Source organism: Motacilla alba, chromosome 14 (genome assembly GCF_015832195.1).
Source record: "Motacilla alba alba isolate MOTALB_02 chromosome 14, Motacilla_alba_V1.0_pri, whole genome shotgun sequence".
NCBI classification, from domain to species: Eukaryota; Metazoa; Chordata; class Aves; order Passeriformes; family Motacillidae; genus Motacilla; species Motacilla alba.
The window spans coordinates 12185762-12328469 of NC_052029.1; the positions used below are offsets into that span (position 1 = coordinate 12185762).

Here is a 142708-nt window from a genome sequence, read left to right on the forward strand (position 1 = left end):
TTGGACTTGTGCTGCTGGAAATGAACCACTCGTGTTTCCTGCTGCTCCAGTGGGGAATAATCAAAGCAGCAGAGGGGCCTCAGGGGTTAGAACTCACTGGGCACAGGCTGATGTGTCCCATGGCTGCTCCAGCATCTCCTGCCCCCAGGTACAAGGACATCCCCACAGCAGCCACCAGCCCAGCACGTTTTCTGGGAGAAAACACAGATCAATGACCAGGAACAGTGGTTTTAAATCGTTTATTTTTAAAACATGAAACCCAAGCTGAATAGAAACCACAGATATTACATTTAGGTTTTTTTGTTTAGTATTTGCAAACCAAAAAGTTACAGTAAAAAATAGCTACGTTACAATCAAGAGAACTACAGAATTAAAAGTAAAGATACAAAAATGGGCTCAATCCTCTTTAATCTTCACAATTTAAAAACATTTTGGGTAAGTGCAGGAACACTTGAAAGAAACTAGCAGGTCCGAAGTTTAAAAAAAAAATTATATATATTTATATATTATATATGTATATAAAGTGGTATGATATACAACCATTATGGTTAAGAAGAAAAAAAAAACCAAAACAAAACAAACAAAACAGAGAAGTTACAAAAAGGCCAGGTACATGTTCACCATTAGGTTTCTGTGCACAGTGTCCAAGAAAATAAACTTCCCTCTGAATGATGTGAATAAAACTCATGGGGCCTCCCGTTACCAAGGGACCTGAGGCACACGACGTGACAGCTGGGCAGCTGCACCCAGGGCAGAGGACAATGGAAGAAATGAGGCTTTTCTGGGACTTCAGCAGCCTCCTGGGCAGAGGCCACTGGAGAAGTCTTGGTGTGAGATTAGAGGAGGAACAGGAAGGAAGGAGTTGGGAATTGCATAGTGAGGAGCAATGTGGTATCAAATATGCAGAGCACCTAAGAGCTTCATGCTACAGTTATCCTCTTTAGGAAAGGAGTATTTTGAACTTTCTGGTTGTACGTCAATTTATGTTCCACTTTGTTCATGCAGCCACAGGGGCTGGGTGAGCACCTGGGAGCTCCAGGCCACCAGTAACCCATCCCTCATCTCCCAGCTGGGCAGCACGCTCACCATCACGGCTTGGCAGAGATCCCACACCCCCCGACAGCACAAACCACTTGTCAGCCATCTAGGAACTGCTCCCAAAACATCCCACGCTTCTGCTGGGCCTCCTGGGCTGCCCAGGGAAGCCATCCATAGCACACACACAATTTCTGGAAAAGGGAGGTAGGCTGTGGTGAAAGGAGGTACAGACCAAGCCTTGTCAGGTCTGTCTCAAGGCATGAGATCTGCTCCTCAGCACCTCCCTGGAGGGCTTGTCCCTCCTACCCAGAGGCGTTCACCGAGTGCCACTGACACACTTCTGAGCTGGGGGAGACCCTGGCTGCTCCTTGGACCCCAGGCAGGAACAACTTCAAAGACAGCTCCTCTCCTGAGCTCAGGGGAAACCCACCCACCTCATCTCCTCTGGAACTGAACTGGGGGGGTGGCAGGGACCAACGAGCCAAGACACTTCTCTCTTCTTCAAAGGGCTCAGAATGGTATTTCAGTGGCTGCTGGGAGGGAAAGAAGGGGCACCAGAAGTGAAGCCTGGGCTCGCTCCCACAGGTACCTGGACCTTGATCTGGGGGCACCCACCCACTCCTGTCTCCCACCACCCTGCAGCACCCAAAGCTCTCGTGAGCAATGGCTGAGCAGCTCCCTGAGAAATGGTCTAACTCTCAGAAAGGCCAAACTTTTCATGTAGTTTCAGGGAACTGCTATGGAAATGCTGACTTAGGATCACTTAAAACCCCATGCACTGTGTCCCCAAAGCACTCAAATGAACATCCCTTGCATCTTGGCTGAGATGACTGTACACGGAAAATCAACACCTACCAAATGGAGAAAACTTAAAAAGGACAGGAGGGGAAGGGAGCACTCCATCCTTCACATTTGGATACATGGATGCACGCTAAAAATCTTAGCTTGAACCCTTTTATCAGCACACAAAATGAACTCAGTTTAATAATACATACAGGATACAAACACTACAGTTATAATTCCCAAGACAGCACAAGAAATTCACAGCCAAGTCTTGATTTGATTTCCTTTACAATTACAATGCAGTCTTGAACACTGGACACGAGAGTCCAACATGCTATTTACATTTCACATTGTGGAGATGTTTGTGTGCTTGGAAGAGTTCTCAGTTCCAAAAGAAAGTGTCATTCACACATGATGATGCAGTGGAAATAAACCAAGCCAACCAGACAAGCCAATGACCACATTTGTGCTTCTGAAAAAGTAACATGAAGTGTCTTCACCGATGCAGTCACCTCCAACCGGACAAGCTGCCGTCCACTCTGCAGTCAGCGAGGTGTCCAGAGGCCAATCTCAGCTCCTCCAACTTCTGGACCCTTTTTCTAGCAACCAGCAACATGAGACATGTCCAATAAGGTCAGCTAGGACACACCAAGTGATATGGCCTTGGCGTTTTGTCACATTAAAAACAGAGAGACAAGATGGAAGAGAGAGAAGTCTCTACAGCTTTACCTCCTGCAGCTTGAAGAGTTTGGACTCCCTCAACCATGAATGCCATCCAGAACAGATGAGTCTTCGCCAGATAGCACCTGCTGTTCACCCGAGAGGGAGGCACAGAGTCTGGGAGATCTTGGCTTTTCAAAGTCCCCTCCTCAGACTAAATGTGACCATATGGATGAGACTGATTATGTCGCAGCCATAAGAATAGGCAAAGGCCATCTGTTCTTCAGCAGATCCATTCAGACCAGCCTGCAGAAATGCCACACTGTTGCTCAAGGTTCCAGTAAAACAAAAAAAAAAAAAAGGAAAAAAACCCCAAAAAAGTACTAGTAATAATAACAATAATAATAAACCAAAAGAAACCCATTTGTCTGTGTTTCCTATCCAGCGCTCTGCACAGCATGCAGCGGGGCAGCAGAGTTCCAGGATGCTTTACAAAAGTGCAATATCCATGTCAAGTAAAGGAAGTGCTGGCTGGACACAGGTACACTGCTCACACTGCAGTCATGTTGTGCTGGCCTCCAGAGAGCAAAATGTTATCTCCATAACATTCTTTCCAGTTATATGTTGAAGTCACAGAGCACGTATCTCCACAGCTGTGCCTTGCTGCGAGCCCCAAACACTGTCAGAAGTTGTTCTGGGTGTTGGAAGTGGCTATGCCAGACCTTGGAAGGAAGCAGGTCAAGGTGGCTGCTCTGTAGATGCTGCAAACAAAGGCTCACTCCTGTTCCTGTGTGGCACAGACAATGCCACGGTGACAATTTAGACCCAGCCCAAAGTGCAGTCACACACAGGTTCAGGGTGCATTCTGTGCACAAAGAAGTCAGTACACAGAAGCACTTGTTTTCACAGGGTTCCCCACTCCCTCCAGCCTCCAAAACACTTGCCTTCCACCAGTAGGACTGGGCCACAGATTTCAGGGCAGCTCCCCTAAAATTGATAATGTGAGTAGCAATTGGAGCACATCCTTGCATGGAGGGATGATGGCAGAACAACTCAGTCTTAATAAGGATTATATGGCTCTTGATTCTTTCTTCAAAGTAAGGGAAAGGTTGGGGTTCCCCCCAGAGAACAGTTGGGTGCTTGGGGCCCTGCAAGATCACCTCACCACACCCTGCACACCCACATCTCCTGGTAGGCTCTAAGACAGGATGGAAACCCTGGGGCTCGTGAGCCACAGTGTCCCTCCATACCACCTGTGACCAGGTTTCCCTGCCCTTGTTATTTGATAAAACAGAGGTAATGTTTCAGTGTGAAGCCCTGAAAGGGCATACTCAGTCCTGAGCAAGAACATCCTGCTTCCAGAGATTGATGGTGAAGTGTGAAGTTTATTCCAAACCCTCCTCTTCCTGTCTGTGTGGTGATGCCTCCTCCCTGTCTCACACTCCTTCGAATGGTAACAGCTGGCCTTGCAGTTTAGTAGTGGTTTCTATCTTAAGAGGAGTCTCAAAGCTTGCTGTGCCACAGAGCTGGTACCATTTCCCAGCAGATGCCTCCAGCCTGTTTAGCTGCCTGCCAGGAGCAGTTCCCACCTCACTGCAAGAAGGCAACTGACTTGAGTAAAGGCAGGTTGGTAATTCTGTGCCCCAAGCTGCAAACGTGGGGTAAACAAACACCAAGTCTGACCATCACTGAGGTGACAGTGAACTGTCTCTGCCAACAGCTCCACTCCAGTTTGAGAGACGTTCCCCACTCAATTTCCTCTGCCAGTTATTTAATAAAATGCTCAGCAGCTCTGCTAAGATGCCCCTACTGAGAGGTAAAAAGACAAAAAGGAACATTATAGTTACCCTAGTGAAAGGGCAGTAGTTGACAGTACCTCCCAAGAGGCAGTCTCCTCTTCCAGCAGGAAGCTGTCAGTGCCCTTTGGAGCACTGCTCTTCAGTGGGAAGTACAGCACCAGTGAAGGATGTTGCCCTCTGCAGGCACCCAGCTGCCCCTTTGCAAGCCTTGTTCTGCCCCACGTCTAGAAAATGCCTTACATGTGCATTAGTATGGTCAGATAGTGGTTAGCAATGTGCCTTTGAAAACTAAACAAAATAGAATAAAATATAAATCTGTTCTGACAGTCACAATGTTGTCAAGGGTTTCGGACTCTAAACACAGAAGAATCACTGACAATCTCATGAGTTTGTTAGGAATGAGGCTCCAAAAACCTCCTTCAATGCCATTTCAGCAACCCTGTGCTGTAGATTATGGTTTATAAAAAAGGAAAAAAAGAAAGTCCAGCAGAGTTCACAGGTCATTCCCACGGGGAGAGCTTGCATTTGCTATAAATCCATTGGGTGCTTCCAGTTTCTCTTGCTTTTGCAAGCTGACTGTCCCATAAGATCTAGCATCAGAGAGCCAAAACTCTTTAGTGCAAAAATACCTCCCAAAAAGTCTCAAAAGTCTTTCCCTGGAAAAATTTGGCACCAAGTGAGTGGCTGGCTCCTGTTTGATCTGTGTCAGCCTAGGAAAGGCAGCACCCAGAATGCCATCTGCAAATACCTGGGCATCCCTGGTGGAGCAGAGAGGTCAGCTCCAGAGCAGTGGACAGGGTAACTGACTGCTGCTGGGCCCCTCTGCTCCTCCTCAAGAATTCACGTGCTAGATATAGAGGGAAAGAAAAAGGCATTTTCTTAATGGACTTCAAAAAAAAAGCAAAAAAAAAAAAAAGTTAACCAGGGTAGTGAAATGGTTTGCTCTTCTAGAGCAAATTCCAGTGGATATGCAGTGACACCCTGAGGCAGGAGCTCCCTCCTCCCTCACCCAGGGCAGTGCACCAGAGGATTCCCATCAGATGCTGTGCTGAGCATTCCCCCAGCATTCCCTCGTTGCACACCAGCCACAGGCACCCAGTGCTGCTTCTTCAGTGTCTGCCAGGCTGCTGGTCCCACTGCAGAAGTGAAGAAGATCTACCACCATCTTTCACCAAGTCCTTCTTGGAACAGAAGGGGGGAAGAAGGCGGCAGAAGATATTCACCAGCTGTTCCTGCCAGGCTGCTCTGGTAAGCTGCCCCACGGGCTGAGGGCCCAGGTTGCTGCCCAGGGGCTGTCAGCTGCTGGCCAGCACACGTTTGCTCTCTTGTACTACAGGGTGAAGGCTTAAATTCAAAAGGAGCTTCCACTCAGTGGCCAGGTACCAGGTTGGAAGGGTGGTCTGGACTGGAGAAACAGAAGGAGCTGCACTAGATTTTGGGCAGAACAGCAGGATTGTTCTACAAGGACAGCACAGGGGCACAGCAGTTGGCACATTGTTTAGTCTGACTGCACGTGTGGGTTTTGTTTTTTGTTTTTGTTTTTTGCTTTTTGCTTTTGCTTTTTCGTTTTAATGCACACTGCCAGCATCTGGACGAGGTTGGTTGGTGGCGAGGTATTTGGCTCTCATGCTGGAGGTGTACTGGAGAAAGAAAAGACAAGACAAAAAAAACAAAACAAACAAACAGAAAGTTAAGTCAGAATGACTCATGTCACGATGGAACCACAGATTTTTACCACTTCTCAGCATAACACAGTGTGTATTTACAGCAAGCATCTCAAGGAGCTGCTGACTCAGTGTTAAGAGGAAGGTTTCACAAGTCACTGCATAGTTCACTCTGAGTAACATTCTGCCAGTCTGCTGCAGGGGTGCTGGCCAGGTCAGTGCAGATGTGCTGGTGATTTATCCAAGAGAAGGAAATCCAATAGTCACTAAGTCAAAAACATGACATATGTTGCTTGGGAGAAGAGAGGGAAATGGGAATGATGCAGATGTAAAAACCCACCCCACATTTTCATCCTCTCTTAGTGATCTTACTGCTTTCAACCATGCCAGAAAAGGAGGTTGAAAAGAAAATGGGTGCTCACTGCATCTTCACACTGCATTTTATAGCAATGAGGGCATCAGAAGACTGCCACGGATGGGCACCTCGAAAGAAAAGAGAGGAATAAATGATTTATGCCCAAGAAAGAACAGACCCTATCAGGCTGCAAACAGGCTGCCATCAAACAGGATGATATTAGCAAGTTATCAGGTGGGTAACAGCCCACTGTGGTTTGGGATCCAAGCTGAGCACTGTGCAGCAGCAGATGAGACTCCAGCGTGGGGGTGAGAAGAGCAAGTCAGAAAGATGAAGGTTAGTTTGATTTGGAGGTGGTGGTGCTGTTCTCATTCTCCTTTTTATTCTAAGCAAGGTAATCCAAAACAGCTCCCAGAAGCTACTGAGGTAACGTGTGTCATTCAGCTTTGAATAATGAGCTGAAAAACACGTGAACAATATCCAGCAGCAAGAACAGAACTTTGCTTCATTATGCCAATGTGTTTGATATCTTCTGGGTTCTGCTACCACAATATTAACAACCAAGCAATGAGGACAGACATTTCATTCCTCTTTTTATACCCTCTGGAGCCTGAATAATTCTATAATATCCACAGCTTACTTCCCAAGAGTGCTCTTCAGCATACTGACTTTTTATCACCTCTTAAACCAAAGCACATAAAACAGCCAGTTAAGCTGGCAGAGACAACTGAAAGGCAGCTCCACGCCAGGAGGTATGATTTATCTTGCCCACTGGGAAAGAACATTATGAGGCATCTTTAGGCTCTCAAAAGCTCAGCTGTCCACAGGGGTTTTCAGAGAATTAACAGTATTTTATCAGTTTTCCTTCAAAGACTGACCTGGGTTGAACCTCTGCACAATAGAAGAGAGACACTGCTCCTCTGGCAGAGCTGATCCCAGCAGCACGAGATGAAGACACCTGTGGCTTACTTGCACACTCAGCTTTTTGTGTCTTCCATAATGGAAACTTGGAAAACTTTTTTCAGAACATGGATCTTAATATAAAACTCTGGCCCAGAAATGGCATCTATATTTAGAAGACAAAGGGTACATCTGTTCTTTCTAAGGTGTATTTTTTGTCAGTGTTAGGGCAAAAGATAGAAAATAGCAAGCTGAGCTACTTTAGGGACAATAATCTATACAGTTTATTAAATGTGATTACTGTTTCAGAAATAAAGTGTAGGGTGTTATTAATACATAGGAAAATAACCCAACAGGCTCAGAGAGGTTTAGAAGTCAAAGAACTTTGTCATAGAGTAAGTAGGGCACATTTCAGGTAGTGCAATGCTGAAATTACCAGCCAAGCCTCATGATAAGAAGAGGGCCTTAGAAGGAAAAATGCATTTGAGTGCTCATTTTCCATTTGCATTCTCTGTAGTGACATGAGACAGGAGATGAGTATGAACAGAGAACTTGGCCAGGTGCTAAAGTTTTGTAAGAAGTATTTAGAAAAAAAAAACCTCAGATAATGGAAGGTTATTGTGCATCTTTCTGGACTAGTCATACGGGGTCAGCACACAACATGCATTACAAACTTTCTTTAAAGCATTACAATCAAGAGGACCACTTGATGAATTGCATTTCGAAGATGTACAAAGTACACCTATCATGGTGGGAGAAGTTGAAAAGAATTCCCTCCTTCCTCCAAAAAGAAAAGACCCCACAGTTGTTTACGTGTCACTAAAACAAAGTAACCAGGAACACAAGATCTGGAGAGTCAAGCAGAGAGTATTTCACATTCAAACCTACCTGCAAATCCACCACAAGGAACAAACCAAGACTCAGAGTAGTCAGAGTTAGGGCTGATGTTCTCTCCTTAACTCAGGATTTTTGCACCTCTGTACCTCTTCCCAGTTCAACTGAACCAGTTACTCTTTCTGTTAAGTGTATTTTTAATGACAGAAAAAACCTGGCAGTAGAGAGCCAACACTCCATGTGCACCTCTGAGAGCACAGCTCTGTCAGCGTGCTCTGGGGCAGCCACAGCATCACCCTCCAGGTACAACTGCTTTCTCCACATGCTGCAGCCCTTCCTCAAGTCCTTCTCTGCATCCTCTGCTGGGAAGCAGAGGAAAGATGCTGTGGAACACACAGGTCCCAACATCTGGACAGGCCAGCAGATGAAGATGTATCAGTGGACACTTGGCACTTTTGGATATGAAACCAAACTATATTATCCAGAGTTAAAGTAATTAAGTCTTCAGTCGCTTTTAAAAATGTCACTATGTCTTTAACTCCTTTAAAAAGTGATTCTAAGGACAGAAAGCCTGAGCACAATTCAGACCAAAGAGGGCTTGGACACCACTCTGAGGCCCACAGCTGTCAGGTTCACAGTTGCATTTAGTTTCCTTTTAAGAGGAGCTTTCATAGAAGGTTAAAGAACACTCACAATTCAGTCATTCTTCCAGCACGCTCACTGGAAGTACCCATGTGCCTATACACCCTCATTTACCCTGTCAAAAACAGCACAGAGGACAAGCTTCACCCCATACCTCCACCTCACTTCCCCAAGAAGGGCACCTGAAAGGGGTCTTGTTACCATTCCTGCTGGTTGCCTGTGCTATTCAACACAGCACCTCTCAGTCACTTACCAGCCAGCTCCAACAAACACAGCTGATTGCACACAGGGTTATTTTTGTATTTCTCCAAAGAAAATAAGTCGCTGGTTCACATTCAGCCTTGCTGAGGACATAAACTTTCACAGGTGTGGTTTGCCAGCACATACTAGTCAGGCACTTAACACACATAGCCTGGGCACAAAGGAACCATTGGTTGCAAAAAACCCTAATTTTAAGGAATGATCAGGTTGTTTTAGAGGCCATAAATTCTACTGACTCCTGTGAAATCCATGAGTACTTCACAGCTAACTGAGCTATGCTGAAAGATCACTTACCATATGAAACCATGACTGAGTACAAACCATTCACTATTTGTGGTTAAAAACCTACGTGAATTTCTCTTGAGCTACCCTGACTTTGATTTCCTGCCAGAGCTGTTCAGGTAATGCAATAAAGACCAAAGCTTCTGGATTCAAGTTCTGAAAGGTTGATCTCAAACTGCTAGAGCACAGTAAACACAGAGGGTTTGGTGTTATTATGTATGGGAGATACAAGATGCAGGGAAACAGCTAATTCTAGCCAGTGGGTTCTGAATTCAAAGGGACTTGAGTCTTTCAAGTCGAAAGAACAGAGCTTCTGTTGGCTTTGTTTGTTTTTAAAGCCCTGGAAAGAATGCAGTGCCTTTTCCATAGCCCTTCAGACAGCCACATTAAGCTGGGGTGGGACCATAGATAAACAGAAGACAGTGCAGACTGGGATCAGGTCATGTTCCAGCCCAGGGACTTCAAGTCTAGTATGAAGGCCCTAGAATTTCCCCACCCTCACCAATATTTTATTTCATGGAACAGATCCATCTAACATTGCTACAATACCACCTACAGGAACAGCAAAGCAGAAAACCCACCACAAGCTGAGGCCCAAGAGCAGGCTTAGCAAGACTTAAGACTGGAGAAAGCTGTGAGGGTGCTGGCACCATGCTTCAGACAAGGTTGTTTGCATTCATGCACCACGGCAGAGGCATCAAGACACCCCATCCAGCCCCTTCCCAGCAGTCCCCAGGCAGGCAGGCAGAGAGCAAGGACCAGCAGGGATGCACACCAAGCACCAACAGAACAGAAAGGAATCCAGTGCAAGGCTGAGAGAAGTGCCAAGAAGAAGAAGAAGAAGCAGAGAAGAAGGAAGAGCAGCAGCTTTATGGACATGTATTTCTGGGAAGAGAATGCAAGATATGGCTGCATGAGCCAAAAGCAACAGGCTCCCTGTTCCCACTGGAACCAACACCTTCCTGGCACTGTAGTTCCCTTGAAGGAGCACTGTTCTTCACACCACCTGAGTTGTCTGGTAGTCCTAATCATACCCTGTATTTAAGCAAACTAATCACCCCCCAAAATGCAGACCACCTCTTCTTTCTTTGTCTTGAGGGAGGAAACATTGGCTGTCTTGGAGAGCACCAGCAACTGCAGCCCATGAGGAATGCAGACAGTGAAATGGTACTAGGAGGGCCCTGCTCACAGAGCCTGTGGGACATGGATGGGATGATTTGGACACACACAGAACAAACAAAACAGCAAAAGGTTTTGAAACAGAATGAAACAGATCTGAGTGATTATATCTGGACCCTCAGAAAAGCTTTTTTAAAAAAAAAAATTTGCTCCTTTCTGACCTTAAACATAAGGATAAAAGGAAAAGCTGCCCACAGATCTGACAGGCAATTAAGTAACTCTTCAGGACAGTTTAAAATTAAAAATCCTACAAATGAGCTACAAGCTTGTGGCAGGTTGGTATTGATGGTTTTGGGTGTTATGGCTACTAAGGACAAGCAGAACAGCAGCAGGGCTCAAGGAGAGCCAAAAGCTGAATTAAGACAACCATTCCTGACTGAAGTGCTGCTAGATTGGTTCTCTTTACTCCTAGAGAATGGCTTTTTGTGATGGGAGAACCTCTATGTTGCTTTTGAAGAGCAAGGTTATTCCTACATTTGAGCAGCACTCAGCACTTGGTGTCCAAGCTGCTCTGAAGTGTGGGATCCAAGCTGAAGCTGCTGTGAGGTGGCTTTTGCGAGGCACGGGCACCTGTAACCCTCACAAGGTGCACCAGAAGCCTCCAGAAGGTCGATACTGCTCCTTGAGTCTGCACCAGAGCCAAAACGGATTTTCGCTTTCACCCTTGGCAGGAGGGGATGGGGTGGGAGGTGCAGAGGGAAGGAATGTGAAGAAATAAAAGGCACTGGCCTGGGATAAAGAGTGCAGGGATGAAGGGAGCGGTTGGGAGTGGAGAAGGGGTTGAGCAAGAAGGACCTTTGTTGCAGTACCTGTTCCATCTGCGGGCGCTGTTACCAGTATGTCCGTGCACTGTCCGAGGGCTTAAGCTGCCAGCTCATATGGCTGCTACTGTCCATGGCAGCCAAATACAACTGTGATGACGCAAGAAAGAGAGAGAAAAAGAGAGTGCAGCCTCAACGTGCATGAAAAACACAGTGCAAGCAAGTGAAACCGTGGTGTGTGTCAGCGACAAGGTGGGCTCTACCACCCTAAGGGAATATCTCTGTGGCAAGAAGGAGAAATCAGAAGGAATGAGAGAAGGAAAAACACAAACAAACGAACAAAAAGCCAGGAAAAGTAACGGACAAACAATGCAGCAGGATCACCACATCTTAGTTTTCACCATCTGTTCACAGAAAGCTAAATGGAATAGGTCAGCTCTGTCTCCCCACTGGACATAACCTACTTGGATGGTTATCTCCCTCTCCTCCCTCCCAAAAAAAGGCAGGGCTGTGTGCATTGGTGTTCCCTTTTTGTGTCTCTCCTCCCACAGACAATTTGCTATGAAAAGTTACCATTCCTTCTGCCTCAGTACGGTCTCAGCCACCTGCTACGGAGAGCTGCAAATACAAAAATCCCAGAAAAGCCTTTCCCTGTTGCTTGCCAATATGAGAATAGAAAGCACTTTTCTTCTCTCCACTGCCTGTCTACTACATCCCTCCAGGAAACACATTTACCCTATAGCCTGGTTCCTTCTCTCATCTGGGGAGAAGCTCCTTTTTCTATGGGTGCAGTGCTGCTCCCTCATCCTCCCCAGCTCCTGCACTTCCCCACAACCCACGCTGATGGCTGCCAACTCAAGTTACTCTGAAGAAAAAAACCCTGTATCTACTCCCAAACCCCAGCCTAAGGCAGCAGGACTCAGATTCCCACTCAGGGTATTGGCACAAACAGCTACTGAAGAACCAGGGAACTTCCTGCCTCACTCCAGCCCCGAGGAAGGGAACGTGCTTTCTCTGAAGCAGAAGAGCTGTAGGACAAGGGGAAGCAGGACATGGCAGGAACATGTGCCCTGGCAGTTCCAGAGGGACAGTGCCCTTCTGGCCCAGGAAACAGCAGCAGTGCAGCACGCCAGGGACTCTGCTGAGAGCGGATAACGCGACCAGAGCTCGCGACCAGAGCACGGGGGCAGCAAACCTCTTTGGGAAGGGTGGAAGAGGTCTAGGCCAAGGACAGAGACAAGGATCAACTCTGCACATTTCCACTTCCTCTACAGCAAGATGAACCGGTCCTCTTGAAGTGAAACCATGAATGGGATGCCCTCATTTCCACCACCACCTTCCTACTCCTGCATCCGCCAACCTCCTCTTCCTCCCCTTCCCATCAATTTGAACCAGGCACCACAGAGTGTATTTTCTTTACCTACACCTGAAGACTGGTTGGTCATTAGGCATTTTACTACTCATCCTCTGTAATCACACCAGCAAGTTAGTGAGCACTGGGATGGCATGTTCTCCAGGTTCTGCTGTAAATCAGGTTTACAGGATCCAGTGAGGGAGGGCAAGATTCATTTAGTTCTTACCCAGACATGAAGACAAGCCCATGTGTTATCCAGCATACAGAAATGGCTATCAGGCCACTCCAAATACCAAAACCTTCCATGAAAGTTTCTTTTTTTCCTCCATAGGAAATTAAATACAAAAATAGATTTCAAAGAAAGTAAAACAGTTGTGAAAGAAAGATTTAAAAAAAAAAATCTCAACAAAAAAATAATACAGGTTTCATCCTACCATCTCTTTAGGGCAGATTAAGGAGAGAGGTTCAGCAATAACTCTGAATTTACAGTTTGAACGAGTTTCTTTTTAAACTTGAGGAACCAATGGCACAGATAGCAAGTACACTGCATGCAAGTGAATCATCCTGCTGAAGTCACCCATCAAGATACTCATGCACTTCAGTGGTGGCAGGACTGGGCCCATAGGATTAACAGTATTAATTGACTGAGGTTTAATTAGTCTTTTCTTGTGCAATGTCCAAAGTAGCACAGCAGGGTTTTATTCTCCATGGCAGGTGAGACATAGCTTGTCTATTCAAGCTGCTGCCATTTATGGGCCAGATCCTGTGTTTGGCTGCACAATCAGCTCCCTTGGGAGTACACAGGAGTGGCAAACGTGTACTCCCCAGAGCTGCTGAAGCAGAGAAGAGCAGTAAAGAGAGACTTACTGAGGGAGGTGGGGACTCCCGGCCAATGAGCGGGGTATTCTCGCAACGGGGGTTCTGGAAATTTGCATTCTGGCTCCTAGGAAAGGAAGACACACATGGTAACGGGGCACTTGCCATGCTTCTCTGGGGAGGGTCTCCGATGGGGACACAGGACACAGCATCCTCACCCCCAGAACTACTGTAGCAGGTCAGTCTCCTTCAAAGCTTTTCTTACAGGCCAGGTGGATCCCCTTTTTCAGATAAGGGCATAAAACGATCATAATTTTCCTCAGATTGAGCACTATTTTTACATTCTTATTCAGAAGGGCCCACAATGAATCACACCAAGTGATTTAAAAATAGGGCCTTGTGAAAATCTGCCTCCCTGCAGCATCAGAACTGCCAAGTGGCAGAAATGGAGATAAAATGAGGACAACATCGAAGGGGATAAACAAAATGATGTGGCAGCCCAAAAAAAAATGGGCCCTGATGATAGTCCAAATGTAATCAGGGTTAGGCACTTCTGGAGAAAGCTCTGAAGATCCCACCTGGACTAGGTATCTCCCAACTGCAACAGATGTCAGAGGTGACTGCAAATACTACAGAAAGAGAGAGCCCACAGGTTTTTTCTTGGCTCTCAGTCTTTTGGGAGGCTTCTGGCAAGACTGCTCTATGTGAAGAATTAAGTCTTCTGGTGATCAGAATCACTGTGTAGTAAGAAGCCCAGACATTACTTTCCTACTTCCTTTCTTTACACATTTTCCTGAGTCCTGGCGCACAAAGCTGTTCCCATTTTGGAGCATGCTGTCCAACAAAACTCTTCCTGGTGCAGCACTTTCAAGCTATTCCCTTCTCCCATTAGATGCCAATCAGGAAACAAAATCCTTCCCTGCTTTTTACCACTAGGTCAGAAGTGCCAACCCTGCAGCACTTGAGCCAACAGAGATGAGAAGGATGTGGAGAGGCTTCCTGGGGGATACTCACATGTACTCCGTGACGGGAGCATTGCTGACTGTGTGTGCTGCTGCAGGGATGCTGGTCTCACTGCCATAACTACTGCCACAGCTATAGAGGCTGGGCATGTGCACTCTGTACAGATTATCGTGTGTCTGTCTGCTCCCTTGAGCAGCTGATTCTTCTTCCCCATCATCATCTGAGCCTCTGCAAGAAGGAGAAAAAGTTCCTCCTAGAACCCTACAGTGACCCCACATGTGGGGTTTGCAGGAAACCATGGTAATCCTAGGAACCTCCCAGGCATCTTCCACATCCTCCACGTTCGTACCCGTTTGGGATGCCTCAGGGTGGCAGCGTGAAACACAGCCCACGCCACGGTGACTCAGACCTCCCACAGATCCCATCTGGAGGTGCACACTGCGTGATCCCCTCCAGCCTCCCTACAGGTTCTCAGCACGGGTCTGCAACTGCCCAGCTGCTCAACCAGAGGATGGATACACATCCCAAAATGTACAGCGCTAAAAAACCCCACCAACAACAAGAAAGAGAGGCAGTGGGGATGTAGTGCCATGCACCCCCCAGAAACATCCTTCAAAATGCAATCTGTGTCCTTCCATTTCCTGTAGACATGCCCAAAGAGCTCTTAAGGGTAAACCTCTGTAGACTTCTCTGAAGCCCCATTCTGGTGGCAAAGGGTCTGCTTCAGCATCCAGCAAAATCACAGAAGTCTTTACAGAGACTAAGTTGCAAAATTTGTGTCTAAAGGCTTTATCTTCACAAAAATGCCAGGATTTTAAAATCAGTGGAGAGCAGAACTGTTTGCCAGCTGGTTCCCTCTGCCTTCCCATAATATTCTCTTGCCCCTCCCACATAATACACACTGCTATTTCATCTCCTTAATTAGGGGGTGGAGCACCATGGTCTGAAATATATTTATCTGTGCTTAAAGCTAGTGAAAGGTTCTACACAGCATGGCCACCATGAGAACCTCCCAAACATCACCTGCAGCTTTTCTGCACCACACGGTGGCACTGAAGATCGAGGGATTGCAGCCTGCAGAGTCCCTTCCAGGCAATGAACTGTCACATCCTCCACTTCCCAGAGGGAGGCTGGGGACAAATGGTGCTCCATGGAATGCAAGAGGGAACCCTTCAGCTCACAGCAGCAGCCTGGGGTTGGCAGGGCAGGCACAGCCCACAGGGGAGGCAGCACAGGAGATGCCACCAAACCTTTCTCCTTCCAACAGGCAGACTGCCCTGCTCTTCGTGGTGAGGTGTCTGCAGCTGCCTGCAGAAGAGGTGAGGAACCAGCCATAGTCCCAGGGGCTATTCTGACACTTCCTAAGGCCACTTCTCTGTGGGCATTGCAGGCTGGGCCAGCTCCAGCTTCCTGCTGCTGTTCAGGGCCTTCTATTTTATCACAAAAATCAGGACCACAGAAGAGAATTTGCTGCAGTCTCTTGCTGTTCTGCAAGACCAGAAAACTCAATGCCATTTTAACAGCTGCCTGTGGTGCAGCAGCCAGTCAGTGAAGCAAGGTTTGCTAAAGACTTACTGATTGATCTAGTTAGCATCATTAATACCAGCTCCAATTTGCAAGTGCCTCACCTGTCCATGTTGTTGACAACAAGACAGTTTCTGCTTTCCATTATCTATGCAAGTCAGTCACCTCAGCACGAGCAAAGCCACAAAAGCAAGCGTAAACTGCTTCTTACTCAAATTCTCCTCCTCCTAGTAGAACAAATGCCTCAAGACAATGTAAGAGAGTAAGAATTTTACAGAGAGAGCAATAGTTCAAGCATTACCTCTATGTTACAGCTATAATCATTCATCTGACTTGACTCACAGTCCTACAGTGTACTGAATGCTCTGCACACAGAGTATTCCACTGCAATAAGGTTCAGATGTTAGTATCAACCACAGCCAGAGCAAATCACAGCCATTTTTTTTCCTGTTAGACCTGTGCTTATAAAGCCTCATCCCTCACACCCCTGGGATCATGTGGGAATGAGCTCCATATGCTCATGGGCACAAATCCAGCAGCCAGTCTTCACTGGGAAAGAGCTCTACAATGCTACAGGATCTAAACCCTCTCTGTACCTCTTCTGCTGCCAAGTGTGTGGGACGCTGCAGACAATGGAACTGAACATGAGGGCTGTGACAAAGGAGAAGAGAACCAGGTAGATGAGGCCTTCCACTCCATCATAGCAGAATCCTGTCAGAGCCTGGATGTAATCCTGCAGAGAGAAAGGAGCAGAGTTTTCTGATCACTGCAGAGTTACCATTGAGCCCCTTCTCAAAAGCCCTTCTCCAGACTCCACTCTCTGAAACAACTTAGAGACATCACACTCCCTTTTGTAGACCATATTTCTATTTTAATTTCAGGGACTCAAGTGTTTTTCATAAATGATCTAACCCTTGTTTCCCCTCACAAAGACCAGCGTGGATTTAGACACAGAAATATTTTCAACCGCCCACAGTAAGACATTAAGAGGAGGAAAAATAAACAGCCAAGGCAAACTTCTCCACCCAACTGAAGATATAATATTTTTCATTAAGCCTTTCATCTCCCTCACAGTGTCCCATGCCCAAGAACAAAAGCATGAACTGTCTGTGTCTCTGCCTTTAGAGGGGCAGTGAGGACACCAGCGAGGCCGTGCTACAGTGCTCTAAGGGCTCTAAGGCACTGCACTCCATGGCAAAGGCAGCAAGTTATTTGCTATACACAAAAAACCTGAGGGCCTCTATGGCTGCAGCCTGTAGATGTAGGAAGGCATGTTATCTACCTTCCTATGCTGAACTTTCAACTCAAAGCTAACCTGATCCAAATTCTCATTCCCCTTTCTGCCGTAATCAATAAGAAAAAAGCTGTTGTAAACTTCCACTAGAGGTTTGGAACTCCAAACTAATACAGGTTCTACACTCCCTTTGCTCTCCCTTAGTCCAGCCCAGTTACCAAAACTCACCAAGTGCAGACTCCGACAGTCTACTAAAGCTGTCAGCTGCTGCAAGTTGATCTCTGTGGAGTTCAAAACCTCCTGGATCCGAGTAAGATACTCCTGCAAACAACAGACCAGTGATTAGTGCAAGGGAATGCTTAGCAGGAGCTGATCCTGGGTTCTGTACAAAGTTGAGAGAAGCCCCAAAGAACAGGGAGAGCAAACTCGGGGAGAGTTACCTTGGAGGTGGGGTGCTCTTTGCTCGCTGACTTCATCAGTTCCGACACATCGTCCTGCATTTCTACCAAAGCCTTGTGACTTCCTGACAGCTTCTGCTCAACACAAAACATGCAATGTTTCAGCAGTTCAGGCCACATGGACCAACAGATCTCCTGGGAGAAGACTGAAATCCTATTTCCCAAATACTGAAGCATCATCTGCATGAATGGTACTGGTTAAAGATGTCCCAGCTGACATGAGTGCAGCTGCAACAGGGTTAAGTTTGACCTTTAGCAAACTGGAAGAAGTACAGACAGAGAGAAGAGGAGAAGGGAAGAACCAAAAGGAAAAAAAAATCCAAAAAACACAAATCCACAAACAAAGAACAAAATACATACACAAAAAATGTACACACAGCTGGGGCTGGCTCTAGGACAGAAGGGAAGGAGAAAGAAAAGACACAAAGCACCCAAGTTCTCACCACGGAACACAGCTGGATTCTTTTACTAAATAAGATGGATGAAAAAGACATAACGTTAACAGTGGAAGTTGTTTGTTTTAGGGTGCAGCCTTCACATCCCTTTAAAGCATCATGAGAATTTCACATGCAATAGCATGTCAGGGAGTACACAGAGCAACCAGAAATGCAACAGATGGAAGAGGTGCATCAAACCACAGCCCCAAGTGTGCTTACCCCACCCTTTAAAACAGAGGAAGACAAGATTTTTAAAAAATCCTAAATATAAACGGTGGAGCAGCTGGTGTCTGCCAGATAGTGGGTGGTGTGGGCCCCTTCTGGCCTCTGATGCACACGACAAAGTTTGGAATGGGCCCAGGTGCTGTTCTTCTGCCCCCACACAAAAGAATAATGACTCACATTTATACTTTAGGATAAATCCCTTGGATGTTCAAAGGTTTGCAAGAGGCATCTGTGGAAAGCACTCCTTCACCCACAGAAGCAATTCATTTTGGGAGTGGAGTGTTGCCACTGTTTAACCCAATAGAACCTTCAAGAAGAGATTCAAGGCAGGAATTACAGAGTTTCCCGACCTGGCATTAATTGTGGTGCTGTGTCTCCACATTGCTACTCTTTAGACAAGTGCCTTGTAAACAGAGATACCACCAGCAAAGCCATGGCTCTCACCACATTACACACAGGCCCTTCTAAGGGGTGTCCTGGACCTGAAGCTGTGCAGGTGGTGATGAAGTTGGAAAAAACTCCTCACTAAATCAGTGCCACCTCCTGCACAGCTGGGAAGCAGCTGCCAAAGCTTTACCAACAGCCAGAGTGCTCCCTAAAGCAAACACCCTGTAACTGGCTGCATGCTGCACCAGAGCACTTCACCTGCAGCCTGCAGGGTGAGGAGACCCAGGGGTGGGAGGAGTTGGGGGGCTTACACTCACCTGCTGGAAGGGGTTGGGGTACCCAGCACTGCAGGTCATGTAATAGCGGAGAGTCTCTGTGAAAACACAAGAGGAGAAAGTCAGGCCAGGTACATCACCCCAGCTTTGCAGTACGGGTCTGCTCCACTTAAAGTTAGATGGAACACAGATGTCACCCTGATTTTCTAAGACCTTGCTAAGCCTTCTGATGTTTGCATTCTTGTAACGAACTTTCTCACACACAGTTCTGTAAACAACTTATGTTTTGCATTCTTTCATGGAGGAGGAGAGAATTGATGGACTCTTAGTCTGTCCAGTGTCATTGGAGAGGTGGCACTGTCACCCTCCAATCCACTGTCACTTTTGGAAAACTATAAATGTTAGAGTCAGAAAATAAAGGTCCCTCTTTTTTTATTCACCTGGAGAGCAGCAGGGTCCGTGTCGTCTTTTCGTGTCGTATTACGACACACAGAGAAAGTTTTATCCACAAGTTGGCACTATCCATCACATAAACCTAAGACAAGACATCAGTCTAGGGCAAGTTCAACTCCAGTACAGTGGAGACATACTCATACACTCCAGATAAAACTGTTACTGTGCTCTGCTAACAACATCATTTGTTTCCAGGCTTGAAGACACAGCTGTGTTCCCCTTCATTCAAACCAGCCTGGCGCCCTCATGAGCCCTGTACAACACTACATCAGCTGCCAGCACACACAAATGACAAACAGCAGGCTTTCCCCTGCCATCCTCAATAATGTTATCAAGGAAGGAAGCTCTGAAAGACTTGATCATCCAAATACCTTTAGATTATTCCTCAAACATTCACAGTTCCTCTTCAGATGAATATGAGCATGCCAGCTCAGCAAAATCAAGGGTGATGTTGGCATGGTAAAGACTACAAAAGCCCTAAAACACACAAACCCTCTGCATTCCTCCCTCCACCAGCATCTTTTCCTCCGTTCTTTTTAATCTTCTGTCTGTGCCTTCAGTACTGCATATTCTAGGCTGCACAGCTATTCTGATGAGTCCCAACTCAGAAATCAGTAAAAGGCACAACCAGAAGCAAGCAGAGCTGTGAAGGAAGCAGACCTGCCTGTATCCTGACTCTGCCATGCTTGCCATAAATATTGCATGCACCTTTGGGCAAGGGAGCCCGCTGGAGAGCGAGTGCTACAGCACAGCCTGTCAGCCCCTGCGTGCTGGCAATGCAACCTGACAGCTGTTATTTATAATTCATCAGCCTGCTCTGGGGCAGCTCCTGCCAGCTGCTGCTCCATCCCTCCCACCGACTCTTTCTCTGGGACAACTTACACCTCCCCAGCCAAGCCTCCAAAGAGCAATTAGCCAATTGTGGGCAGACAGGAGGGCAGCAAGAGCTGCTTTGTGCCTCACTTTGGGCACACCACAGAAGAGACTGTCCACAAGCACTGAGCCAAGGAAAGGACTGCTCCTCCCTGGTTCATAAATCACACACAAAGGCTGTGTGAAAATGGATTAAAACACACCTGCACCCAGAAAACAGCAACAGCAACCCACAGCATCACACGTGGTGACCCAAAGGAGCTGTGATCTTGTCACCTATTTATTTTAAACCAACAAACCACTACAAGTTTCTCCTGAGCTCCCACAGTGGTATCAAGTTTACATTGCCTTTTTAAGTGCAGTAAGTTGCATGACATACTGCTAATGCAGAGCTCTAGAAATGTTTCTTGAGGGCCTTCTGGATCGTCCCTGGTGGGCAGATTAGAGATGAGAGCTCCTGATATCATAGTTTGCAGCTTGTAAGCTCAGGATAAAGATTGCTGGCTACAAGTGAAGCAAAAAGCAGTACAGTGAAATAAATGCTCGCCTTGCTTCACCCTGGAAGGCAGGATCAGCAAGGATTCACTGTGGTAGCACTGGCTTTGCTGCTGACAAGTGTGACACTCTACATAAAACGTGCTTCCCAAAATGGCACAGCCATCAGGAGCAGCTTTGCCCTGCACTGAACCCGAGCTGTGGTGCTTTAAATCTATGGCAGTGAAGCTGCCTTCAGGTGATCCTGCACTGCAAAGCCTGGAAATTAAGAGGACCATGTCCCCTGCCTCCACGCCAACAGGAAAAGAGGAAGGAGCAGGAGGCACCTTCACCTGTTTGAAACCTGGTGGAGGCTATCCTGTACATCACCAAACCTCATATTTCTGACCAGAAAGCAGCTACACTAATCCATCCTCTGCACTTTGCTAACAGCTCCAGGCAATTTCTTTCTATAATTATCTTTCTGGTGCATTTTCCTCTCAAGGAAAATTCCTAAAGGTTGATCTGAGTTTTGAAGCTGGCCTTTAGGCAATCTAGTTCACAGCAGAAGGGTTAGGCAGGGTCACATCTGCAGCTGCCCATGCCTGCTGTAGCTAGCAGCAATCCTCCTGACTCACTCCTGGTGCACAGACATTATGGGAGCAGAAGGCAAGGAAGGGAACTACCTAAAATGCTTTATTTTTGCAAAATCTGTTTTTCCTAGAAAGGAAAGAAGAGCTTCCTACTAAAGACAGCTTCAGCTGCTAGAACAACTTACTGCTTCTGCAACCATGGAGACCTACTACTCACTTCAAAGCCAAGCCAAAATGCAAAAATGGTATTATGAATCTGCCAAAAGGCAGTGAAGTCTGGAGAGAGCAATGAGAAAAAAAGATCCTAGCTCCAAAAAAAATCCTCACACCTAGAGCAGCTTTTCCCAGCTCTTCTTCATCTCTAATTGAACATTCTCTTAGCAGTGCTCATTTTACCCATGCACACAGATGAGGCTGTCTCTGAGGGTTCAATCATCAGAAAAAGCACCTCTGGTGTCAAAGGAAGGCAGCTCTTCTGGCTGGAGTTCCTTGCCCAGGTAAGGAACCAGGAGTTTTGTTTCCCCAAGGCACCAGTTTGCAAGCAAAGGGAGGTGTCTGCATAATATTTCATTTCCCTGATACATCCTATTCTCATATTGGTAAAAGTAAAGAGCTTGTAACTGTCCTACTCAAAGCTTTCTGCTCATCAAAAGTCCAACAACAGCAGGCAGGAAAACAGCTCAATGCCAACAGCAGCTCAGCAGGACTCTCAAGAGCCCTTCTTCGGGCAAACTCCTTCTTGCAGTGTACTCTGGGCTCAGGCAATGACTCTGCAGAGCCCACTGCCCCAGCTGAGGCTTTGTCCTGATCTCACTTCTAGAGAGGAGACAGAGGTGCTGATGGTGTCAGTCCTTGGGCTGATTCAGCTCTGGATTTCTGAGATTGCACCAGTGGGAGCTCAGTTAGGAGGCTGGGCACAACAAGGACCCTTCCTGCTCATATCTGAGCAGCTCAGCCTCAGCATCCAGCCTGGCCAGCTCGGCTGGACCCAGCTAAAAGGCTCCATTATCCATCCCCTGAGGTTCACAGCTCCCTCAGATGAAGGGAGTGCCTGTTCAGCAAGCAGATTTCTGGGAAGAGAATCTGGAGAAAGCTCTTCCTGTTGTTTAGACAGATTGGGCCTTTTTATTTAATTTTATGCAACAAGTCATCTGATAATAACATAATATCAGTGAAAAAGAATGGGACTAGAAGATGGCCACCTGCTTTGAAAATAAACATCTTGGCTGCACCAAGTCTTTTTACTAGCAGCAGGAGTTGATTATACAGGCACTGTTCAATTCCATTGGCTTTATCTCAGTTAATGAATACAGGGTGAGTTGGGCACATACATCAGCCTCTTCTGCAAAATTATTTAAGTATTTGCTTCTCCCAAAAACCTGCATTAAAGTTCTTTGCCTCCCTTTTCTCCCCCCATTATTTTTAATACAGAACATTTTATCTGCAGAACAAGAACATCTCTTCTCTAGCTAAAAACATGACAGTAATAATGCACCTAATCAGATTATTCTCAGCTCCATTAATTCCACTTAGATTTGAAAACAGCAATTAATACATAAACAAGAATATTAACATACTAGTTGCCCAGTATTCAACGGAGTTATTTTTCTGTGAAAACTACAACCACCACCAGCAAAAACACATTGCCAATATTGATGACTCAGTCCCAGTCTGAATGTCAGAGCATGGAGAACCTTAAATACATTGTATGTAACAACAGCAACTAAAAGTAGTGATTTAAGAGAAAAATTGACCCAGCACTACCAAACTTCTTAGAATTACTGGTTGGTTCTTATATCCCTAAAATGAGATGGCAGCACCCAGCCCTGGCCAGAAGCAGATACCTCAGCAAGACTCTTCAGCTGAAGTGGTTCTCACAGCAAATGTGATTCCTACATCTGTGATAACTCCCCATGGATTCTCCTTCCATGACCTACCTGAGCCCCTCCAGCCACCCACACTCTCTTTTAGTGTGTCCATACCTCTTTTAGTGTGTCTAAGCTGCTGTTAAAGCTGGAGATCATCATCCAAAAAGCAGAGACAGCAACCCAGAGAGCACAAAGCACCAGAACCAGGGGCTTTCAAACAGGGCCTCTTCCTCTGAGAGGACAGCATTGCTGTCCAGCTGCCTGTCCCTGTCTCCTGGAGCTCCTCACTCTCCTACATATGGCTCAGCTGACCACAAAGCAGCTGCTACAATTTGCAGCCAAGGGATACTAACACTTATTCCAGACTTTTAAAGAGGTTTTATTGGGATTAAAGTGTAATTGCCACACTGCAGTCCTCATGTCATTGTTTTTCTTCCTGCTCAGATGCACAGGAATATCTCAACATTGGGGACCAAGAGCTATTTCCACAACTTCCTGATCATAAACTATGACACAGCAGTGAAAACCCACATGGGAAGACAGAAGACTCAATCATCTCCCAGCCAGCTGCCTGGTGCAATGGCAGGCTCAGAACCTGGACTTCTGAGATTTCCTTCTGGAGAAAGGAAAAGGTGGTCACCAATGCTCCAGGGTGCCTGGCAGCAGGAGCTGATGATGCCCTTTGAAGGCTGACCTAGAACAGAGGCTAGATGGAGTTAAAGAATAAAGTAGGGATTTATTAAAAGGTCTCAATGGATCCACCTTGGGCAGCACAAGAGCCCAGCCAGGGCTACATCCATGGTGAACCCAAAATGGTCATGAAATGGACTCCTGGTCATGGGGGTCTCTCACTTTTATAAGTTCTGGTCCATTTGCATACTGGAGTCAATTGTCCAATTATAGCTTTAGGTTATGAAGTCCCATCCTTCTTGTTTTTCTCTCTTCAGCTCACGTTGTTTATGCTCCTGGGTCTGAGACTTGGATCATTTGTCCTTGGTCCCCAGCTAGAGAAGGAATTGTTTTGTCTCCCTGCTCTGTGCAGAGAGCTCACCATCCCCTAATCTGAAGCCCAGACCCCCACACTACAGCAGCATAGAATCTGAAAAACATAAAAGCAAAAACCTGAGTCCTCACTGACACACTCAGCACCCATGGAGGGGCCACCCTTCCAACCCAGGCCTGTGGCAGCACCTGCTCCTCCTGCTCTTCCCCATTTCCCTCAGACCCATAAATCAGAGCCATTCACTGTTATTTATGGAGTTTAACAACTGTTCCATGGTGGTGCTGCAGGAGCAGAGCCTGTTTTCCCTGGGGGAGCCAACTGCCCCTGCTGGGGAATGCAGGAGGAGGGATGGAATGTCAGCCCTGCATGGCCTGTGAGCCTCCCAATGAGCATTGATCCTGATCAATGGAAAACCCCAGGAGCCCAGCAGACAAGGACAGCTGAAATGGACAAGCAGCACAAAGGGGCCTTTCTTTGCTTTTCCAGGGTCAATCTGATTGTTACCCAACACGCTCCAGAGCCAATCTGGGTTACCAAATTATCACAGCACACAGCTGGCAGGAGCATCTCATATTTCCCCTTGGCCTCACTGAGCCACTTGCCTCCTTGAAGAGCCAGGAAACCAGCTAGGCACCTGAAGCCACATCCTTGTCACTTTCACAGCCAAAAGAGGATTTTCATCTTGTGCTAAACACTCATTCTCTTCCCTCACTACATTTCTTTGTGGCCAAGAGAGCGGCCTGGCTCTATCCTTCCCACAAAATCAATAAACAAGGCACTCCAAAAATAAGATGTAGGGTTGCAAGATCAACCTGTACATATTCTTTTATACTACATTCTGCCTCCAGACATTTATGTTTTTTACAGTTTCCAATCCCTGCATCCTCAGCCATAGCTACATACCTAATTTCCTACTAGTTGCACATTGAGAGACAGCATTTGGCTAAGCTGCACACACAGCAAAAGTTCTCTGGTTCCACCAAATAAGAACCAGAAAAAACACAAGTCACTCCTTTTACAAATCAGTGTCTTTGCCTATTTGTGTTTTACCATACACAGAACTACATAAAGGAACTATTGGGGGAGAGAAGGCAGGGGAAAAAAGTTAACTTTGTAAACTAAGCAGCAAAATCAGTCCTAAAAATACTTTTTCTTTTCAGCACTTATTGTATCTCTGCTGGCAGACACCCAATCACCTTTTTGTTAAGCCATGGTTCTGAATGCCATCTTTGCCCCACTGAGGTTCAAATTGGAGGCACCTCTCACCTCACCAACCACTTCAGTCTAAATTAGGAGCAACAAGCCTCAAATACATCAGTGCTTCAGCTGAAAGCCACTGAGGTGCAGGCACATGCTTTAAGTGGAACAGGATACACAAAGAAGTCAAAATACTGCATTTATAATGGAAAGGGAAATTCAAACTTCTCTGTGGCTCTTCCCATTCACTTACCCTTCAAAGAGGCTACTATTTACAGCCACCATTAAGAGAAAAAAAATATACATAAACTGTTGATAACAGATATAAAAATAGGTATGCCAGATTCAGGAATACAGACCCAAGAGCAAGTTTTAAAAATGTCAATTCAAACTGCATACTCCTACTGCCACAGTTCTGTCACTTGGAGAGGGGAACAAGCCTCAAGAGTGCTACATTTAAACAAAATAATCCAATAATCTGGAGACTTCTGTTATTCCATTTTATCAGTTATTTCCACCTAAAGGTGAAGGCAGGAGAAAGGTTCTGAAGGTGGTTCTGATGCATACATGCACAGTTCTGACCAGAATGCTGTTTTTCCAGAGCCCCACAAATTTAGTTTCCCACTGTAGGCCAGCTGGTCTGTTTCAAACACAGCCTAAAATTCTCAGTCACTGCCACGCTCCTGTGTGACAGCTGGAGCTGCAGAACCCACGCCAGAGGCAGCCCCAGCACTCACCAGCACTGAGCACTGCATTCTCTTCAACCACTTTGGAGACATAAGCATCAGGGTTGATACAGAAGTCACTGGAGCCCTGGATAGATGGAAGACAAAAGGCAAGAGGAATATCAAAGCACACCAGCACCAAAGAGCAGTTGAGCCAGGTTAACATCAGGGAACTTTCTGTTCCAGGGGTGTCTCAGATGCTGAGGTCTCTCATCACCATCCTCAGCAGCACTGCTTTACACAGCCACTGCAGTGCTGGACTCTGAGCTACCACACCATGGAGAAGGAGCAGCTCTGCACTTCTCCTAGATGGAAATTTCTAGGCCAGTTACTTAGGTCAGGAGATGCTGTAAAATAGGCACAGCACAACATCAATCTGGCGTCTGCTAAACCTGCAGCAAAGGGTGAATGGGATTTGGATGTCAGCCACTTACCACAGCAACAGCCAGCTCCAGGCCCAGGGATCCCCAGCTGACAATCAGGGCAAACACCCCAAGCAAGCACACCCTGTGGGAGACAGACAGATGGCAGATGGAGCAGCTCTGATTTCAAGCAGTTCCTTTCACAAGATGTATTATTTGGAGTCCAAAGCAAGTAATTGCTTTTCCAAACCCAAGAAATTATCAACCACTCACTGTCTGTTCAGATAAACAATCCTATTTTAGATGTCATGGACAGCAGCAACCAGAGGAGTTCATATCCAGCTGCTGGTTACTGCATTACCTGCCCTGGAGCTGCAGGAGAAGGGAGAAGTAGGGAAGCAAAGTATTTCCCTGCTTCTAGCAGGCAAACCAAAGGCACAAAGACACAGAGGTGGCTGTAGGGGAAGCAGGTTGGCAGGAGGTTGACTACAGTCCCATCGCTTTCACTGTTCCCATTCTAGACTTCATTTTCCAGGCCCAAAGATACCCAAAGAAAAATATGCTAAATAAAGAAAACCCCACAAAACCATACTGATGCAGAACTGGAGAAATCTCTCCTGTGTCTACAATAAGTGAGGTTGTTGGGTGTAAGCTCTACATGACTACAGATGGTGGGAGGGAACACAGCCCCTGTTAGGACACCATGGTTCCAAGCTGGTGCACCTGAACAGCACCCAAGCATCCCACACAGCTCCAGGAGAGAAAGTCACCTGCAGGCAAACAGCTTGGAACTGCAGTTCAGGTGCCTCCCACTGCCATGGGAGTCCATCTCTGCACAGATTTAAAGTTCTGTTCTGACAGCTGGACCTCATTACTGACAGAAATCGTGGGACGTGTCTGCTGTCAAGCAGACACAAGGCAGAGGGAGGGCAGAGCAGTGCTCTCAGTGACATTCAGGAGCACACACTCACGGAAAAGGCTTTTGCACTTTCCAGCCAGCAGATTAGCTCTTCACCCTTGCTGTCAGTATGAGTGGTAGAGATATTTAGGCTATAATGCTCCTCAACTCCCTCAGGTACAGGGCTGCAGACTAATAAGCAGTTTCATTTTATCTGTTTCTATCTTCAAAGTAAAGAGACACTGGCTTGCTCTCTTAGGGACGCTTTTTCCCCTCAAGCTTTGAAACATAAGTAGATCCCTTCCCACTCACACCCTGAACAATACAAAAACCTGTTCATAACCAAGACATTCTTTATTCAAACCTAGTACAACCATCTCTGTGAGGAAGGGACATCTTTTTTCTGCTGCATTTGTCTCACTGAATACTAGAGCTTTAAAAGAGTAAACCTATGGGTCTCCATTGAAAAAAAAACAAAACAACCCTATCCCTCAGCTTACTAACTTATTTTAATTCCCAATAATCCCTATTCTGTGAATGGATCTATGCGTCATCTTGTAGAAGTAAGGGAGTTTCACCAGACTGACATCTGCGCTGCACTCTGAAATGAGACACTAAAGACTTTGTTATGCCTTTTCCAAATGGATGCAAAAATTATCAGCCATGGATCAGCAAGGTTCTGTGGGTTTATGACATAAGGACAACACAGCTTGGTGCCTCCAGCTGAGCATGTTAATCAATAAGACACATTTGTTGTTTTACTTTAAATGAAGATGACTGGGTCAGTAACTGATTGCTTGGCCAAAAGATCTAAAACTGGCATTTCACCATCTTGCCTGGCTGTGATACACTTGTTTCTTTATGCCATGTGCTCCCTTCAGGGAATGCCTTAATATGAACTTCTGGCTAATGGGGAATGAGATTCTAATTTAAGCCCTGGGTCTGCCATCTGTGCATACACTTGGACTTCTGTCTGTATAACCTGGCAGGTATGAAATCATCTGGTAAATAATAAAGCTGGATACACATTCCAATTATTAATGGCACCACCACAAACCAGGAGAAACCCTTGGCCATGTCAGTAATCAAACTGTCACTGTGTTTATGACACCAGGCTCTTTGCCAAATATGCCAAGCTACAAGATAAGGAGAGGAAGAGTTTTTTCCTGTAATGGGGCATTTTCATAAACAGACATGCATCAACATTGCAGTACCATGGCAACAAGACTCCTCATCACTGTGCAGACCATGGCTTGTTCTCAGTTTAATGTTCCCTCAGGTGTGACAGCCCCAGGTAAGAAGAGCAGATAGAGACACAGAAGGCAATGCTGCAGGTTGTGTAGCAATGCTTATCATCAATTAACAAATGCCTTCCCAGCTGCAGAGAATTAAGGGGAGATTTTTAAAGCCTGTAATTTTAAGGAAGGATGTTCACATTATTATCTCCCAGCAAATGGAGGCTTCCAAGGCCACCCAGTGGAAAGCAGACAGCCTGGATGAGTTCCTCACCTTCGATTTTATAGCTCAAGAACCTTCCTGTGAGCATCTCTTGTGTGGAGCCCTAACTATTTCCACACAGCTACACTCTACAATGTCTCTCTACTCAGAGGAAATGTGAGATGTTCAGTTTCAGATGTCCTTGATATCAGTTGACAACAGGTAGAGGTTCCCACTAGCAGGCACTGGCATTCAGCTGACTTTCCTTATGCCCTGTTCCCAGATCAAGACTTACCCCATAAGAATGGCCCTGGAGTTTCTAATGAGCCCAAAGAGCACCAGCAAACATATCAGGACATTGAAGAGGAGCAGGCCCAGGTATCCCAGCCACCTGCAGCAAACAAAAACACAGTCTGCAAAGGAAAACTGGTGTGTAAAAAGCACAGATCAAGAAGCTGTTGTGACTTCTGGGGAAAACACAGTCCTTCCCTTCCCCAAAACCACCTCCAAAGATTAATCTTCAGAGAGGTCTGGGTATTTGTGGGATTGGAAGTTGAGGCAGGTAAAAGCACTTACACAAAACACTCAGTGCCAACAGTTGTTGAGAAATGACACTGCTAGTGTTTCCTAGTGTGATGTTATATGCACTGGTCATCATCAGAGGAAGAAAAGGCACTGCAGCTTCTTCAACTTCCTAGATATTTGTCAGGAAATGCTTCAGTTATTTATTCCACATGTTTGGATAGAGATTTTCTTTTGTGGAATACAACTGATGCAATATCTTATTTAATATGTTTAATAAAAAGGAATGTTGGGCTGTGGAATTCACTTGCAGAACTAGTGCCATTTTCTACTCTATTTAATGTATTCTTTATGCACTTATTAGGACAGAGAAGAAGCTATATCTGGGGCTGTTTTTTTTTTCCAGTGCTAGAACACAAACTACAGATTTTAATAAAGGTACTTAAGGAAAAAAAGCTGTGCATTTTGATTTAAACTGAATGCAGTCCTGCTCTAAGAAACAAATCAGCTCTGTGGGCCAAGAGCACCTGCAGCAATAAACAGAGCTTTTGGCTCAGCCACCCAGAACATGCACATAATTTTTGCAGAACAGGCCAAAGCAGATGTTACAACCACTACACTACAGCATGCTACACACCTGTACCAGTCATAGAGGTCAATCTGAATTGCCAGCTCCTCCAGAGACAGCTCGTCATTCTTCCAGAAGGGGATCTCAGTTGTTTGCCTGACTAGATTATCCAAGAGACTTTGCAGTTTCTGGACAATTTGCAGGTAGTCTGTCTGCTTCTTGAACATCTCCTCCAGGACGAGCAAGTTTGGTTCCACTGTTTGGTTCAGGGCCACTGCAGTGTCCAGTACCTTCAGTATGGGAAAGAAAAAGGGGGATAAACAAATAAAAAAAAATAATTACAGTACAGGAAGCCAAGGAAGTAAAAGGGAATTCATTCTTCCTAGCAAGTCATGGACAGCTTCCAGCTTACCAGTCCTCTTGTCTTAAGAGGTTCAGAATGCTTACCCCTCAAAAGCAACTTAAAAGCATCTGTAAGGGAGATTGTTTGCAATAATGGCACCTCAGCTGAGCCTTAACACATGCACACATTTTACACCGGGGCTGCAGTATGATACCATGAGATTAGAGGTAGCACAGGAGCAACCAATGGTACTCAAATGCTACATTTTGCTGAGATTTGTCTGCTTTGGCCTGCCTCCTCTTCTGGGTGTGGAAGAGAGAGCTGATCACAAGCTGTTTTTAAGCCTAGCAAAGAGAAGACTTGACTTCACAAGCTGCGTTCGCTTTGTTATTTTTAGACGAGCGGAAGAAATCACCCCGCCACTAATGGAAATTTTAGCACAATCTCCGAGCCCAGATAGGAAGAGAAAACAGGAAGAGACTCAGGCACAGCCAGATTCAGGAGGAGAGGTGCTGAGTGAGGCCGCAGGTTGCCACAGGCCCGTTTTTGGGGCGCTCACCCGGTCCTGCACGCCGGCCACGGTGCGGTTGGCGTGGCGCAGCGAGTACGTCAGCCGGTGGATGCCGTCGCTGGTCTCCCCATTCCCGTAGAAGCCCACAGCAATTCCAGCACTGCAGAGGAAGAAAAGCACCAAAGGGCAGAGGTAAAGCTAAAAGGCAAGTGGGTAACACAGGGCTGAGGGCTGCAGAGCTCTGGGGAGTCACATCAGCGCTTCCCACCAAAAGGGAAGGCGCTCCCTCCCAAAGGGAGCTGGGGTCGTGCTGCTGCTCAGTTTGCACCTGTGAGCAGTCACAGCCAGCAGCTCCCCATACAGCACCCACCAGGCCAAGAGCAGAACACAACAGCATGTTTCATTCATGGCAAAATAATAAAAATCTGTTAAAGAACTGTTTGGGAGCTCAGAACCAGAAATCCAGGCAGTGGCTCTTGCGAGAGCTGCCACTGCTGTGCTAGATGCCTTCTCTGGACATGGAATTTTGTTACATTTTTTTAAAGCAGGACACAAAGAGCTTGCTTTGACTGTTTGCCCATGGTGGTGGTTCCTCCAGATACATTTTCCATGCCCTCTTCTCTACCCTGTGAAATATCTACGAACATTATCTTGATTTATCTTCCCATTAGAAACATTTGTGTCACACTGATTTAGAGTACTGGGAAGGGAGGCATAATAACTTACTGGGACAAAAGGCTTATTTATTTTTAAAGCAAGCAAATTTCAAGCTTGCAGACACAATTCAACTCCAGCTGCTTAGCAAATTACCACCTATCAGCTGATTTTCTATAATTGTCCACACATATCAGTCTGCCCCAATTATGAAGTAAACCATATTAGCCTAAGCCTCACTTAAAGGAGGAAGATCCTGTAAATGAGTTGCAACCAGAGGATTATCTCATGCAAGTCAGCAATACCTCTTCTATGAAGAGATCACTGCAGGAACTCACAGTTCCTCCAAGCCCATATTTCCTAATAATAGAGGAGGAAAGAACTTGTGAAGGGATCACACAACTAAACTCGGGGCAAACAAACCTTACCAAGACACAGTTTTTCTGTTCCCATGTTATATTTAGCTTGAGAGCACCCAGGACCTTTTCCAGGAAGGTTCTCAAGACACCAAGGTTGTGTTTGTGGCAGTGCAGAGGAAGGAGGTGGTGATGATCCTGTTGTAAATCTAAACTTATTCTGGAAGAAACATTTAGTTCCTTCACAACACCTTTGTGTACTGTTCCTGCTCTTGCTCCTCTGCTGCAGGAAGACACATCCATTCCTCCTGTCCTGGGTTCTGCTTCAAAAGAGTGAGCAGAACAATGCAGTTCACCTGGTCACATTTCTCCTCATACGTGACAAGAAATAGAAGCAAAGATCATGATCTGGAAGCAGATCCACTAGGAAAATCTGTGTCAGCTCGTGCTTTTTCCAGCAATTGAATCTCCATAAATTATAGAAAGCTTGGCCCATAAAAACCAAGGAGTCTTCTAAGGACAAGAGCCTTCATAAACAGAAAGAGAGGCAGCAGCTATGGAACTAAATATTTAGCATTAATAGAAGAAATGGGCCTCTTTCTTCAGGAACACCATTCCTCAAACATTTTCCTAATGCAAATTATGCTGATAAGTGAAGAGAGAAAAGCCCTCTGCATTCCTCTGGTTGCAGCTATTATCAGAGCTTGATAACACATGCCTGGGGTGCACGGGGGTGGAAGGGATAAAAAAGACACACTCCCCCCTCCCCCTGAAGCAGAGAGATTACAGATGCCGAGCTATGCCCAGGATAAGGCAACTCAGCACCCCATCACAGAAATTACAAAACCATGGCTTGGATTTCTCCTTGTCTTATCAAAGCAAAGAAATTCACGCAGACCCTTTCAGCCTCCTGAGCTGCAGAAAACCTTAACAGTTGTTTCTGCCATAGGCACCAAATAAATTCCAGAACATTCTGGACATTGAATAGGCAGATCTGACCCCTTTAATTAGCGAGCAATTTCTATTCAGCCCGTTTACAGCTACTAGAAGCCTATTCTTTCAGCAAAGACTTGGTGAGTGCCCAAAATCTGCTGCTTGGCTCTCAGTATTCCCAGCACAGCAGCACAGTTTTGGTGGGAAAGACTCAGAAACAGCACTCTGAAACAGCAGCAGACGCCTTCTCCTTGGGGAGGCTGCTCAGACCAGCCAGTTTACTCACAGGTACCAGCTAGGAAGTGCTGGCAATACAAACAAGTGACTTTAAACTCGTTGCCCTGTTGGAGGCAGATCTACCCTGGCAGTTTTCCACAGGCTTCCCATCCTGCCCAGTAAAAACCACAGCTCCCACTGGCCTGGCCCTCCAGGCACAGCCACTGCTCCTGAGAGAAAACCCTACAGCGCAACAAGTGGGATAAAAGCCATTTAATCCAAGTAATAAACTCCTCTAGACATGAGACTCACACATGCACTGCAAATTACACATGAAGTGTTAATTATTCCATTCCTGCCCCGCAAAAGCCAGCTCTGCATTCCCACCCTGAGCTGGCAAGGACCACTTACACAGCCAGTCCTTCCCCCAGGAGCAAACCATGCAGTTTGGTGGCTTTTCCCCTTCCTGTCAGGGTGGAGAGGGAAGGAACCCATCCCACAAACCCGGGCTGGGGGCAGCTGTGCCTGAGGAGGGGGCAGAGCTGAAGGGCAGCCAGGGGGGAACTGCTGCTGCTGAGCTTTGTTTGCATTTGGCTTCATCTAAATCCAATAGCTGTTTCAAATCCCTGCCCACACACACCGATATGAGTTGCTATTGTTTAAAGCAGATTTAAGGATTTCCACTAGTTTTTAACTACCTTTTATGTGATTAAAGGGAAATAGAGGGGCTCCTTCTACTTAAGAGCATTCCTTTAAAATAAAAATAGATCAACTCATCTTGACCCAACAGCATAAGTCCTTGAGGTCATGATAAATCACAAGGCTTCTTGCACGAACCCCAGAAGGCACAGTGGCCTAAGACACAGCAGATCCATCTCCCAGCACAGGAGGACAAAATCATCACCCAATGGACGTATTTCTGTCCCACAGCCTGGATGCAAGGACAGCATTCCTGAATGCTGACACAGCTCTTCTCTGCCCTGGCACCCTCTGGAAGATACTCCAACACATTTTCACTGCTTCCACAGAAAAGTCATGTCTATTTCCACCAGTCTTGCATCTGTTGCACTCCCCTTTGAGTGCACACACCCATCTCTCCTTCCCAGTCCATACTGTCCTCCCAAATCCATACTGTCCCATCCTCAGTTCCTCCTCCCAAACCCACCTTGGTCAGTCTCCTGTCACTTTCACTACCACCATCTCTCCTCTGCTTTCCCTCTCACCCATATTTTTGACTAGAATCTTTAAAAATCAGCCTATCACAGTCTTACAGGCCACCTAGAAAGCTGGTCCTGCTATTCCAACACTGCACTTAAAAAGCCACTTGGCTACTCAATAGTTTTGGGAAGTTTTAAGAAACCCACTTATTTAAGTCAAGAAAACACTACACTTGGAGCTTAAAGCTGTCACCACCAGTGCACACCCACAGACACACTCTGGGGACACAGAACTCCACAAGCTCTCCCAAGAGTTGTACTAGTGAGGTGGAAGAGGTGCACACCAGGATTTCTTTTCCTACAGATACAACAGTGGGATCTAAACTCCTGCAGGCTGTACACACACTTCAGTATCACTTTTCAGCAAGACTCCAGAAATTCAAGTCTGGAGAGCAGCTTTCCCATTGTTTGTGTGCAAGAATCTGCACTTTGGACACCTAGGTGAAGAACCAGAAAAGAAGGGGAAGTGTAATTGTGTAATTCTGAATTTGCTTGCAATGTGACCTGCAAAAAAAAAAAAAAATGTTCTCTGCATTTACACACGATGAACATCAGAGCATTAATCTGACACAGAGAGGATCTCCGTGCTTTGTGGTGATGAGATCCTCCTGCTGTAATACCCACACACACACACACTGTGAGCCTCTGGGTACCCAGGCAGCAGTCTGCAAAGATGAGCACTAGCCATTCACATCACATCCTTAGAAATGAATAATCTAACTACACCAAGTCATCTTTAATTACAGGAACTTCATAAGAAGAGCCCTTTTTAGACTCCAGGTTCTCACGAGGAATGTTAATTTGTCTGCCTAATTACCACCTTGCACTTTCACACCAGGGGAAAGTGCTATTACTGGCACTCAATAAAACAAGTTTTTACCATTTATTTGCACCCATTTCTTTCTGATGCCCTCTCCACAAAGCTTTCTCCCCACCTTTGGAGCTGAGGCCCCTTCTGGGAGAATTAGGGTCACCTAACCGGTGGGTGAGGTGGTTTACAGGACAACTCCCCACACACAGAAACCAATCAAAATTGGCAAGGACTAGAACTGAAGCATTAATGGAAAAATCTAGGCTAAGCATTCCTGCAGCTTTGTGGCTAGAGCAACTGGGAAGGCTCAATAGAGACATTTTGTTGGAGAGCTCCTGTTCCCCAGTTCTCTGCTGGCTCAGCATTCTGCCTGCTGCGAGTCCTTAGGAAACAGCCAAGCACACAGCAGCACTCCCAGCACAAGCAGCCCCCTGGCACTGAGGGAACCCAGAGAATCATGTTCTAGGCATGTTCTAGCTGGACTTCACCAGAGTTGACAGTTTTCAGCTAGGAAGACAACAGTCCCCTTCCAAGTACTCAGACAGAGCAAACCTGCTGCTGGTTGGAACCTCTCGCTGCTTCAGCACCCAACCAGAGCCACAGAACTGCTCCCAGGGCAGGCAGAGGGTCAGAACTGCCTCCCAGAGGGTCAGAACAGCCCCATAGCCCATCAGGACAGCTGGTCTGGCTCTTTTGCTGTGTGTGACACACAGCTGGGATAGGACAGGATCTATCCCCTGGGCTAGTCTTTCATCAGTGCTAGCAGGAAGTCCCAGGTGGATCCCAACAGCTGGAGTGGGATTGTTGGGAGCTGTATCTGCATTCCCAGGCTCAGACTGAGCACAGAGCACCAACAGACACTGCTTTGAGGGCACTGTGGCATCCAGCTGCTGCAGAGAGGCAGAGAACCAACCTCAGCCCTGCAGGAGAGCAGCAGCACCTTCCTCACCATGGTGGTACCAACCTGCTCTTGCTCAAGCATGCTGATCTCAGAGAGGAAATTAAGCAACTAATTTTAAAAGTCAAGAAAAATGATCATCCAATATCACTGTAGGTTCAGATAGAACCTTGTGTTATGAACCTTAGTTTCATGGTTCTGCATTTAATACTTGCAGAAACAAATTGTACACCAAGGATGAGAACAAGTGGTTCAGACTTTGAGGAAGCCTAAGCAGCTTCCCAGCTTGTGGATTTGACAGAGTCACATCAAGTTTACCAGAATTTATATGCTGCCCCTCCAGTGTTAAATTATCTCACACATGCTCTGGAGAAGTGCAGAATACCTCCTTCTCACCCTTTCCACAATCAAAAACAAACACATCTACCACAGGGCAGCAGCTGCCTGGGTCACATTTGCTGCATAACAAAAGCTAACAAGGGCCTGTAGCAGCAGCACAACTATAAATAGCATCAGCAGAGCTTCTGTAAGAAAGGGTTAGGACCACAGCTCTCTCAGTGGATTGGAATGGATGCAGCTGAAGCTCCTAAGATCACAAAAATAAAGGTGAATAAGGCTGAGATTTCTTCTTTACAAATTGTTCTGTGGTTTGCCTTTCCACCCCAGGCACCTACTGGCAAGCAGCAAAGCACGGAAGAGCTCCTTGCAGACACAGCAATCCTGGCTGGTACACAAGGTCTCCTCCTCAGCCCTCAGCCCCTGCTTCTGCAGGCAAATCCACCCCCAGCTGCTAAACTCACCACAGAATGTCTGCTCTGCACTGCTTGTTCCAACACTCCAAGGCTTTGCTGCTCCCTGAAGCGAGTGCCTCGAGAGAGCAAACACAAAAATCCACAGTCTGGCTCCTGAGCAGCTGAGCCTGGCCTTCAAGGAACCCCTCACCTGTAGAGGGATCACACAGCACACCCACCACCTATCAGCAGGCTAGTGCCAAAACAGAACCACAAGGCACTGCCAAATGCAATCATCTCATTGCTCCCTCCTCTCTGACTAGGGGACAGCTCCCAGACCTGCCAGACCCACAGAGGGGCAGCTGAGACCACCTGGAGTCTTGGGCAAGAACAGATGATGCTTGGAATTGGAAAGAAAAGCAAATTGGAAAGCATTTGATACAGGGCACACATCCAGAGGGTTCAATCTGCCCAAGCCAAAACAAGATCAGAGGCTCCTTCCTTCCATATCTGCAAGCACGTCCCTGCTTTCAGATGCCCCATCGTCCACTTTCTAGGAAATAATCTCCTTTTAAATTCTCCTGCACCCATTCTCCACTAAGTACTGATTTTTTTTCTTGGTTTTCAGCAATCCTTCTTTCCACCTCACCTCCAAAAGCTTCTATTGCTCAGTCATAACACAAGCCACTGCTGACCCTGGCACCATTACTAACAGCCCCTGGAGACGGCACGTTACTGCAGATAACAAAATGCAGCAGTGTCTTACACAAGCTACAAAATCCGAGCATTCCCTCCAATCCTTCCAAACCCAAAAGAATCAGCTGTGACTCTTTCTTCCCAATCTACTCTCCCACACATAGTGATTCTTTCTGGACACCAGGTTCTGAGAAATCTGCGTTTAGACCTGATAAATATTTCAGCTGTATCCATCCTGTTTAAGTGATAAGCTCCCAAGGACGCAGGGTCCTTGATTTATTACTTGAGAAGTATCAAAGAGCAGGACATTAGCTATTCCTTTTCACATTGCTCAAACCACCAGGCAGCTCTGCAAGCAGTAGAAAGGAAGGAAATATATTACAGACATTTAAAAACATACATACATCAAATGAGAGAAAGAGGGATTATTGCCAATATTCACCAAGTAGAGGCAGAGCATTTTGATGCCTTGTGAAGGCTGACCTAGAACAGAGGCTAGATGGAGTTAAAGAATAGAGTAGGGATTATTAAAAGGCCTCAGTAGATACACCTTGGGCAGCACAAGAGCCCAGCCAGGGCTACACCCAAGATGAACCCAAAATGGTCACAAAATCAATGACCGGTCATGGGGTCTCTCACTTCAATAAATTCTGGTCAATTAGCATATTGGAGTTAATTGTCCAACTATAGCTTTAGGTTATGAAGTCCCATCCTTCTTGTTTTTCTCTCTTCAGCCCACACTGTTCATGCTCCTGGGCCTGAAATTTGGATCATTTGTCCTTGGTGCCCAGCTAGAGAAGGAATTGTTTTGTCTCCCTGCTCTGTGCAGAGAGCTCACCATCCCCTCATGTGAAGCCCAGACCCGCACGCTACAGCAGCACAGAATCTGAAAAACATAAAAGCTAAACCCTGGGGCACCATTTGAAGAGTGAGGCTGTGGTTCAGGACACGAAGGACGGGGATGGCCGTACCTGCAGACGAGGGTGGCGATGATGACGCACCAGGCCGTGCAGCAGCAGTCAGCATTGAGGTGCTCCTCGCTCTTGCGGTGGCGGCAGCACAGCCAGAAGGAGTAGAACAGGAGGAAGAGCAGGTCCAGAGCCAGGCAGGAGAGAGCAATGCCACCCAACAGCAGCAGGGCCTGCAGGAACAGACACGGGGGTCACACCTGGCCACGGCAGGGCAGGCCAGCCAGGGACATCCCTGTAGTGTTTGTAGGGATCCCCGTGGCAGGGAGAAATGATGAGGAGGACTCCATCTTATTAGAAGGCTAATTAATTACTTTTTTATACTATATTATTGTAATTATATTGAACTATGTTACGTTGCATCTAAACTGAATCTGCCAAGCACTCCACTGCACTCCACTGCACAGCATCTTGTGACTGTCACCCGACACACACACGCTCGGCCCTGATAGGCCAAGGAAACAAAACACCATCACTTTGGGTAAATAATCTCCATACTTCATTCTGCTTTTGCACAAACACAGGCACGGCAAATGAGATAAGAACTGTTTTGATCATTCTCTGAACCTCAGAGAATCCCAGAAATACTCTTGGGAAGATTGCCTTGCTTTTCTCTTTGAGGAGAAATGTGGCGACACATCCCTACCAAGGCATACCTTGCCAACAAGTCATTTTGTGTGCTTGGCACATTTTTAAAATATAAAGAGGTGACTTTTTGTCTCACTTGCTCACCCTCTGTCCATCCCACTCAACAAAACCACGTTCTGTACCTCAGCAGTAAATAGCTGAGCCATTTTGTCTGTCCCAGTCTGCAAACAGCTTAAGTTAATCAGAGGGTTTCCTCTTTACTACTGATCACAGGTCAGCAGATTTAGAGAACAAAAATAATAAAAAAAAAAAATAGTGCAGCCAGCTGCCTCTATCTGTACAGTTTTTTAATCTTCATGAATAAATATGCAGGCTTATTCATTAGAAATCCAAGTGCATGAGTGGGTTTGAAAGGGGGTGGAATTTATTATACATGCATGAGATTGATTTTTAAAAAAATTAATCTCCATGCAATGCTTCTGTTCAAGGTAGACCTAGAATAAATGCTGAACCCCTCCATATACCGTCCACATATATAGGTACAACAAACGTGGATGCTACAGACACACTAGAAGCAGTCACAAGTTGAGTTAGTGGGAATTGTACCTATTTCTAGTCATGTTCCTGGGAAGAAAGGGAAGTTGTAAGTGTTTAACTCCCCTCTGATTTATTTTTATTTGAAAAATCCTGCCTAAAATCCAAAAATGCAAACCAATTCTGTTAAATAAAACAAAATTTGAAAATAAATCCATTCCAACACCATATCCAGCCACATTTTCCCACCTGCGTGAATCAAGCAAAAGAATGCAATTTTACCCATAAGGTTTTTTTGGTAAATCCTTGTTAGTGGTGACAAAATCCACCTCACTAGAAATTATTTAAATTTCTGGAGAGAGTCCAAGTCACTTGCTGCTGCCCCAGTACTGGGAATTCAGACACAGATCTGTATCAGCTAACCTAGAACAAAGGCTTGGGTTTTCAAACCAGTATCTCTTTTCCTCCCCATGCAAAAATTCCTTAAAGAACATTTATATGCTTCCTCCTGATTGAAACAATAACTTCCTCCTGATCAAAAGGACTATGACAAAGAATGCTGAGATTAAAGATCTTTCACAACTGGTGGCTGTTTCTAACGGGGTCTGGTAGGAACTTGTAGGCTTTTCTTTCCCCTCTTTCCCCTGCTCTGCCCCACAGGTACTCCCTGCTGAGCGATTATCCTGGCAAACAAGCCACACAAGGTCCTTCCCAGCCAAGAAACATCAGCCACACTTAAGGAGGTGCACACCAGCTAAACCCAAGTGCTGCACCACGGATACCCCACGTAGCCCCTCGCTCTTGGCTTTCCCAGCCTTCCAAACCCTCCCAAAGCCCACCCAGGGGAGCGCCCTGGCATGGGGGGAGCTCCCAGGTGCTGCTTTCCCAAACCAAGGAACAGAAACTCAGCCCCGTTGTGCAAAGGGAGCTCTGGGCTCTCTCCCAGCCAGGAGTGGGGGTGGGTGGAAGGGAACAAGCCCAGTCCCCCTTTCCCATGCTTTCTCCAGATGGTGGGAGCTCTGCTGGAGCTCCCGAGCAGAAAGGGGCCTCTGAGAGGGGAGCTGCGCTCCGAGCCCCGCGCTCCCCCACTTCTGAAGCCTTGCCACGAACGAGCACTCCATGCTAATTTAACTAACACACTTGGCATACCAAAGCTCCTCAGGGGTATTCTTTATTTTTTAAACATGTCAGGCTGCTGTAAGGCAAAGCTTTTCCTGCCCCGCTCGCCTGCCTTTCTTTCTTCACACCCTCTACCCTCCTGCACATGCTAAAAGGCATTAGCGCTGGGAAGACAAACTCAGCTGAAAACATCCTCCCAGCAAGCCTTCTATCAGCAAAAAATCCACACTGCAGCTCCAGATGTAGGGGAACCGCCCCCCTTGAAAGGAAATAAAAGGAAATACTTTTTAAAAAATCTTAAAGAAAGGAAAAATGGGTATTGGACTGCCAACTAGCAAGCAACCTGAAGTCCTTGCTTTGAAGGGACACTTAATACATGCTTTAAATTTGCATCTGGCCAAAAGGACTTGGCTGGCCACTATACCACAATCTGCATTCAATTTTCCAGAGAATATTTGTTTTCCATTAATGGATATGTGCCATGACAAGTGAAATCATCCAGCAGAGCAGTTATTAATCTTTCTGACTGATGAGTCAGTTTAGGACCCAGGAACTGGCAGGCAGCGAAAGCCTGGTCACAACCAAAGATATTCCTCTGCCTGCTTGTCAGGATTAAATGACAGTATTTAAAAAGGGGGGGGGCTGAGGCTGGATAAACCCTCAGACACTCTATCCTGCACCAGTAAATCTGGGACTCGGTTATCCAAGGCCACATTATCCCAAGTAAATGTAAAATTATGCACTGGGCCTTTTGCCACAAAAGAGCATCAATTTGTCTTCGAACATTTGCTGAGCTATCAGAACCTTTATAGCAAATGATGCATGAACTGCCCTTACAGGAAAATGGAGACAACTTGGAGGAACAGCATTTTACCACTGCACTGACACTAATGGCAGAAGTGGAGACAGAGCAGCCCCTGAAAATGAGAGTAAATCCAAGTCGTACCCCCAGACTGGCAGGAGACGAAGCTACAGTGTTAAAGAGGCACTTTCAAAATAAAAGCTGCACACAGGGAAGTAACCAGAGGAGCACTGCTGGCTTGGAGAGGCACCAGGGAGCCTGAAAGCCCTCGGTGTTGGGCAGGGATGGAGCTGCAATGTTAAAGCCTCCCCAGCTCCAGTGTGGCTGCCAGGATTTGTGGTTCTTACCACCTGCATGGGAGTATGAAGCCAAAAAAAAGGGCAGAAAGCATCTAGAGCCTCACGGAGAGAAAGGGGAAACACAAAGCTCAGCAAAAACACCCTCCACAAAGCTACCCAGGGGCTGGTCAGCTCTTCCATGGGGTATGGTGCTGGTATCATTCCTAAGGACTTAGATGCAGATCAACCTTCAGTTTGATCAATCCCTGCTCTCCAAGACCCTGCCTCATGCTACTGGGGATCAAATAAACCAGTATACAGCCTTGTCTGCTAGATGAAAATCCCCCATATGAAACAGCCACTTTCAGCTTGCAAATTCCAAAGGGTGATCCACACTGTTATCCAAATATATCTATGGACTGAGGTCCTGCAAGGCTAACTTTAGCTGCTGAAACTGCACTTTAGGGAGGTATATTTCATCCCATCCAACAGTTGAAGTCACAAAGAAAGGAGATCTACACAAGAACACAAGAAAAGGGATGTACAAGATGCATTTATTTCCTCATAAAGGGGGAAAGCCTAAATAAAGCCACAAGGCACCACAGTGCAGGAGGTGAACGCTGAGTTGCATTCATGTTAAATGTCAAGGTTTACCACTGCATTAAATGTTGTTTGCTCATCACCTGACTTTACAGAGAAGTGTTGGCTTAGTGACTCTTCTTTACATGACCATGTGAAGAAGAATCTCCTCTGCCATGGAGACTATTTGGCACAAAATGTCCTGGCAGTAGAATAGGTTTATGAAGTTAATTCTGAATACACAAGGGCTCAAAACAATCCAGGTGTTTATCAGGTACAAGTTTTACCAATCTCAATTTATCCAACTTCCAATTACCACACTCTTTAAACCTTAACTGCAGTAACAGCAGCATGGAACAGTGAGAAGCTCTTCACATGGAATAGATGATTGCTATTTTACTGCCAGCTGGAAAGTCTACCAAAACTCCTAAAGAAACTTGAGAGCAAAGCTGAAGCCTTCAGGTGGTTCCTGAGAAGCACTGCAGTTTCATTTTTAATTTTCCATCAATTATTTTAAAGGTATTTTATCTTAAAACTTCATAATTTCAGCCTACAAAAAAAAAATTAAAAAAAAAAAAGAGGGAGCTTTAGAGCACCTCAATAACACAGCTGTCTTAATCACTGCCAGACTGAGAATGGTTTACCTTAAAGTCAGCTTTTGCCAAAAGAAAGCTTTCCATTGAATCTGCAGCTAGTATTCTTTCTGTATTTCCATGCAGTGACTTGAGATAGTGATAATAAAGCAGAGAAAAGAGGTTAAAGGAGTGTGGGAAGAGAAAAATGTTCACCCAGAAGAACAAATGAAGCAACCTGGGCTGCTGCCAAAGGAGCACTCATCTCTATTTATTCCATGAAGGACGGAAGTCATCTTAGCAAGAAAAGAAACTGCTGTGGGATAGTGTCATGCCTACACTACTTCCTACACCACTTTTTTTTCCCCCTTCCAGACTCCAGGACATCTCTCTAAAAAGCTTATGTACTCACAGACAAGCAGTTATGTTCTACCAAGCTAACTTGGTTTTTAAACTTTTTTTTTTTTTTTTTTTTAATGCTGGCAACACGAGGAGCACCCTGACCTCCTCACCAACTTGTTCTGAACACGCTGCGTGTCCAGAGACTTGCTTTTCAGTGCTTAAAAAAATGCTGTACGAGGTGTTTGTTGAGGTGCTTGAGTGTGTGGGGACGTCACTCATGCCACAGCCCCTCCAGAAGGGTGGGGAACACAGCCAGCCACAGACTGGCCAGGGGAAGGTGGGGGAGGATGTGGAAAGCACTGCTGATGTCAGCACTAAAGCATCCCTCTCTCCTCGCAGGGACAAGGCCTTCCCAGGCCAATGGCTGCACTCAGCAATGTGCAGCAGCAAAGCTGGGCAGGAAATGTGCTCGGGAAGGGGCTTTTCCCACGGTACTGAGATGAATTCTCTTCCATGAGGGATCCCTCTGCAACAGGGAAGAGCACCATGGAAACAGAACAGGTTCCACTGTCTCATCCCCTTCTACAGACATCTCCCACAGAAAGCACACTGGTAAGAGTGCAGATTACACATAGATTTAGGGCAAGTCCACACTGGAGCAAGCAATATAGGCCACCACTTTGCCTTTAGCTTTTTTTGGCTATTGGCTTTCCTTTCTGGAAAGCAGGAAATGCCAAGGATTGTCTCATGCTTTTTTTTCTGTTTTTTTTTTTTTTTTTAACACCTTAAGACAATATAGCAGACACATCGGAATAAAAACAGATCTGCAGCTGAAACCTGTGTTAGCACAACTCCATCACTCAATTCCATTTACCAAGCTGGTTGAATGAGCAGGCCAGTTTCCCCAACACTGCAAAGTTCTCTACATAGGCATGGGCATTATATAGTTAATTGGTATTGGAGCTGTGAACTAAAGCCACTTTAATTACAAATGAGTGTTCACACAGGGTTTAATGTAGTTTAAATAGAATGGCCTTAATTCAGTGTAGTTTAGTTCACTTTAGTGCATTTAAAGTGGTTTAACTAATCTGTTTTGAATTTATTCCTCCAGTTAATTCAGATTAATTTCTCAAGTGTAAGCAACAACTAAGAACAAGGCTAGGTTGATTAAAGATTCATCATCATTTCCTCCACACTAACATTGTGACCCCTTATTTCATAATTAAAGACTTTCAGCTCTGCCCTTATATTTGGTCCAATTCACAGAAGCCAGCAGTGTAGAGGCCAAAAAGACACAGCTTGCTGATCCTTGGCTCATTGCAGCAACCAACTCAACAGAATCACTGCTGGGCTTTTGAGAGCTCTGGCTGAATAATACATAGCTCAGGTATGTCTGCACACCTCAGCTGCCACGGGTTACACGGGGGCAGGTGCTGGAATTCATCAGAGCAGCTCATATCACACACCAAAGAGAGATGGAAAGCACAGACTAGAAAGGATCTGCTTAACAATTGGGTTGGATATTTTTCCCAGCCCATGAATGCAGATCTAAGCTGTGCTAATCAGCAGTAAACACTGGAGTCCTATTGGGTTGAAGTCAAATAACAATGCATTTGTTCCCTTAGTTGTTACCGATTCAGCAATCTCCATCTTACACAGCAAGGAAATGTTCCCAGAGGTAAGAGGGTCCTCTGAATTGGATGTTCTTATCCCTACTTTCTCCACAGTGCTGGCTGAAAGCCTCTGTGCACTACAGCGATGAAAAGAATGAGACACTCTCACCAAACTCAGTTTCCACTGACAGGTCCCCACAGACTAAATCTTTATTAAATGAGGCTTAGCTCAGAACTGGCAGCTTGTCAAATGAGCATTCTCGCTGAAAAGGCGGATTTCCTTTCTGGGGATTCTGCAAATTCCCTTGCAGGACTCTAAAAAAACACACCACCACGGATGCATCAGTGTTCCTGCAGGTCTTTGCCCCAGATCCCAGACCAGCAAAATGTGTAAGGAATGCTCATGGGAACAGGCCTTCAGCTTCAGAGGGTTATTTCTTCCTAGTGTTCCCAGCTGGACAAAGTACAGCCATTAGTTAATTTTGTTAAAAGGCAAGGATCAGATAATTTTTTGGGATATTGAGGCAAAGGGCACCAGAAGGGTAGCTGGAGGAATTTGGCAGGTCTCCTGCACCACTCAGCTTGCCCAGCTCACCCATGGCAGACCCACACAACTCCACCAGACGTTCCTTTCCCACAGCAGATTAGCTCACATGCTCCCACCCAACAGCAGCTCCTCTCCTCGAGGTCTTTTAGCAGCAACTTGACTTCCTTGGTTAGAAAACTGTATCATCCATTAATGCCTTAAACCACAGGCTCCTCACAAGGCAATTTTCCAGCAAACTGGATAATGGAAAGAAACCCCATGCTATAAAGGAAATATGAATTTAATGCTCCTACAACTCAGGGCTAAGCAAGCACTGCCTGTATAACCTGGCTGGAGCTCAAGTGCTGTATAAATTCCCAGACCAAGCCAATTCCCCAGCCCCAGCCCTCCAGCAGGAGCTCAGCTTTGCTCCTGCAGGCCTGGAACTCCCTGAAGGAGAGACGTGGCACTGCCTGCAGGCAGGGAGCTGGGCACTGGTGAGAGCCCAGCACGTGAGTGAGGCAGCACTGCTGTCTTTAAAAAAAAAGAAAAAAAAAAAAGGTCAGGAAATGCTTAGGCCTGAAGCCCAGTGGTTTAATCCAATTTCCATCCTTTTTTCCCTTCCCCCTCCCACAATGTGCACTCTCAGAGACAATACACTTCATTTAGAGGAGAAAAACATGATCTCTCCTAAGTGCCTGTCCTTACACTCTATCAAGCCAAGTGCTGGGACACTGATTTTTTTTTAATCTATGATGGCCATTCATGCTTTGGCACAGACAGCAGCCTCAAGGATTTTCTTCCAAGGCCCCAGCTGTACAGAGTTTGTGCTTTACTCCACGTTAGCTGTTCTTCAACTATTGCTGTTCCATATTAGATTTGGGTTTCAAACCCAAGTGTTCATCCTGCCCCTGTGCATTTTAAGAATTCTCCACAAAGACTGGGCCTTCCACCAGAGGTAATTACAGGCATCATCTGCAAGTCTCCTGTTCTTCTGCAGAACCCAAACCCTGTTCTTTCCAGGTTACATGGCACCAGTTCAGATCAAATGCAGTATTTAGGCTCACAGCAACTTCTTGATCTTCTTAATCATCTCTTCTTAAACCAGACAACCAAATCTGAACTGATCAGCCACTAGGAGTTTGGACACTGAGCCCACTCCTCAGCTCTGATGTCCTGGCAGGGAGGTCACTGCAAGCTGCACACACCACTCACCAGTATTTTGCCATTTCTATCAGGGAGAGGATAAACAAGGCACTGGGGAGGGAGAGGAAAGAGCATGGAAATGAACAGAGCCACCCCAAAGTGGAACAGAAAACAAATCCTTATCACAGTGGTGGAAACTTTGCCCAACCCATCAACAGGCTTAGCCCACGCCATCAGCAGGAATGGCAGTGTTTCCATGAGCATGACCACTGTAGATAATATGGTTCTGCTCCCTTCTGCCATTATTTTGCTTTATTTTGAACGTGCTGGTTTGTCTTCAGGCACTGTTTTAATCCCATTTATGTCTTGAGAGTTTTGGCACTGAGCATCTCCAGCTGCACGCTATAAACTCGAGCATAACATTTGCTGCACTGAACCACAGAAGTTATACAGAATAACAGAGAGAGAATCCAAATTGGAATGGAAACTCTTAACATCACATTGTTACTAATGTTAGACTTCAAAGGCAACTTAATGTTGCTTTTTTTTTTTTAATGTATACAACTCATCCCATACCATTAGCACAATGAAGAGGTCTTTTCCTAAACTGCAGCTATTAGGAAAATGTCTAAGTGAGAAGCTCTAGCACACACTTTGGCATTTGAAGGCACCAGAGTTTAAAAAAAAAAATTAAAAATAATTAGAAGGAAAAGAAGTACTTTCTAGCCAAGATTACAAATCCACTGCAAATGGCTTCATAAACTGCTTTTATTAGCACTGAATGGGCAGGAAGGTAAGCTGCAATAATTGGGCTTCTGCATTTATGTGTCAGTGATGGCAATGGGTCATTTTAGTGTACACAGGTGTCTCTGACAGGGAGAGCCACATCCAGTTTGTACTCAGTTTGCAACCTGAAGCCAATCCTCAGCATAAGGAGCGAGGAGAAGTTTTGGAACAACGTGAAAATAACCAACAGGAAAACAACAGAGCACGGAGTTTCCATAATATTTACCCTGTCCAGCTTCACTGGCATTTGTCTACACAAGGGAAGCAGGTCAAGAGGCTGTTTACCCAGCAAAAACTGAGTGCAGTTCATAAAGCACTGTAAGCCTATCCAGGGTCAGAGAAACAGCACTGCTGATTGCATTAGCAAACACCCTGGTCCGGCTGCCCCGAGGAGCGACCTCCGGGAGGGACAAAGAACAAAATCAAAGGCACACTGCCCTACATCTTCAGAAAGCCATGGCCCACTGTGCTACAGCCAGCAGCCCACATGACATCTTCCTTAAAATAATTTGTATTTGAAGTCAGCTTCAATGCTGGTCATGTGGAGAGGCTGTGAAGAGCTGGGAAGGGGCAATATCCCACAGGGAAAGCTCTGGGAGCTGGGGAAGGGAGAACAGAGACCTCTGACCTATCTATTGACTGTGTGCCCACTGACCTCCTTGCACAAACAATGCCAACGTGCCTTTCAACTGCCAGAGACAAACAGGTGCCACGCTTCTCACCATAAATTCACTCCAAACTGCCTCTTTCAAGAGTACTATAGTCAGAGTTCAAAAAAAGAAATAGTTTTTTAAAAAAACAGGGGAGGGAAAGGGAGGAAATCTCTTCCTTCAACTTAAAACTGCACCTTTCCTTCCCACAAAAGAGGCTCCTTCATGTGCAGGAAACATTTCAATTTCAACTCTTCTTTGGTTTTATTTTGGGGTTGAGTTGCCTTTTTTCCTTTTCTTTCTTTAAGGAAGAAAAAAAGCTCTCAAAAAAAACCAAAAAACAACAAAACCCTCAGGGACAAAGACTACCAATAGTCACTATTGAGAACCTTCAAACCCATGAAAAAAAAATACCATAGAGGGACTAAGAGAGGAAGCAGATTAAAAAAACCCACCCAAGCTAGCCAAGACCCACCACAGTCACAGCTGGAGCCCGTGTTTCTGCACCACTGACAACACTGGGAGAGTCATTAACCACTTCTCCTCAGCCTGTGCAAGGAGGCTGGGGAGCTAAGAAAGGCCTCCTGCAGGCTCCTGGCCAAATGTGAGAAGGGATTAGGGCCTCCTCAGGCTGCTGCCCTGAAGGGAAATGCAATCTGAAGAGGGAGTTTTCTTTGCAGCTCTTCCCACCAGCAGCGCAGAGCTGCAGATGCTCCTCTCAGTGAGCAGAGTCAAGTTCCCCGTCAAGAGCAGCATTCTGGTGAGTGGTCACTGCCTCAGCCCCCTGCTTCTGCTCCCCAGCATCCTTCTGACAAAAGGGGAGCACACACTTTTAAAATTCCCCTCCTGAATGCCATTCCTGAGTGAATAGGGCCACAGCTAACAGCAGATGCTCTCACAGATTAAACCCCTTGCAATTACAAGGCAAGTCTGATGCCCAACACATCCACAGAGGGCATCAATCTCACCCCGTGGCTCTGCTTCAGCAGCTCTTCTTGCAGTTTCCTCATTTCCCCACGGGGCTGGGGGAAGAGGGGAATCTGTCTCCTTTCAACTGTTTCAAAGCTGTTTAACTCTCTTAGGGTTTGCCTGCAAAGCTGAAAGCTGTCATGGACCACTGGCATAAAAAAATTTAAAGCACTTGGTTTATATCAACTATTTGAAGACAAACACACTCCACTTTTAGCTTCCTTTACACAACCAAGTTTGGGGATCCGTTGGACACAGGGCTACTTGGCTGTAATAGAGGTTACATCAGTTAAAAGGAGGAGGTGTTTGCCCCACTGCGTCCTAATAGGATTTTTCATTAGTTGCTTTGCTTTCCCATGACATACACAACATATTCACTAGAAATCAATGCATTTTATAGGTAATTTAATACACACACAGCCTGCCTTCAGAGATCCTTTTATCCTGCTCATGAGATCAGTGCTGGTGGGATTCCTCGAGTTCCTGCACTGATACTCATTCATTCAGCAATTCTTCTGAACCACAGAAATTGATTTTTCAGGAAAGTTCCCAGAGTTCTCTTAGAGGTTCTGCCTGCACTTATGTCATGGCTATATTTAAAGAAGGAATCCCACTAAAGTGGTTTATAACGTGCTCTGGCAGGACAGTGTAGACAGAGCTAAATCCTATTAAGCTACTTAAGTTGCTTTCCCCCTCTGAAGTCATCTGTCAAATGCTGCTCCTAGACATAGCAGCCAGCTATCAAACTGGCTTATCAAGAGCCATGCTTAAAACACCAGACAAAACTATAAAATGCAATCATCACACACATGAGGAAGAGAAACTGGGGCAGTGTGCTGTTCCAGTAACCTCCTGGGATCCCAGAGGGTGGAGAAGGCTGGTGATTAGCTTTTCATTACAGCTAGATTGTAACCCACTTGCACACCACTGGACCTTATTAAAGAGAAAATAAGAATTACTGTGTCTTTCATGTTAGCCTTAGCTCTTCTAAAAGCACTGTATGGACAACACACGAATGTGAAACATACTTTTAAAATAGAGATCACACTAACAGGGCAGGAGGGGGTACCTGGCAAAACAAAGCACCATTCAGCCTTAACTCAGCACCCCACAGAGAAGGGGGAAAGCAGCATTCATGGTTATTTCATCTCCTTTCCCAGTAACTCAAAAATAGGCACCACAGAGTCTAGAAAGGTTAATTCCCATAAATGTTAAATGTCCACATTTAAAGCTCCAGCTTTATGGCACTCACTCCACTATGTCAACACATCCCTGCTGCTGTGACAACACACTACTGAGATTGCAGAGACAAACCTCAATTCCACACATTCCATACAACAATGGAAAACAATGGGCTGGAAAAGACCTCTGGAGGTCACTGCAGTGCAACCTGCTGCTTAGAGCAGGGCTAATTTAATGGATGGGGGTGCTCAGAGTCTTGCCTGAGCAAGTTTTGAGTGTCTCTAACGCTCGAGTTCCCAAAGCTTCCTTCACCCTGCTCCAGCACTACAACCAAAAATGCTCATAAGTGACAGCACCCATGTTCCATTTCCCATTTCAGCTTGGGGTTGTTGTCACTTGTCCTTTTGCTGGGCACCTCTGAGAAGAGCCTGGAACCATCTTCTCCATCTTCTTCAGTTATGCAAAGGCTGCTCACAGGTCTGTCATCTCTCCTTCTCCTCTCCAGGCTGAAGGGTCCCAAATGTCCCAGCCTCTCTTCACAGGTCAGCCTCGGACCATCTCAGAGACCTTTCCCTACACACACTCCAGCTCACCAGCACCTCTCCTGCACCAGGGCCCCCAGGACGAGGCAGCTGCACGGCATTTATGCTGGCACACACCTGGAAGAGAGTCCATGTACGTGCAATGGCTGATGACCCCATTTTAGGGCTACTTTCAGCTTGCTTACAGCACAAGCCTTCAGAGCTCGGGTTTGCCTCCAGCTGCACGTCCCACCCCACCTGATAGGGTCACCAAGCACCAAGAGGTGACAGATTTCCCCACACTGGGAGTGAGAAACACAGCGAGCACCATCAGAGTCTAAGAGACTCCACAGCATGCATGTTACTGCCCCCAACAACACTGTGAGATGGCTGAGGGCAGGGAAGAGGAAAGGCAAGGAAAGGCAAAAGGCAGCAATTGAGAAGTTACATCCTTCAGACTGAAAACAAGGCACCTCAGGAGTTATTCAGGAGCCCAACTGCAGGGATGCTCCTGCATCCCATTGGCTGCTGCCTCCCAGAGCTGCACAGCAACCAGCCTGGAGCTGGAGGCTGCCAGCTCACATGAGAGCTCCCAGCTCAACCCCTCCTCTCATCCCAGAGCCTGCCCAGCTCATCCCAGCATTGATCCCTGTCCCAGCCCGGGGTCAGGCAGGGAGACAGCCAAAGGAGACAGGAGCTCAGTTAAACAAATCAGCAGCCACTTTTTGGAGTGCTCCAATCAAATCTCTTTGATTTCTCTTTAGGTCCTCATAAACTGGCATCCCTAACTGATCTCCATCAGGTCCTGGTAAAAGAAAAAATCCTGGCTGTATGATTCCCAGAGTACAGCTCCCTTTCCCCTGAGAGGGGGGTTTTGGGTATGCTCTTTTTCCACATATCCAAAATAAGCCACCTGGACCTTTCCAATAATCATTTTTCTGTTGATCTATATTCTCCCAAAATTCGGAGATTTCTGGGATGCCAAAGTAAAGATTCTTGCCTGTTCACAAGAATGTAGGATAATCACATGTTCTATCTTGGTCCACAGCTCAGGTTTTCCTTGACAAGCAGGAAGGCAGAACTGCAGGAATAAGGAGGGGGTGGAGGGGAAGGGGTAAGATGTGCAGCTGTGCTTGTGCCTGACACAGCTCAGAGAAGTGCTGACACCCAAAAGGGATTAATACTCCTCAAAGGCAGCACTACACAGCACAAGTGCAGCTTCTGTAGGTGTTTCACTCCATTAATTTAGGAAAGTGAGGGAGGAAGTGGTCTCTACAGAGAAAGCTACCCAGCCTCAGCTTCCCTACGAAAGGGCTCCAATCCCAGGGCTCCAGACCACACCAAAGTTTATAACAGAGGATCAGGATTCTCAAAGAACAAGCAGGAGAGAGCACAGAAAGTGGCACCATGTGGGAGAGCAGCTGATCCAGCTGTTGGGCTCACCCCCAGCACAGCCACAGAGCAGGTCTGGAAGCCTGCTAGGGATGTGGAGAGCAAAGCTGGTCCTAGTGCCTGAGCAGCACAGCTCACAGCAGGAGAGCTGGTTACAGCTTCCCTCCTGCACAGCAACCTAAACCAACCCCCAACAGACCCAAGCAAAAATTAGTCTAAGACACAAAACTCAAATGCAATGATTTTCAGGCTCTAGCACCAGAAATGTCTTGAATTCTCTCCACCCACACCCCAAGTCATTATCTTCCAGGAGCACCTAGAGCTAAGGGAAGAATGACCTCCTCTGCCCTATTTCCCAGTGTGAGCAGGAGCAGCTCGTTTCTGAGCAGTCCCTGCTGATCAGGTGCATCTGCTCAGGCAGTGCAGTCCCACAGGGCTCACTCTGAGCCTGCCCCGCTCACTGACTCGGGGAGGGGAAAGCAGCAGCACCTCTCCCTTTCTGCCATTGCACAGCTGCACTTACAGCAATTGTTCATGCAGCCAGGAACACCTACCTGCCTCCCACCATTTATAAACCACTGCAGAAACAACTGCGTTTGGTGTCACTGCCTGCCCTGAACTGCTGCCCCTCAGCTGATCAAACAGCGCTGAGGCAGATGAGAAGCACTAGCATGAAGTCAAATAGATAAGTTTGGCTCCTGAACACCCAACTCTGCACTGAAACAGGAGGCCCTGAAGCAATCCATGCTGCCAGCTCTGCTGGGGATAGAACAAAGAGCAGATTTAATATCTTAAACACGAAACCCACAGGTTTCCTGCGTGCAAACATACACACACCCATTGCTGCCATGGCTGCCTCAAACAGGGGAAAAGCTCCAAGAAAAACAGCACCTTCATACACTTTCTGGTCAGAGAAGAGTAGATCCTGCCACCCTACTAAGTACTAAAACAATTTAAAAGTTTTTAGGGACTAAGTGTACAAATTCATTTGAAAACGTGTCACATCTGCTGTTGGTTGCTTTGAGCAAAACTACTTGTAAGGACATTTGACAAGCAGACAGCTAAATATTAGATTTCTTTATTACTTTGGCAGCAGCCAAAAAGGTCTGTAATCATTTATATGGGCACAGTTCTCAAGCTTATAAATTACTGTTATTTCTGAATCAACTTACTTTTACTTCAACAAGAAAAAAAAAAAAAAAGAGGTAAAAAGCATAGTTTTAATAAGTGAGATCTCTCCAGTTTTGACAAAGCACTACTTTCCTCATTAACAGCTGCTGCTACATATGAAGGTGTCAGACTTTTTTTTTTCCTTCTCCAACATCACAGCTGAACATTTAGCAACAGAAGAAAAACAAGAAAGCCACCATGAACAATTGAGCCTGTGATGGGCAGTGTGGCTCTCCCTGGGCTCAAGCAATCACTCACCACATCACTGGTGTGGTCTCCGAGCTGGAGACAATGCCACTCTTACCAGAGCAGCCAGGAAAATGAAACAGTAGGTAGCACAGCTGCTTCCAAAACCTGACATTTACCCCATCCACAGAGGGAAGATAGCCAGGTTTCCCTCTATTTTCTTCTCCTTTTACAAAAAAAGGGCTGTAAACCCCTATGTCCTCAAGTGAGACTGACTTTGATATCCAGTACACAAATACCAAGATGTGCTGTTAGGTGAACTACCCAGAGGTCATCATCTCCCATCCGACCTGCTGGAGCAGTGAAGCACAGCAGACACAGCTCCACACTAACAAGCAAGGCTATTTCTGCTGCTGTGCTTGATGACCAAAGCTTCTCCCTAAAATAACAAGATCCCAGGGTCTCCAATCCAGTTTGGTAACAGCTAGAGATGGGGAGAAGACCCTTCCCTTTTGGGAACCAAACACCACACAAGCTTTGTGTTAAGCTTTGCGTTAAACTGATGCACAGCAGCAAGAATGCCTTATTAAAACCTGCAACTAACTTCATCAAGGAATTCTAATATTCATAACTGAACTTAAAAGCGCTACCCTCTGGGATACCAGAGAATTTCCCTCAAAGACTGTTCACCTCATTGACAGTCATGTTGCTTTTCATAATCTTGTTCACAAATTCAATCAAGCTCCAGATAAAATCTAATCAAGTTGGACAAGCTGAATTGCAAGGGCTGTCATTTCAAGTCCTTTAACAGGAGGTCAGCTCAAAGTAAGCCTCTGATGTCCCAGGACTTGAGCAGGATTATTTCATGTAGTTCATTGCTGTAGGCACCAAAGATCATTTTAGCTCCCCAAACTATTTTTAATACTCACTCTAGTGGAGCATTTGATCTCTAGACAAGCTAGGTTTAGTCTTCATTCTTTTTTTGCTCAAACCCTCAGTGATTTCTCCAGGCACAAAAGTGGCTCTCTCAGGTACAGGAAAGAACAGCTATTCACAAAACTTCATTATTATAATTGTTCTTCAACTGAAGTTTGTCCCTCTGGAAAACATCACCATCCCTGAGAACTACTGCTAGTCTGGAGATACTGACCATTCCAAAGCAGACATAAAAGCACCCAGACTGCCAGGGCAAAGCATTGAGGAAGACCTCATCATTCACACTCAAGGCATGCTGGTCACTTTGGTCTGCCCTCTGGAGACACCCTTTTCCTTTTCCCCTCAACTGAAAAAACAAAATTTAAGCCATAGCCAAGATTTAGATCCTTTGGCTACTCCCCAGCAAACAGGCACTAGGAAAAATTCACTCCCACGAAAATTAAATGAGAGGAGAAGCCTTTTTATAATTATTAAATCCAAACTAAAAGATTAATGAAGCATGAACATAACTTACGATCTTGAAAATAAAACTCTTAACTCTTTTGAACACATGCTGATATTGTAAGGAAAAAAGGGTTCAAGTGGTTCTTGGTTCTAAAGTTAACTTTAAATTCTGCCTGTGGAGCCCAGGAATCACTGGGTAACACTTAAATACCATACATGACAGTGTGACATTGCAAACCAGTGTGACCAGGGCTAAAGCATGGCCAGCCACATGTGGATGTCACCTCACTGCCTTCCTTCTGCTCACCAAGCATGTAAGAATCCTTATTCAGACCAACACATCTCATGCAGATTCAAGGCAACTCTCTCTATGAAAGTGGTGTTGATGAAGAAAATGCTTTCATAACAATATTAGTCACAAACTTTATTATAACTAAAATCTTAAGAGGAGAACACCCCTTTTTCCCATCATCATACTTCCACGGGTAACAAGACAATGAATGGTCCCACTAGCCAAACTCTGAACACTTGAAAAGTAATTATTTCTCAGCTACTGAACAGATAAACAGAACTACCAAGTTTCCAGCCAGCAAGCCACTCCCCTTCTTCCTCTCGTTCTGCATGTGTAGCTCAGGTCATTTCCCATTTTGATCCCAGCAGGAAGAGCTATTTCAGCCAGTGCCCAGAAATAAGAAACTCAGAAACCCAGACTCACTGGCTGCACTGCATTAAAAAAGCACTTGGAAAAAAGGCCACTGATTAAAGGGAGGCTGCCTTTATCTCCAACACACCAAACATCAGAAAGGATGTTCCCTCCCAGACACTTCAATGTATCAATCTTGCTTCCCTTCCTTTCTTTTTTTTTTAAGTAAAGTCTCTATAAAATAAAAGAAAGTGTTCCTTCATTTAACTGTTTATCCAGCCAGCTTTAAAATTAAAATATTTCTGCCCTGTCTCCAATCCAGGTTGGTCCCTGGTGACTCTCTCCTGTATTTTACATAACACTCTCTCTTTCTAGAAACTAAGCTCTAGGGAAAATGAAGAAGTAAGGGAGCTTGAGCCTATTTATCAGGCCTGACACTTCCTATGGGAATGCAGCCCTGGAAAACCATTTCCCTGACAAATGGATGGGCCTGAGCTGAGTTGCACAGCCCTGTATTTCACTTCTCATCACTCTTCTAAAGAGCTACATCTCCGAAGAGGGCTTCAAAATGCAGATGGACTTACAAGAGGGGAGCTTGCAGGGCAGGTGGGGACTGGAGCTACGTTACAGACACCAGCTGAGCCCCAGGGCTCTGGTGAAGAGTCACCCGTGCCACTGCCTGTCAGTGGAGTGACATTAACCCCCCTCAGACCCTGCCACACAGAAGAGCCCCATCCCATTCCACAGCCACATGCAGAGCTCCCGTGCACACTGGGGAGGAGCAGAGGCACACCCAGCACCAAGGAGAGCATCACATCACAGATACAGATCCATCGCCTGCTCACGTGGCAACAAGAGCTGCTCAAGAGTGTTCAAGTGATGGAGAGCATGGTCTTAAGGGCAGAGGGAAACAAGGAAGGAATCAGCTCTGAAAAGGATGGGTTGATGTCAGCACTTTAAGAGGAATATTCCCTGCTCAGATACAATTCTGCAGGTCACAAATGAACCAGAAATAAAATGCTGTTACAGACCCTTTCCCCAGCAGTCCAGTGGGTTGGTCTATTTGCTCTCAGCATTGTTTCCAACTCCAAACAGAAAGAAGGCATAAAGGGCAGGAAACAGTTCATCTATTAGCCAAAACCAGAAGCGTGTTTTTTTCCATGATGGTTTAAAAAAAGCTATGGTTTAGGAAAGCCTATGGAAGAGAGAAGTCAGCCAGCTACCTTTTATTTGGTTCCTGATTTCTGCTTCTTGATTGAGCACTCCGAGATATTCCAAAAGGGAGAGTCAACACAAAGCCTGCCATGTCCCACCTTTTCCACCCAACTCTTAGTGCTGCAGCACTAGGAAGGCCAGGGACTTTGTTTCCATGCCAGGTTTATGCCAGGCCAGGGTTATAACAATTCATCAGCCACAAATATGCAGGTTTCCATGCCTGGATCAGATGTTCAGTCTGGTTCACTGGGCAGATGTTCAAACACCCCAGCCCTGGCTGGCAGGGCTGCTCCTGTGCATACCAGGCCTGGTTACACTATAACTGGAACCAGAGCTACCTCTGAGCTGCTGTGAAAACCTGTTTCCAGCCTGGTCAGTCCCCTGATTTAATCACTGAGCAGCCCCAGGGCGCAAAATGTTCCAGCCACCCTCCTGGACCATGACCTCAGGAACCACAATTTTCCACTTCACACAGGTGTGATTAAAAGGTCTAAAGCTGCAAATTTTATTAGGGATGGGAGAGTCACATCAGTGCTACAATTCCCCATGCAGGACCTCAGATTTAGGTGCCATTTACACAAAGCCTCAGTGTTGAAACCACAGTTTTGCACTATTTCTCTGCCGAGGTCCTGCCTGTAGGTGCCTATCACAGACAAACATCCATGTTCACAGCTCAAATCTAATTTTACATCGTGCTGAGTATGTTAAATTACAGCACTATCCATTTCTTTATCTTGTTCAACAAGCAATATAAATGTATTTATTCCAAATAGGCGCTGGATGCAGCTTCACCAACACACACAGGTCTTGGCACTGCAGCACTGATACAGCAATGCCATTCCATGGGAAATCAGGACCAAAAAAGTCTTTAATGTCATTAAAAAGTAAAGGAGACTTCAAGCACACAGTTACAGACAATGGTCAGAATCGCCCTCCCCATAATGCTTAAAAAAGAGATTTGCAGCTCTGTAGAGAAACAGACTCATTTTGCAGAGATTCAGATTACAAGTACAAACCTTGCAGCAAAGTTTGGGCTCCATACAACCCTGGGGTTTCCTGGGGTTTCAGTGTACACACACACACAAACCTAAAGTCAATTTGTTTGCATGGATTTCTACAACATAAAGATGGTTGGGTTTGATTGTTTGGGGGTTTTAAAAAGAACTTCAAAACTCTCGTCTAACTCGTAAGGAAAGTGACAACACCAAAGTTTTCTCCTGGGCTCCTCGAGTATATCTAAGCACCTGCATGCTGCAAAAAGAATCTAAATAAAAAACCACCAGCAACAACAAAACACTCAAACCACACAGGACTTCAGAACACGCAGTTTATGTGGGTTATTAAAAAAAACAGTCTTTCCAAAGACAGCACAAGGGAGGAAATATTTTTGCAATGCTCCACAGTTCCCAGAAGAGTGACCTCTTCTAGCACCAACCCCAGCCTCTGCACTGCAGACTTGGACAGCACCAAACCCTTCTGCACTTCAGAGATGCAGAAGAGGAAGTGGTGACACTTGAGGCAAACAAAGCTTTCCTTTTAAGTCCAGGATTGAAAAAAGTGCAAGACAGCAGAATTATAAGTTGCTTGATCATAATTCTAGCAGGAAACACTCTGCTCTTATCAGCAGCGCTTCAAACCACCCTTGTTATGCTAATCCAGTAACTGGTGAACGCTGAAGCGCCCTTGATAGAGGACCATTGTGAGAAAATAGTCCTTCAACATTTGTTTGCACAGCAGCTACATCTGGGGAAGAAATTACTGCAAAGCTTCCACCTCTCAGCAGAACACTGCTAGGATCAGTTTGAGAGGCAGAAATGCCAGGTCCACATGCCCTGTGGAGCTTGAGCTGCTTCACAGACCCACACCTTGTCAAAAAATGCAGCCCAGCCTTCTGCACCGAGCCATGTGGCACTTGGACACACAAAGCCCCTGTGCCTTCCTAGTGCTGCAGCACTAAGAGTTGGGTGGAAAAGTGGGGGACATGGCAGACTTTGTGTTGAATCTCCCTTTTGGAATGTCTTGGAGTGCTCAATCAAGAAGCAGAAATCAGGAACCAGATAAAAGGTAGCTGGCTGGCTTCTGTCTTCTGAGCAGATTTCTTTACTTGGGATTGCTGCTCCAGGCTGGCCTGGAGCACCAGAGTTAGCACAGCCAGCAGCTCCCCTGCTCCTGTCACCCTGATCACAGAGCAAAGCCTTCCTCCTGACACGCTGCTCAGTGAGGACCATCCCATGCACAACTTGCATAATGCCATGAGGTGCACTGAACACCAACTTTTGTCCAGGAAAAAACTGAACCCCACAAGCCAAAAGCAAAAGTTGTGCCTTTTATAGAAAGCACTGACTGCAATTTGATTTCTCTACTTGTGACAAACTTACGCTTTGCAACCTTTCACTGTGTATTTCACTGGGAAATTTGAGTCACTTTGGACACTTGCTGTTGATAATGGAGACTTCCTCCAATTCTCCACCCACTAAAAAACCATTCATCTCACAACTGCAGCTCTGCATTCTGAAAGCATCACATCCTCCCACCAACAGACAGCCTCACCAGTCAGCACTCCTGGGCCTTTGAGCTTGAAACCTTAAACACACTGAAGCCTTCCTTCAGAGAGCCCACAACACCACTCACTGAGGCCAAAACTATAAAGAAGTAGGAGGAAGTAGATGTTCTTTCACATCCCAAACTGGCTGATAGCTCCCCCCCCCCCCACAGTGTAATGCTGAGCTATTCTTCCCACCAACTCCTTTTTCTCTTGTCCCTACCCAGGTATGCTGAGATTACTGCATCTATTGTGCATTCCTGGGTATTTCTGCCACCTTTGGATTAATAACCAACACTTTCTATCCATGAAGAGTCACAAGACAGAAGTGCTCCAGCAGAAGAGCTTGACAGGCCAAGCCCAAGGTGTTGCACAGCCACCCAAGAAACATCAAGGGAGAAGTTTCTTCAGTCAAAACAGCTGCTGTGGTCACAGTCCCAACACAGCACAGCCACCAGGGAGGACTCACCAGAAAAACCCCAGGGAAGGATTCACCCGCCGAAGAACAGGCTCCAGTGCCCCTGCTCACCAGATCCTCACTTGGCCTTGGGAGGGACTTGCACTTCTAACCCACAAACCAGACCCTTTTTCTGTCCCTAATACGTTCACAGCCAGTGACTGGCAGATTTTGGGTTACAGTGCCTTTCAGAATGAAAAGCCAGGAGCACAGACTCCTCAGTCTGCTGTTCTAAGCCACACGTCTCAGGTTAGAAACACAGCCCACAGCATTCCAACTGGAAGGATGAGGAGGGATCCAGCAGAGGAAGGAGAAACTCGATGGACAACAGCCAGCTGCCTCCTCCACTTACTACTCTGCACTCATCTACTGCAGCTCTTTGAAGCAACAGGGAGTCAGGATAGAGTCCTGGCCTGAAAATTCCTGGGAAGGATTATTTAATCCAGCCTCCCATACAATTCAGGCCACAGCCATTGCTAGCTGAGCAATGGGTCATTCCTGCCATGAGCCATTCCTGTGGTTGCTCTGACTTTGGGTCTATCATTCAACACTCACCTTGTGGTGCTTCAAAATGACTTTTGTATGTTTGCAGCATCACTGAGGTTGGCCACTGCCACTAACAACAACGCAAACAGCATTTATCAGTCCTGCAGGGAGTACTTACACAAACTTAAAAATTAAATTAGGCCTCTTAAAAACAGCTGTTAGTGCCAGATCAGCATTCTCAGTGAGAGGTTCCAGAATAATAATTGCAGAAATACATGATATCACCCTTCCTTGCTGCTGTGGTTCCTGGAACACATTTTCATCAAACCTACACCAGGAACTGGTGCTTAGTTACTTATTTGCTATTTGCCTGCTGTGTTTACTTTTATTTCAGTGTCTTTCAGTTCACTGCTGCAGCTGGATGGGCCTTCAGCCACCTTACCTTGACCAGTGAACCACGTTCCTTGGCTTTATAGCAACCTTCAGCACTAATACCCGCAGTTACCTCCAAGGCTAACTTTGCATTTGCAAACAGTTTTTCTGAAGCACCAAATACCTTGTTACATGTGCAGATCTGCCATTTGCCTGTTTGGAACATTATCCCAAAGTGGGATTCACCAGTGTGTAAAGGAGAAAAACCCCAGGCTATGTATGAACTCTCCCATAAAGGTTGCCACAAAAGGGAACCAGGTGTATCACTCTGCATGAGTAGTTTTATACATATTTTTAAGCCAGGCCACACCATACATTCAACTTGCACTTGAAATATCTCAGGCTTGAGATCCTCCTTTCCCTACAGGAAATTTTTCTTCCTATTCTTTATATACAGATATTTAAAGCATCATTTGTGAATATATTTTGGGTGAGAACCCTAATCAGGAACAAAAAAACCCCACTTGCCCCAGTCCAGACTCACAGTATCTCTTACTGAAGCTTATTCTCTAATCAGGTGGGGCTGTCAGACCTCACTGACTGCAGGACCAGCAGCAAAAATACAATAAAAAGAAGAGAGTCATGTCCTCCTCAGCAATTTTGCATTCCCTTTCCACAAACTCAGCTCCCTAAAAAACACCATCGCTACAAAAAGTAGTTCAGGCAACAACAGAGAGCTGGAGCTGCTCTGACCAAGCCCATTCGATTGGTGGGGAACATTATCTTGACTCCCAACCTGGACAGAAAGCTGGATCTTTGACAAGAGACTTTTCACAGCACTTAAGGGCTGGCAGCAGTTGCCCAGAATTCTTCACCCTTTTAGCAGGTGTTAAAGCTCCTGGGAGAGAGCCAAGCAGTGCTTTTGACTGACTGAAGCAATCGAGTCGTTCCTTACATCACCCAAAGGCTGCACAGAGTGAGAGCAATTCACTAGAAGGAAGTTTTGACCAGCCCCACCATAAGATACCCTGAAGCCACAGACCAAATATCTGCAATAACTCTGTGTTTTCATGCTGCCTTTTATTGAACAAAAGCAAGTGGTGCATACACTGCAGAACAAAGTGGAGCAGAGCAGCTGCTCAAACACTCCTACAAAGCACTCAGTAACTGTTCTCACTTAAATCTACGCAGCATAAAACCAACTCCAATACCACTGGCAGTAGCTGTGTGCAAGTAAAGTGGTTCTCTTTCCTTTATGGGTCTGCAGAAGAACATTATGTGACACTGTTTGTCTTCCCTGCAGAAGGAGCTTAAGACAGAAGCTTTTGATTTTGCTGGTTCTTCCCATCATCTCTGACAATAAAACAGCTCGAGTTTATACTAAAAGAGAGTGCAAGCTGGAATGTGTATTGAGAAAGTATTTTAATTTAACTCTGCAGACAGCATTAGTGGGTAAAAATGCAGTACTTTACAGCAGACAAACCTCACCCTCTACAAACTGGAGGATAAGAGTGTCCATGACTGGGAAGTGGAAAAAAGGAAGGCAAGGGATGGCTGGAATGTGTCCCTGGTGCCCTCAGGGGTTTAATCTCATTAGCTGAGCCAATGCAGCCTGGTGCACTTGCACCTAGAGATCAGTAACAGGCTCTCTGTAGGCTTTACCTCGCCTTGCTAACGACACAGATTCACCTTCTCAAGGCTTTGTCACATCAGTTTAAGGACACACCACACACGTGGACCTGTGCCCTTCCTCCTTCCCTGTTCCCAGGGTGACACAGCCCCTGGGTGCCACACACAGGTCACCATTTACCTGTTCCCAGGGTGACACACACAGGTCACCATTTACCTGTTCCCAGGGTGACACAGCCCCTGGGTGCCACACACAGGTCACCATTTACCCTGCTCTGCTCCATGATAATGAGGGGGCAGTTCTTTCCTGAATTCTTTGTGCCTCCATCCTGTCTAGGTGCCATAATCCTGTTTATGACAGGCTGGTTGCTATGGAAGTGATTGTATTGTCACTGGATTATGCCCTCAGGTGGAAAGCATGTAAGGGAAGGCACATGAACAGGTTTTTGCATACATTTGAGGACTTGATAGTGCAATCCCACATGTAATGACTAGCAGCTTCAGCAGTAGCTTCCAGACACAGAATACGATCATGAGGGATAGCATAGCATCAAGTTTTCATTTGGTTTTCTCCTAAAAAAATGAGATATTTTTCATTCTCCTATCACTGGCTGCCACTATTTTATTTGAGACAGTGCCCTACAGCTGAACACTACAGCCCCAGCCACTTTCCCAGGCTCCTGAAAATACTTCTGCACTCAGAACACTGTCTCTGAAGATCAGGGTGAAAGAAGTGACAAGATCATGTAAGCAGGCTCCACAACTCCAACTGCCCTTTTGTTGATTACTGTCTTTTGCAGTGCATGGATTTGGAGAGCAGCAGCAAGAGAGACAGATCGTCTGAGATCTGACACGCCCGGGGAGACGCATGACTAACTCAGCCTGAGCCAGGACGTGCCTGGAATGTGTAACCCCCTTGGAAGCCTTTTTACCAGGGGCACAGGCTTGGGGGGTTATCTGGCTGCTGCCTGGATGGTAAATACATGATAGCAAGGCGTGCAACATAAACAGCCTAAAGCCCCTGCTCCTTGTGAGCAGCTGGGAATCACACAGGATGCTTTCCTACCTACTGAGACCCCACTCAGCAGCACTGGAAGAGTTTTAGATCTTCACAGCCAGGATTGTGCCAGAACCAGCACCCCAAGTGCAGCATTGATGGCCACATGCTCTGGCCAGCACCATTCCCCCAGCTGATGATCTGTGCACACACATGAACTCTTCCTGCAGCCATCAGCTCATCATCTACATCAGCAGAAATACTGTCCCGGAACACAAAGAGCCACACAGGCCAAGCCACAGGTGTACCAAGAAAAATATTCTTATCCCAGCATGGTTAATGTTTTGACTACAAAAAGAATATACAACTTGCAGTTAACATCAAACTTTTCACCATGTACTATTTCCTTACTGCAGCGTTAGAGCAGAGCTGCAGTTCCATTTCACATGCTCTGCTCTTAACAGGAAAAAAAACATTCCACACTGAGAATAAAGCTGAGGGCAACAGCAGTTTCCAGAAGCTCTCAGCCCTGTTTGCAGTTAGCCATATTCATAGCACAAGGCCATGACCATGCACTGCCCAAGGTCTGAGTGCAGCTACACAGAAAACACTCAGGATCTCTGTTTTCCCAGGAGACATGACCAGTGACTTGCTGGAAGGCAGCAGCGTGTCAAAGGCTAGTTGAACACAACTCTAGGATAAAAGCCTAGTTGATCACATCCTCAAGGATGACAGCCTTGTAGGACTAGCTTTAGTATCAAAGAAATGCTGATGATGTGTTTGTGAGTAGGAAGTAAAGAACTAAACTGCTGGTGAATCCCAGCTGAAGGCACAGATGTTAGAAAGGAAGCTCAACATTCACTACATCTGAAAAAGCAGCAAATTTCACTTTGGCAGAGAAAAAACAGACACGCCTGGTTTGAACTTGAACCTTGAAGAGCATTCAAAGCCTATCCTGGAAACTGGTTCTTTCTTAGGAACCTCGTGTTTAATTTATTGCACCACATAACCAACATCACCCTTGCTGGAGCCAGCACACGTAAACCAAACCTGGTGATTAAGGTAGGGATGAGAGTCTAGCCCACAGGTTACACCTGCAGAGCCACATTTCACCAGAGGTATTTGTTACTGCTGTGGTCCAAGAGGTACATCTCCTCCCATCAGCAGAAGGTGATTCAGATCTATCCACAAAAATGAACTTGGATCTGCAGAGGACATTAAAAGGTGGGTCAACCACAGGCAGAAGATGTCATATCTAGCAAACAGCTAGTAAATGCATTCAGGACAGGAACAAGACAAGCAGCCATATCTCAGAGCAACATTTTCTTGAGAAAAAAATTAACAGCGATGAAATACTATGGCAGGCAACTGATTGCTAATAGCTGCAACAAAATCCACACAAAAAAGGTTGAAAGGGCACTGCAGTGAGACACACGTGACCCAGCAAGCAGTTGCCTCAGTAGGAATTTCAGACATAAGACACAAGTAAAGAGACAAGAAGAATTAACGTGCCAAGGGGGGATTAGGGTAACCAGATCCCCACACCTTCTCATCATCCTCTGCTGGGAGAGGAGGCAAGTTCACAGCTTGTCCCTTCCTCCTTCTCCCATAACCTCCACATCACCCAAGGCAAAAGCTAAGCTGCACTAATAAAAACAGCCGAGCCAGCCTAAACTGTCCAACCTTGTTATTTACACCTCAGCAGAACGCTCCCAGCATCCACCATCATTTACACAGCTCCTCCAAGACCTTGGAAGCAGCTCCCAGAGCACCGCTTGTCCACACGGAGAATTCTGTCAACAGCACCTGACCTATTTCATATTCATCATCTTCGCTTTGCCATTTAATATTGGGGCATTTAAAATGCTGAAGAGCTTGTGCTCAAAGAGATTTTTTAGTTTGCAGCAGGTCAAGCTGAAAAAGCTCAAAAAAGATGAACTTTTGCAGTGATCAAGAGGTTCACTGCTAGAGTACAAAACCTGCCCCAGAACATGGTCTCCAAGAGCAGCCAGGAACCTCAGCAGGATATTTACCAAGTTGTAATCATGAGGTTGAAAGGCAATTTTTAACCTTGTAAATTTGCTGCTGCAGCTGATTTGTCCGCTCAGGTTGATCCACTGTTTGTTGTCTAACCTGTAGGAATTTTAAATATATACAGAAATAAGGAAAGGCCAGCATATTTGACCTCAGAGGCCAGGGATGAAGCCCAGTCCCACCCGAGTTCCAGGCTCTACTCAGTCTCATAAACCAACAATAACTCAGACTGCGTGGGGAGGGGATGGGAGGGACAAACTGAAGACAGCAGCCACATACTGTAATACAAAAAGGCACACAAAAAGTGTTGTACAGTGGTTTTAAAATAGCACCCTCATCAGAAGTAAAGACTTCTGTTTAGCTACAGAAGTGTCAAACAAATCATTCCATCCTCACTGGATGTACTATCTGTGCTTTCCACTAAATCCAGACAGAAAAAGACCCAAAACACAGCTGATCCATTTTTTCCTGCCACCTACTCCAACTGAAACAGTTTCCCTCTTAAGGGTACATGAACATTAATACTTGCCATTGCCTAGCAGTACCTCTGATCTACTCTTGTGCAACAGCTCCGTTGTTTTCAAGTCCAAAATGTTCATTCTAACCTTACTCAAAAATTCTAAGGAAAAAAAAATATTAAAAAAGGAAACCTATCTCTTCAATCATCTCTAAGCCCAGCTATCTCCATCCCTAGCCTCTTCTTAGGTCTGTGCCTTTTTGGATTGCTCACACTTGACAGCCTGTCAGTCCAATGCTAAAAGGAAATCATATTATCAGGGTCTACCATGGCATTCACAAGGATCAGAACTACAAGCAGAAATGCAATACGGTAGAAAGAACAAGTCCTCCCTGAAATCCTTTCAGTCTTCTCCCTAGTTCTTCTTCTGCAAAAGAAAAGAACCCATGAGCATTTCAAAGGTACCAGAAGCAGCACAAGCTTCCCTCACAAGACCCCAGTCATCTGTTGCTGGGGGTCAGCTGCACAAATCAGTTCTGAAAATTACCTTGCTTCCCATTTCAGAAACGAGAAGACATTACAAAATAATAGAAGTTCACTATTGATTTTCTTCCCCCAGAAGATTCAAAAAAGTACCTGGTACTTTTCATCATAGAGCACCCAGCTGTTCCCTGACTTCCAAAAACCAAATGGGTGCTGTGTGCAATGCCTGCAGCTGTTCTTGGTACACTTATTCCAAAAGTGTAATTCCACTGGGTGCTAAAGGTTTTATACAATATTCCATATTAAGTTAATATTTTCATTAGATTCCCCTTCCTCTTTTCTCTCTTTGAAAGTTACATTATTACACCTCCCAAGGAAAAAAAAATATTTATAAGCAGGACAGCTCCACCCTTTCCTCTCAGTTCAACACCACAAGGCAAGATTCAGCCAGAGGTCAGTCACAACACACACTCAGCTGCTTCTTTCATTTCTATGCCCTTGCACGTTCCTCACCAAAAAACAGACCTGAGAGGAGCTCACCATATCTACATTTGCCAAAAATCCACTAATTCTGCAATTGATGCAGCACAGCTTATTCCAGCTGCAAACGTTCCTGGGCTCTGATAATTATAAACCCATGGCTGGGTGTCTAATTAAAGGAGGAATGAATTAATGAGTTTTACCAAAGGCTTTTGAGTCACCATTATAATTCTCACCCTTAATCGGCTGCAGGACACTCAAAGGACACCGTGAGCAGGATCAAGAGCAGAGAGGGGGGATAAACCACCCGCAGCTGATGCTTCCCCCATCACGTTCCTCTCCTACGTGTCACTGTCATTCAGACCCCGACAGCCAGATCAAACCCAGCAGGAAAAACGCTTGGGCTTTTTGGACAGCTGAATACAAAAACGCTTCCTGAAGCTGCCACAAAGCGCTCAGCAGCCTTTGAATGCCGAGAGAGAGCGGGGAGAGAGCGGGGAGAGAGCGGGGAGAGAGCGGCCGGGCCCGGCGGGGCAGAGCGCTGACTCCGGCGCTTCCATTCACGCCGGCCCCAGCCCCCAGCCAGCGCCGGCAATTCCAGCCCGGGCTCAGGCTCCCGAGGAGGCAGAAATTGAAAACACGTTTCCATTGAAGCACAGCTTGAATTTCATGAATTCCATTAGGCCCGACTTTCTCAGCATTTCCTGGAGCGAATACTGTGAAAGCAGGGAGAAAGGGGACGGGGCGGGCAATCCTGGCGCCCCCTCGGACCGCGCCAGCCCAAAGCAGGCACTTGCAGTGAGGATACAGCTCGGACCATCCCTAAACTGAAGAAAACAAGAATAGACGAACCACGAACTTAAGGAGGAAATAAAGTAAACTGCCGGAGGCCTCGGAACAGCCACAGCCCCGGTGAGAAGCGCTGCAATTTCAGCAAGCAGCAGAAAGCATCTCCTTGGCAGACTGAGGCACTCTCAGCTCCTGGAGCAAGTGTCAAAACTACCAGTTTATCAGCTACAGGAATTTGAGCACACTGTTGAACTTCAAGAAAGCTCACCCCAGGGAAAAAGCGATTGTGATCAGAGAAAACAGGTAGCACTGAGCAGGTTTTTTCCACATGTACAGTTGTAACACAACCAACTTTGGAATTATTCAGGCGTGCTAATTAACGCCCTATGGAAAGCTCTGACACCATTAGGAATACTTTTAATGGCTCTGTCACTGACACCATCTTCCCTTTCTCCCCAACCCCAGCTTGGGCCTTATCTTAAGGAGCATTACATCATCTCCTGCACCAAGGCCTCCTTGTAACAGACACTATTATGCAACTGAAGTGCCTCCATTTGGATTTTGGCGTTATTTTGAATTTCTGCCTTGAATAGAAGGCTTGTTTAAATTCCCGGCATGAACAGCAGCATTTTACAGCCTGAAAAGGGCGTCCGTGCACAGACACCAACACTGGCATCACAGCGTGTCTGAATGTGTTACACATTTGTGAAACATCCATTCCCCGCATTCCCTTTTCCCCTCGTCCAGGAATAAGTCCCGCATTGTTAGGGCTGATTAGCAATATCTTTCATCCCTAATTTCACACTACAAAGGGCTTTCATGCATATGCACGTGTGGCACCATTCTGAGCCATATCAGCCAGAAAAAGCATTTATAGTGACCGAGGAAATGCAATCCGAGGGCGCAGCTCCAGTTAAAGTGAAGGTGAAGGGGAGTGTCAGCTCTTTCCCTGGATGGTTTCAATGCTGCTCTCACCACCGACCAAAAACCGCTCATTTGTTAAAATAATAACTAAAAAGCGGGCTGGCACTCATTACATCTGCTGAAGCAAGCAACCTGATAAGCATGTGAAAGCACACATTATTGCAAATGTTGCCCTTATGTTACCCAGTGCTTGGAGAAGGGAGGATTGCACGCTAACCTACTTTTCTTTTTTCTTGCAAGAGAATAGCCTCGCAGCCTCAGAACACAAATGACTACTTTGCAAAAACGTGCACATTTGCAGCTTACCAAACCCTAAAGCTCACAATTACAAGATCAGACTCAAAGACTATAAGTGGCTCATTACGCAGAAACCTAAAAAAAAAAAAAAAAGTTTGAAATGAAAGCTTTAGCAACATGAAAGTGCTCTGTGTTTTGTTCTTTCCTAGTTTATTTAATAATAATAATAAAAAAAAAAGCATCAGCATGGCTCTGCCCCACAGCCACTCTTCATTAGATACCTGGAGACCCCTTCACCATGCACCAAAATAATTTCTGGTTTGAGAATAAATGTAACCAATTCCCAGTTTTTCACTGCTACAACACATCAGTCACCCCTTGAAGTGGAGGAAAGGAGAGGATTTTTAACAGTGATGACTTTTTTTGTTTTTTCAGACTGTCATATGAATGCATCCCCAGGACTAGAAGCCTTGCTTGAACTTGATCCTCCTTGATTTTAGCTCATCTGTCTTGTTAATCATTGTCATCAGCTAAAACAAAGAACTGGTAGGATGACATACCCAGAAAATGCAGCCTTGCCAAGAGAGGAGCAAAGTTACTGGGCTTGGATGCTATTATTATTATTATTATTGTTATTATTGTTATTATTATTATTATTATTATTATTATTATTATTATTATTATTATTATTATTCCCTCAGCATACATCAATACGCCCCTGAGTATTATGAGTCTTATTCATGCCTTAAAAGTGAGAATTGAGGTTCAGTGCAGTAAGTAATCCTGATACATTCCAAAGTTACTCAGGTCTCATCTGAATCTTAGAGCAAATAAATTCCCAGACATCACATCCCTTCCCCCAGCTATGGGAATCACACTCAGCTGAAAACAAGCCAAGTTCTCCTACTCACTCAAGGGGAATGGGAAATCTCACCGTAACTGGTGGAAAAGTTACTACTGAAAATTAAAACAGGAACAAGAAGAGGACAGTCACCAAGAGGTCAATGCAAACGAGGTGCTGACTCCCTTCCACCCTAAGAAAATTAAGAGTGAGCACCACCTTACTCACTGCTTGCTTGCAGCCACCCAAGCAAATTCATCAAAGCCTGTGAAAGAATGACTTCAGGAAAGCTTTGGCCATCATCACTGGCCCTTCAGCACAGCCATCCTCACAGGTACAGGAGTGTCCCCAGCAGGGTGACCCTGCAAACTCTGCCACAGCACAGCGCTGCTACACAAACACCATCAGCTCTGGACTCCACCCTTCCATCAGTGGGTGCTGCTGGGGGCAGGGGAGCAGGAGAAATGGGGTAAAATTAGCCTTGTCCTGGAAGAAAAGGAAAAGGAAAAAACTAAACCAAATGAAACAGAAAGAACAGAAAAAAAGACACAAATTCCAAGGGATTGGAGAGTGCTTGTTCCCCTGACTGTCAGGGCAAGAAACCTGATGAGACACAGGCCCATAACTTTCCTCTCACTTGTATTCAATGGACAGGTTTTTGTTTACAGGTTCCAAAATAAATATAATCCCAAAATACAAGTAAGAGATCAAAAAGACTTGTGGCACAGCCCCTTAATCCACATTCAGAGCCTTGGGATTAAGTCAGAGAAAGCACCTGACTTCCTGCCCTTAATCTCCAGAGCCCTGCCTAATGGGATATGTTCTTCTGGGTGAGAATTTCTCACTTTCCCTAATAACAAAAAATAAAGAACACTAAAAATCCACATCAACATCTGCTTTAAGCACTGCTTGCTTTATTGGATAAGGATTTAAACAAAGGCACTTGTTAACCTGGACACCACAGATGTTCCCCTGCTCAAAAAGGCATGAAGGGGAAAAGAACAAAAAGAGGCAAGACACTCTAAGAGTGAACTGAATTTGCTCACCCCTTTCTCCAGACTGCTAGAGATCAGGTTTTGCAGACCAGGAGTCATATGGTGTTACACTCATGTGGATAAAAATGGAGCATTCTCAGGAAGACAAATGTTGTGTAGGTGCAGAAGCGCCAGGGTGCCAGTGGGCCACCACAACCAGACACGTTTTCAACTCTGGTTCTGCCCTTCCAGCTGAGACCAGCATGGTACCTTCAGGGCACCACATGCTGTATAAATGTGTCTTAAGGCTGGGAAGCTCACCAGGTTGGCACCAGCAGCTTCTCTGTGCAGGATGAATCGTTTTGGGATCCCACCCAGAGGAAGCGAGCATGGTTTACATCTCTGCACACTCACCTGCATCTCCTTTCCTCCACATACCACAAGACACCTTCAACCCCTGTGTACTCTGCTAAAACCATACCTTTAGAACAGTTGCTTTTTTTTTTTGACTGGAGTAGGGTAATTACAGTGTTTCCAGAAACTGCCAGTTCTCAGGAGACCATCTGAAAACGTGGCAGCACAGCATGGGTCAGCAAAACAAAGCAAGGCTGCAGACAGAAAGCTGGCAAAGGTGGGCTTTCTTCCTCTCTGCGTACCATATGCTGCTGCATGACTGCATGAATGGTCAACAGGACACATTTTATGTCTACCCTTGGTAAAAATCAGCCCAAAACAGTCTTGGTTCTACCTTTTTGGTTATTCATTGTGGTGCTGCCCATCAGTAAAGGCTCTTCCAGACCAAAGGCAGAGGAGTCAGAGCACAGCAGCAGTTTGCTGATAGGAGGCATTACTGCACGGTTACTCATGCAGCCGACACTGATGAGTAAAGGGGAGAGGGAATTTACCAGCAGCTCTTAAAAAATAAAAACAACTTCAATTTCATCAGAAAACATTGGATTCTACTAACAGGGGTCACTTAACCTCTCTGGAAATATGAGCAAGCTGGTGCTACAGCAGGATAGCTGATCAGACCTTGGAAGGGATCCATCTGTTCTTGAAAGAAAGAAACCTTCAGTCCAACCCCTTTAAAAAAGGCACATTACCCTCTGACTTTGAGCCAACTAGACAAAAACACGTCATCCAACTTGACTAATACACATGTTTCCAATTTACAGAAAGACTCTTGGTTTCAAAATTGAAATAAGATGCCAGTACAGTAGAGGAAGTTCTAAAACAATCTCTATAATCCAAGTTTTTTGGCAGTTTGGGCTCCATCATGTTTCTCCAGCCAAGAAATACTTCCAAGGACGACGTTAGCTGTTATGTGTAGGGAAACAGCCTCACAGAGCCAGAAAGTACCTGACAGAATTAATTCCTTGCTGAACCTTTGGCTATGGGTTCAAACACACATGCCTTGGATTAGAGACTGCAAGCCAAAAAAAGGGAAGGATCGTTGGGCTTACACAGCACCTTTCCCTGCTGGATCCCTTCTCAGCACACGTACAGAGGGAGAAAAAGAACATTATGACACGAAAGCACTGACAGAGGCATGATAGGAAACTCCTGGGTGACAACACTGAAGAGAGCATCTCAAAGCCAAGGACTAGAGCATGTCCCTGCTCTTGTCACTGCTTCCTTCAGCACGATTCTGCATCTTAATTGGTGTGAATCAATCATCAGTCATCTTCCAAAGCACAAACAGCTGCCATTACACCTACTAGCCATGCATCTGCAGCTCTGACTCGTACTGAGAAGGCACGAAGCAGTGCAAGGGATGAGCTTCAAAGATGCTGGAGAATTTTTCTTTATTCTAGCCTGACTCACACATAACCTTTTCATTTACACAGGTTTGTGTCAACATCGTCATTTTCCAGCAATGAAGAGAAAGCAGAAACTCCAAAGGGCTCTGTGGTTTAGCTTTTACAGCCTCTTTTCTCCTTCACTGTTCACAGGGCACTTCTCAGCCCACAGTCAGACTGCAGAGATGAAGTGCCACAGTCTCCTTTTCTGTCAGTGTACAGACAGCCTGGCTGGAGCAGATATCCCATTACCTGTTGTTGTGCTGTATCACAAAGCTATTCAGCTTTTCTATTTCTCTCCAGCACGTGACCTCCACACTACTTCAAGGCTCTTAACCAACTCTACCCTGAGAAAGAAAGCGAATTCAACGCCATGCAGCTAAGTCAGTCAAAGTAGGAGTTCTTACGTTGCTAAATAAATTAAACTGGTGCCAGCAGCAGTCTCAGGACTGTCTCACTGGGCCAATCAGCTGAACTGGAAAGTAAGTGGACAGTAGTGGCAAGATCATCATGATTTGATCAGCAGCAAAAGGCAGGGAGACCTGAACTGGTATTAGCATGATGCTGTCAGAAGGAACAGGAGCTCTGCTCCATTTTTACATTCCCTTCACTCCAGAATTTGTGACTCACTACACAATGAAAAGGCTTTGCAGAGCACTGCAGTATGACTCAGATGAGAATACAGCCAGAACAAAGCTGTTCATATCAAGATATTTTCAACCCAAATGATTCATGGGAGGATTAGGAAAAGAACTGGTCTGATAAGATCCCCTGTAGGGAGGACTATGGAGCAAGTCCTGCAAGCAGCACACGAAGGCAGCTCTGATAGGACTCACCAGCATGCCAAACCCCTGCAGAAGGAGGACCACAACCCCAGCTCATTCTACATGGAGATTCACCTCAACTCCTCCAGAAAAAGAAAACAACTGGTTGCACTGCTTGTTGTGGCAGAAGCAGAGCATCTGAAGGATATCAGGATACACATGCATTTTTAAACAATCTAGTCCGGAGGGGAAGGATCTGTTCTGCTGCTCCACACTCACACACACTGGTCTAACCTAACGCAACAAGATATGCCGTGGAAGAAGATAAAGAGTAAAGTAATACCGAGAGAGAGTGTTTTAGAGCCTGACTCAGGTGAAGAAGGTACGCAGCCAAAACCTGCAGCTGCACTGATCTCAGCCCTTGGCAGCAGCACTGCCATGAGCATTTCTCATGCTCTCAGACAAAAGGAGGAAGCCCCAGCACGTTGGTACACAATGGCTGCAGCCGCCTTGAGACAGCCCAGCACACAGCAGGCGTCCCTGCTGCCCTGGCCAAGGGACTCCTTGGGCCAGAACAGCAGAAACAGCCATTGCATCTGCATCCTGCTAGACATTCCCCACCATCCAGGGTCCCAGAAGACTTAACAAAGACCTAGACTTCAAAGAGTGGCAGCGTGCTTATCTGCCCTCCTTCAGAGAGGTTTCAGGGCACAATCGCTGGGCTGCTGCCTCAGGGGAACAGCAGCTTGGCATTAGGCTAATCCTGCTAGGCAGAGGTGCAAAGCCTCTTCAGGCAGCAGCCTCCTCACCTGCAGCAGCATGTGGCACTGCAACAGGTGACAGGACAACATGCAAACCCAGGTCACTGAGTTCCACTTCTGGCTGGAGTGGGATGATCAGTTGATGCACAATTTCAAAGCCCATCAAAACGGGAGTACAACAAACAGGTGGGTATTTGCTGAAAGGTGACTAAAGAAAAGAGTTTTATAAGGAAAGTGCTGCTTTCCTGTGGTCACGGGTTGGGAAATCTTTTCTAGAGAAGCAGTGAAGAATCAGAAAGGGTACATTGCTTCCTTCCTCAAAACATGTCAGAATGGGACTGGACACTGAGCCCAGCTGTATGGCTATTTATGACAACAGTCCAGCTCCCAGATGAATTGGAGTCACATAGTTTAGCAAAGGCAATCCTTCCTCACAGGTAGGGACACCCTGCCCTTACCTGTGCCCATAAACTTTATCTAGCAACCTGCCACTGACCTCTCCTCAGCCCCTGGGGAAATCAAATGCAGTGTGTAGTTTAACAGTTCATACTTAAGAATCAGAGCATCAATCACTAACGGAACAGAAAACAAAAACATACATAATTTGCACCAGTGAGACCTAGAAAGTAAAGAAAAATAAGCCAAAGTTAAAATTTAAAAATGGACTTCCTAATTTTGAGGATGTATATGATCTCAACTGTTAAATACAAAAGGTTCCTAAAGATAAGGGAAGACAATGCCAGCGCAGGCTGCACACAGAGCAAGAGGCACAAATTCATTAAAAAAATCTAGAATTCAAACCAAAAGGCCTTCGGAAGCATTTAAAGCACAAGAGAGCATTTATCATTACAGTTCCCAGTCCTGGATTAAGTTTCCCTGGTTCACTGCATTAGAATTAATCTATGTGCCTGCGAACTCCAGAGCCAACTTGCAGAGCCACAGCAGCGTCGTTATATAACCACAGCACTGACAGCACAGGCTGCAGTGCTGCTGAGCCTGCCTGCTGGCCCTCACCAGCACCAAAGCCAGCAAAGCTGCTGCTGCTCAAATCATTCTCTTGACGACAGACGCCTCAGTAATCCACACATTCGAGTTTGCATTTGATAAGATGTTTTCTTGCGAGCTGATGTTAAGACTTAAAAGGCCATCGACTGCTGTGCAAGAAGTCCTTAATGTCATCAAGGGAGGGGAGGCAGCTACACAGGAGGAGAACAGCAGAAGGCTTTAAGTGGGAATATGATTACTGTAGAAAAATTATCTGACAATCAAACACAACCCCAGATTATTGCTGGGAATGCTTTCAAGCAATTTAAGTGAAAACTGGTACATCTGCTGTCTATTCAAAAGGTCACCGAGTGCTTATTTCATGATAACACATTCCCAGGAAGATCTTTCAATGAACTCTTAACTTCTGATCTCCAGGATTGCATATCCCTTGTTTTAAAGGCAGCTACCCTCTGAGGTCATGGAAATACAGTTCAGCTGCTGTGCAGCGTTACATCTGCATGTGGCCATCTTGAACTCTGCTAAGCCAAGGGAACTAAAACAAATTAACAATTTGAAGCCTCAAAATACAAAGTTAGCTCAAAAGTGCCTTTGATTTGCTTGTATAAAGATGCTTCTTTGTATCTACCCATGGCTCTTTAAATACGTCTCTCACATTTTGCTCTAGCTTCAGTCCTCAGATCTGTTCATCTGTTTAGAACAAAAAGCCAAAACATACTGCTCCCTAAAGTATTTCTAATACCTTCTACTCCTAGGATAAACAAGAACTGCTTAGATGCTTTAGCCTTCATGCCTGTGTGCGTGATAGCAGGCTGTGTATATAGGACACTGCAAGTATGTTCAGAAAAGCAAAATGGTGTTTTCAAAACCAGAGACCGTGGCAAAACGAGGCAGCAGAGTCACTGCAGCTCTGTTCCAAGATGACAGCAGAGAACACAGATGTTGGAGCACACAGATTCACTCCACAATCATTTTAATTACATGCCCAGCCAACCAAGCACAGGATACAGGCTAAGCAGCATTAAAAAAAAAAAAAAAAAAAAAAAAAAAAAAAAAAAAAGCTGCACACAAGTATTCTGCGAGCATCCTCCTGTGCACTTGATGCTAACGCCACTCTCGTGCATTAAGTCATCTGTTTTCCAGCAGGCAGGCAGCCGGTTTTGGAAAGGCACCGCTGGCCTCGCTGCGGGGCTGGCGGCATCAAAGGGGATGGTCAGCGGAGCCTGCACAGGAGAGCCTGGCACAGCGGAGCCTGGCACAGCCCATGGTGGCTGCGGGCAGCCCCGCGGCTCCAGGCCGGGACGGTGCGTTCGCCCGGGCAGCGCTGGGACCCGGCCGGGCCGCCCAGCAGAGCCGGCTCCTGCCCCGCTCCGCGATGCGGGTCAGCGGGCACACGGCGGCTCTGGGTCCAAGGTTGAGCCCACTGATCTTGGAGGGCTTTTCCGACCTCAGTGATGTTATCAGTCTTTAATTTCTGCTTCTGCCAAGAAGAACTCGGGCTCCGGGCAGGCTGGGGGCAGCTCGGGCTTGCCGGGGGTGGTGACCTCCAGCCCCGCCAGCGGGAGCCCGCCTGCCCCGGCCCTGCGGGGACACCTGCTCCCGGAGCAGAGGGGACACGCCACCCTCGGCCACCCACCCGGGGAGCCCCAGCGGGGGCCGCACGCCCCCTTCTCCTCCTCCTCCTCCGCCCTCCGGGCGGGCCGAGCCCCGCGCCCGCCGCCCCGCACAGCCGGGGGCGCGCAGCCCGCACGCAGCGAGCCCCGGCAGACCCACCTGCTGGTACTCGGCGTCGTGCGGTCGGAAGTCGGCGGCGGTGAGCTCCCAGCGCAGGCTGAGGTGCGGCAGGCGGTGCAGCAGGCTCACCCACCAGGGCGGCGAGTAGCTCACGCCCGCCATGCCCGCGCCTGCCTCACCCCGAGCCGCCGGCCATGGAGCGCCGCCCGCCTCACCCGCGCCGCGGCCGCCGGCCCCGCATGGCCGGGCGTCCCCCCCGCCCGCTCAGCCGTCCCTCCGCCCGCTCCCGCTCCCTCTTTGTTCGCCGAGAGGCTCCGCCGCCCGCGCCCGGCGCCGCCCGCCCGCTCCCATTGGCGCCGCCGCCGCCGCCCCGCCCCGGGCCGGCCCCCGCCGCTCCCCGGCACCGGGGGTCGCTGCCGGCCCCGAGCCCCCGCCGCTCCCCGGCACCGGGGGTCGCTGCCGGCCCCGAGCCCCCGCCACGCGAGCTGCCGCGCTGGGCTTGTTTTCCGACGGATTTCCCGGTGCCGTGAAGCGCACGCGGCCCCGCGGTTATAACAGCGGAAGGTGAGGTTGGGATGTAGCCTAAAAGCCGGCGGAGTAAAAGCAGTTCGTGCCACGCCGAGCGGTAAAGGGAGCATAAAGTCATTTATTGTTAGCGCCCCTCAAGTCCGTCTCAACGCCCGTCCTAAGATCCAGAGGCAGCAAGTTTGCCCTTCCTGAATTCCCAGTTCTTGGAGGCAGGATGTCATCCAGCACTCCCTTGGCTGGGCACGCACATGGCAGTGTCAGCAACAAGAGCACAGGTGAATATTAAGGAGACACCTCTCACAGTGTGACAGCACGAGGGGGAAAATAATATAATAATAATTTGAACAAAGTCTTGGAATCTCTCAGAACATCTCAAAAATGTGCGGATATGGCACTTAAGGACAAGGTTTAGTAGTGAACATGGTCATGGTGCAGGGTTGATTGCTGGGCTTGGTGATCTTGGAGGTTTTTTCCAACACGATGACTGTGTGATGCTGGGCACAGGACCACGTGTGACAGAGAGTGGGTGTCCACACCCAGCATCAAACCACATCCCCACCCCTCACACCAACACCTCTTCCTCCAAAGTAACTCCAAAGTGGACCCAAGCACTCTGCACGTTCCAGCCCCTGGTGCCACTGACCACACCAGTGCCTCTGTGCCAGCTATTCCCCAGCACTGACTGCCCCAGCCTGCCTTGGTTTGCCTAAAACTTGGGGGGAAATTTCTAGAGGTACCCAGGTGTCTAAAAACATGGATGAGCCTCTGGTGTGATTTCCAAGTCTGCCCTCCACCTGTTCCATGGAGATATGCAGTGCTGTGGTTCAGCTTCCACCCTTCTCTCTGCAGGCAAAGGTTGGGCCTCACCCAAACCCTGACCCAAAGCCAGTGTCTTGCTTCATCAGCTAGAAGGGACCTACAACTCTCAGCTTGTTTTGATGGCATTGTAAATCAGAATTATGAATTAAACACCTGAATATTTCAGCAATGACAGCGTCTAACTGCGTAACACCACAGAGCTGTGCATGTGGAGGGCTCCCCACAGAGCCACTCACACACCACCTTCCCAAGGATCAGACTCTGACCCAATGGGGAAGGCTTTTCATTTCTTTCTAAACAGAACAGAAAATATTTTTAGGTAAAAGGTAAAAAAGATGAGTATACCTTCTCAGGGGATCACGTCAGAAACAAGTAAGTACATAAATATTCTGGATAATGCTAGGATAGTGAGGTAAAACAGAAAAAATAAGGATAAGCAGCAGCTATCCCAAATTCATTCACTTTATTACAAAGATTGTACTGCTCCTGTTGCAACTGAAATGCAAAAAAAAATATTTGCTGCTTTGTTTTAAAAGGAATAGAATGAATAATTTAATTCTTGCTGTAAGTACGCAGTAGGGCCCAGCATTAAGGCAGGAGCTCCTAAACTTGGCTGGTCCATTCAGACCATCTCCCAGACCCTCAGTCTCTCCATCCCTGGGTCCCCTTCCCAGCCCTGCTGCAGCACACCTCACCAACTCCTGATTGCTCAAAGCGTTGTCTTTTAAACACCACTCAACTTAATTTGGAGTTGGAAAGGGAAAAAAGGATCATCCAGTCCTCTAACACACTTCAGGCAAATGATTTCCAGGTCTTGCAGGCTTGAGAAACTCATCTGTTTAGAATTAGAAACTGTGATGGCTCATGAAAACTTAGAGAATATTGGAATGCTGTGTATCCCACTGGAAAATAAAAGGGTAACACCAACTGTTTTATTCTCCTAAAGGGTGGCAGATCAGTAGATGTTATGGAGCCACCTCTTTTGCAAGTATGATTTTATTCCTTTTCCCAAATGCAGCCAGGATTTCATGCTTTACTTTGTCCTGACTGATGCATTTCATAAATAAGGAGACCAAAAGTGCTAAAACGGACCATTTAACCCCTTAGAGCAAATAAACATTATTTCTGCTGATGTTCTGAAAACTTCAACAGCTTTTGACTAGGATGGGATTTTCATATGAGTATTATCAACACAGCTAAAAAGCAATCTTATCACTCCCAAATAGCATTAAGGCACACGTCAGAGCTTTAGAGCCACACGCTGTGTGCACAAGTACAAGATATTCAAAGGTACAAGACCTCAACTCCCTCCAGCTTTCTCCAAGTAAAGGGTTTATTTTTCTGCAGGACAGCTGAACATCAGCCAATTTTATATTCTTTCTTATTATTTTTGCTTTTTTCACAGTGCTGGCAAGGATGGATGGATGGATGGAAGAAGGAATTCTTTCAAGGGCCAATGGTCTAACATATTTCACCTCCAGTTCTAACAACCCAAAGACAAGGAGCAGAGAGACCTCGCTGGGAGCAAGAGATCTCTGCCTAAGCCCCTTCTGACACAGAGTTTATGCAATTTGGCACTACAATGCTCAAGGCTGGAATCTGTCCTGCAGATGTAACCACAGCCACGGGCCTCTGGATGGACACAAAACCCCCACCAGGCTGCAAGTCCAAGCACCTCTGTCAGCATGTGAGGGACAGGGGAGAGAAGATGCAGCCAGGACGCCACACTGAGATCTTGTTTGACAGGGCTGATGTAAATCAAACTGCACAGAAAGTTTTGGAATAAATGACAGGAAAAGCTGGATGCTGTTCCATGGGGGTGGGTGTTCGAGGCACTCTGTGGGGCTGGGGGTGAGGGGAAAGGGAGCAGTGCTGGTGTGCAAGCCTCCCCTCAGCCTCCTGCTGCTGAGACAACTGGATTAAATTAGAGCAGAATGAGGACTGGGGATTACAGAGAAACAGAGGCATCAACAGTTTTCATTTCTCCCCCACAATTATTTATAATGATATGGGAAAATGAAGAGCAGAATGGATTCAGCAAACGAGGAATAAGAGACAAACCACAGGATCCAGCACTAGCCATACTTTCCATGGCATTCCAGCCCGTTGTGCCACATCACAAAGAAATATCTGCAATTCTTGGATGTCCAGCATCTCTCATTTGATCCTATGCAGGTAACTCTTGAGTACATGACAAAACAGTTATCAAGGCTCTCATGTTTAGATTATAGCAGCCTTTCTTTCCTTGCCACACAAATAAGTACACTCTCTTTTGCCAAAGCCAAATGAACAAACGAGACACTGTCGTGACATCCCAGGAATAAAATCTAACAGTAAATCACCCCTGCATGGAAAGCAGTTCTACAGTCAAGCAAAGCGAACTGCAAATGTCAGCTTGTTCACTGATAATCCCGCTGAAAAATAACCTAAAGAGCAGCATTAGTGTTTGCTAACTTGTTCTGACAGTGGCTTTGCTAAAGAATCAATGGACAAAATAGGCAGATGAGAAATGTTTCACGTTAAAAATAGCAAAGATAAAAAGACTAGTTTAAATCTCCAAAATAAGGCAGCCAGTGCTGTCCTCCATCCTCTTGAGACCATCAGGCAGTCTACAGAAGCCCTCCAAGAAATGTAGCATTTTTCACTCTTCACAAGCTTCTGATTCCAGACATCCCTACTGCTGAAGTGGTACTGGCAATGAGAGCACCTTTTAAAACAGCAACCTCCTACCCCTGGCTTTTCTGATTTCACTATGAAATTAAATAATTCAGCTTTTAATATAATCTGGAGCAAGGAGTCTTCCCCCGACTGTCAAACCTAATATGTGCTACAAAAGGTTTTAGCTAACAATACAGATTAAAAAAAAAAAAAGAAAAAAAGAAAAAAGAAGGAAAAAAGGCAAGTTTGCACTCCAAGTGCCAGCAGATGGATGAGTTACCCTCTTGAGACAGGGACTAAATTACAGATGGTCATGGGGAGGTCAGAAGAAAACCGTGCCTCGGCACTCAGCTGCCACTGCCGGGCCACACCTCTGACTCCACCGCTCCATAAACTCTGCCCTTCCACCCAGCCGTGCCTCCTTCCCGCTGAGCTAAACTGTGCCTCCATTAAAATTACCCTTCCTCTCCTCCCAGGGCTTCCTCTGTAATTTTCTGCTCAAAGTCAAAGGAAATAACAAAGCCAGGGCTGCTCTCCAGCCTCCCCCAGACATCTCTGCCCCCTCCATGACAGCTTGGTCTCCCAGTAAAGCCAGGGATCTTCCCAGCTGACTTCTCCTCCCAGCTTGAAGGACTTCCCCTGAGTGGAGGCATCTGCAGGCAGGAAGATACATTTGGGTTTTCATGACTTTCCTCTGACGTCCTGGCGGGGACTTTCAGGTTTACACAAAAAATAGCCACTACCAGGGCCAGCAAAAAAAGCTTCCAGCCAACTGAAAGAAATAATAATAGGTTAATTCTTTAATTTCCAATCCTGAGGCAATGTTCTCTCTCTTTCTCATGTTTTACTGGTCTTTTTAAACTGAGTTCTAGGGAAATGGGTGGAAGATGTGGAAATCCTATTGCAAAAGCACCTGCCCGCTCTTTTCCCCAGAGAGCCACACAGAGAACATTCTATTATTTAGTTAATTGCTAAGAAACAATTACAAAGGAACTTGGCAAACTCCCTCTAATCACAGCAAGACCCACTGCAGTCCAGTAAGTTCAGCAAATTAGCAAATAAGTGAACATAAAAAGGAAAGAATAACACAGCTCAAATTGCACTTTGTTCGTTTGTTTTGTCACTCTTCGTTTCTATTTAATTATTTAAGGTATTTCTTCATAACATTCTGGTACGTTTTGTATAATAATGAAGGTTTACTAGCATGGAAATGCAATACTTGGCTATTAAATATCTGCCGAGAGGGAGAAGAAAACTGCCAATTCTCTGAGTGGATTACAGAGAGCCTGTTCAGGAAAAATTTCCAGGTTAGATAAATAGAAGGTTCTGCCACAATTTGTATAAGTTCCAAATAAGGATTATTGCTCAATAATGGCAATGCAAAGCAATGTTTGTGCAGAACGTTGTAACTTGTACTACAGGCACTCATGGTCAATCCCATTTAGAAAAAGCTCTTCTAATTTTCCATGCATACACCTAGAGGCCATTCAAGCACAGCCTTTTTTTACAGCAGCACTGTAACCAGGTGACAGATTTTACAGAATTCCTTCCCTAAAGTCAGAGCACAGCAGAGACTTTCATTGCTGAGGCAGAGGCTCAGCTCTGCAGAGCTGATGGGCTCAGGAGGGGACAGCAATGACATGGATGACAATAAGGGAGGTAAGACAGCCTTTGGCAATGGAATGGAGGGACAGGATGTCCCTCCTGTCCCTCCTGCTTCTTCCCAGACCATTTTGAGCATCAAGAATTTATGACAGCTCTGTTGACACGACCAGCACTAGAAACCCTACAGAGGCTTATGTGGTAGCCAGTGCAATGTGTCTGTGAGGGAAAACCCTCCCCAGGAGAGGGGAGCTGGGACAGCCTGAGCCACACCTTGAGCTGGGACATTGGTCCAGACACAGCTCTGGTGAGGGGAACACAAACACTGGAGAGCAGGGGGACATTGGTTCAGACACAGCTCTGGTGAGGGGAACAACACAGACACTGTCCTGGAGAGCAGGGGGGGTCCAGATACTCAGGTTTGAAAAGGGTAATTGGGAGAGCCAGGCAGGGAGGGGCAGGGGGAGCAGGGTGCAATTTCATCAGTGAACTGGACCAGAGTGAATTCCTGAGAACACAGCAACCCTTCCTGTTCAAGGCTCTTCCTTGAGCACGGCAGGAGTGGCTACTGAACACTACGTGTAAGCAAAGTGCCAAAAACACACCAAAAGCAGGGCAGGCATTGGGAAGGGATGTCAGGGCTGCCTCCACCAGCACAGCAGCACTTCAGCAAACAGAAGGAAACATCAGAGGAACTGATGCAGCACCTGACCACCAACCATGCCTGAAAATGCTTCCCTACGAACCTGGAGTCCAACATGGAAGTTTTGCTCATTGCAGGTCTTAATGATGCCCATTGAACGAAACTTTTTTCTCCCCTTAAAAAGTTTGTATGAGGAAAGCAATTCATTAACTGACAAACCTACCACAGAGAGATGCTGCAAAGCTTGCAAGAGTCAAGGGCATTCCAACTTCAGCTGCAGACAAATTATGGCTTAATATAACTAAGTGTGAATGTTTAATTGCTTTCAACTGAATTCAAGACTAGTCTGCTCCAAGAAATAATACCAAATTTTTCCATTCATGCCTCATGGATTACCTCTGGTGTTTAAGACTTAAAAGTGAAGTTTCTCGTAAGAAATCCAGAGAATATGCCAGTAGAGCTGAGAGGAAAGAATAAAAAATGTGAAATTTAATTAATAAAATCATCTAACAAAGATTGTTTCATCTTGTACTCTCATAGCTGTTGTAGTCCCACACCAAGGACTCTGCTTGACAGGAGGATGACTGCAGGATTCCCATGTTTTCACAGCAGGGTCTTCTGTTTCCATTAACCAGCATAAGGCTTCTTTAGGGGGTCTTTAAAGGCTTTTTCAGTGGATCTGGAAAAGAATGCACATGTCCTAGCTCCTTCCAGAGCTTCACAAACAGCAGCAATAACCCAGGTGAGAGGATACACTGTCAGTAAACTGTTGAGCTCTGTAATCTCCTGCTCCCCCTCAGCTGCTGCCAGACCAGTTTTTCAAAGCAAAAACCCACCAGCTCTGTCAGTTCTACCAGGTTTTGGTCAGGAACACTGCTCATTCCTGATGGGAAAAGCTTGAACCTGCACTAGAAGAAAAGAAATTTCACACCTTACATGTTTCAGTTATCTTGTTACTGTCCACTCAGGAAATCAGGGATAAAAGGTCAGCCCAGGTGCAAAGAGAAAACAGGAAAGTGCAGCAGAGGCCAGAGGGGCAATGAAAATCCAGCAGTAGCAGAAGAAACACATCAACATTCTGTTATAAACTTTATTTCAAAATTCAACAGTTCAAAGAAAATTCATTGCAATTGTTTTAGCTTTTCAAAGATCCCAAAATAAATTATATAAAACACTCGCACAGTTCTAAATATCAAAAAGATCATAAAAATTAATGGTGCTCTCATATGCCAAGATTAATCCTTTTCCATTTTGACTACATTAGAAGTTGCCTGTGCAGGGATTATTTTTAGAGCTATGCAGGAAACAATACAGTTCTCAGGTCTTGATGCCTCAGTAAAGATTTACAGGCAAAGGCACTTAAGGGCAAAAAGAGATCAAGAGAGATAACATCCCATTAAAGTCAGATCTCTGCACTCACACACAATCTCCAACTAACACTGCTGCAAACTGCAGATGGCTTTAAGTCAGAAACATTATTCCATATCGACAGAATGGGAAATGTGCTTTTAGATTACACTGCATACAGGGGAGTTTAATTTTCATTCAAGACCTTGACACCCCACAAGGTTTCCAGGGCTTTCTACAGAGGTGTTTTTCAGAAACAGTGTGTTTGTACAGGGCCTGTCTTGGCGGATTTGAGCTACACTGATTTTTACTGCCCTCAGCTCCCTGTTGAGGAAAAACTCCATTTATTCAAAAATTAACTTTTTCTTCCTTCTTTGTGCCACACTTCTTCCCAGAATTATGGGTGCTGGCATTCAGATAGATACCCACAGAACCAAAGCTAGGGTCAATCACTACTCCCTCCAACACATTCCATCACAATGTACAACAGAACAACACCTGAGGCTAATACTGTGCAGCCTTCTCTTGCTCCTGTACCACACCAAGCTTCTGATGTGGAGTGAACACATAATTACCTTCCAAAGTTGGGTTTGAAGGCCATCTCACTGTTAGTATCAGATCTTTGACAGCTGGGAGACAGCACCCCCAAATTTAGGAGGTTTTAGACACATTTTGATTCACCCCAGAGAACACTTGTTCCTTTTCACCCTGGTTTCTGCCTGTGTCTGGGTGATCCCAAGCTCCTATCTCCCATCAATCCCAGAATCTGTCTATGGACAGTGCTGCTGCTGGCCACGTGCTCAGCTCAAACACAAGCCCTTCTGCTCTGTATCAACTTCCTAATACTGTCACACTGCTCATTACAGCACAGCAAAGTAAAAGAATGTTTTCTTTATTGCATTTGCTGCCCCAGCATCTCCCCACAGGATGACAGCCAGACAGGTATTTGGTATCAGCCTTGGTCCTGACACATTACACACTCTCCCTTTAATGTGTCAGGCCTCATCTCTGGTTACTCTCTGGAGAGATCCATGACAGAGTCACAGTCACAGACCTGAAATATTATACACAACAACTCAGTACAGCACTGCTTCCATTTTACAAAATGACCCTTCTACTTAATGTGACTTCCAGAAAAAGAAAGAAACATATCCCAGCTTCCACCAGAAGGATTCTATCCCTTTTCTTTTATGTATATTTTTTTTATCCTTCCTGCAGATGACAGTCATGTGACCAAAGCACCAGCAGGAAAAATTTACCCAGTGGGAGTGCAAATGACATTCTTCAGACTGCTTTGGGTATGGAGAGCTCCCAAAACTGCCTTTGGAAATAGCACAGGCAGCATTTCCACCGATGGGATTAAATGAAATCAGCTGCATTGTGCTGCAGCCATCCAGTTTCCTCTTTGGCTCTAAGTACTGGCACAAACCATGATAAGCCTCAGATAGTCTTCATTGAAATCACAGAACTGAGACAGCCCTGACTTATTGGTATTCTGAGAAGCAGTGGTGACTGATTTTTAATTTAAAAAAGGTGATAAAAATCTTATATTTAAGAGAGCGCTTTCTGTTTACAGGAGACTTTATTACTCTTTGATGACAAAGAAACCATTAGTGTTTCCAGAAAACCTTCACCACGTGCTTGTAAAATTAATTTCCCTTTCCAATAAGTATCATGATTTATCTAGCTCACCTTAAAAAAACCCACACACATTTCAATGTCTTTGAAGGATGTTGGTGCAACAGTAGGAACTATCCAATCAAAAAGTACAGTCTGCAGAGAAGATCTGGAAAGACCCTCTGATGAAATCCTCAACAGCCCATCAGGCCTTTGGTCTTTCCATGGATAATTACACTGGGAGTGCTTTTTCTGGATGCAGTTCTAATTTCTGTTATAATCCAACCTACCACTTCTGCTCCCAAACCAAACTGCCTCAATTAGATATCAACAATGTAGTCAGGTGAGCATTCCAGACAGTTCTATCTCCTGTGTCAAATGTTTTTACACACTAAGAGTTGACCCTGCAAAACACACATAATTTGTGACTTGTTAAGCAGAAAAAACACTCACAAGGGTATCCCTTCACAGCACACTGCTGCTAATACATACCTGCCCTGACAAATCCCAAAAGCTGATTATGCCATCAGACATTTCAACACAAAGCAGTGCTACACATGTCATCATACACACACAGGAAAAGGTCAATAAATAAGAAAACCCAGCTGATGCAGTGGGCCTAGAATAGCCCTATGGCAAAGAAATGGCTTTCTAAAAGCCTTTACAAGGTCTCACAGACTGTAAATGCTCAATATAAAAATATAAAAAAAAGATATTAAAATATGATACAGTAAAAATTTTAAATAGTAAAGCACAGATAACAAATACCAGTTGTACCCCTTTGCATACACGGGCTGAAAACTGGAGTTATGTCATTCACCACTTTCTGATTAAACAAATTATTTTATTGACCTGAAACAAAACTTTGTTTGGCATTAAATATCTTAAGGCTTTATTGCTTTCATTTAAATTTGGCAACTGAATTTATAATCCCCATCAAAAACATGGAAGTGTTTTAGTTGAGTTTTTAAATCCAAGCTCTCTGTGTACCAGGAGGGTAAGGTTAAAGTCAGTCAGTGGCTTTTAGCCATAAAGTCTGCAGAGAAAACACGTCAAAGAATTACTCATCTGTGGCTGAAATCATGTGAACTGTCATTAAAAAGGTGCTGATATTCCCCCTTTTTCCATCTTTGATATGCTTGATCCTGGTACAAATAGTTTTGTTGATGAACCAAATAATTCAAGACCACCAGAGCCTGTTAGCAAACCTTAGAAGTGAGTGTAGCTTTTCTTCACCTGCAGCAAGGGAGGGACCACAACGTCATCGGAGTCGTCGGAGTGAGCCTCATCCAGGGCCACACCAGGAGCAGAGCAGGACCTGCCTGAAAGCATTCCAGCAAACAAGCTCATCAACAAACAGCACTGACCAAAACAAACCCTCGGGGCAAGTGTGCTATCCTCTGAGCCAGGAAGTTTCCAAGCTTACCTGGAGTCATGCAGTTATGGAGGAGTGTGATCTTTTTGTGCATGGAGCTGTTTGTGTTCCTCTTTAACGAGCCCCAGTGCACAGCAAGGGTTGAGCTGACACACTGGCCATGCATGAGCTCTCTTATTGCCTTTGAATCTTTGCAAGGGGTTACACACACCAAGTAAAGCCATTTCATACTGAAGCCATTGCAGGTCAAAACCAAATATTTATTAAAAGGGAAAATTGACCCAAGCTTAAACTACACAGAGAGGTCACAATTAGAACTTGACTCAGATATAGACAGAACAAAGGGAAATAGATGCAAAAAAAAAGCAGAAGCTCTCAGTCAGTGTCTTTAACCCTTATACATGTAAAACACCCAAAATATTGTTCACATGCTGTTCTACTGTAAGACAATAAAAACAGTGACCACACCATTGAGTTTTCCCCTTTTAAAAAATTTTTGTTTCTTTGCTATTTTCCTGGATGTGTTTCTATGCATCTCAGCCATTCCAATGTTTGAAGAAGTGTTCAGGTTGAGAACAGATATTCCTGATGATTCCAGTAAACACTGGAGAATCAGAGGCATAAAATGAATATGTACAAAGTCCCTGACACAGGAAGAGCAGAACCAGGAGCTTATAACCCCTGTGCAAGAGATGTAGGGTCTAAATGATGACTGCTATTAATACCTTCCAGCACAATATCCTCCCCTCAGCTATTAATACCTTCTAGCACAATATTCTTCCCTCAGCTCCACTTATGTTTCAGTTTCAAACATAAATTCTCTGAAAAGACTCTCCCAGAGAAGAAAACAAATCAAGACAACCTGTGGTGGAAAGAGGAAACGGGCAAGAAGCCAGTCTGAGGTTTTGACCTGAACTGGAGGGCACACAGAGAATATTATCCAGGGAGAACAGACCTGCCATGGATCTTGTAGTGAAATAAGAGATTCCTGACACAGGAAAAAAAAATATCCTGGTATGGAAGAGCAGGAATACATAGAAAGTGGAACATGAATAGAGTGACAGAGTCTGTCAATGGCAAGGGGGATGCAGGGAGGCCATTATATTACATTGACCTCAACCTAAAAAGCAAGGAAACACATGATTTTCTAGTTAAGTCAAAATCTTCTCTTCACCAGTCAACAAACAATGCCAGAGTTTTTCAGGGAGATTTATGAGACACTACCACTGGTGATATGGAGGAGCAAAGGGAACTGCCAAAAACAGGCATGATAACCAGAAGAAGCAACTCTAAGAATAAACATATTATACAGGAAATAACTTAATATTATCCAAATCATGCTTGTTTATATCCTGCTCCTGACATATGAGATTTTCTTGTCTTCATTTTCAGTTTGATATCACCTTTATCTTGGTGCTTGTGAAGGCTAAGCACTGATAAGAGTTAAGGGTTGTATGTAAATTCATTATGATTCCAAAAAAGCCTGAAATGAAGCTGACAGTTGCAGCCAGAGTGGCCAGTAATATGCAAAGAGAAACACTGCCCTTAATCAAGATTGCTGTGCATGTACAGCAAGAACATATTCTTCCTTCCTGTCATTCCCCTGACAGAACAAAACAAAACACAACACCAAGTTTCACAGGCTGAATCGTTAATTTCTCTTTCATTTCATGTGAAACAGCAGAAATGGCTTTATAAAATCTCCAGGTCCTCAAGACAAGCAAAGCAGCACTGAATAATACACTTTTTCAAAAAAAATGTTTTCCTAGAAAATACAGAGATATCTAACCTGATGCAAACAATGAATTATAAGTCTGCAATGCTACACCAGGATCATATACATTCATTCTAGCAGATGTATACGGTTTTTTAATACACATTTTCATCTCCCCCCTTGTTCTCCAAATAATGCCAAAGGGGTAGTGAATTGAAATGATCTATTGCAATACAGATATTGACTGAAAGCTTAAGATCATTTTAAGACCTAGAGGTCATGAAATGCAAGTCTGGACTTGGGACAAATGAAGAAAGAACTTGTTCAACAGCTGCATGATTTAAAGCTGTAAGAATTTGATTGCTTTTAAATCACTCAGCTGCTCAACAAGCTCCTTGTCTCACATCTTTCCCAGGCTGCAGGATGACAACTGAAATCCCAATTTACCATCAAACCCCAGTTTTGCCAGTAGATTTTTCTATCAGTCATGAGCTCAGAATGGCAGGGGTGGATTTTTAGTTAACTTTAAACTACATAAATCCACATGGCAAAAAACCCAAACAGATCCTTGAGAGGTTGCATTTACACCAGGATGCTCTCTTCCTTTAGGAGGCTTTTCCTAATTAATTTTTTGGGAGATTTTGGTTAAACACTCCCATGCACCAGGATCTAATACTTCAGAGAGCTCAGTGCCAGGCAGTCTTTTGGGCAGCTGTACAGTTACAGCAGCACATCCCCAGTGTGCCTCCCCATAAACACCTGGATACATTCTGTCCTCACCCCAGACACTGAAAGTATCTCCCACATTGACAAAATCAGCAGCAAACAAAACCTGGTCTGCTCCCAATCACTCCTTTTTGAAATTCACCAGGAAAGGACTGCAAGGAAGAAAGTTTCAAAATATGGTTTCCTCTGTCTCTCTTCCAGTATAAACTATCCCAGAACTTCTTCACTCATCAACTTGTCATCATAATCTGCAATAAAACTCAGCTTAGGAGACTTCATAGCGAGACAATGACTGTGCCCTGCTGGTACTCATATGACTGCGTTCACTGGGCTTGCCTCATCTTACACTCCTCTGTGGGTCCTAGAAGGACTAAACATTAAAGGGATTCTTTCTCTTTGAGCACAATTTCACAACTGATTTACCCTGGCTTTAGTGTGAGCATGCCAATAATGACTACTGCAGTAGAGCTCGGGCAAATCAAGGTGCTGCAGCACTGTTTTTTTCCTGGATACTATCACCAGACATAATTAAAGTCACTCAAAACTCAAACACCTTCAGAAGCAAGTACTATCTACTCCTTCACAAAGCAGAACGTGCCTCTGAATATGGAACACAGTGAAGTTTCTTAAACACATTTTCTTCCATTGGAGTGTTACCTCTGTTTTCACAAGCCCTGCAAATCTGGCTTATTCCCCACCTCCTATCTTAGAGAAACAGCCTCGCTGCTTACAGCATTCTCTGTCTCTGAGCAAGCCTGCAGGGACTGAGAGCTTTCAATTGACACAAAAACTGAGCCAGTGTTTCTCAGGTCACACTCAAAGTTGCTCCCTTTTTCCCCAGCTGGTCCATAAAAGCCTAAAATGTCCCACTCTGGACAGAACCAGCCCTTTTCAATTTAACTCCTTTGCAGCTGCATGTCTAAGGCTGTCTTATCTGCAGCATTGCTTTGTCTTTCTTACTCAGTACTTCCAACATCCTCCTAAAAGCCTCTTTGGCTTTAACCCCATCTTCTCACAAACAGCAATAAGGAATCCAAGAAGAAAACCAAATGGCACAAGAGCCATAAAAGAGACAGATTTTCTCAGTTTGTATTACAGTAGTACTTGCTGGCAAGGTTATCCAGTACTGCATTTTTCCCCTTACTGCAGCAACTGAAGACTGCTGAAAACACCATGACCAAATGCACATGGCTGCCTAGGATGGCTCTTTTTAGCAGATGTCTGTCTGTCTTCTGCAGAAACTAAGTCAGGGTGGTGGAAATGCTCTCAGCTTGTCTATGGCTAAGGGCCCAAAACGTGATGGGAAGTACCATACTCCAGCTACAGGGCTGAAAAGGAAGCAGAGAAGCAATACAGGAGAACACCACGTTCCCTCAATAATTACCACTTGCACCAGAGAGACCTTCCAAACCACAGCTGGGACAAACAGACAAAGCTCTGTGAAGAAGCTGGTGCTGAGACTGTCAGAGCTCTTTTTTTTTTTTAATGTAGGGAACTGCACGTGCCAGTAGAAGCAACATGTCACCAAATGAAGCCACCCACATGCAGTACAAGGATGCACATGTGTGTGTGTGCACATGCAGATGTTCTCTATAAAACTGTGCAGGCACCCACTCAAAACACCCAGACTTTTGAACACAGGGGAGGGAGATTACCAGGAAGAGGAGATGTGGGGACTGAAGATCCCTGGAGTGCTGCTGAGCCTGGTCTCTTCTCTGTGATGGCAACTGCAGGATCTGCTTTCTCACTGGGGGCACTGGGCACAGAGGGCCTGCAAAGAGACACCCAGCATGAGGCACAGAACAGTGTTTGCAGTCTCTCTTCACAGGCTGTGCTGAAAAGTTTCTTGTGTTGCTGCTCTATCACCTGCAGAAGTGAACCCAGACACTAAACAGAGGTGACAGCCACGTAACTCTCCTTGTAACCATGGCAGCTGACATTAAGAACTTTCAGAGCAGTAAACCCTGGAGAGAAAGGAAGTATTTTTCAAGACAGAGTCACCATAAACTTAAGCAGTAATCAAATCCCTGCGCCCTGCCTGAGCTAAGTGACTTGATGGCATTCTAGCTTCTCCCTCTTGTTCCTCCACATAACCCTTCACCTGCACATGTCAGGGCTTCAGATTCACACATTAGGCAAATGTATCAGCAATCTGTGTGATAACAACAGTAACCTTTCTGTTCCACAGAGTAATTCTTTCACTTTACTTTCACTCACTGCTATGGAAGAGAACATGCAGCAGGATAAGGGAAGACTCCTGCTGCCACAAAGCTCCTTTTAGTCACACATCTTTTGAATGTTCTCAGGAACTAGCTCTCCCTTGTCTTTTTTGTAGCAAGGGCCTTGTTCTCCTTCTCTGCCAAGGAACCCACACTAAAACTCTATTAAAAAAATACTCCTCTCCTGTAATAAAAATGATTTTGCTATTGCATGTTGCAGAAGTATCTGCTCCTGGCTTACCTCTCCTGAAGGGATTCTGTACGTGCTAAGTGAGCCCTGAAAATGGACTGGATGAATGTCACCATCTCATCTCTCTCCTTGCAATCAGAAGAAAAGCTCAAAGAGTCTGACATGGAAGACAGGCAGGAGTTCTGCAAAGCAATCAGATTAAAGAAAACTGACCTTTTACAGATTGCACAGAAGCTCAACAGAACGTTTCACAATCTTCTTGATTGTGAAACTGGCAGTAGAACAAACATCCCCATCTTTTGGTCTGCAGTTTTTAAGGTTCTGTAAGACTAAATCAGCAGGAAATGCAAATCTGATCATCATATAAGCTTTGAAGCATCAGCATTCAATTAATGAAAGACCAGACACCTGCAAGGAAAGTTCATTTATTTTCCAGGAAGGAAACCTTTTGAAGCTTAAGGAGGTAAGACAACCTTCATAATGGATTTCTTTTCTGCTTGTATCAAGCCAAGTAATCAGTCCTCCTACATTGGGCCAGTTTACCAGAATCAAAGAGCATGGAAAGTACAATCAGATGGACAATCTGGATGGAGAATTACAAATTAACTATAGCCTGCTAAAGGTCCAAAGGATATTTATATAACCGGGCAAATGATTTACAGAAACTGAATGCTTAATTGATAAGGACATTTTTTCATATTCAGAACTCAATAATCTGGAGCAAACTGGACATGAGAGAGGACACCAAGTCTTGGGCTAAGCATGCCTCACCAAGACTCCTCTACTTTTCAATCCAATAAAAGATATTCTCCAGATTCTTACTGCTGAACTTTGGTGAAAAAAGTTTATCTATTGCTCCAGTGATTGAGTAGTGAGCCCTTGAGAGCACGTAAAGTTTTGAACAGCACTCCAAATTTAAGAGTTAAAGGGTGTGCTAGCTGATGGGAGAACCAGGGAAAAAAAAAGAGTTACAGTGTTACAGGCCACAAGGCTGAGAAGTTACAGCTTCACTTTTTCTTAAAAGTGTGAACTACAGAAAATAAGAAGGGAAGCCAGGGAATGAGCTCAGTATCTTTCTAGAATTACAGTGGTGTTGCTAATCAGCACATTAAAACAATCACCAGGTGAGTCAACAAATTAAGCCTGGAAGTCAAGTCCTTTACAGTGCAAGATAAACACAGAGTGATGCTGGGATACCCATCTGTCCCCACAATTACCTCAGTGAGAGACTTTGCATCAGGCACCCCAGCATCCAGCAGCCCTTTCTGTCGAGATAAATGTCCTCTGAAGGCTGCCTGGAGCAGAACAACTGCCTGCCATGGAGAGAAGTGGTCATTAGCTCCTCTGAAAGATAACCCCCAGACACTGCACCCCCAGGGGCAGCTCTGGGGTTTAAATTCCATCTGGGAGGTGCTCAGGACTGATCCTATCAAATGAGTGAAGTTGTAGCTGCCAGCACCAGCCTGAATTTCACCAACACAGCACCACGCTCCCCTTCCCACGTTAGATTCTGGGTACCCAGAGGGCTCTGAGATGCTCTGCTGCAATCACAAACCAAGCCAAGGCTGGCAGACCTCATGGTGATTGCACCGAAGGCAAGGCCTTCCACTCCCCTCAGAGATTTTACTGGGTTATAATCAACAAAAAGCATTTGGAACAGCAGGTTTGTGTCACGTGGTTAGAATCAGTTCTAATTTCTGAAAGCAGAACTTTTAATGTTCTGGAAGAAACTAAGGTAAGATGCTACATTGTGCTATTTGAAAAAAATAGTTTAATTAAAACCCTTCTGCAAAACATTCATCAAGAAATGACCTTGTGTGACAAACTTTTCATTATCTTCATAATTCTCACAGACATTTTTCCTTAGCAAAAGCTTCAAATCCTATTTCAAATCTTTCTGAAGATTCATCATAATGAAAATTAAATCAGGATTAGAGTTATCACATTTAGTAAACTTTATTGTCTGTTGGTATCAGATTTTGTTCAGAATTTCCAGAAGTTTTCACCTTGCAGAAGGTGCCAAGTATGGAAAATCTGAGACCAAAAATTTGAGACCACTGACAAAATACATGAAACAAAATCAGGATGTCAGAAGGAAGATTATAGCCAGCCTGAAGAACAAATATTGTCTTGGCTGTTTGCCCTTTGATACAAATCAAACCTGTTGTACTGTTTGGTTGGGAGTCATAAACACACTCACCTCATGCAGAGCAACTTCTTCTTTCTGAAATGAAAAATGCCCATGTTAATGCCACAAATATATACAAGTTTTAATAAAGATTTGCCAAATTTTCTCAATAATTAAAAGACACAGAAAGCATTTGTCCCAACCCCTGCCAAACTCAAACAACATAACCTTTCAAGATGTGTGGACAGATGCTAAAAAAGAGTAAGATTCAGAGAGGGGATAGCTGTTCCCTGATAGGAGAATCTCACCTTGGTTTTGTACATCTTCCAGCATCTCTGGATAATTCTGGCTGCTTGTTCTTTCCTGTGATTTTCTTTGCCTGTCACTGTGCAGACTGGAGGAGTCTGCAAAGGAGAATCTCTAAGTTAGCACAGTTAAGACAGAGCTGTGAGGGCACAGATTACAAATGACTCAGGAAAATCAGCACCAGAGCTCATCCTGCCTGCAGGGCAGAGGGAAGTTCAAGAGGAAACTCTTAGTTCTGAACTCTGCTGTGTTCAAACTCATCACGGAGATGACTCTGAGAGTGAAACACATCCCTGCCCCCTCTCAGCCCTCAGCAGAGCATGGGAATGGAAAAGTTTCCATTTGCACATGCTCCTATTTTTCTGGGCATTGCTAAGGCACTGCTAACTCGCTGCTTTGTTGCTCAGAAATTGTTTGTGTGTTAGCAACAGACTGAGAGCAAAAATCAGGTTATCTGATTCTGCAGTTCTTCTCCAGGAAAGACAAGTATTAATTAACCAGGGAGGCCTCTGGTTATGCCTCATCCTGGCAACTGTGGCCCCACAATCATCTCTTTAAGGTTACTGAGAGCTGCCCATTGTATGACACCAAGCTTGTGTAAGTTGGCATAAATCTACTTTTCTATCTTAATGAAATTAATTAGAGGAAAAAGGAAGTAACCAAGAATAAAACAAGATCTTGTTCCAATAATTTCTCCCGAGGTGTGGTTGCATATTCCACCTCTCACCACTTGATCCTTTTGATCCCTAATTATCCCACCCTACTTGTCATACCTCACATGCCAAACAAAAGTTAGCTGCAAGTTTAAAAGACTAATTTAATTTGTTGGTGTAAAATTTTAACTAGAGGAACAAGAGATTTTATAGACTCTGAAAAAAACCTCTTGATTCTGTGAAAAGAATTTATTTATAACCTAAAACCGCCGAGCTCCAGGCTTAAGTTTAGCAAATGGATCATGTCATATTAAAAATGACAACCTACTATTAAAATGAGAAATTGGTAGGAACTTAGTGATAATTACAAATAATGGGAACATTTCAATAAATGGATGGTTACTGGCCAAGAATATATATAGTCTGCAGAGGGAAAAAGGAGCTGTTTGTTGGCTGTTTTTAAAGACTCCAGTTATTTGGTATTCAAAACATCCTCTAGCATCCATGAGCCTATAACACACAGAAAAGAATCTACAGAATGGCACTCTATATCAGAAACCAGAACCCTCCTAAGCCACTGTACATCTTTATTAGTATTTTTTACTATGTGTATTTCAGGGTCTATTTCTTTTTAAGTGCAAATCAAAACCCCCAGTAATAATTTCCAAGTAGTATTTAGTGAAATGAGGTTAACATGGCCACAGTGCCTCTGAAAGCAGCTCTGTCAGTGCCCATCCATCTCTGCTGGCCAATTACCTCACTTGGAAGAGGGACAGAAGATTGCAGAGATATCAAGTTCAGACATATTTTACAAAACTCCAAACTGATTCAAGAGCAACACTTAAGACTGTCCAGGATTAACAGAATATATGCACAAACATATTAGGTAGAATACCTCAACTCTAGGAAAACCTCACTTGAAAGTGAAGTTCACTTATTTCACTTTATTGACATCTTCCTTAATTCTTGACTCAAATATTATGTTCTACCAGCAGCAGAATTAAAACCCCCTCAATTTCCATGATGATGAGTGTTCTACATCCTGTAAATCTTCCCATGAAAAAGCACCTCACTTCCATCCTAACAGAAAAGCAAGTGAGTATTTTATGACTGGACAGCTCTTGTGCCCTAAGTGACCACCTGGCCAGCAGAAAAAAACACTGAAAAGGGATTTTTATCTTATGCCAGTCTGCCAGGGAGCACATTTACCTGTGTCTCCATCCTTTATCTAACTGTCAACTCCTGCAAAACCTCCCTCCCTCTACAAAATCTGGAATTAGGAAATGGCCTCAGATGCTGTAAGAAGATAAAATTAACAACAATTTTTTTATTTTTTTTAAGTTTTGGGAAAGGCCCCAAGCACTTAAAAGTTTAAGCCTTTTGCAATCTTATACTGAGCAAGAAAAAAACCAACAGCAATGCAGAGGATCACTAACAGAAGAGCTTCAAAAAACTCCCCAAGTTGCAATGTCAATTACTGAAATAACTTATTTCCAACAAACACTGGAAGTTAACCATCATTATCTCTATGAGAAGATTTAATGAATCTCTGAAAAAACACAACTAGCAGTTCTTTAGACTACCAGCTCCTTTTGAAATCTGTATCAGACACAAGGAAAAAAAGAAAAACACAAACAAAAATGTGGCTGTACCTTATTTAGCTTTTCCACAGTATCTTCTCCCATTTGTCTTTTCTCCTCCTCCAGTTTTAACTCCAGTTTCCCTACTTTCTGTGTCAGGTTCTGGATTTCCTCACTATGGTTGGAAAAGCAAAGGTATTTATAGCTTATAGAAATTTTCTGTTGACCCTTCTTTGAAAATACTGAACCTATTTCATAACACTTGGTTGCTTTGGGCTTGTTTTTTAAGGCCAAGGAGGGAAACTGCTCAGGCTGATACCTGTTCTCACAGTAACAGACACATAACATCAATTCTCAGCCTCTGATGGCACAGCCTTATGTTAAAATGAAGAAGTCTCAAGGTTACTGTGGTAGCCTTGATACTATTAATAATGTATTTAGATCTGCTACAGTTTTGTCTTTGTCAGTCAAAGTCCTTTCTCACAAAACAATATTGAAATCACTTTTTTTGTGCCTCCCTTGCACAGGATTCTCACTCACAGTTGTACAGAATAAAAGGAGTAACTGGAATGACAGAGAGGCTGTGGTCTAGAAACACAGGCCAAGGTAAAGAGAGCACAACATTTTCACAGAGAAAAAATGTCTGAGCCCAACATAAAAGCTTTTTCCATTTATCTTATGAATTTTTATTATAATTTAGATATTATTTTTACTATACTACTTAGTCTTCCACGTCCTCTAAGAGCACTCTCTAGAAGTCTTCCCCTAATAACTTACTCCATCCCTCCAAACACTTCTGCTTAAAAGAATCCCCAGCTTCTTGCAGTTCAGATGAACTCCTACAGAATTTGAGCCACTTCAAAAGAGAATTATACTTAAGGAGATTTTTTTTGGGGGGTTCCAAAAGGATCTATTAATATAAAATGCTTTACCTTAAAGTCTGCTCTCCTGTGCTTTTTTCTTCCATCTTACTCTGCCACTTCTGCAGCTCCAGCTCCACTTCAGCCTTGGCCTGCAGTAACTGCTTGATATCTAATCTACAAAGGTACAGGGAAATCTCAGTGATACCTAAGACATTCATACTTCCAACAAGTAGTTATTTTTTCTTTAAACTTCTGAACCAATTCGATTTTCTGAAATTTGTAAAGTAACTGTTTCATTCTTCCTTTTAAACAAAACTAAGTGCAAGCACCCACTGCTGAGGAGCAAAGGCCTCCTCACGTGCTCTCACTGTGCATTTTTGTTCAGAGGTGACACAGGAGGCAGAGTGTCACCAACACACCTCCCTGTGGGCATGTCCCTGCTCACAGTGCTCAGATTAACCTGCCCCAAGGCCCTGACACAGCAAACAGTCCAGGCAATACAAACTGCAAATCAATCACTTGTGGGCAGAACAGAAGCCACAGAGCATCCCAGGGCAGAGAGCAGGTTTAAATGGAGAAAGTGGGAGATGAGGACAAAACATGTTGGAAAAAAAAAACCAAACCACACGAATTTTTACAGCACGTTACAAACAAGAAGTGCTACACAAACATATAACCCTTCAAAGGGTTTTCAGGGTGGTTGGCAGAAAATTAAGCCTTGAAAAATGTGCTAGAAACAAGCAGAAATTCTCATTTTCCATCCTCTGGCTTTTCTTCCTCAATGTAATATTATGAAGCAAGTAGGACTAGGAAGAAGCTTTTGAAATAAAAACTGAAGGAATTCTCAAAATGAATATTCTAGTTGAAAATGTGAATTACTTATTACATCATTTCATAACAGGATCAGAAATGATGAAACACTTCACACCTACAGAAGAGCATCCCAGACAAGAGTCACACTTACTCTTTACTGAGCAGGAGATTCTGAAGTGCCTGCCTATCATCCTTCAGTTTCTTCACCAGCCTCTGGAGGCGACAGCACTCTGTGGAATTTGCACAACCCCAGGATGAGGGAAGAGATGAGAATCTTGACTCCATGTTTCAGAAGGCTGATTTATTATTTTATGATAATATATTATATTAAAAATGCTATACTAAAACTGTATTAAACTATAGAAGAGAAAGGATACATCAGAAAGCTAGGAAGGAATAGAATGATGATAAAAACTTGTGACTGTTCAGAGCTTTGACACAACTGGACCACGATTGGTCATCAAGTAAAAACAATCTACATGAAACCAATCAAAGATGCACCTGTTGGTAAACCATTTCCAGACTACATTCTATAGTTATCAGATAGTTATTTTTTTACATCTCTTTTCTGAGGCTTCTCAGCTTCTCAGGAGAAAAAATCCTGGCAAAGGGATTTTCATAAAATATCACAGTGATAGAATTCCTCACCTAAATGTTGGGATGTTGGATGGTCCAGGTCCACAGAATGTGAAGATGACTCAGCAAGCACTTGTGATGCCTCACTGTCACCTAAGGACACCCTGCTGCTCTCCATGGCACACACTTTCTGAGCAGGGTAAATTCACATGGAGAACACACACACACACAAAAAAAGAAAATTAAATTAAATTTAGTGTGAAATTACTTTATTTAGGCAATGAGAAAAGATAAATGGAGGTTAATTGTAAAATGTGCATCTATATCTAACAAGTGTGAGAGAAGAAAACAGGGAGGGAGGGCTCATGCTACAGGCAGCAGGTTATGTGTGTGAGGCAGAATGCACAAGGCTGAGACATTGAAGGACATGCCAAGAGCACAAGGCAGTGGTTCTGCATTTTCTGCTCCCAGACAGGTAAGAAAGCCTCTTAACCATGACCACTTACTTTTTCTAGATCCAAAATCTTCCTCACCAGCCTCTGTCTGCTCCACTCACTATAATCTAAATACAATAACAAAACTTTAAACATGTAACTTCATCCATGGGGCAACATTGTTCTTGCTTTTTGAAACTTCTGGCCTTATCAAAAGACAATTTAAAGACCTCTGAATGTCAACTTTAAATGTCTACCAATGAAAAAAATGAGAACGGGCATAAAATATCTGACTTCTAAACCAATTAGTTCAGAAATCAATATAAGCTCAGAAATCAATATAATCAGTTTTCAGCTATTGAAAAAGTTTCCTGAATTCCAGTTCAAATTCTCGGGGACAATAACAGAGGAAACACAAATCTGACTGGAGAAATCAGAGACTCCTGAAAGAAAGTTCTCATTCCAACTTTGCCACTCCTGAATCTTCACCTTGTTAATAACTCCCTTATTTCTACCCTTGTAGGGTCCTGCTGTCACACATCTTTCAGATGCACCCAAATCCCTTGCCTCACCTTCCCTGAGTTTGCAGCACATACTTTTTGTTTTACTGTGAGGAGGGGAAGTGCTCAGCACGTGATCCAGATCCTCCTTCAGCCGGCGATTCTCAGCCTGCATTTCCCTGATGTTCCTGGAGAGCCTCAGCACGGCAGCATTCAGTGCCTTCAGTCGTTTCTGGGTGTCTCTGCCCTCTGCACTTGGAAAAGGGATCAAAACCAGAAAGTTAACTTAAAAGCAGAGAACAAAGAAGCAGCATTAAAAAGAGGGGAGCAGCTTCACTATTCAAGTCAGATGGCGGAGTTGACAGCCTCAGTTCCCCCATAATAACATTTCTCAACTTTTTTTTTTTTACTTGGGGAGTTACCTATTCTTTGAAAAAGCATGCAAAGATCATCTTGCTCAACAGTTCCACAATTGTTCCAATTTGCATCAAAACATTGAAACATTGAAAATTCATTTATTACTTTTACTTCCTTCCCCACTCTGTTCCATTTATGCACAAACAAGAGCACTTGTATGATTGTTATTCATCTTATTGTTTTGTCAACCAACCTTACAATGCTTTACCAGCACTCTGTGAACCTCTGATTTAAAAAATGCTTCAGTAAACTGTGAGACTCCTCCAAAAAACTATCCAGCACAGAGAGCCAGCCTGCAGGCTCTGAAGGGCTTTTGCTCACTAACAAACATTGAGATTGGGGGAGAGAGAGAGGGGGATAGACAGAGATGGAATAACTCTCAAACAAATCCAATACTCAAGTGTCTTTTCAGATAACTGGAAATGGTGCTCAACTGTAAAAGAAACTATCCTTGTGTCTATAAACCCCAGAGAGATCTGAAATAGATTTGAAGAATACACCTAATAAGGAAATGAAAAGCATCAGAAATGGGAAAGCATGTAAAAAACAACTTTAAATATACTACATGGATTTAAATTTTTTTTTCTAAGAAAGGGGGGAAGAAATCTGAGCTTCTAGATGTTCAAAGTTGTAACATTTGTTCACAAAACAGACTTTCAGTGAGAAGAAATATATTTGCTTTATTGCTAGGAGAAAATTCCCAAAAACTTATTTCTGGAAATAAAGGCCTGAAGTAACTGATGGACTTGGTTTTGCACAAATGCCACTGCCAGTGACAACCACAGAACAGTTTGTGAAGGAATCTTTCATCCCATCCACTGGAAAATTACAAGGTAAAAGGGGACACAGCCTACAGTTAGAATATCAGAGTGAAAAGGCTAAATTTTCAGCTAATGTCCTTTTTAGAAATTAAAAGGAAATGAAGAAAAAAACCAAACAAAACAAGGCTGTCCAGGTGTCATGGATGACTATCCACACAGCTGCCCCAGACAGCAGGGACAACAAAGAGTAAAAACCAAACCACAACACACCATCAAAATGGGGTAGTGACAGGAATGATAGAAACCGTAACCAGACCACTCAGCGACACTATTTTAGGCTCATCTAAACCTAAATAAAAAAATAGATTTCAGTCCATTTTGATGGCTTGAAAAGTTAGTTTCTAGCTACAACTGGATACTACAGCTTCACACACAAATAACCAGACTTCAGCATTGACACTGAAGAAGAGAAGCCAAATGCCACTCACATCAGCCAGAACTAATGGAGACAAGCATCATGAAAGAAATACTCTCAAACAACTCTTTCAATATGCCAGAGTCCTGACCTTCAACATGATTTATTATTTCAGTGCTCAGCCTCTCCAGCAGAGACTGACAGTCACGTAATGGAGAGAGACTGCCCTGACCACCACTTTTTGAAGCTATGAATAAATGAGGAGAAGGAAGAGACCTGGTGACTCATTTTCACCTGTAAATAAATTAGGTGTGATGGCTTAGAGCCTCAAGAGGCTGGTCACTGCAGGTCTGAGCCAAAAGATTTTTTTTTTTTTTTAAAGTGGCAAAACAAATTGCAGTTTTCAATTCACGAGTGACAGTGAATTAGGGAACACAAGCAGTATAAATAATGACCCTAAGGAATTCTCACATGTTTCTATCAATCTAAATAATTATACTCAACGTTAACACAGTTGTCTGTGCTTCACACTAGGAGGTCAAGTATATTTTGAAGTGGTGTGGTAACAAATTTTACTGTCCTACAAGACACTCTTACCCTTTTATCAGCTCAAATAACACTCACTTGCAGTGATGCTTTTGATCTGCTCTCTTAGTGGAGCTGTGTCTTCTGCCTTTGTGCTTTGACTTTCATAAACTGTATAAACTTTTATAAACTCTATAAACTGTTCACTCTCACCACCATGCCCACACTTGCTCACCAGTGACAAGCACTAGTACAAGCTTCTCTGACACAATTTACTAGTCTGTGTCTCTGTACCAAAGGAAAATAATGTTTACTCCAAGAACATTTTCTTTGCACTCTGGAGCAAGATGCAGAACTGACTCAAGTGTGAAATGCCAAACATCCAGGGAGTTTGTTTCAATTACCAGTCATGCCAGAATAGGTGTGATTATGAGGGAAGATGCAACAGAGATAAGTTTTCAGTGCTATCCTGTACTTTTTAAATAGCTCTGGTATTTTTCCAGATCCACAAAATGATCTATCTACAAGCAAAAAAATATGACTAAGACATATTTCAAGGCTGTGAAGCCAACTAAAGCAGTACCAAAAAAGCAAATCCTGCAATCTAAATGACAAAAACAGTTCCCATGTAGTAGTTTTCCATCAGTTAAAGTAGGACTCCAGTGATGTGTGAAACACATGCATGCAAACATTTTTATCAGAAGAATTAAACATACTTTTTCCTCATAGTCTCAGACTTGGCCAGGAGGAGCTGGAGGCGATGAACCTGTGAAATAGAAATTCCATTAAGGAGCACTGGCAATGTCAGCTTCCACAGCAACACAGCTGTTCATTAGGTGAAAATCAGAGCAAGACTCTCTGGGTAGTGGCAGAGCTAATGATGCCATCACTGAAGATCAGCCTACTGTTAAATTTGCTTCCATCTCAAGATTACACTTACGGATGTACAGTGGGTTCTTGACTTGCCCTTTTTCATTAACACACCCAACTTATTGAAAAAAAACATTTTTCCTGTACATACATCTGGAGCTGTGAGAATAACTATGAAAACCTGCTACCAATGACAGGTGCTGTTAAGGTACAAGAAATTTATCTTACACATTCCATTTGCACTTTGACTCAACAACTGCCCAGCCTCCTGTCCTGCATGCACCTTGAAGGACCTGCCAGACATACCTCTTCATAGTAGGTTTCCATGGCTAACCTCACTTCTTCCAAACTACTGGTCTTCATGTCTGCCTGGAATTCACTGAAAACAGAATAATACAAAAAAGAATCCTGTCAGCTCAGCAAAGACACTGCAAGCTGGTGGTTCATAATTTTTTTGGTTTATAATTGCCAATACGTTCTTGGGAGTTTATTAAAATGTCTTAAGGAATAGAACACAAACGAAAAATAACATGGATTTCCAATTCTCTCTATTAGCTCATCCAATACAAGCCTCTACCCCCTGCCCCCTCAAAGTCATACTTAATAGTATTGTCTTTCTCCTTGCACTGCTCTTCAAGCTTGACAATCTTCTGCTTTAATCCAGTAACCACCTACAGAAAGAACAAAGAGCTCATGAGTCCTTGAATAATCTGTCTCTTCACAGAAGGTCTATTCCTGTCTGCCCTGTCTTTATAAATTGTACCTGATCAGATATACTTATTTCTACATATTTCAGTACTTAGTAAATCATACACATCTGCTACCCTGTGAAAAAGAGAGCACTGAGGAAATCAGATGCTTGATTTCATAATGAGTTTAACAATATGGATATACAACCATAAAATAAAAACAACATTGCCCACTACCTTGCCAACATCAAAGCAGCAAACAATAGTGAGAATACTGCCTAAACAGACTCAAGACAATGACAAAGAAAGCTTCCCAAAATAATGTTAATTCTAGATCTTTGTTACTGACTCCTTACCTGCTAACAGAGATACAGGTTATGTGATTCCCTAACTGACCTAATTTTACTTTTTAGTAGAGCTTCACCTTAGCAAGAGGAAAAAGGACAAATGAAAGCAGGAAGCGATAAAGACACTCTTACCCATCCATTATCAGTCTTCTTTTCTGACGAAGCTCGAGCCAGCTCAGAGCCCTGCAACAGAAAAAGCAAGTGACCAAATCTGACACTTTATTCTACTGCTGGCTCTTTCCACAGAATTTGCCAACCTGCTCAACTCCACAGTCCAACAGCTAAAATTCTGAACTCCCTATGCCCACAGCTAGTTCTATTAGCACATTTCTCCCAAGATGTAGGTCTGCACACAGTGACAGCCACAAGAAATTCAGTAAGATTCAAGTCTGACCACAACCACAAATGCTTCTTGTCAGGGCCTGACAAGGCTGCTCTTCTGCCTCCTGGTCAGAAGAGGACTACTCAGGACTGCATGCACCCATCACTCTGCAATGGGTTAACTCCCTTCTACTCTCAGGCAAAATATTCAGAAAATGGGCTCCTAATTAGACAGCACTTTTATTTTACCTTCAGAAATTAAAGGTATTTGTGCTAAATGAACTTATCTGTAGTGCATGGCATCATCTTCCTTTGAACTGAGCTGGACTGCTGATTTGCTGGACCAGAAACCCCTTTACACCACCTCTCATGCTCCAGCTCATTACTCCTAGGAGTCACCACAATACAAACTCCTACTCTTTTGCCCCACTTTCATCCCCACAAGAAATACCCACCCTGGAAGGATCCAGCAGTTGTTCAATCTGTTTATCCTTTCTATTGTTCTCCTCTTCCAGTCGACGGAGCTTCGTCTTCATTCGGTCTCCCAAATTCTTCTGAGCTTGTATTGTCTAAAAGATGGGAGAAGAATCTTAAGCACATTTCAGAAATAGGAAAATGCAGAGTTTTCACTGAAAACACATTTTGATGTCAAAACCAATCCAATTACAACGGTAAAGATGACATGGAAAAAGAAGACAAAACAGCCAAAACACAAAATCATCACACTGGACCAGGACAGACACAAAGACAGCACAGCTTAGGGATGAGACAGAGGGTAGATGAAAGGAAAAGGTCTAACAGAAAGGCAACCTTACACAAACAACCAAGCCCAGCCAAGGCATTTGTCTACAGGTAACCCCAGAGTTCAACAAGCCCAGTCCTCACCCTTCATACAGCACACCAACCTCTAGAGAAAACCCACTCTAACCATACCACCACAGTGAATTTGTCTTAGACAGACACAAGTTTTAGTTTAGCCCTACATTACAAATGCAAAAAAAAATGTGGTGGATATCCCAAGTTAGAGAAACCAAAGAATTCTGGATCATTAAGGCCAGGACATGTACAGGATGGAGTGCCATGACTTTTTCTGTCATCTCAGAGAAACTGTACCTTTTTCAGTTCTATAATTTCATCATACATATCTTCTTTCTCTTTGTAGTCAGGAGTTCCAGGAATGTAGCCTACAGAAAGGGGTATGTAAAATAAGTAGATCCAAAAGAGGTATTTTTAACCAACCAGAAACCTTGCAGATAAAGAGAAATATCTAGAACAGCACCAAAGTGGAAACTAGGCTTTTTTCCTTTCCTCGAAGAAGAAAAATCAACAAGGAAATTAATTTTAGAAATGGAGGTGAAATGGAAGTGTTACTGTATGAAACTTCTGCCAGATTTTGCAGCCAATTTTTTCATAATTACTTCTCTTCTCTGCTGCTATATTAAAATATCCATCTCAAGAAAGATACAAATATCACAGAAGACTGCAGTCTTCTCATCCCAATAAATCCATTATTTACAAAAGGTTTCTAAAAGATGTCTAGAATACATTTTTCTATTTATGCTTAACATGCACAAATATATCATCCTGTAAAGTTGCCAGAAACTGTGAATCACCAGTACATGTATAGGTGTCGTTTTAAATGGAAGTGGAATTTTAAAGTTTACAGTTCTCCTTTAAGAAAAGCAGAATAAAACTTTGAAAGTTTGCTCTTCTCATAAAACTCGTTTGATTTTAATGTCACAACTACATGATAAAACACTTTCTAGAGAAGAAGTAAAAGGAGTCAATTACACAGAATTTCAGGCAAGCAGATGGTTTCTATCAATGGTTCCTAAACTATGTTTTGAAGTCACAATAAATTGTCTACAGCTGTCCCATTGAACCATATTATATTTGCAACGTTTTCAGCTGCAAATGCATGGCAATTTGCAAAAGTTTTGAAAGCTAACAGTGATTCATTGCTCAAAAAAATTGGAAATCCCTGCCTTAACCAATTTAGGAATCTCAAAAAGTATCTCATGGATCATATTTTCACACATGTATTTTAGTAAACTAAAATGGCTCTTGCTTTTCTTAAGCAATGTGTGTTTTCAGAGGGAAAAAAAATAAATTCACTTTTATCTACCACACCATTATAGAGCTTACCATTACTGGAAGAACGAGCATGTTTTGGCTTTTTCATTCCTAGAGCTTCCTTCAAATATTCTGGAGTGCTACTGGAAACGTTAGCTCGCACATGCCCCGTGTCAGCATCCGATTTCAGAGCATGGCTCATTCCTGCCAAGAGAAATGGAACAAAAATGCAAAAATCAGGGATAATTGTGAATTAAATTTGTGGAATTATTCTGAACAAATGCAACATGGAAAGCTCCAGATGCTGTTAATTATTCCCTCGATAAATGCCAATGCTCAAGATCAGATAATTCCAACCACCCAAATAAATAACAGTGAAATTAACTCCTATGTAACCTTTAATCAAATACAAGTCTATTTTTAATAGCTTACATGTTAAGCTGTCCACAACAATGAATTTGATCCATAAATGCAAACATTTCTATACTAATACCTTGTTTCAGAAATCCCAGCCACATCTGCCTTGGGTTTTCAACAGCTGCATTCTCAAAACAAGCACTGGCCCTTCCCTGCAGAGATCTCCAAGCTGCAGCTTTCTTAGGATACAGTTGTGTGCTTGAGCTGTAGGGAGACTCTACAGCAAAAGAAAATATCTCAGTGCCGCCTTCAAAAGCTCAAGGTTACTCAAATTCTTGTTGTCTTGTTCTTCAAAGTTTCCAGACTCAATCCTATTACTTGTAAAAATAGAATTTAACAGCGTATTCCATCCTGGCTTACACAGAGTGATGGACAGACACATTTAAAAACCCATAAATCCCAAAAAACTCCACTATAAATAAAAAAATACAATTCCAAAAACATGAAGAGGCTTAGAAAAAGCAGAGTGACAGCAGTACGACTAACACATGTGGAAATATTTATGTGTACAGTTTGGATAGGTATCCTTAAGATACCTGCACATCTAAATGTTGTTATTAACAACACTTTAAGGTAAAGCCTTTGAAACATTCACTAGAAGCCAATGAAGCAAGGTTAATGGAAAAGTATAGCAAAAATACATAAACCCCAGAAAAAAAAAAGGACAAACCCAATATTAGAACTGAAGATCTAATAATAACAAAATTGTACTATGAAAAAACCAAAGCAACCCATCACAAGAAATGAAACAGAGAACCACCAAATCTACACAGAGATCCATGACTGGATGGTAGAGAGCTCCAGTCATTCCAGAGTCTCTACACAACAAGTATCAGCATTTCTCCAAACAGACAAGGAGAAAAACAAATTCAGAATGGTTTCCATCACAAGGCATAACATGAGAAAAAATAGACCATGCTGGAGAATCAAGAATTACAACCAACCCATAAATGTCAGTATTTTAGTCTGTACAATCTGGACTTCCCAGGTTACAGAACAGATCTCTGTTAGGTGTGCTCTGCACACAGCAGTGAATAATTCTGAAGAGAATAACAAGATGTTATCTCAGATAAAGCTCCCTGTTCCTGTATCCCACAAATGTATCCAGCTTTGTAATGGCAGAATAAAAAGTTTTGGAACACTTACTTGGTGACTTTGGAGGCTTCTGAAAAATCTTCTTCTTTAACTTCTGAAAGAGAAATTGATTTTTTTCTGTATTGAAAATACGCGGCTCTTAAGATATCATCATATAATGTCAAAATTGCCTTCAATCTCCCATTTTCTATGAAGATCCTTTGTTCTAATAAGAACAAAACCTTTTCTATAGAGAAGAAAAATAGTAGCATTAAGCATATGCAGATTTGGGCACAGCAATGGTGACCAGAATTAAGGCAGAGCAAACTGAAGTCTGATTATACAGATACTGTCAATTCTTGCTCAGAACATGAGACCTTTCCCAACAACATTAAATATGAGAAGCAGAAAATTCAAGATGATCCCAGAGTAGAGGCTGATCTGTAGAACCCTTTAGCTAAAGGAGTTATTCAATTCCATTAAAACTCTCTAAAAGGATTGCTTAAGCTCACAACTTGATAGAACAGCAAAATAAAGCCAAACATCATTTGCAGCCCCAGTGCTGAGAATCTGGAAGGCAGAATTACATCTGAAATCAGAGGTTTGTGACCCTTTGCAGTGCCACTGTTCACTCTCCTCTCTGAGGGCTGCTTGGTGAGCAGGAGGCAGCACACAGATGAGCAGGAACTCCAGAGGGGTTTTGGGGCATTAATCCAAACTCACCACGGCTGTGTCTGACTGGCAGGTTATCACAGACAGGCTGTCATCTCCCTGGAAACACAGACAGGACATTGCTACTGAACAGCTGCTTGCAATACACATCCAGAAAACTTCTACAGCTCAACAAAGCTGGAGAGCAATACATTCAAACAGTAAACGCTGTGACCAAAGCCTCTGTTTCTCTTCCATTGCATTGCTAGAATGTCAATGGTTTAAGACAAAAATAAGCCATTTTTTAAAAACACTAAAGCCACTGAAAGATGGTGGGGCTCTTGCTGCAAAAGCCAGCAGCATTTGCTCTAATACAAGTAGTTTTGGGATATTGTGAAAGTCACTTCAGCAATGAACATCATAGAATGCTGTGGGATGGAAGAGACCTTAAAGATCATCCAGTTTCAACCTCTGTGCCACGAGCAGGGACACTTTGAGGGCACTTGAGTCACAGAGACTTGGCACTGCAGTGCACAGCACTGCACCAGCAGAACCTTCAGCTGGCTCTGCATGAATTTCTCCACCATTTAAGCTGCAACCCACTCAGCTCTTCCCTTCCTCCCTCACCTGTGCTACCCCTGCTATGCTGTGGGACTGTTCAGCTGCTGTATGGAAATGGAGAAGTGCCCAGGCTGAGGGAAAAAAACTCAAATACAAGGAAGATGTCAAGTTTCCCTCCCTCTAAAATGCAAGCATATCCACAGCTGAAGGAAAATTTCCACTTAGCTCCCAAATTATCTGGATGCTGCCCCCACAGAAAGACCTTTTCCACTTGCTGCTGACTCTGTGGCACTCAGCACCAATCCTGGACAGATGCTGATCTGTGCCTGTAAGAGGCAGGGGAAGGGATGAAGTATTTTTGGAAACCCTGGCTGGCAGAACAGGAGCAAGGAGAGCAGCTTAAAGAGCCTGCCATGCTGCCTGAGAGCAGGCAGGGATGTGTCCTCACACACCAGGCCATACAGTTTTTCATTTCCTGAGGCAATACTCCTTGCAGCACACTGATTAATTTTGTCATTTTAAGGCGTCTCATTCTGAAATATCTCTGCCTAACTGCAGCTATCACGTTTGGAATCAGACAATGTGGAGAGTGCCTGGCTTTGATAAATGGTAACAACAAAACCTTGGCCAGGACACAAACATGCAGTAAGAGCCCCACCACTATTGCCTGGTAACCTTCAGAGCTCCTTTGCTGCTGCAAAACTGCCCCAACCAGAGCCACCTGCAGCAGGCAGCAACAGAGCCTGGGGGTTCCAAAGGGGCTCAAAACCTCCAGCGGGCTGCTGAGGAGCTGGGAGACAAACACCAACACAGAATCACAGAATTATCTACGCTGGAAAAGCCCTCCAAGATCATCGAGTCCAACCTATGACCCAACACCACCTTGCCAACCAGACCACGGCGCTGAGTGCCACGTCCACCTCCAGGGACGGCAAATCCACCACCTCCCTGGGCAGCCCCTTCCAATATCTAATCACTCTTCCTGTGAAGAAATTCTTCCTAACGTCCCACCTAAACTTCCTTAGCACAGCTCGAGACTTTGTCACCGCTGTGCCGGGCTGCGGGGCACTCGGGGAGACACAAGCAGAGCCCAGAGTCCCGGGGGCTGGAGAAGGCAGAAGCCATCCCACTCCCCCTCCGAGCGCGGGGGTGCTCCAAAGTTTTGCCCCGGCCTCGAGGGAGCGTTTCCTGAGCCGAGCCCGAGCCGAAGCAGGCCTAGACCCGGGGCCTTCTCCTCCTCCCCGCCGCTCTCTCCTTACCAGCTCCCCCTCCGCGGCGGCCTCGCCGGCCCCCCGGGCCATGGTGGGAGAGCAGCGGGAAGGCCTCACGAGGCGGCGGGGCCGCGGGGCCGCCCTCGGGCCGTGGCCGCCGGCTCGGGGCTGGGGGCAGCCATCGCCCCCCGGCGGCACTTCCGGCTCGCGGTAACCATGGCAACCCTCGGCGGCCCGCGGCGGTGACGCATGCGCAGAGCGGGGGCACGCCTGCAGGCGGTGTCGGGGGAGGGCTCGGCCCGGCGGCGGAGCGCGGGTGACACCAAGCGGCCCCGCAGGGAGCGAAACCCCGGCGGGCGGCGGAGCGGGCTCTGCGAGGGCTCCGCTCCACTTGCGGGCCGAGAGCTTCTGCCCGAGAGCGCCGGGATAACTCCGGGCAGGGCGCAACTCCATCCCGCTCACCGCCGCTACCGTCCCGCAGCCGCCGCCGGCCCCTGGAGCGCGCCCGGGTCACGCCCCCTGACCGGCCGCTGGCCACGCCCCCTGCCCGCTGGCCGCGCCCCCTTTGCGACACTCGCGGTGCGGCCGGGCCGGCTCGGGGCCGGTGCCGGTGCCGGTGCCGCTGGGCCCGGCCATGTGCGACCCCCAGTCCCGCTTCGTGGCCCGGGCCCGCCGCCGCTTCGCCATGACCCGCGAGTGCGCCGTGCTGCTGCCCGGAGTGTGCGCCGCCCTGGCCGACCCGCGGCAGCCCGGCCTCGACGACACCTGCCTGGAGAAACTGCTGGACTGGTTCCGCAGCCTGACGTGGTTCGGTGAGCGCCGGGGGCCGGCCGGGGCTGGTGCCGGGGGAGGGGAGATCCATCACGGGATCGCAGAGTAGTTCGGGGTGGAAGGGAGCGGTAGAGATCATCCAGTGCAGCCCCGTGCCAGGGCAGGGTCCCTGGCGCAGGTGACACGGGAACAGCGGCCCGGGTGGGATTGGAGTGTCCGCACAATGTCTAAGGTGCTGTGACCCTGAGGTGCTGTGGGTGCACCCGCATTCACCGGTTCTAGCAGCTCGGGGAAGCGCTTCAGTGAGACAGGACAGTGCTGGCAGTGAGGTGCTGTTCTCTGGCCTCTCCTTGGCAGACCCCACTGTGGAGCTGGTGCAGGACAACCCGTGTCTGACAGAGCTCCTCAGCTCCGTGCTGGCCCTGCCGGACCCCAGCCCCGGCCTCCTGTCCTTCACCCTGCAGCTGGCCGGCATCCTCGCCTCTTCCGAAAGCCGCTTCCAGCACCTGCAGGTGAGTGTCTGGTCACTCTGCTGCTGTGTGTCTGTCTGCTCCTTCTGGATGGATGATCCCTAAAAACGTGCATGTTCTGCTTAGTGAATTTATGGGTTACGTGGAACAACTCAGCAAAAGTGATTTGACAGCAAAGACCTGCCACCACCATTCCTGTTCAGTTCTCGTGTACAGCTGCTTTTCCCTTCTGTCTCACCACAGCAGGACTGTGAACGCTGGGGTGTAGTGCTTCCATTTTTAGTTCAAAAGAGTGTATGGGGTAACACAGCTCTGGCTCGGACTGGATGATCTTGAAGGTCTCTTCCAGCCTAGTCGTTCTGTGAATCCTGTGGATGCTATTTCACAGCAGTCACTGCACAGTGCTGTATCCCAGGACAGATCCTGCAGATTTAAACTGCACTAACACATGTCATTTTCCCTCCACAGTAGGTTGACAGGAAGTTTTTGATTCCCTGCAAAAACAAGGGAGCTTTCTAAAGCAGTGCTTTTTGCACCATGATACATTTTAGTACAAAAACCAAAAGGCTTCATTCAGGGAAGAGATGTGTACAGGTGTACAAAGCAGTCTGATGGAACTGATGCACATAAATTGTCCTTTAGCACCTGCAAACAAAGCAGTTTTGGTTTTGAACACCCTGCTTTGTCCGTATTTTGCGTTTAGCGTGAGATTCTGAAAACTGCCCACTTTATGATACTTGTAGCAAGGGGAGGTTTCACTACGCTACTGATGCTCTTGACTGGCTCAGAGCAGCCCCTCTGCTCGCTGTTTACTCTGTGTTGTGCCCTGCCTCAGCAGGAGAAGCTGCTGGGGAGGCTCTTTGGCGCGGAGGGCCCGCGGGGCGGCGCGGCGTGGGAGGACGCGGCGGTGCGCAGCGCCTGGCTGAAGGGAGCGCACAGCATGCTGCACCACCTGCCTGCCCTGCACTGCCTCTGCTCCTCGGGTGAGTGCTGCTGGGGCTGCCCGCCCTGCTGGGTCCCTGCCGTCCCAGCCTCTTGCTCAGGTGTCAAATGTGCAAGATGGGTGTCTTTGTTGATTTAAGGTTAAAGTAAGCCGTTTGTCAAAAGAACGAAGCTGTTGAAAGATGTTGGTTAAGTTAGCAAAGCATTGAGTTAACTTTTGTTAAGTTGCTTATGCATTTGTTTTTTTCCTCCAAACCCTGAAGGTGGTGCTCTGTTTAGAGGGGAAAGAATCTTATAAAATTGCCCTTATAAAATTAAGAGCTATCTGTATTCTTATTTGTAACTCCTACTAAAGGATACATTTCAGCATGATTTTAGTGCAGAAAAACTGAGCAGAAGCTCATCTATCTCTTTGTGCTTGCACACATTTGCAATCCTGTTGTTATTATAGAGGTATGTAAATGATGCTGTTAACACCAACTTTAGATCCCATGCACAGAGGGGTCTAAAAGACTGGATTGGTATTAAAGTTCAGCACATGCTGCTGTCCATGTGATGGAAAAGTGGTGCTGATACTGCTGTTCATGTTTTTCCTACTGGATATGTCCTGAGATGGTTCAGGCTCTGTCCATAAACACACACAGAACGTGCTGTCAACTCCCCTGATGTTCCTGATGTTATACTGAGGTCTGATCCTGAGTTATGAAACCCCTGAGGATCTGAAAACAATTTCATTTTCTTCTGTTTGCTTGTTCTTATGGACTGGCTGACTTTGAGTAGAGACTACAAAATAAAGTATAAAAAAACCCCATCACCACCATTTAAAGCTGTGTGGTACCTGAATAGAGCCATGACTGGTTGTTTATTGCTCCAGTGACTTGTTTTGTTTTCCCACAGGAGGCATGGATGTGATCTTCGCTCTGCAAGGGGATCCCAGCCTGTTTGTGGCTTCAGCTGCCAGCCAGCTCCTGGTGCACATGCTCACCTTCTCCCTAGAGTCTGAAACACCCAAAGCTCTCAGTACCAAGGACTGCGACTGGCCAGGCTGTGCCCAGATGATTGTAAAGCACATCAAAGAGTCCCTGCAGTCCAGCTCTGCCTCTCACATCGAGCAGTCACTGAAGCTGCTGAGCAGTTTGTTTGGCAGTTGTTTTGGCAGTTGTTATGCTGCATGGACTGAAGTCCTTTGGTTAGACATAGCCAAGCAGATAGAATCCTTTCTGCTGGAGGAGACTGTTCAAGCACAGCCCCTGCTGGCCAATCTTTTGCTTAACGTGGCACGGTAAAGATCTTGTGGCACCTTGGAGCCCGTGCTGAGATAGATCTGTTTGCCACCATGGGATGGGTTACACTTACACTTCTCTCTTCTCAGATCCCCTGCATTTTGTGGCACTGAAGGCAGCTTTTGGGCATTAGTAACTTCTGCTCTGGAACACTTAACCCCAGTACAAGCAGGTCCTCTGGCAGTGGGACTTTTGAAGCTCTGCAAATGGTAGGACTTAAAGCAATGAAATTTCTACACTGTGCAGGTGTTTCTGCTCCATATTTCCCTTTTAGGTAGTGACAAAGCAGCAGGAAATCATCAGATGAATACAGCACATACAGATACTGATTTACAGGCTAAATAATACTCTTGTTCTAAGATAGAAGGACACTCTTTTGTTGACAAGATATGCCTCTCTCCCAGCCTCCTTACACAGGATCCCACTCTCTACTTGCATAGCTTGTTAAAGCTGCTTCTAAATTCCAGAGCCATTTCTCCTCTGCTTTCAGTTAGCAAGGGGACCTTGGAAGAAGGCTCAGATTTTGATACTGCTTTTGTTGCTCTGTCATTGCTGGCTTGTTTAAAAGTCTGCATGAAAATCATTATCCTGCTCAGCATTTGGGGGCAAGTATTTGGGAAGGAATTGAAGTTGACTTGTGTTGGTAACTGCTGTTTCCTCCTCGAAGCCCACAAGATGTCAGGATTCAGGCGCTGACTGTTCTGCTTCAGCCAATGGACTGTATTTTGAGAGCAGCCTCCCAGCCTCTGGAATGTGCAGGTACAGTTGTGACAGAAAAGATAGAGGCCACTCTGGTTGCCAGTATTTTAAGTGCCTGGTGCAGCCAAAACTGGAGGAAAAAGAATAGGAGAAGTCAAGGACAATAGTGGTGTTTGTGGTCAGTCCTACTGCCAGTTGCATTTGAAGGCATGTTCATACATCAGCTGAATATCCTGGTTAGCTTTAAAAATCACAGCATTCTCTATTCATTGACACCTGAGCTCTGCCCTTCTTTGGTCCTCTAGGTTTGCTGGATGAGTCTGTCAGTGATCCTGCCACTGTTGAAAGTCTTCTGTCCTCCAAGACATCTTGTGCTGGTCTCCTGTGTCAAACCCTCACTCACCTGGAGAAGCTGCTGTCTCTGGTAACATTCAGAGAGGGAAAAAAAGAGCCTGGGAGTCAAACTGCTCCTTGAAAGACAGTGTTAAGATGGTTGCAAACTTTTGCAGTAGAGCATAACAGAATGTGGAGAGGAGTTGGCAGTGAGGGTTTCCATCGTTTAAGGAAATTTAGCACAGTAGGCTCTAAACAGGAAAACAGGGATACTGAGACTCTTAAAGAGGGACTGCACTTAAGTTTTAAATTTGTCTTGATGAGCTTTGTTACCATACCTTACTTGTATTGCAATTACTGATCCTTAGAACAAACACAAATTGAACTGCTTTCCCAAGCAGTCAGAAGAATCTCCTTCCATCTTTGCAATAGTTCTTGGAAGAGAGGAAGATAATTTATTTGTAGTTATTGACATTGTGGCACCTTAAGAACCCACTAAAAGTTGCAATTTTTGCTGCCTTCTGACCTAAAACTGCTCTGTACTTGAGACTGTTGCTGGAAACTCTTTTCTGTTCTTTTCTTTCTCACCCATTAGAAACATTTAAGAGTGGATTTACCCTGCGTGTCTTTGCTGCACTCTCTCATGACAATATTACAGTTCTGCAATGGCTTCCTGAGCCCACCTTCTCCTCTGGGAAGCACAATCAGCCGGAATTTGATCAATTGCTTCAGAGTGCAAAAGTCAGCTCTTGATGTCCTTGCAGCACTCTCAGAGAAAAAGGGTGAGTTAATCTCTGCTTTCTTATCCAAAGCAATTTTACAATTCTATGTCATTGTGTATTTCAGCAGGGATTTGGCTGCTCCATCTCTCAGTGTGGGTCCTTTGGGTTTGTTTTCTCTGTTTCAGACTGTGACACTCTCATAGGAAGTCTATTTGATGTCCTTCTGGCATACCTGCAGAGTCCAAACACCAGCCCTACTGTGAGTAGAGAACTAGGGAGAGATCCAGGTCTATTAGTGTGCCCCAGTGGGGTGTAATTCTCATAAAGGGTCTGACTGCAGTTGTTTCTTAGCACACTTTGTGTTAGAATATGTAGGACACTTGTCTTGGCCTGAGTGGCTTGCAGAAAATAGCTAAAATTGTAATGAGCAAGTAACTGACCAGTACATTGAGAGTTCTTGAGAAGACAGGAGCCATCCTGTCTAAGAGTAGCACTGACATACTCAGCTTGATGTGGTCATGAAGTATTTAATTCTTTTTATTAAGTGGATTTGGTTTTTTTGCTTTGTTTTGTTTGAATGACTCTGATGGCAGCTGCAAACCCAAAGCTGGAGGCACTAGAACTTCATGATACTAAGCTGAACACAGGGATTTTCTAGATGTTTGTTAGAAATGATATTTAAGCACCATTTTTTGTGGCTGGCTTCTTAGTAAAGAGGCATATGCCCTTTTTTGTTCTGATAATTTCTCCGTAAGTTTAAAGCTAAAATTAATTTTACCTTTAAAGGCATAAAGGCAACACTGCCTCCTCCTGTAGTAAAGTCAATCTGCTTTACATTGCTTCAGGTTCTAAAGAAAACCTTTCAAGCTACATCCAAGTGGTTGGTACGCTTGCAGGAACTGTCCTCCTCCAACAGTCAGAGGCAACAAACTGAGAAGATTTTGGAAGGTAATGAAGCTGTTCCAGCTGTTCCAGCAGCTAGAGGCACACATGAAATCTGCTCCTGCCTGCCTTTCCTGCTCAAACCACTGGATTCACTTGTTCACAATTATGTTGAATTTAAGTTTAGCTGCAAAGTTCAGCTTTGCAGCTCTGGAAGAAGCACCCAGCAGCAGCAAAAGGGCTTGTATCAGATGAAATGATGTAGAGGTTGTACAGTGAGTGTTTCAGTTAGGCTTGTTGCCTTTCATGTCCATTCAGGTTTGTCACTTGCCTTTTACAGATGTGTTGGTGGTGCTGCAGAAACGTTTGTGCAGTCCATGCTGGGAAGTGAGAGATTCTTCCCTGGAGTTCCTCACTTCCATGGTTAAGTGCTTGAGAGGTAGGTGCAAAGATTTACCAGTTCAGATTTGAGGAGTATTTCCTTTAACGTTGTGAAGGTCAGTCAGGCTGGTGAAGCATCTTCTGACCTGTAACTGGAGGGCTGAGAAAAGAAAGAAGTGTCAAGATTTTTACTCTTAGATCATGATCAAAATCTGACAAAAATATTAATAAACTTACCCTGCTTTTTCTGTTGAACTCAGATTGCTGTACCTGCCTTAATGGCACTTTTGGGATGTCAAACTGAGGGGTTGAGATTTGTCTGTCAAGGCAGGTGACAGTGCTTAATGGCAGAGAATGCTTTCTGCTTTTCAGTTTGCTCTGCACTGGGGTCTGGTTTCTTTTAACAGGCTGAGAGCTGGCCTTTAGGAGGCTAAAAGCCTAGACCTGCTTATATGCTTGGGATTAATACTGATTTTCTGCTTTACTGATAGCTCAGGCCTTGCAGCAGGTAGCACTGAGGCAATGCTGATTTTCCTACGGCAGCTCTGCTGTGTTGGAAGGAGGGGAATGTTATCAACTGCTGTTGTCCCCAGGTCACAAAAGAAGTATCCAACATGCTCAGCTGCATTAGCACTTTACCCTGCAGCCCCTCTCAGTGCTGCAGTTACTTTTGTTTTCTCTGCCATATGCCTGACAACACAAAAGGAAGACTATTCTTTTCTTCCTTTAAGCAAAGGCATAAATTTGATGAGGCTGGAACCATGTCCCCACTTGCCTGCAGAAAGCTTTTTCTTGCTGTTGAAACAACTCTAAGTGTGATTTTCCAAGTTCCAGTGTCTGTCAGGGCTCGACTAAAAGCTGCTGGGAGAGGGGGGAGTGTGACACAGAACATCTGCCTGGTCCCTGCAGCAGCTCCTCTCCCTGGCAGCTTCCCTGCAGGCAGCAGCCATCCTTGTATGAGGCAAAGGACTGTTTGCACTGGGAACAGCTTCATGCTCAGAGGAAATAAAGTCCCACTTCATTGGATTGCTGTCTTGTTTACAGACCAGAAGGAGTTCAGGCAGTGTCTCCTGTCCTCAGAGGTGCTGAGGCTCACAGAAAACCTGCTGGAGGACCCAGAGAGCTACGTGCGAGCGAGCGCCGTGACTGCTGTGGGACACCTGGCCCCCTTTACTTGCTTTGCTCCAGAGCCACCTGTCAGTGGCAATCAGTATAGCAAAGAGGTAGGATAACCTTTTCTGCATGAGCAATTCCCATCATTTTACTGCTGTACTTCTTCCCAAGTTATCTGCTGATGCAGGCAGGTTGCACAACCAGTAATGAGAAGATTTTTCACCTCTTGCTGGTTTTGTTTCTTTGTGTGTTCCTCCCCTCACTGCGCTTTCTCTTCTGTCTTTTTGCATCTAGAGCATTGTAGCAAAGCTTCAGGAAATCTTGTCAACAGACTCAGAGGGCTTTCCTAGGAGGGCTGTGATCAGCATCTTCACCAAGTGGCTGAGAGAAGGCTGCACAGGTCAGCTGGAAGATACAGAGCAGTTTGTCTCTAGAGTCATCCAGACTGTGGAGCATGACTTAGACTGGGAAGTCCGACTTGGTGGTTTGGAGCTGGTTGAAGCTTTCTGCAGTCAGACCATTTGCCAGCTTTCCCAGTGTCCCTATGCTCCTGTCTCCTCTGCAGTCACAAGTCCCACCCCTCAGAACGAGCTGCTGCAGGTGTTTTGTCGAGCAAAGCTGTTTGGGTTTTTGTTTGGATCTTTGTGTGACTGTGACAAGCCCGTGGGGCAGAGAGCCTGTGATGTGCTGGTTGGCTTGAGAGGTCATTTCTACCCCATGAGTACTTTGGAGAATCCACAGGAGATTGAAGATTCACCTGCAGGACGTGGCATTGCCTGGTTACAGAGGACACTAAGACAGGGTTCTCTAGCTCAGAACTTCCCTGTGGATGGTGATGTTGGGGTGGATTTCCAAGATCCAGAGAGCATGATGTTAGCTTTGGGTGCAATAGACTTACTGGAGCTGCATGATGAGCTAAATAAAAGTAGTGACCATGTGGAGGAAAGCCCTCAGTCCCTCTTACAGGACATCCTTGCTGCTGTGGGGACCATAGAGGATAATGAAGTTGACTGTTACTGATCACAGCTTTTGCTCTGAGGGAGCAGTGCTCAAGCAGTTTTCTTCTGGAGAAGAAGGATGGTTTTGTTATCTGTTAAATGCGTTAGAAAATCTTTGCTTTAATACTGATAATTGTTTTTTTGTTAAAAAGTGTAGTTTCCAATAAACTTGTTTCTTTTTCAAAGTAAAAACATTAAGAATGGCATTTGTTCTTTTTTTTAAAGCTGTTGTCTTTTAAGAAAGCACCAGACCATGCCTACATAAGGAAGCATTTAAAAAAAACCAAAAGAGTGACTGAAAACAAGCTGTTGCAGGCTCCTTTTAGAGCCAGAGTAGCTACAACTGATGGAGACTGGTTTTAAGGGACACTTGTTTTGACCTTTCTGTATTTATTCTATAAACAGAGCTCTCAGCATCCCTTGTGCATTTTGAGGTCTAGAGCAGAAAGTGACATTTAAGGAGTCAGAAGCTGATCATCCTTGGCATTACAAATTTTCTCCTATAGATCACAGACTTGTTTGATCTCAGCAGTGGCACCAACATGCTGACTTGGGTTTTAATTGAAGCCAGAAGCAAGTCCATTTTACTGATTCTTTTTTCAAGTACTCCTATTTTCCATTCCTGAAGTACTCAGTTTCTAACTTTTTAAGAGAAACTTACACTTAAAGATTTTTCAAGATAAATTTGACCTGTGATTAGCTTTGGTAACAATTAGAAACCAGCAGACATAGCGTGAATGGCAATATGATTTTCTGAGAAAAAAAATGCCAGTTTTTTTAAAAACTTGGGGAAGAGTGCAGTGTACATCTTGCCCCAGTATCTTGCCATGTGCTTAAAAGCTCTCTGCAACCTAGGAAAAAACCCCAAAGCAAACAGTACCTTCAGCAGTAGATCAAACCATGGTGGGTTCTTGTCCAGCGCTGAGGTGTTACTGAGCATCCTTTATCCTGCAGCCTGTGGAGAGGCAGAGCATGGCACTGATTTTGGGGCTGCAGCATCTAAAGCAGTGAAAGGACTGTACAAATCTCCTCCCTGCAGCAGTACAATGGACTGAGGGGTGGTTTGGATCTCTTGCTGCTGAGGCTAAGGTTTGCTCTGTGCCTTTGGAGGAAAGCAGCACGCTTGCCTATTGCTCTGTGCACAGCTTTATGTGTGACAGAGCCCCTGGGTTTTGCACCAGCAGCTGTTTTTAGGAGAGAATAGCTCTGCTTCTGGCACACAGTTCCACCTGAGCTGGGTCTACACTAGGCAAAAGACAGAAGATAGTAAAATTGAGGCCTTTTCCTGTCACTGCATTCATCTCAGAAACGGAAAGGGTTGGTGAGAGAGCAGGGATGTGCTTTTAAAGAGGTGTGGAGTGTTTGTGGAGCTCCAGCAGTCCTGTCTAGTGAAGGCACTGCAGTTCCAAAAGCAGCATTCTGTGTTGACAGTAGGTCAGCTGTACTCCAGGAGAGGAGGCAGCAGGTTGCTGGGCGAACACCTCCCTCCTGTTCAGCACTGCAATTCTTGCCATTTCAGGACTCTGCAGTTTAGGAGACTCCAAGGAGTTACTCAGATAACAGCAAATTGAAAAAGTGAGTTGTTACAGAAGGAAAACTCACTGCTTATTACCAGGGTCTCTCAGCTCCCAGACCTATTAATTTTTCATGGAACTCCTTTTTAATAAGCTGGGGTGAGGGTGACATTATGTTTGTAGCATTTGCCTAACTGCAGTCCAAAATTGTGTTTATACACTTGTACACTAAAAACCAAATGTACAGCAAGCTGGGGGGGCTCCTTACCTTTAGAAGGGGTATTAAGGACTTGTTTCCTTTCATTAAAAACAGGGCTCCACCTCCAGCAGCTCTGTGACAGTGCTGGCTCTGTATTTCTGTCCTGTCTGGGCTCCCTGCTTTGCCTTTTGTTTTCTCTGCTGCTCCAGTGACAGTGGAGTGCCACTGACACCGAGGTGCTGGCACTGCCACGCTGCCCCTGAGAGCTGGGAGCAACAGGAAGGGCCATGGACATCTGGGCAGAGTGTGGAACAAACACCCAGGCCTAGAGAGACTAAGGGAGATGAAAGCCAACTCAAATCCCCACAATTCTCTCTACAGAAAGTAATGGGGTGGGATTTTTGAGCTGGAAATTTAGCTACCAAGTTTATGAACACACACCAACAGCTACTGATGTGGATCATCCCTCATGCTGGGATACCTCTCTAAGATGCCCATCTTCACACTCTTGGGCACTCATACAAGCTCTACCCCACTTGCTTACACCCACAACTTATTTTAAACCCACTTCTTACCTATCCAGGCTTTTTTTGCACCTCCGCAAGATCCTTATCCCAGCCCCAGAGCTTCCTGCTGGGTTAAGAATTGCACTTTGTGCCAAGTCTTGCCAAGGAGCTGTGGTCATGCTGCACCTGGGGAAAGGGCTTGGCTCCCAAGGAGACAGCCCTGAGCACCTCTGGCTGCCCACAGCTGCATCCTGAGCGTTCACTTCAGCAAGTGCCATTGTTATTTAACCACTTCACAGCACAACAACAGTTGTCCCTCCAGAAACTACCACCAGCTCACTCTGTCACACAGCACAGAGAAGGAGGGGGCTGCCTGGCCTGCTCTTCTGGACATTTTGGGATGGATTTCTCTGGACACTCCAGTGTTCATCCCATCAGAGCCGTAGCTGTGTTTGGCTCCTGCAGGAGGCAGGCAGAGAGTTTTTCCAACACCCACAGAGCCGATGGTGCCAGAGGCTGTGGCCACACATAGGCCTCAATGAAAGAGGACACGAGGCTCAGGACTGTCCTTTGTTTTTAAACAAAATAGCTGGCAGGAGAAATACAGGTGGTATTGACAAAAAGCATCACAGCTTAAGAAAATTGTATCTCTGGTGGCTGGTGCTGTGAAAGAAGAAAATTTCAAAGCTCATTTCAGCTCTTTATGTGCACAGGGGCATTGTTAAGTTGTGTTGTCTGATCTGTACACAGGTAGGAAATTCCTAGAGTTGCCTTCAACACGTTTCAAAAAAGCTCTGAAGAGAGGATTTATCCTTTAACTGCTCAGACTCAGACACTGGAGAGAATAAGCATCTTTGGCTCAGCCCTACACTAGCAATGGCTTAATGAAAGCTGCCAAAGAAATGGCTGTTCATTTTCTGGTTTAATACACTAGACATTTACAATACAAAGAATATTCTTTGCCTAATTACACAACTTAGTCAAAAATGGGCCATAAATGTCTAGGGCTGTTGCTTCAGCTTAGACATACGTGATCTGTGATTACAGATCAATTTGTGCACGTCTGTGCCATTCCTCCTGTCCTCCTCTGGTAAAATCTGCTCTACCTTTCAATACATATTCATCAAGGCTTCTAAAAAGCAGCGTGCATTCGAGAGGAACTCATCAAAAAGCTTCACTGCAGATCTCAGCCATTTACAGTGGAGATACATACCAGCAGCAGCTCTGTGGTCTGTGTCATTTCCCCTCAGAGCAGTGCCTTTTGTCTTCTGCTGAGAAATAAAGCAGCACTTCAGCAGGGCCAGACCTCGGGCTGTGTCAGCCTTGCTGCTCCAGAGGCAGGACAGCTCCTGCCTTTAACCTTGGAGCAGCACGCACAGAAACGGGGTTTGAAGGAGCAGTGTGCTCTTCTGGACAAGGCAGAGCAGAGCTGAGGATGTGCAACTGCAAGGAAACACATCCTGGGGGCTCTCCTGAATCTCCCTGAGGGAAGGGGGATGAGCAGCCCTCACCAAGGGTCCCTGCAGAGCTACAGGTGCAATTACACAGCAACTTCACTGAAAGCAAAATGAAATTAAAGAAAGCAGTGTTTCTATCCACGGTACCAATAGTCGCTTTCTGCTCAGAGCACACCAGCTGAAAGAGTTTATTTACACAATAATGAACATATAACAGGGCTCCAGGGATACCCTTCACACCTCTGCCTCCAAAACAAGCCCATACAAACCAAGTTACTCCCCACTTGCCTGGCTGTTAACCTCCATGCCAGGCAGGAACACATTGTCTGGCACAATGAGAGACATTTCTTAGCTAGTCAGATCACACCAGGTGTTAAACCAAGACCTTAACCAGTTCCTGTAGCGTGTTAGAGCTTGAACTGTCATAGATCTGACCCTTTTCCCTCATTGTCAATGCAGGACAGGTGAGAATTACCCTCAAGAAACACAGACATTCAATCTTCAGCTCTCCCATCTCATTATCTTTCACTCCTCACATTTCCAGTCTCCACTGAGCCCATATTCCTGAGCTCTCCAGCAGGAGGGAGCAGGGTCTGGTGCACACAGACATCCAGGCTTGCCCAGGCTGGTCCCTCCTTTCTGCACTCAGAGCTTTGGCCTCAAACCAGGCTGGGCTGTGACCAGCACGAAGGGGCTGCAGAGCCAGGTTTGGCAGATGGTGAATGCAGGCTGCACATCTTGAAACATGACTTGGCCCAGCCAAGCCAGCTCCTAAACAAACCCTTGTTAAGCTGCGTTGGCCATCTCACATGAAATCTGATTTAGCCCTCATAGGCTGGGGCACAGGTGAGTCCTAAAACCCATCACTCTTGATAACAAACACCCTCCATGGGACTGATCTCGTGATTACAACTCTCATTACGTGCCAACAACAAAAAAGCTGCAGTTAAAACACAAATGGCAGTGGTTGCTAAGTGACAACATCCATCACAGCCCTGAGACAGACAGCTGTGGCTGCACAGCAATCCTGTCTTGTCCGTGTAATTGAGGATAAAAATGCTGTTTTCACTCCTGTCTAGTAACCTTAACTTTGACCCAATAGAGTGTTTTGTGCTTTAGGTTCTGACAAAGAGACCTGTGAAAACAAGGCTAAATCTTCCACTGAAACCAGTTGGAGTGAATTTGATTCAAAATACCTTTAATATTGCATGATCATTCCACATATTTTCTTCGCAGTGAGGTAGTGCATAAGACAAACATGGCTTTCTCTGTTAAATGGCCCATTTCTGAAAACAGAGAGCAGTGACAGGATTTTCAGTGAGGGCCATGTGAAATAACAACAACATCAACAAAACCCCCACTTGTCAGCTTCTAAAGGGAGCCTGTGGGCTTTGTTCAACACTGAGGCTTTCTGCACTATTTGGAAAAGATGATAAGATTTCAGAGCTGTAAACAATGTTTATCCTCATAAACAAAGTATTTAAACTGCAAATTTAAAATTACATTAATTGATGGCTGAGTTGTTCAGGAGCCTGAGATCCAGCAAGGCACAAAAGGGTCACTTGTTCCAGGGAAAGCAGGGGTGGGAGCAAGGTGCTTAAGAACCTGGTGAAAACCCTTAGAGACCCTAATTAACACAACTGGCAGCTCAATGCATCTGAGGAAGGTGATTCAGGAAAAAAAGGAGGACAAGCAGCTGTACACAGCAGTTTGCTCACCCCGCACGCTCCTACAGGCTGCAATGAAACCTGTTTGGGGCCGTGCTGGCAGCTGGGACAAAGGGACAGATCTGCCACTGTCCTGTGAGCAGATCCGAGGGGACCAGGGAAGGCACAGCGGGTGCCCAGCGGAGCGAGGAGCGCAGCAGCAGGAGCGCCCAGCACCGGCCCCGTGTCCCCTGCCAGCGCGGAGCTCCTGCCCCGAGCAGCAGCTCGCAGAGACTGCTCTGCTAATTACACCCTTCCCTAATGAACTCTCCGCTGCTCCATCCACGGAAGCCTCAGTTCCCGGTGCCAGCAGGAACAGATCTGCCCGCAGCTCGAGGAACACGCGAGGTGCCGGCGCGGTCAAAGCTCAGCCGTGTGGATAAAGCCAACTTGACTGCTGCCCTTGGTCACCATCTCCATGTCAGCACAGGAAACACTTCTATTTTGCAGATTACACCAGAGTAAAATGTGATTTATTTTTCCCCCCTATATTTTATCCGTGAACAGAGCCCTTTTCCTGGCTGTTCTCATTGCTTCACAGTCAAGAAAAGGAGCGTGCTTCACACTGGTGTTAAACCCCTGTGTCTGTTCTCCCAGTCCTGCAGCACAGGGTGAATATTGCAGTGCAGACAAAGGTCTGCCTCTCCAGCAGCATTCAATCAGGCAGCTCCAAGGTGCAGAGTGTCTGGCTGGCTGCATGAAGGGCATGTTCTCCATGCGTGCTGGCGGGCACATAGCTCAGCCTCCCTGCTACCACAGACTTGGCATCAGGAGGGATAAAAAGAGAAGCCTCCTGTCACCCTAATTCCTCTTGAGAACTTCTGCCCCGTAGGGATCAGCCTTGCCTTCCTTCCTAGTTTGGGAGCATCTTCTCCGCCCTTTATTTATTTCAGTGAGATCAAAGATTCATCTCCATGGAAACGTCTGAGCTCAAAGAGTGGCTGCACTACAGCTTTGCATCCTGCACGTAGGGCTTGGCACTGGGTTTTTGAAACAGAAGCTTTGAGATGATCAGCAGTCAGGTCTCTCCAGAAGTGGTTTGATGAGCAATAATCAATAGCCTGAGCAGTGTGTGTCACTAACACACACAGCGGAGTGGAGCTGCCATTCCACTGTGGAATCTGGGGCCCAGGAAGAGTGCATGAGGGACACTGACATGACTGCTCTCCATTAGCTGACGCTTCGTCCCTATATCTGATATTTGGTAGGACTCCCAGGAGACCAGAGCCACGTGGGCACATGCTGGAGCCCATCCCTGCCCACCCTGTGCTGCAGCTCATGCCTCAGAGGAGGCAGCTGCAAAGCTGCTTGGATTTCCCCAAAGGAAGCAGCGAGTGGCCCAGCACCCAGCCCAGCAAAGACCTCAAGAATTCTGCATTGGAACTGCTGCCTCTGGGCCAGCTCTGGCTGGGGCACTGTGTCATTCCAGTGTCCATTCCCTCCCAATAGCTCTGAGCTCAAATTCCTCCAGCACAGTCACTCCTACTACTAGTTCCCAGGAGAAGGAAAATAAAACAAATTAAATAAACCAGACATGTTTAATGCTATTTTTGTTCCCTTTTCAGCTCACCACATGGCCACACAAACTGTTAAACTGTTGTTCTGGGGGCAGGAGCAACCAGCCAGGAGGAAAACTATTCAGACATCCATGGCAGCTGCTGCTGACAGAAAGGGGCCGGGAGCTGCAGCCTCGCAGGAAATCCTGAATTCTGCTTAACTCTCACATGAAGAAAAGGAGGACAAAAATGAGCGAAACAGAACTCATTTACAAGACTCCCATTCTCACAGGCATGTCCTAGAAAGGGTGGGCAGGGAGTGGTGGGCACGTGGGGCTGCATTTGCACCGGAGCAGAGCTAATAGCACCCGCCTGGAGAGCATCAGCCAGCACCTGGGGCAGGGGGAAGCCCCTTCTCCCAGCTCTGCCGGGGGCACAGACTCTGCCCTTGAGGAGGTCAGACCACACCTCGCTGCTTGCAGCAGTGCACAGCCCCAAGCTGCACATATGCAAGCAGAATGTGATTTTTATAATCATATTAAAAAAAATTTCAGAATAGTGACTGTGCAGAGAGCAATCCAGCTGCCAGCATTTAGCCTTATCCTAGGGCACAGGCAGAATACGCCAGCCGTGAATTAATACTGCATAAGCTGCACCATGCTGGGTTTCATGGCTTAATTATAAAAGAGAAAGCAATAATCAAGGGATCTGTAAGGCTAATAAATGTTCTGAGAACACCAAATGTGACACAAGAGCTGCAGCCAGTGCGACAGGACATGAATGCATTTAAAGAGCACGTTAATCACACCCTGTGCATTAACTCACTGTTGGTTTCCAGTGACAGCACTTGGCCCTCAGCCGCCTTTGTAGCGTCACCGGGTGCAAGTGGCTCCTCGCCCAGCCCAGAGCAAACTGGGCTGTGGTCAGTTCCCCAGCCAAAAATCACAGCCATGCATCAGCCCAAGGAGACACAGGGATGAGCTGTGACTCGAGGCTCTGCAGCCCTGTGCTTCCCCTCTGCCCCGTGCCTGAGGCTGGTTCAGTGCCCACAGCTGTGCTGGCACTTTCTGGGTCAGTGATGTGTCCCCTCGTCTGCCCAGCACGAGTCACCTGGCTCAGAACAGCACTAAGGAAAAAGAATTCTCCAGTTACCTCTGCAGCAAAATACTTGAAAATGCTTCTGTTTCTCAGTGCCTCCAACTATCTCTGCTCTCCATCTCATCTCGTCTCATCTCACTGCAGTGTTTTAATTACACAGAGCGTTGCAGGGCTCTGCCTCTCAGGCACAGACCTCCCTCCTTCTGTGGGGAGAGCCTGTTTCACATTGCTGACCGTGTGCAACTTGATGTCTCTCATTTCAGGGAAAACTCTGATAAACCTTAAAGCTGGGGTGCCACCAAAACCCTCTCCACCTGCACTGTCACACAGCAGGCCCCAAATTCCTGTAGACTGAGCTGCCACTGCAGGACACGACCCAGCCCTGAACTGTTGACATCAGCCAGACACTCCCTGAGCTGAAGCACTGCAGGACTCAGTGCCAGACAGGGGCTGCATATAGAGAAACTTGAAATGTTCCCAAACTTCCATTTCTGCCCAATAATTAATTGGAATCAAAAAGTTTCCTATCTGCAAAGTCTCATCCTCTAGCTCTCTACAAAGGGCAGATCTTCCCAGTCTGCCCAAAGATCTATTATCAAAGATTTATTTCAAAAGAAATAGCTGCCCTTCCTCCCTTACTAATATTCCCAAATTTATCTATGTCCTACTTAACACCTCCTCTGAAACCAGGAAGCGAAAAGCTATTTCTGCTGGACTCAATAAATGGACTCTGCTGAATCCCAGAGAACACAGACCAGATTCCAGGCTGAGTTTAAATCCTGGGATGGATTGCTCAGGCAGCAGCCTCCTCCCTCCTCAGTGCTCCTAAAGCCTAATCAGGAGCCAAGAGGAAGACAATCATGAAAATAGATAAATAAATAATCGTTCTGCATATTCCCCAGATCTTCTAAGCCAAGCCAAATTTGTACACTGAAGTTGCATTCTCCTGGCTGTAAAAATACATATCTGCCCCCTCTTCTGCCTCTGCAACCATCTGGGAACCTGAAATCATGCTTCCTCATGGGAATGAATCATGGAGCAGCCACACTGACTTCCTGCAGAGAGACACAAAATCAATGGTAAAAAGTGTAGAAGACCCTTAAATTTCCCTCAGATTGGCACAAGACAGACTTGGACCAGCTACACGTGTGGGCTGATGTCTCCAGAGTCTCCAGCTCCAGTCAAAACTCTCAGCTCTGAATAAGCCCATAGTATTAGAAGCTGCCCAGATGCACATGAAGCCTGCTCTAGCAACTTATTTGCAAATAAATGGCTCCCTTTCATCCACCCACAGATCTTCTGCCCAGTGTTTTCATCTTCACTCCAGAGCTGTTTTCTTTTTCTCTCTCTTATCTTCTCCTCCAGCATCAGCTGTGGCAGCAGATTGCACTCACTAATCAAAGAGGGGCTGGGCTCTCTCTGTTTGCTCCTTGAAGTCTGTGGCACTACAGTAACACCAGCCAAACATTTGTTTTCATTAAAGCTCCTCCCTGAGCTGCCAACAGAACCTGGACTGTGCCAGGACACAGCAGAGAGGGACAATTTTGCTGGTGTGGCTCTGCCTTAGGGACACTGATGCCCCGAATCCATCACCTACCAGAAGGTGCCTGCTGCTCTCTGCTTCTCTTCTGCCACCTCCTGCAGAGGGAAGAAGCTGTCCCTCACTGCTGCCAGTCCCTCGGGGTTCTCAAGGGGATCGTGGAAATCTGGGAGAGCCACCCTCAGTGCTGCTCATCCACTCCTCCAGGAGGTTTGCCTGTAGGGCTTTTTGGGGAAGGGTGATGGATGGGGCACGAGGCAGCGTCGCAGGGCAGAGCACTGCCCAATGCAGGGCAGCAGCTGGGCAAAGGGGGGCCTTTCCTCAGCACCAGCACAATGCACTGCATTTTCATGGTATCAGTGGAGGACACAAGGAGCACTTCATCCCCCTTCCACACCCTCTGACGTGTGGCAGGGAGCCAAATCAACTGATCCAGTGAGGAAGCAAAAACCTTCTGTAGTCCTGACAGATGAGGTCTCTCAGACTCTCCAGTTCAAGGTGAAACCCTATTTTAATAACTCCTCATCTCCTGCCTCAGATCCTCGACCACCAGAACCTGCAAAGGGAGTGAACCTGACCCCAGACAGGTCCGTGCCACATCCTCCCAGTACCTCCCAGGATGGGAACTCTCAATCTCCTGTGCAAACCAGTCAGTCCCGTTTCTCCCCCTTTCCATCACCATTAACATGTAGGAGATCTCACCCTTTGATTTTGAGCCAGCTCCTCCTAGCAAATGTTGTACTTCACTCATTTCCACAGAAGCAGCAATGTGAGATTAGATTCTCACTTTTTTTTTGTGTAAGCATTCCCTAATTCTCCTCCTTGTGTCCAAAGGTTGGACAGATGTGGCTGCAATTGCTTTAGGACCAACATCAAAGTAGCTGCAGGTAGTTCTACTGTGCTGCCCAAGTGTAGGTCAGGGTTTTGTGACTGACCAGCAAAGAGACAACACGAGCTGAACCCACTCTGTTCTCTCTGGCTGCTGCTGAGGTCCAAACTGTCAGAAAGTTTGCTTGTGTGCATTTATGCTTTGTGGTAGCAGCACAAACTGAAATTAGGAGCACCCTCCAGGAGGGATTTAGAAATCCATGACAAGAGCACAGCCTTCATTTCCTGAAATCAAGGTGGGGCCACAAAGTCACCTCTTCACCTCCTCAGAGCAGAGACCACCACATTTCACCCCATCCTTGTTCTGCTGGACACAGGAACGTGTGCTTGGCTAAAGCCCACTTGGGGAAAGGCAGCTTATCTGGAATAGAGAACACTATCGCATGGGAAGACTTTCACTTTCCTCAGTAATTTGTTCCAGCAGCTAATCAACTTCATTCTTTAAAAAATTAATGCCTATTTTCTCATTTCAATTAGTCTGCCTTCAGCCTGCAGCTGTGGGTTTGGGCTGTCTCTTTGGCTTACACAGCTCGTGGGTACCTGCCTTTTCTGCCCATGGAGCTATTTGTGTATCCATACAACTTTCTTTGGCTAAATAGCTACAGTTGCTTAAATTCCAGTCTCAGGCAGCACTTTCGGGATTTTTTTCATTCTGATTCTCCCTGAGGATGTGCTGCCCCATGAAGTTTCCTGCACTCACCTGCCCAAGGCATGCACCCCTGTATTTTACATCCTCCCGTGGGGAGGATGCGGATCATGGCCTCTCCAGGAAACACAGCTTTGCACAAACAGCTGAGTTCAGAGCAGAATGGTGACTGCTGCTGATCACTGCAGATAAAGGCCACTTGTGGAGAGCACCACGTCTCTGCTGTGACCAGCTCTAGTGGCAGCTGAGCGACTGCTGAGTGAGTGCAGCTGTCCCAGAGCCTTCCCTCTCCCTCCACTGCCCCAGATCCCCATCCCTCTGATTCACACTGCTCTCTGCATCCCCTGGTTGTCTTCTCATCTGAGTTTTGACCACCTGCTGCTCCCTTTTCCCTTCCTTTTCTACTGATCCTCTCTTAATAAAAGCACTTGTCTCCTAATAAGTCAGAGAGTAAGTGTGTGGCTGTTTCCTCCTCAATGTCTCTGTCCCTGCCTCCCTCTCCCTCTCCACCAGCTCTGCTGGGCAAGGACTGCCCACCTCCCCCTGTGCCTGCCCAGGATAAACGCATCATTATGAGAACATTTAACAACAGCACCAGTCCTGTTTACCAATGCTGGTCAGTCAGTGGGCTGGCAGCTAGGCCAACTACTAATTTTTAAGTTTACAATAGGTTTAACAAAAATCTAATGGTGCATTTTGGCAGCACACTGTATCAGTGCATCTGGTTTTCCAGTTCACAGCTTCCTCGTGTGGGAGCTGACTCTTTGAGGCTTGTTGTGGTTCTAAACATGTTGATGGTGTACTCGGAGCAACTCATAAATACATAATTTAAGTAATTAATACAAATAAAGTCTCATTACAAGCAGCAACCAATTAAAACAGCACTGAGGGCATCTCCTGTGCTTTGGGTAGCAGCTGAAGTGGAAGAAGATACTGTTGCAAGGCCTCAGAATTCCCTCCTGCCCTTCCCACACGCTGAATCTCAGGAAGGTTTCCCACAAGGAAGATTCACGAGCAGCGTCTGCTGCCAGGAGAAGCTGCTGCTTCGCCTTGGCCTGATTAAGAGAGCAGCAAATTAGGGCAATTTTTCACCAGTGCTGCTGCCAGTGCCTTCAAAGCTATGCAGGTCCCAGGCAAGCAGGCTGCAGCAGGGATGGTCTCATCCTGGTGCTTGCTAATCCTGCAGCATGGCTTGCGGTCACCTGGCCGTGACATGCCCAGGACATTCTGCTGGCCCTTGCAAGGCCCGTGGTTGTGCTGGGTATGCAGATGGCATTTGGGCTGCCAGCACTGCTACAGCCCCTGAGGATGTAAAATACATTTTTTTCTTCCTAATTTGAGTTTATGTCACTTAGGGACACGCTTGGGTCCCAGCCAGAGTATGCCTTTTTCCTCCCATCCAGGGATGGCAGAAGTGAGGGATCAAAGCACTGAAGAGGATCAAAACATGAAAGGCAGAATAAATGAAGCCACGAAGAAATGGGAACAGAGATCCACTCCTTTAATGTGATTAACCATTCCAAGAACAGATAATATCCCCGAATTAAAGGACATCGTGGGACACAGAAACGCATCCGGGTCATGCGGGAGCGATGCTGCGAGCGAGGCATCAAGGCGAACGCAAACACGGCTGGCAGGGCGGGCATGGCACCAGCCACCGGCACAACCAGTCCCCAGACAGCCGCTGCCCGGCCAGCTCTCATCAGAGCACAGATTAAAGGGTTTCCACCCCCCGGCACCGCTCGGCCCCGGCTCTCTCGGGAACGCGCTTCCCCAAACGGGGCTGCCCGCGCTCCCGCCCCGCTCCCAGGCTCCGGCAGCCGAGCGGGACCCGCCGCCACCCGCCCCTCCCGGACCCCGTGTCCTTCCTGCACCCCGTGTCCTTCCTGCACCCCGTGTCCCCTCCCGGACCCCGTGTCCCTTGTGGCTACCCGTGTCTGCCACCGGCACCCTGTGTCCTGCTCTCAATCTCCATCTGCTCCGCGCACCCCGTGTCCTGTCCCTCCAACCCGTGTCCCCTCCCGGACCCCGTGTCCCTCCTGCACCTCGTGTTCTGTCCCTGCACTCCGTGTCCCCTCCAACACCCGTGTCCCGTTCCTGTGTTCCCCCTGAACCCCGTGTCCTGTCCGTGTCCCCGTGTCCTGTCCGTGTCCCCGTGTCCCCCTCCGTGTCCCCTGGCCCCGCGCGGGCCCGGCCGCTCCCCGCGGGCGCCCCCCGGCGGTTGCCCCGCGCGCGGCAGGAGGCGGCTCTGCGCGGCCGCTCGGCGAATCCCGCGGGCTCCCGGCGGCGGGGCCGAGCCCCCCTTTGCTCCCCCTTTTCTTCCTCCTCCTCCTCCTCCTCCTCCTCCTCCTCCTGCTGCTCCTCCTGCCGCCGCCGCCGCTGCCGGGCTCCGCTCCGCCTCGCCAGCCCCGAGCCGGGTGCCCCGGCCCTGCCGCTCCTCCCGGCCTCCGCAGTCCCGGCCCGGCGGGCGGTGAGTCCTGTCCTGTCCCCCCGGGCAGATCGGGGGTGTCGCAGGGTCGCCTCATGGCGGGAGGGCACGGTCGGGCGGGAAGGGGGGTCCGGGCGGCCCCGGCGTGCGGCGGGACCCCCCAGGCGGGCTGGGGCAATTCCCGGGGTGATGGGCATCGCCCCCGGGGTGACGGGCACCGCTCCGCGGGTGAGGGTGGCCACGCTCGGGGCATCTCCTGGGGTGACGGGCAGCGCTTCCCGGCGACGGCATCGCTCCGCGGGCGATGGTGGCCGTGCTCGGGGCATCCTCTCCCGGTGGCGGCGGGTCACGCTTTGGGGCATCTCCCTCCGGGGGCTGGTGACCGCGCTAGGGGCATCTCCAGCCGGGGATTAGGGACTGCCCTCCGGGCGTCATCCCCGCGGGCTCCAGGGGTCCTGCCCCGGCACTCTCGGTGCACCCTCCGGGGGTCTGCGGTGCCGGGGGTGAGCTCGGTGTTCGTGCTTGGTGCATCGTCCCAGAGCGCTGGGGGACTTGTTCCCCCCCTGCACACCCATCCGTGTGATCCCCGCACCGGGGACCAGCATCAACAGCCCCTTTTCCACATCAGCGGGGCCCGGGGGTGTTCAGGTGTCCCAGGAGCAGCACCTGCTTCTGCCGCCCTTCCAGAACATGCCTCGCACGCAGCAAGCTCCGGCTGGCAGCGCTGGCTGCTGATCGGGTACAGCCGGCCCCTACGGAACCGTGGCTTTGGGCTCTGTCGCCGTGTCCCCCTCCCCAGCCCTGCTGGCTGTAGTAACACCTCGGAGCCCCTTCCTTCCCCTGGGCTGTGAAATGCCCACAAACATCCCCGAGCTGGCGGCACCGCTTAAAAAGCACTGGATGTGTTGGGAGGAGGAGGCACCGCATCCCCGTGCCTTTTTACCCGTCCACCGCGGGATGAGGCACTTTCACACCGCCCGTGCTCCAGGGAATACCCGCCCTTAGCCATACCTGTCTGGGAGTTCATCCGTATGGAAAACGCAGCCGCTTTCCTGGCTAACACCGGGGTTGTCTCGCAGAGACCATTTAGTCTGTCTAGACAAGTATGATGAAGAGCAAAGTGCCTGGAGCTGAGTGATTAGAGCTCGGCTATCTCTGCAGTGCTACGTTTGTTGTACAGCTCTGATAGATGCTGCTCCGTGCTTTTGGAGCTCTGGTTAGCAAGTGCACAGCATGCAGACATGGATTGGGTAGGATTCTTTCATGTCAGAGCCAGGGAAGGAGAACACAGCCAGCCCTTCATCACACGTGTGCTTAGGAGAAGCAACACAAGCACTTGAACCAGACGAAAATGAACAGAGAAAACTCTGAAAATGGTGAACAAATGGGTGATGAGGGGGAGGAGGGGGAAAGGCACATACTGCCAGCTTACTTTCTGGAGGCTAGCACAGAGAAGTTCATGAATGTTTGTGTGACACTTAGAAAGCCTCAAATGGCAGGCACTGAAAAATAGGGTAGTGCTTTGTACGAGCATAGAATAAATAAAATCTGTAGAAGAGAAGGCTGGAACAAGGGGTAATGTATGTCCTCGGGATGTATTAAAATGAGGCACAGCACATTGAGAGAGCAGGCTTTACATAAAACAAAATCAAAGGCAAAGTGGACGTGTATGTGTTCTTAAATACTTAAGAACACTTAAATAAGAATACTTAAATAAGGACAAAAGGAAGCATCTGCCTCCATCTTAGGTATTTCATGACCTTTTCGAGTCTTGTCTTTCACCTTGCAAACCTTTTTTGCATATTGTTGAGTTGTCCATCTGACTTGTCCAGCAGTCCAAGTTAATTAATGAGGCAGATTCCTGGGAGGACAAACTTCCAGGACTGAGTCTTGCAGCAGTAACACATCAATCACAGCTCCAATAGGACAGGCAGATTCTCCTCCTGGTGAATGCACGTGTGAATCCCTGAAGGTTTCCACAGCACCAGGAATGACTCTTCCCGAGACCATCTGTTTCTGAGCCACAGACATATTCTAGAGACATTACACGCAAATATTATTGGGATCTGGCACTACGTGAGGCCAGAAGGCTTTATCTGACTTTCTGGGCTGGAACACACACAGATCTGACTCAGTGCTCTGTGGCCACTTGATGCCAACTGGACAGAGGATGCCAGAGCTCCATGGGGGTGCAAGTAGAGGGCTGAGCAGGTTCAGAGTGGATTTTCTCTGTGAGCAGAGGGGATTGATTCTGAAAACTGCTGAGTGTCTCAAAACCAGGTCTGAGCCTGGCCAAAGAGATTCGGTGTGACCCCAGGAGCTGAACCTACTCAGCAGGCAAAGCCTGGGTCCGTGTGAGGGGCTGTGTTGAGCTCCTTGAGGAAGTAGCTGGACAAATGAGAATTTTATTTGCAGCAGAGCTTCTCAGTCAGGAAAAATCTATTTCTATACATGTAAACAAATAAATTGAGAAAATTGCTTTCAGGCTGTCATCACTGCATTACTGGGAAGCACTGAAAAGGAGAGGCTGATCCTGGAGCGGCAGTAGCAGACACCAAGCGCAAATCTCAGGGAAAGAGCTATTAAGTAACTGGAGCATGTGTTGATAATTAGTTATCGCTTGTTATGTTTGCTCTGGGCTTTTCATTTCTGTTGACTGGCAATGAATTTTCTGCACTATCACTGCTTGTTTACAGTACAGCACCTAACAAAGGTAATTAATCAGTGTTAAGAGACCCTGCTAATGTCCCTCTGACATAAAAAGAGCCAGGTTAAGTCCGTTTGCCTTCAAATACTTCACAAGAGCTGAGGGGAGAGGAACAGAGTGAATCTCCTTCTGTGCATCTGCAGTGCTTATGGGAGAGTCGAGAGAACTAGAGAGAACTAGAAATTACTTACAAGTTGGCTTGTAAAATAAATAACTTTAGAATTACCAGCTTAAAAAAAATACAATCTCTGCAATGTTAGGGTCAAATTCTGTACAATACCAAATAACTCCATAATGCATTGAGTGCCCTTTCTGGATCTGTACATGCAATTTCTTCACACAAGACCATCCCTGTCTTGTCAGAATATCCCAAATGAACTCACCCTGTATGATATTGCCTTGGCCTTTGAGAATCACCCTGTTACTGTCAGCCCCAGGCATATCTATCCAAGAAAGCAATGTCAATATATTACAGACTAAATGACATATCTATGAATTACAAACAGAATAATTCATAGGTAATTTTCAATTACAGGGAATAATTTATATGTGCCTGATTTGCAAAGAGAATTATTTATGAGTAACCTGAATTGCACATGAAGCACATTAACAGGTTACTGTGGGAAAGGGAGTGTACAGACTGCTCAGGTGTCACGTGCTGAGCCTGGATTTTGGGGTGTTTTTGTGAAAACACTCGCCATGGCAATAAAATCTGTCAGATTTCATAGTAAACAGATTTGTGTAATGTGCCCAATCTGGTCTGAAACCTCGGAGTGGTGCTGAAAGCCTCAGGGAGTGTGTTGGAGCTCCTGCCTTGTGGAGCACCACGAGCAGAAAGGCCACAACCGGGGTCCTACATCATAATCCTTGGGAAAGGCTGCTGCCAGGAGCAGGCAAGGAGCCAAGTGCCAAAACCTTTGGGCTCTTTGTGTCTCCTCTGCACTGTGTGGAGGTGATGATGGATGATATGAAATATACAAGTAACAGGGAAAAAAAAGAAGGATTTCCAGGGACTGGATGAGATTCCCAGCACAGGCTCCTTCCCTGCTCCTGGATCCTGCATGTGTTCCATGCTGCACACAGGGACATTGATTGCTCCTTCACAGAATCACTGAGGTTGGGAGAGACCTCCAAGATCATCAGGTCCAACCTTCACGGATCTCGTGTCGTCCAACACAGTTGCTCCTGGTTTAGGAAAAATTACAACCTTAGCAAATGGCTGTAAGATGGAAAATGCATATTGGGAACAGGATGTTTTCCTAATAGTAAAGTAAAAAACAGCACAGGAGTGGATGTGGGGAGTGTTTCCACTTGCAGCAGATCTCTAGATTATTATTTTGCTTAAAGCATTTTCTGAAGTGCAACTACAAATTACTGGCCTTTTAAAAAAAAAAGGAGTTACTTTTTCCTCCCCAGGACTTGCTGGTCTGGTCCCACAGCTTGTCATTTAACAAGGGGCCAAATCAGCTTCTTTAAAGGCAGAACATCTTCTGAAATACCTGAAGGGCAGAAGGATGCCTTGGAGCTTCCACTTCTTCATCCCCACCTTGTCATCTTAAAAACTGAGTTGGGAAAGAAACTCTCCATGCCAAAGTGCCATTCCCTCCTGAGGGACTGCCTCAGGGAGTTACACCAGGCACCCTCAGCACAAGAGCTAAAAATTATAAAGCTCTGTTGCTCTGCTCCATTTAATGAAACACCATCTCCATATATCAGACCAAGACAAACAACATCTGCTATGGCTAATATGGCAAAAGAGCTTCTCTTTTCAACCACTAAAGTTGGTCCATAAAATTTTTCTGAAGCATTAATTTTCTCCAATGAAGTATTTTAGAAAATCTTACTAAAGAGAAGTAATTGTCTTGGATTTGGAGAGTGTAATGGGTTGCTGCTGTTCTGTTGGAAGCAAAGCCAGACTCTCCAGGAGAAGGAGGCACATGTCATTCCAGACTGAATTCCTGCAAATGCATTCCTGTGCCTGAGCTTTTGAACCACTAAAGCGTCGTCATGGGCACCCTTGGGCATGAGGAACATCACAAAACACCCATGGACACAGCTGGGAATGTCTGGAGCTGGGTGAATGTCCCCTTTTAGGAAGTCCAGGGAAACAATGTATATCCCATAGCTTTGGGCTCACTCTATGCTCCACGAGGGACCCTGGGGGGAACACTTACTACAAGACTGTGCACTCATTGTATTTGCTGTCACATACATCCACTCTTTGCTGCTTCCCATTTAGCTGAGAAAAATCCATTCATTTTCTAACCAGCTCCTCCTCCCCAGACCAACACTCCAGTTGTTGCCCAAAACATTAATGAAAGCAGCTTCACGCTTCCAGAAACTTTGAAATTTAAATCCTTTAACACGATCAGTCTCAACCTGGACCGAGTGCAAAGTCTCTTTCTTGACTTGCACCAGGCAGGCAGCAGCATCACATCCTCAGGGAGCTGAATATTGCTGAGAGCTCCCCAGTGAAAGTTCTGCAATCACCAGGAAAAGGCTGCTTGTATTTAAAGGTTGTGCAGAACAAGTGAAATCTTGTCCATTAGGAAAATGCCAGTCCTCACCCTACTCCAAGGCAAAACTCCTGATGACCTGCTGGGGTCAGACTCTCACTTTGTGCTCCCAAATCTGGAAGCAAGACAGAAGTGTAGAGATTTGGGTCACCAAGCACAGGGAAACCTCACACAAACTCTTGCTGTTCCCTGTAAAAACCTGCTGGAGCAATTTGGACAATTTTGGACAGTAAGAAGAGCTGAGAAAGTATCACAGATTTTTTTCTAAACTTTCACTGGATTAGAGCCCTTGTGCCACTTCAGATCCCCCCATGCCACCTGCTGTCAGCCTTTAATGCCAGTGAAATACAAAGCTTGCAAAAATGAAAGAAAACTGCTTATCCACTCTCTCTCCAAGCTACACACCCTTAGAGACAAGAAAGATCACACTAAATGAGGCCTTTTAAGGACTACCAATACATACACAGCTCTTCCCAATGGTTAGATGAGAAGGAATGCAGTGTTAATTTTAATGGGCTGCCACTTTCCTCTTACAGTGCTAACCGCCTCTGCATAACTGAGGAGAGGCTTGGGCTCATTTTGGTACTACTTTTTTAAAATATTGAATTTTCTTAATCATATTGTTGTCCTCAGGGGCCACTGAATGGCACTTACCTGGCAGAACTAGGCTGCAGACCTACTTAAATTATAGACTTAACCAGTTCCTCCTTAAAATATTTAATTTTTTTTTTCTGTGATTGAATGCTGCTGCTAGAGCAGTGATGGTCAGCAGCTGATGCATTTGATGTCCACCCAGAAAGATTTTCTGGCTCCTTTTGAGTTACTATGAACTTGCCTAGAAGAAGGTAACACTTATTCCTAGAAACCCTGGGCTTTTGTGCATATATCCCCCAAATTTCTCATTCTGCTGAACAGGTGGAGCACTTACCTGTGGTAGGCAAAAAGCCCAAAGCACTGCTCCAAAATGCTCCAGTTCTGCTTGGCATGGTGTCCTTACAGAAAGGAAAAATCCAGACATGGGTTAGTCACGGGGGCTGTGCTTTGTTTCCTCTTCTGATTCCCTCTCCCCAAGGTGGTCACTGGCACCTCCCCAAGTGCATAAACTGCAGTGGGAAATAAATGCTAGGAATAGGAATAGGAGTAGGAACAGGAATTCTGCAGCTTTGGGGAATGTTGGCCTTAGACAGGACCCTGGAGAGGATATTTCCAGGAAGCTCCAAATTAGTTTCTTTGTGCCGCAGGCTTTCATTTGCTCTTTATTTACCACTTGACATCATCCCCAGCGCTGCTGATGCTAACACAGTGTGACATGAAGCTGTTCATGAGGGAACATGATGGCAATGGGCCCGAGCATGTCCTGCTAGAGAGGCACCACCAGCCTCACACAGCAAGTCCCACCTTGGCTGGGCAAATGTCCCCAAAGCCTGCAGCCTGACAACAGCACTGGGAGCCAGCAGACGCCCTGGATAATAGCTAGGATTAAAAGGTGTTAGAGGAAATTGTCACCAGAGAGCAGCTGGTTTCACTGGTGTCAGATAAGGCAGAAGTTTAGGCTTGTGACCGACAGATAAAGACCAACATCAACCTCTTTGTTCCTGACATGGACCTGTTCCAAGGAGTGTGGTTTATCCCAAACAAATAGGAGCACCACCTTTCCACAGCCTACAAGGTCCAGTGCAACCAGTTGCACAACACTCAGAGTTATTTCACATCTTAGTGGGGCTTCAGGATAGAGCACCAAAAACCCCCAAACCAGTCAAGCCATCTGGTATACTCCGGACACCCAGCACCATTTTGGGGCTGTGCATTCCTGAGCACCATCTCCTGGCGCAGGGTCCCTGAGCCAGTGACACCCACGGGGACATGAAGAACCCCATAACAGCCACTACCACACGAAGCACAGGGCCTGGAGCGCAGCGTGCAGTGTTGACAGAATCCCACCATACCCTGCAGCCAGGATATTGGCGCTCACTGCTGCAAGGGCCAAGTGTGAGGAGCTTTCCTGTCCCTGGCGAGGCTGGGCACTGATGGCCATGCACCCCAAGGGTGAGGAGCTTTCCTGTCCCTGGCGAGGCTGGGCACTGATGGCCATGCACCCCAAGGATGAGGAGGTTTCTTGTCCCTGGTGAGGCTGGGTGCTGATGGCTGTGTCCCCAAGTGTGAGGAGGTGTCCTGTCCCTGCAGATGCCGGGTGCTGATGGCTGTGTCCCCCAAGTGTGAGGAGGTTTCCTGTCCCTGGTGAGGCCGCACACTGATGGCCACGTCCCCCAAGCATGAGGAGGTGTCCCGTCCCTGGCGATGCTGGGCGCTGTTGGCCGTGTCCCCTGAGCATGAGGAGGTTTCCTATCCCTGGGAAGGCCTGACACTGGTGGCCGTGTCTCCTCCCGCAGGCCGTGCCGCCGCCGCCGTGCCCCGCGATGCTGCAGTGCAAACACCCGCAGGAGTTCAGCTTCGGGCCCCGCGCTCTGAAGGACGCGCTCATCTCCACCGACCCCGCGCTGCAGGAGCTCTACGCCAAGGCCTTCTCCAGGGCGGAGAAGCTGTTCCTGTCCGAGGCCTACAACCCCCAGCGCACGCTGTTCTGCACGCTGCTCATCCGCACGGCCTTCGACTGGCTGCTCAGCCACCCCGATGCCCCCGAGGACTTCGAGACCTTCTACCACGCCATGCTGAGGAGGAAGCAGAACTTCTGTCGAAAGCACATTTACCTGCAGCCTATAGGTAGTGGGGGGATCTTCACTGGGCTGTCTGGAGAGACACAGGAGGGGGGCGGGTGGTGTTGAGTGCTGCTAACACCCTCCTCTAAGCACTCACCTGCAAATGCATTGGCCATAGCAAAGACAAGAGTAACAGGCAAGGCTCTGACATGCCCCCAGTCCAGGGTCACAAGCCGTGGTGGTAGACCTGCCATATAAATGGTATGTGTGCCCCTGGGTGAGGCTCGCTATGAATTTATGCATATATGTATATCAAAGTATGAAACAATGCTGGAAAAACCAGCATTTCTGGAGGTCTGTCTGTGATGGTTCATTAAACACAGCCACCCGTTCCCACGTTAATCATTCTGCACAACTCAAACAGGAGACAGCCTTCCAGCACATCTGCTCTGCTAATGAGAGCGTACTAACGCCTTGAGCAACCTCTCAGAAAGAGCTCCCTCTTCTCCTCTGGATCCATAACCACCCAGAAGTGTTCACCACATCCCAGAGTAAGCAATGAACTCCAGAATGAACCAGCCTGCCCGGTTGCTGTGGCCAGTGCCACAAAACCCCGTCAGATCCTAACGTTCACCCTGGCTGTAAGGCACTGACAGAGAGCTTCTCTCCTCAGATTTAATCGAAGGCCCCGCTGGGCTCTCGCTGCTGGATTCCCTCCAGAGCTGTGTGGAGTCTTTCTTCCTGGGCCTGCGTGTGAAGTGCCTTCCCTCCATCCCAGTCTCTTCCATCCACTGCTGCTTCCGCCACAGCCGGGACTCGGACAGGGTGCAGCTCCACGCAGGTGAGGAAGGAGCTGGCAGCAGGGAGCCCACCAAGACACCAGCCTGGCACATGGGCACGAGTTCTCCCTTAGGAAATGCCTGACACAGCCCTTCATTGCCTGAGCTGGGAGGGGATGAGGAAGGGAGTGAAAAGGCAGAAATCCTGTTCCCATGGAAAGCCCAGAGCTTTGAGGCTGGAAACAGGAATAAAAAACAAAGTGACTTTCATCATTTTTTCCTCTGCTGTTTGTATTTTTCAGTGCTATTATGTTTAGGTCCAGCTCTGGATCGGAGCAGCTCTGCGGGAAGGCTCTGTTGATTTGGTGCACTCTGAGTTCTCCCATCCCCTGCCCAGAGCCAAAGTAAATTATTGGCCTGGGTGGTGCAGGGGGAGAACTCACGGGCCTTTCATGATAGGAAATTTGGGTTCAAGTGTCACACTGTTCCCCAGGGGACTGGGTTTGCCAGCTGCCAAACTTGCACTGCACAAACATCCATCTGGAATGAGATGTTTGCAGGTACCATGGGCAGCACATGCTCAGCACAGACCCAGCACTGCAGCCCTGGGGCTGTTTCAGCTCAGTCCTGAACTGCCTGTAGGGAAACTCTGCTCCCAGGTGCTCATTTCCATGGGTTAGTACCAAATTCATCAGCATCTCTGCTTTGTTTTGACTCTGTGCCCAGCACCACTTCCTAAGTCGAGTCTTCTCTGATTTGAGAGATGGGCTACACAGCCATGGCTCTCCACCTGAGATGATGAATCCAGCAGCTCTGCCTGCCTGTGGGCTTGGATTACATCCTCCTCCCCCTCAGCAGCAGAAATTCTGGCTCTGTGCCTTCCAGGGATTCTTCATTTAAATGAACATCTCTCTTGTATTTGTCCAGATGGGATCCTGAATTTCCTGAAGAACAACAAGCCCATGGATGCCCTGTGTGTCCTTGGACTTACCCTGCTGGACCTTTACCCATGTGAGACCTGGAGCTTCACATTCAGCAAATTCCTGCCAGGACAAGGTGGGTCGGTGTCCCATGGTGATCTAGTGTGAGAATAAGGCAGCACTGTACCTTCCCTGTGAGACTGGAACAGCCAAATCTTACCCTAAACTTGCAGTTCCCTGGTAAGAGGAACTTTCCCCTAGTGTGAAATTAGGGGGATCAGGGCTCCTGATCCAGGCAGAGGTAACTGAGGTGATACCAACCTTTTGGGGAGTGGGTCTCATCACACCCTGTGTGCCCAGCTGGACTGTGCTCCCACAGCTGTATTTTCATGCTGCCTAAGGTGAGAGACAGTTGTAAAAGAGCACATGCCTGACTTTACTCCCCTCTCTTCACAGAAGTGGGAGTCTGCAGCTTTGCCAGGTTTTCTGGGGATTTTCCCCAGGCTGGTTGTAGCAGCTTGAACCCACCCACGCAGAAGGAAGAGCTCTGTGAAGTCAGCAAGGAGGGCAGAGAGCGAACCTTGCAGTTCAGTGCTCAGGAGATGGTCCAGTGCTGTAAGGTAGGACCAGCAACCTCCTGCACCCCGTGTTTCTTCCTGAGTAGGGTTAAATATTTCAGACCAGGGCATAAAATATGCCTCAGCCCAGTGAAGCAGCCATGAGACTGCTCCCAGAAGCACAGGCAGTCCCAGCTAAGCCCACACTGAGTTCAGACACAAAGAGCTTGCATTTTAGTGCACTGCATGGACAACTCCTACTGCCCTCACCACTGGGGCAAGTGACAACATCAGTTATGGGGAGGCTACAGGACTTGCCTCAGAATCACAGAATGGTTTGGGTTGGAAAGGACCTTAAAGACCATCTTGTCCCAAACCCGTACCACGGGCAGGGACACCTTCCAGTAAACCAGGCTGTGTCATGGAGCAGGACTGAAAGAGCCCTGCCCAGCTCCCAGGCTTGTGCTTGGGTAATCCTGAGTATTTTTCTTGTCAGGCACAGCAGGGCTGATACAGTATTTGGAGGATAATCAGAATATCTGGTGGAGCTGTGTGTAACTAATGGATGGCTGCAAAGGGTGACTGTCCTCCTCAGACACTGGCATCTGTGAGGGGAGGGGTCCCTGTGCAATCCCTGTTACATGGATGGAGGAGAATAATAGAGAATAATACCTCATCCAAGTTTATCTGAGGTATAATACCTCAGCCAAGTCATCTATATAAATACAGAGCCCTTAAACCCCCCTCACCTCCAACACTTCCTCTCCATGAATGCTGTCCT

The 142708-nt window shown here is 46.0% G+C and overlaps 4 protein-coding genes across 12 annotated transcripts in view; 2 read left to right on the plus strand and 2 right to left on the minus strand.

Moving 5' to 3' along the window:
* Positions 1-224: 224 nt before the first annotated feature.
* TTYH3 (tweety family member 3) lies at positions 225-76394 on the minus strand. Of its 3 annotated transcripts, XM_038150828.1 has the most exons (15): positions 76136-76393; positions 38142-38311; positions 30707-30818; positions 29874-30094; positions 29010-29105; positions 26452-26524; positions 26030-26105; positions 18874-18929; positions 17490-17582; positions 17278-17370; positions 16412-16548; positions 14343-14519; positions 13380-13455; positions 11207-11308; positions 225-5920 (listed from the first exon to the last, which is right to left on the minus strand). In XM_038150828.1, the coding sequence occupies exons 1-14, from the start codon at positions 76256-76258 to the stop codon at positions 11228-11230; spliced, it is 1584 nt and encodes a 527-aa protein (XP_038006756.1). In that variant the 5' UTR covers positions 76259-76393; the 3' UTR covers positions 225-5920; positions 11207-11227. The 3 variants fall into 3 exon arrangements, with proteins under 3 accessions (XP_038006756.1, XP_038006757.1, XP_038006758.1); XM_038150829.1 differs by lacking the exon at positions 11207-11308 and having other exon boundaries at positions 76136-76392; XM_038150830.1 differs by lacking the exons at positions 11207-11308; positions 13380-13455; positions 14343-14519 and having other exon boundaries at positions 76136-76394.
* A 1503-nt stretch (positions 76395-77897) lies between these two features.
* Positions 77898-110276, minus strand: IQCE (IQ motif containing E). Of its 6 annotated transcripts, XM_038151346.1 has the most exons (25): positions 109768-110276; positions 108020-108067; positions 107369-107411; positions 106299-106439; positions 105878-106009; positions 104846-104916; positions 104188-104301; positions 103544-103594; positions 102976-103046; positions 102682-102754; positions 102222-102271; positions 99484-99641; positions 98960-99015; positions 98526-98643; positions 98029-98107; positions 97134-97238; positions 96274-96376; positions 93971-94066; positions 93735-93758; positions 92752-92847; positions 91586-91716; positions 90781-90896; positions 86547-86632; positions 82743-82806; positions 77898-80873 (listed from the first exon to the last, which is right to left on the minus strand). In XM_038151346.1, the coding sequence occupies exons 1-24, from the start codon at positions 110170-110172 to the stop codon at positions 82759-82761; spliced, it is 2415 nt and encodes an 804-aa protein (XP_038007274.1). In that variant the 5' UTR covers positions 110173-110276; the 3' UTR covers positions 77898-80873; positions 82743-82758. The 6 variants fall into 6 exon arrangements, with proteins under 6 accessions (XP_038007274.1, XP_038007273.1, XP_038007278.1 ...); XM_038151345.1 differs by having other exon boundaries at positions 77898-82806; XM_038151350.1 differs by lacking the exons at positions 77898-80873; positions 82743-82806 and adding an exon at positions 82814-83025 and having other exon boundaries at positions 109768-110275.
* Positions 110258-118500, plus strand: BRAT1 (BRCA1 associated ATM activator 1). Of its 2 annotated transcripts, none has more exons than XM_038151343.1 (13): positions 110258-110531; positions 110848-111002; positions 111796-111943; positions 112800-113184; positions 113275-113394; positions 113853-113944; positions 114190-114308; positions 114813-114999; positions 115125-115198; positions 115785-115887; positions 116162-116260; positions 117247-117425; positions 117610-118500. In XM_038151343.1, exons 1-13 carry the CDS (start codon positions 110354-110356, stop codon positions 118333-118335), a joined length of 2565 nt encoding a protein of 854 aa, XP_038007271.1. In that variant the 5' UTR covers positions 110258-110353; the 3' UTR covers positions 118336-118500. The 2 variants fall into 2 exon arrangements, with proteins under 2 accessions (XP_038007271.1, XP_038007272.1); XM_038151344.1 differs by having other exon boundaries at positions 111799-111943.
* Positions 118501-131749: 13249 nt separating this feature from the next.
* Positions 131750-142708, plus strand: part of AMZ1 (archaelysin family metallopeptidase 1) — a 16058-nt gene continuing 5099 nt past the window's right edge. Inside the window, exons 1-5 of the mRNA XM_038150995.1 lie at positions 131750-131833; positions 139405-139735; positions 140345-140512; positions 141378-141506; positions 141827-141990. Coding sequence (XP_038006923.1) covers positions 139432-139735; positions 140345-140512; positions 141378-141506; positions 141827-141990 — 765 coding nt within the window. The 5' untranslated portion in view covers positions 131750-131833; positions 139405-139431. The remainder of the gene's footprint in view (positions 131834-139404; positions 139736-140344; positions 140513-141377; positions 141507-141826; positions 141991-142708) is intronic.

Coding starts and splice junctions, on each gene's coding strand:
- TTYH3 (XM_038150828.1), bottom strand. CDS start 76,258: ATGGCGGGCGTGAGCTACTCGCCGCCCTGGTGGGTGAGCCTGCTGCAC. Junction 38,312..76,135: donor ACGACGCCGAGTACCAGCAG/GTGGGTCTGCCG, acceptor CTGTTCCTGCAG/GCCCTGCTGCTGTTGGGTGG. Junction 26,525..29,009: donor TCCAGGGCCATTCTTATGGG/GTAAGTCTTGAT, acceptor TGTCTCCCACAG/GGTGTGCTTGCTTGGGGTGT.
- IQCE (XM_038151346.1), bottom strand. CDS start 110,172: ATGGAGTTGCGCCCTGCCCGGAGTTATCCCGGCGCTCTCGGGCAGAAG. Junction 98,644..98,959: donor AGATTTTGGATCTAGAAAAA/GTAAGTGGTCAT, acceptor TACCCTGCTCAG/AAAGTGTGTGCCATGGAGAG. Junction 93,759..93,970: donor GGAAGATGTACAAAACCAAG/GTGAGATTCTCC, acceptor TTTTCATTTCAG/AAAGAAGAAGTTGCTCTGCA.
- BRAT1 (XM_038151343.1), top strand. CDS start 110,354: ATGTGCGACCCCCAGTCCCGCTTCGTGGCCCGGGCCCGCCGCCGCTTC. Junction 115,888..116,161: donor AACTGAGAAGATTTTGGAAG/GTAATGAAGCTG, acceptor TGCCTTTTACAG/ATGTGTTGGTGGTGCTGCAG. Junction 117,426..117,609: donor GCAATCAGTATAGCAAAGAG/GTAGGATAACCT, acceptor TTTTGCATCTAG/AGCATTGTAGCAAAGCTTCA.